This window comes from Stegostoma tigrinum, chromosome 20 (genome assembly GCF_030684315.1).
Source record: "Stegostoma tigrinum isolate sSteTig4 chromosome 20, sSteTig4.hap1, whole genome shotgun sequence".
NCBI classification, from domain to species: domain Eukaryota; kingdom Metazoa; phylum Chordata; class Chondrichthyes; order Orectolobiformes; family Stegostomatidae; genus Stegostoma; species Stegostoma tigrinum.
Genome location: NC_081373.1, coordinates 56,159,502 through 56,285,928, shown reverse-complemented (window position 1 = coordinate 56,285,928; position 126,427 = coordinate 56,159,502). Strand labels below are relative to the sequence as shown.

Here is a 126,427-nt window from a genome sequence, read left to right as displayed (position 1 = left end):
TGGGGTTATCCTAATGTTTACTGTGCAGTATTAAACAGCTATTCCAGCAAGAATTAACTTTCCAAAAGCCTAGCATTTTTATTTATTCATTCACAAGTTGAGGGCTAGGCCAGCTAGGCCAGCATTTATTGCCCATCCCTACTTGTTCAGAGGACAATTAAGAGTCAACCAATTTGCTCTGGGTCTGGAGTCACATGGAGGGCAGACCAAGTTAAGGTGGCAATTTCCTTCCCTAAAGGAAGGTTCCCATTAGTGAACCAGATGGGTTTTATCCCCCAACAATTGACATGGTCATCATTAGACTCTTTATTCCAGATATTTATTGAAATCAAATTTCACAACCTGTTGTGCAGGATTTGAACTCAGGATCCCAGAACATTACCTTGGTCTTTGGATTAACAGTCCAATGATAATACCACTAGGTTGAAACAAAATAAAAGAAAGATTTCTAAAAGACGGAGGTTACGATGCCCATTGAACTAGCATCAAAAATTCATCTGGACCAAATGCACTCAAATATCAAGGTGCTTTTTTTGAACATCAGCTTAGAAAGAATGGCAAACTAACCCCTCAGAGGAAGGTGGACTATGCGGTGATGATAATCCGATATTATGAGTGGCTGTCCCAAGGCCATTGGCCAAAAGGGTTCAGAGAATTGATTGATGTGTGTAAGCTACCTGCCTCAGAAATATGATGTAACAATAAGCACCAGCGGCAAACAGGATTACTCAGGTCAGTTGATGCCAGGGAAAAGCCCACAGGAGCCAGGCCAATTCTGTGCTGGGGCCAACAAAGTCACAACAGAATTAAGGAGCAAGGTTCCGTGCTGGAGTAACCCACCTGGGGCTAGGTCAAATTTACACTGGAGGATTCACACAGGGACAAAAAAACAGTAGACTCAGCACAGAAGGGAGTATCTTCTCAATGGTCTTCATTGAGAGTCTTCACTAGGGAAGTGGAAGATGATCAGAAGGAGAGGAGGAAGACTGACAGAAATGTTCACTAATACCTCAGCTAGAGAACAGGATGTTGCCTCCAACACCATAACAAGACTGAAACATTCCACACCAATAGCTTTTTTGTCCTCTGGTATCAATGAAGGAGGAAGAGCCAGTGTTTTGTTCCCTACCACCTCAGCTAGAGAGTGGGATGCTGCCCCCACTATTTTAACAAGACCAAAATATTAGGTGCCTACAGCCAGCCTGTTTGTCCTCTGATATCAGTGAACCATCCCCAATTATCACAATTGATTAACTTTTCTAATTGAAAAGTGTACCATGTATTAACAAAATCATTAAACTATCATAAAACTACTTACAATTTGCCGACTGCCTAACTAAGATCACAAAATCTTAAATCAGCAACAACTTGCTCTGTGATTATGCATCTTGGGTTATACTGTCCTAGAAGGGGAAACAATCTCTCTGCATCTACTCTGTCAAGCTTCTCAACAATCTTGTGCATTTCAAGAAGGTTTTCTCTCATTCTTCTAAATTCTAATGAACAACTTACTCAAGCCCTTCCCACAAGTGAGTCCCTCTATAGCCCAAATCAATCTAGTGAACCTTCTCCGACTGCTGCCAATGCCAGTATATCTTCAGTTAGATAAGGGAACCAAATTGTTCACATTCTTGCCGGTGTGGTCTAAATAGGCCCATCCTTAGTTCTAGAGGAATGTGCTACTTTGTTCCATTTGAAATAAGAGGCCAAAAATCATTTGCCTTTCCCTATTTCCCGCTGAACTTTGCTGCTAGATTTTGTGATTTATGCATTACGACCCAAAGTCCCTCTGTGCTGCAGATTTCAGCAGTCTTTCTCCATTTAAATAATATTCAGTTCTTCTATTCCTCCTACTAAAGTGAGGAATAAAGCTCATTTTCTTATATTATATCCCAGCTGCCCAGTTTTCTCACATAAATGATCAGTATCCTGCTGCAGAGTCTTGGAGTCATCCTAACTACTTGCCTTCCAAAGTATTTTTGTGTCATCTGCAAACATCGGTGTTAGTATACTCATTTCTGTCATCCTAGTCATTGATGTATATTGTAAATAATTGTGTCCCCTGCATTAATCGCTGTGATACTCCACGAGTTACAGATTTCTATTAGTTAGTCAATATAGTTGATATATTACCTTAACACCACGGGAGTGTATTCTTTGGAAGAAGTGTTTTATGAGGTATCTTACTGAATGTCTTTTGGAAATTCAAACATATTGCATCTAATGGTTCCCCTTTATCTAGCTTGGTTGTTACCTCCTCAAAGTACAGTAATAAATTTGTTGAGCATGATTTCCCTTCATAGATAGCTAGAACTGCAGATGCTGGAGTCAGGGATAACACAGTGTGAAGCTGGAGGAACACAGCAGGACAGGCAGAATCAGAGGAGCAGGAAAGTTAACATTTCGGGTCTGAAGAAGGGTCCCGACCTGAAATGTCAACTGGCCTGCTCCTCTGATGCTGCCTGGCCTGCTGTGTTCCTCCAGCTCCACACTGTGTTATTTCTGATTTCCCTTCATGCTGCCTTGCCCTGATTATGTTATGTATTTCTAAATGCTCTGCTATTATATCTTTCACATTATACTTGAACATTTTCCTAATGTAGATGTTAAACCAACAGGCCTACATTTACAGAGATAACAAAGTGTGGAACTGGATGAACGCAGCAGGCCAAGCAGTATCTTAGGAGCACAAACGCCGATGTTTTGGCCTAGACCCTTCATCAGAAAAGGGGGATGGGGAGAGGGTTCTGAAATAAATAGGGAGAGAGGGGGAGGTGGATTGAAGATGGATAGAGGAGAAGATAGGAGGCAAGGAGACAGACAAGTTAAAGGGGCGGGTATGGAGCCAATAGAGGTGAGTGTAGGTGGGGAGGTAGGGATAGGTCAGTCTGGGGAGGTCAGACAGGTCACGGGGGTGGGATGAGGTTAGAAGGTAGGAAATGGAGGAACAGCTTGAGGTGGAAGGAGAGGATAGGCAAGAGGAAGAACAGGTTAGGGAGGCGAGGACGAGCTGGGCCGGTTTTGGGATGCAGTGGGGGGAGGGGAGGTTTTGAAGCTTGTGAAATCCACATTGATACCATTGGGCTGCAGGGTTCCCAAGCAGAATATGAGTTGCTGTTCCTGCAACCTTCGAGTGGCATCGTTGTGGCACTGCAGGAGGCCCAGGATGGACATGTCATATAAGGAACGTGAGGGGGAGTTGAAATGGCTCGCGACTGGGAGGTGCAGTTGTTTATTGCGAACTGAGCGTAGGCATTCTGCAAAGCAGTCCACAAGCCTCCGCTTGGTTTCCCCGATGTAGAGGAAGCCACAATGGGTACAGCGGATACAGCATACCACATTAGCAGATGTGCAGGTGAACATCTGCTTGAGGTAGGAAGTCTTCTTGGGGCCTGGGGTGGGGGTGAGGGAGGAAGTGTGGGGGCAAGTGTGGCACTTCCTGCGGTTGCAGGGGAAAGTGCCGTGTGTGGCAGGGTTGGAGGGGAGTGTGGAGCGGACAAGGGAGTCACGGAGAGAGTGGTCCCTCCAGAAAGCAGACGAGGGTGGGGAGGGAAAAATGTTTTTGGCAGTGGGGTTGGATTACAGATGGCGGAAGTGTTGGAGGATGATGCATTGGATCCGAAGGTTGGTGGGGTGGTATGTGAGGACGAGGGGGATTCTCTTTTGGCAGTTATTGCGGGGAGGGGGTGTGACGATTTGCCGGAAATGCAGGAGACACGGTCGAGGGCATTCTCGACCACTGCGGGGGGGACGTTGCGGTCCTTGAAGATGTACGGGAGTGGAATGCCTCATCCTGGGAGCAGATGTGGCGGAGTCGAAGGAATTGGGAATAGGGGATGGAATTTTTGCAGGAAAGTGGGTGGGAGGAGGTGTATTCTAGGTAGCTGTGGGAACAGTGGGCTTGAAATGGATATCAGTTTCTAGATGGTTGCCTGAGATGGAGACAGAGAGGTCCAGGAAGGTGAGGGGTGTGTTAGAGATGGTCCAGGTGAACTTGAGGTTGGGGTGGAAGGTGTTGGTAAAGTGGATGAAATGTTCGAGCTCCTCTTGGGAGCACAAAGCGGCGCCGATACAGTCATCAATGTAACGGAGGAAGAGGTGGGGTTTAGGGCCAGTGTAGGTACGGAAGAGAGATTGTTCCATGTAACCTACAAAGAGGCAGGCATAGCTTCGGGCCCATGCGAGTATGTCCACCCCTTTTGTCTGTAAGAAGTGGGAGGGATCGAAGGAGAACTTATTGAGGGTGAGAACGAGTTGGGCTGGGCGAATGAGGGTGTTGGTGGAGGGGGACTGGTTGGGCCTGCGGGACCGGAAGAAGTGGAGGGCCAATAGGCCATCTGCACGAGGAATGCAGGTGTATAGGGACTGGACGTCCATGGTGAAAATGAGGTGTTGGAGACCGGGAAATTGGAAGTTCTGAAGGAGGTGGAGGGCATGGGTGGTGTCACGGATGTAGTTGGGGAGTTCCTGGACCAAGGGGGAGAAAATGGAGTCCAGAGAGGTGGAGATGAGTTCGGTGGGGCAGGAGCAGGTGGAGAGAATGGGTCGACCATGGCAGGCGGGTTTGTGGATTCTTGGGAAGGAGATAGAAGCGGGCAGTGCAGGGTTGGGGAACAATGAGGTTGGAGGTTGTGGGTGGGAGGTCACCTGAGGTGATGAGGTTGTGGGTGGTTTGGGAGATGATGGTTCGGTGCTCGGGGGTGGTGTCATGATCCAGGGGGCGGTAGGAGGAGGTGTCAGAGAGTTGGAGCTGCCCTCAGCGATGTAGAGGTCAGTATGCCATACTACAACTGCACCTCCCTTATCTGCTGGTTTTATGGTGAGGTTAGGATTGGAATGGAGGGAGCGGAGGACTGTACTTTCCACGGGGGAGAGGTTGAGGTGATTGATGTCTTGACAGCAGTTGGAGATGAAGGTCAAGGGAGGGTAGGAGGCCTTGGGGTGGCGTCCAGGAGGAGGACATGTGTTGGAGGCACGAGAAGGGGTCAGTGGAGGTAGGGTTAGGCTCCTGGTTAGTGTAGTAAGCGAGGAGGTGGAGGCAGCAGAAAAACTGCTCAATGTCCAAACGTGACCGGTTAGCATTAATGTGTGGGTGGAGGGGAACAAAGATGAGCCCCTTACTGAGAACTGACCATTCGTGCTTGGCAAGGGGGAGGTCTAGGGCTGATGGTGAAGACTCAGCAGGGCTCAGTGTTGCTGTCTCCTCTGGAGCTGCTGAATGAGCTGCTACGAAGTGATGCTTATTTGAAATTTTTTACCTGACTGTAATGTCAATCCTTTCTAACTTTTGTTTTAAACTCTGTAATGTCACCACTTTTTAGTCTTCTTGTGCATCCAAGATTTGTACCAAGATGCTTGAGCCAACGGTGACACATTAAGGGGCAGACACTGTAAAATCTGTTCACTGCACTTCTAATAATGTAGTACATTTGACAATAAAGGATAATCGGCTGCACAGCCCGCCCACTCGATTCAAACCTTCACCTGCAAACCACCATTCCGATGCAGCGAGGATCAGCGCCTCACAGCGGCAATAGCTGGATCCTGCGGCCGCTTCACCCTGCGCGCACTCCCGGCGTAGGCCTGGCCAGCGTGCGCGCCCCCAGCACGACCGGCCGGGCCGGCGTGCGCGCTGCCTACAGCGTCCCGGCAGGGGCAGCCCAGCGCGCGGGCTCCCGCACCACGTGGTTTCGTAACTGCGGGATTTTCCACGTGGTTGAAAGAAACGGGGTGGGGGGGGTGGTGGGGTGTGGGCGGCGCGTGCTAGGGAGGGGGACGTTTTCCGAACGAATGCAAATGACACAGACATCTCGGCAGAAGGGGAACGTTAACGGCTATATTTTGACAATATAAAAGGTAATTATAATAAGGTGTTTCGTGAATCTGGGGAGTTCCTACTGGGCTGGTAAAAATCGTACCCGCCTCCTTCCCCAACACCTCCCCGGAACCCGACCTCCTCAAGTGGACTCGGCCGAGAAGTTGGCGCGAAAATATTTGCCGGCCCGGCGTGACCGAGAGCGTGAGACCCGGGGCGGCTACGGGAGAGAGTGAGACTGGTGCCCGGGGGGCATCGAGTGAGGGTGACTGGGACGGTGGGGGTAGTCTCGGGTTGTTCCTCAGGGGCCCGAATGGGTGCGTGAGGCGGGTAATCTGTATCAGGAACACATCGACGTCCGTCTTGCCCTCCGCCCGGCTTCCCCCCCAACCCCCGTTACTCTGGCCCGCCGGCCGATCGTCTACTTTCCGTTCACGGTGTGTTGATTCCTGTGGCTGTGTTTTCGAGTTTAACGTTCTTACTTCGGTGTCTTTTGAAGGTGAAGTGAACAGTTCTTGTGTTGAAATGAGCCTCGGCGTGGAGCAGGAACTGTTGGCCCCTAGTTCAGTCCCAGGTAAAGTCGGTGGTTCTCTTTATCAGTGCCCCTAAAAAGTGTGTACGCTTTATCCTAGTAGTTATCTGGAGTGACACCTCCGTATGTTTTTTGCTGTAAAACTGAGTCAGAAATGCTAGTCGCAGCTCTTTGTGCACAGGCCAGAATTTGCCAACCTAATGTGACAGATCCCTGGATAAATCAATCTGATTGTGAAGTAAATACGGATTGACTGACTACTCTGCAATTCTAATATGAAAATGCTTCTGTGTTGCCTGATAATTATTGTGACCACTTATTTGTGTCTCTTAAATCAGTGTACTGTTGTGAGGGGAGCAGTGTAGAATGTGTTCATTCTAAGTGACCTAACTTCACTTTTGTGCTCCTGAGATGCTGCTTGGCCTGCTGTGTTCATCCAGCCTCACATTTTATTCACTTTTGGAAAGTCAGTTGGGGCTGAGTCCAGCAACTTTTCCAATGTTTAGTGTTGTTATCCTAGTTTTCAGATCTCTCTCCACCTCTAACCTTAATCAGATGTGCAGCACTCATAAATTTCTGGTTTACCCTAGTCCTGGCCACCTTGTTTGTACCTGCTGTCCATGCCTTCCTTCTTATCATGCTCTTTGCTCTCTCTCAAGTTTTTTTTAAAAATGATTTTAAGCTTGTTGTTCATCTTAATATAATTAGCTTATTGTGTTTTGGGATTTTTAAAATTGTTACCTTTCGTGGCTATACTGAGCCCCTTTGTAACTGTTTTAATGTGTTCCAATAGTTGGGTGTTGATTACAAACTTTACATTATATTGACTTTTGAAGTGTTTCCTGACATTCTGAAATAACTCAATTATTTGTGGTTTCCAAAACAAACTGATTTTTTTTTTCTTCTGTCCAATGAAAGATATCAGCCTTGGTTAACAGGGCACTTAGTTTTGAAAACGGACAGGAAACCAAGCACCCCTAATTCAGTTTGGATGAAACTGTGTTCATTATTCTGCCAATTAGGCAAACCTTTTCTTTCTTTTACTGCAACAATTATCACTCACTTTATAGAACAAAAGACAAAATCTTTTCAGTTAAACTCTTGCCCTCCAGCTGTCCTTGCATTTTATTGACCCTTCCCGTCCTTCCCGTCCTTCCCGTCCTTCCCGTCCTTCCCGTCCTTCCCGTCCTTCCCCTCCTTCCCCTCCTTCCCGTCCTTCCCGTCCTTCCCGTCCTTCCCGTCCTTCCCGTCCTTCCCGTCCTTCCCGTCCTTCCCGTCCTTCCCGTCCTTCCCCTCCTTCCCCTCCTTCCCCTCCTTCCCCTCCTTCCATCCATCCACTCTGAAGGAATATTCTTGATGTGAAACATTAACGAACTCTATCTCTCTCTCGGCAGATACTGCCAGACCCGCCGGACTCTTCCAAAATTTCCAGTTTTTTTTTAAAAAAATTACTGTTCTACACACCGTCTCTCTCACACACAGAAAACATCAGTTGATGTGCAGGGGGTAGGGAGTATATGTTAGGATAGAGCCCAAAGAGGGAGAAAGGCAGTTGGACAGAGTCCTCCTCTCTGAAGGGTCTAGGCCTGAAACGTCAGCTTTTGTGCTCCTGAGATGCTGCTTGGCCTGCTGTGTTCATCCAGCTCCACACCTTGTTATCTTGGACAGTGGTTGCTAATGATCAGGCTGGGAGTGTGAGTAGTTGTTAATGAGGACTGTTCATGACTAACAATAGTGGGGGTGTGTAGTGGCAGGCTATGTGGTAACAAGGTCTGGTATATGGAGTAGGGGGGCTGGGACCTGGGAGAGTTTTTAGGCACTAAAATGATTGAACTCTGAGTCTCGGGCTGTAGGGTCTTCAAGTGGAAAATGATGTGTTGTTCCAGCTTGCCTTGGGCTTTGCTGGAACCATGCAGCAAGCCAGAGACAGATTTTGGCCAGGGAGGAGGGTGATCTGTTAAAGTGACAGGCAACAGGTGGTTCAGGGTCATTGTTGCAAGCAGACCATAGATGTTCTGCAAAGCGGTCACCAAGTCTACGCTTTGTTTCCTCAATATAGAGGAGACCATGTTGTGAGCAGCGAATGCATTAGACTAGATTCTGGGAAGTGCAGGTGAAGTGTTACTTCACCTAGAAGGTATGTTTGAGCCCTTGGATACTGAGGAGGTAAACTGGCAGGTGTTGCACCTTCCCAGTTCCAGGGGAAGGTGCCACAGGGCTGTGGGGAGGTGTTGGGAGTGAAGGAAGTTTGGACCAGGGTGTCCTGGAGCGAATGGTCCCTGTGGAGAGGGGAGGGGAATATGTGTTCTGTGGTGGTATCTTGCTGGAGGTGGCAGAAATAGTACTTCTACATCTACTGTAAGTCTAAGTAGATGTTAAAAGCAGAATAATAGTCAATGGCTGAATGCAGTAATATGAAAAACACAGACACTGGGTAGGAAGAGGACTGTTGAAATCTATGCTGAATTCAAAAGGCTAAAGTGCCCAAATAGAAAGAGGTGTTGTTCCTCCAGCTGGAATTGGGCTACAGGTTGAAGGGCCGTTGTGAGGTTATTCTTCTGTGTGGGACCTTTTGGCTATCCCATTCAAGCACCATTCTTAAAGTTTAAATTTGAGTTGGTGATTATTGATGGATTTTAGAAGTTGTTCTTTTGAGCCCTTGTCGAAGGGTAGGCAATCTGTGATGAGATTCCCTCTTCCTAGTCCGGTCCTTGCAAAGGTGAGTATGCTATGGTATTTCATTGAATCCAACAGAGCATGGAATCAAACTGGGAATTCTATGTGCATAGCCTAGGTAAAGCCAAGCTAAAGAGTGACTTCATTGAGCAACAGGTAGGTTATTTGTATCCATTTAAATAAGTGCTCTGGCCTTTGTTTCTTTCAGAGTCTAAAAACTGTGCGATGGCTGAGCCTGACGTAAATGAGATCATAACAGCCAGTATGTTGGAAGAGGAAAGGCAACTGGAGAAGGAAGGACAGGAGGAGGAGAGAAAGCTGATGCAGCAGGTTTGTTTAACTTACAGAAGTCTGCAGCAGCAGTTGCTGTAACAAAGCCATATAGAATCCATAGTCTTGCAACGTAGGCCTTTTCAACCCAAAAGGTCTCTGCTGGTATTTGTTGCACACAGAACTGCTGTCTTTAATCTCATTCCATCCTATAATGTAACTGCTGTGTTTGGGATTGAGGATTGACATCAAAAGAGTATTTTGTGATATTGGAAGTTCAGAAGTAGAGGTAGTTGGCTTTCTTTCCTTTGACTGTAAAGTGAAATGTTTATGATTATAAGTGAGACTAGGAAATTAATAAGGCATGTTGGCATAATTTTCTTTACAGCATTGAAAATAGTTATGCATTAACCATTGTGAGATGCCCCTATTTACTTCCATTCAACTGGTGTGTAAGTACTCCAAGGGAAGTTTGGTAACGAAGACCCAGTTTTCTGGGGACTTGTTCATCACCTAAGAGTGGTTCAGTAGCACCGCCGCTGACCAAGCTGGCTGCGTCTTTTAAAGGACAGGAGATAAGAATCAATGGGAAAGTCCTATTAACTATCATTAATCTATCTAACGCCGGTACATTTGTCCACAGCCATTTTGAGTGTAACTATCACATCATCATTTTGAAGTCAAAAGCCTGAGGATATGATCTGTCATGTAGTGTGGCACTACCACCATTCTAACTGGGACAGGTTCAGCACAGACCTGGGAATCCACAAGACCCTGCAGAGCCACAGATGAATTGCATTTCACTGCAGTCTGTATCCTCATGGCTGATCGTATGTCTCACAATACCTTAACAGTGAAGCCAGAGAAATAACCCTAGTTTTAGGAAGAATGCAGGAAGGCAAACTAGCATTGGGCATATATGGAAAGGTACCTATTAAGGAATGACGTGAGATGAGCATCTATGCCAAGCTATAGAAGACCAATGGACTTTACAGCCAGTAGATTGGATCAAAGTACTGTAGTCCTGGCAATTGTTCTGAATAGTCATAGATAATTAAACTGCTGAATAGAGGTCAAGACTTCATGGACACCCCATACTCTAATAATGGTGGAACTGAGATGGCAGTGCAAAAGTTTGTCTGATGCTCATCGGTTAGAAATGCCAAGTGGGATGATCCTTCTCTAAGTTCCCAATTCATAGATGCCAATCTTTTTAGACAGTTCATTTTTGCTTCCTGTGGTATCAAGAAATGAAGGCAGTGAAGACTGCAAAGGCCGTGGGCCCTGATCGCATCTTTGATTCTGAAGTGTTAAGTAGCCTTGGGTTGGCTTAGTGAGAATAAAATTTCACATTTACAGGATGTGAGAAACTAGAAATGAATTGCTATATTGATTAGTAGTTGAAGTATCTGAAGTGATGCAATTTCTCTTCTAGGCCAAAATGTTCTGGGAAAAGGACTCACGTGAAATGCGTTATAAGCGATTACAACACTTACTAGAGAAGAGTAACATCTATTCGAAGTTCTTGTTGACAAAGATGGAGCAGCAACAGTTGGAGGTAGCTTCTATGTTTATATTGTCCCCAAAAAGGAGATAAATGAAATGGCAGACAGGGTATGATCGAGAACTGGTCAATCAAGGATGAATAGTGAAAGTTGTAATCAACAATCGAATGTGTTTATTTCCACATCATAGCCTGGCAGGCCTGATATATTTATGGCTTTTGTTTTCAAATACCCTTGGAAGTTGCTACCCTCGCCCTCACTCCCTTGCAGGAGTTTAAATGACAGGTAGAGTCCATGTCAGAGGAGAGTAGCTGGAAGGTGATGAAATGGATTACTTAAGGTCCATGATCTGGTAGGGGCTGCATTATGGTGGCACACGATTAATCAGCCACACAATCTATTCTTGATCTGTGTTCTCCTGAACTGAATTCTGTATTCATTCCCTGTTACCTGCCACACAATTGCTCCAGCTTTCAAATTGAAACTTGGAAGATTTTTCTGCATCAAGTTTGAAAGTCTAGAATTACAGTTTTTGTTTTAATGGTTTGTCTAATCAATCTAAATGATCACGTAGTAATGATTTTGCTGTAATTTAATCTTCATGGAATAAAGATGACTTGGCGTCTTTAACACCAGTTCTCTGCTGAGTTACGTGAGACAATTGGTTCTGTAGCCTTGTACATGCAAAGCAATAATCAGCTGGCCCTCCTGTTTCAGTTCATTGTTCAGTGGTCATTTGCTTAAGTGTAGTGAATGGTCTGACAGCCAGATTCAGTCTGGGACTGTTGCACTTCTGGCCTCTTACTAGTTAACTGTCTGTGAGCAGGAGGCTGACTTCAGGACAGGATAAAGAAAAAGGATTTTTTTTCCTCTCCTTTCCAAAGGAGCAATTGCTGAAATCTAACTCTAGATGGAAAAATGGATTTGTCTCTGACCTTTTTTTCTCCTTAAAATTCTGCTTGAATTTTGAAGACAAAATACCTCTGCACTGGATTACTAAGAACTGATGTCTTTGTTTCTAACAGGAGCAGCAAAGAAAAGCAAAACTCGAAAAAAAGAGAAAACTGCTGGCTTCAACTCAAGTGGTACTGAATTGAAAGCTTTGGGAATTATTTGTAGTTGTGTGCTTATGGAAAGGTTCTTGTAAATATATACTGTCATAGTTAAACTTTTAAGAAACAGTGCGTCAGATCTAAGGCATTTTTTTATTGATCAACTCTGCTTTTCCTCTCTCTTCAATTCTATTTCTAATCTGTAATCAATCTTGTTTCATTGGATTTTTTTTTTTCCTTTAGAAATGACCTCCATGGCAATTCCCTAATTTCTTAACTTATTTTCTCCTGCCTCATTTCCTGATTATTAATCTGCATCTTTAGTGTTTGAACCCATTTGTTATGAGGACAGTGTGTGTCTGGAGTTCTGCATGATGCAAAGAGAATTTGTTCAATTGTTGCAAGGTTTGGGGATGTTCCAGTTTTTCCTCTTTTTTGTTTTAAAACTATTGGGTGAAATTTAACACTGAACTAGTGAGCTTTTTGGAAAAGTTGACCTGTTAATTAAACTTCCAGCATGAGATTTCTAGTGAGACCATGAATTTGATTCTCTACTTTGTGTGCAGGTGAAAGGGGACAACCAGCCAATACAAGAAACTGAAACAGGTATGGATTTGTTTTAAATGATCTTGTGAAATAACTTTGCCTGACAATCTGTTTGGCATGATACTATTCAAGTTAACCATCCAGGCACACTTCCTGTCTTTTTCATTCCAAGATGCATTTTGCCCAGACATGATGGTGCAATTAACCAAGTTTATGTCTCATTCTCATAATGCTTCTGGATGGGATGACTACATTTCTTGACAAGATCCTAGAACTGTTCAGGATGCTGGCAATGCCCAACATTCTTGGACCAATTGCAATCTGCTGAGGCATATTAACAGAATGCAGGCTGGAACTCATTAGCATTTATTGAGGCAGTGCTATTGAAGATCTGATCTTGTGCAAAGTTTAGTGAATGTTGGTGGTAAGACCTCACTGGTACGAAGACAATATCAGCCCCAGTGCTGTCACTTGCTGCTTCTCTAGTTTGAAGGTGAAACTGTGTGTTCAACTTCTTCTGTTTCTATTCACTCTCGCCTATGAATTGTAACCAACTAATTCGTTCACTATAAAAACAAACTGTACTGGTGCACAGAGTCCTCTCCATCTGATTCCTCCAATCTTTCATCTCTCTGTCAGTGTAACCCTTCACTTTTCCCCTGTATTTAGCTCCTCCTAAATGCATCAAATTTATTTTTCAACCACTAGAAAGAAAATTCTGCATTCTTACTGCTCACTCCAGAAAGTGCGTAAGGAGGGCATTGTGGAACTTCAAAAGGCCATTGGCTAGTTGGTGGAATAGGTCGGATAGCTGACAGATGAGATTCAATGCAGAGAGATGGAAGACGATTCCTCTTGATATGAAGAACTTGAAAGACAATATATAATGTTTTAAAGTGATGTGCAAATGAAGCAAGGGTGTTGAGGAAAACAAAACATCTTCACATTCCAGATGCTTAACTACTTGCAATAACTGCCTAGAAATGCAGCTTCAATTGAGACATTAAGGGGGAACCAAATAATCATTTGGATGGGAATGGAATGCAGGGATATGGGAGTAAGGCAGAAGATGGCACAGTGAACCAAATGTCCATCCTCACTGTAATCATTTTGTGAAATAGACTTAGCTTGTTATAACCAAGCTTTTCATAATTTTGAAGCTTTAGGCTTGGTGTCAGCCAGTTTTTTTTTTAGAGACTAGATCTGTTCACTCTTAGAACCCATTTATTTCAACTATTTACAGTGGCAGGCATGATGAGTGGGATGTCGTAGGATTCAGTCCTGGAACCCCAGCTGTTCACAATATGCACTAACAATTTGGACAAAGGAATTAGTGCAATATTTGCAGATGGCAGTAAGTTGGTTGGCAGTGCGTGCTGGGAGGAGGATGCTAGGAGGCTGTGGGATGACTTGGCTAAGTGGGCAAATACTTGGCAAATGCAATGTAATGTGGATAAATGTGAGGCTATTCACTTTGGTTGCCAAAACAGGAAGGCAGATTTTTATCTGTTGGCAGTTTAGAAAGAGGTGAGGTGCGGCAAGACCTGGGTATTACAGTGGCACTGTTGTTGAAGGTTGGCATGCAGGTTCAGTAGGTGATGAGGAAAATTAATGGCAAGCTGGCCTTCATAGCGAGAGGATTTGAGTATCAGAGTAAGGTTGTCTTGCTACAGTTATACAGGGCCTTGGTGAGGCCACACCCTGTGTACTGTGTGTAGTTCTGGCCTCTCCTTCTGAGGAAGGACACTCTTACTATTGGGAGAGTCCAGGAAAGGTTTGCCAGACTGATTCCTGGGCTGGAAGAACTGTTATGTGTTGAATGACTAGATTGACTGGACTTCTTCTACTCGTTTGGAATTTAGAAGACTGAGGGGATATCTCCTAGACACACAATCTTGATGTGACTGGACATTCTGACGGACAGAACCTTCCTGACATTAGGGAAGCCCAGAACTAGGGTCACGGTCTAAAAGTGAGGGATAAGCCACTTGGGACTGAGGAAGTATTTCTTCACTCGGTTGTGAACCTGTGGAATTCTCTCCCACAAAAAAAGGCTGTTGGATCCAGCTCATTACGTATATTCAAGAGACATCTTTACATGGCCCTTGCAGCTAAAGGGATCAAGGGGTATGGTCAGAAGGATGGCGTGGGATACTGAGATTACATGATCCCATTGACTGATGGCTCAAAAGGCCAATTGGCCTATTCCTGGACTTATTTGCTGTTTCTATCATACCTTTCACATAAAACTACAACTGTTATCATCCTTGTAAACTTTATTTGCATCTTCTGTGGTTCCATTCCTTCAATCTGTTAATCAGAACTGGACACAATACTTGCCTGATGGTAGGAACTCCAGATGCTGGAGAATCTTGAGATAACAAGGTGTAGAGCTGAACGAACGCAGCAGGCCAAGCAGCAGCAGAGGAGCAGGAAAGCTGATGTTTCGGATCTGGATCCTTCTTCTGAAGACAGGTCCTCTGCTGCTGCTTGGCCTGCTGTGTTCATCCAGCTCTAAACCTTGTTATCTCACAGCCCTTCCAATCATGGTCAGACAGAAGTTCCAATATACGTTTTCATCTTTTGGGATAAGTATGAATGACTTTAAAATAACTTTCCTTCATGCTAATAGGAGTATATTATTTTCACCATTTTGGGTATGGTTGAGCTTGTGATGTCTCAGTTGATAAATGTTGAATTGTTTTCGTGCACTGTGGGGTATGCACGTCATTCAGAACACCACCTCATTAAGTATTGCTTTTTTTTTAAAAAAAACAGAAAGCAATATGAAGAAAAGAGGAAGAGAAGAAGAAACATACAATCTATCTGATTACATCAGTAAGGAGGTAATGTGCATGTTACGCTAGAGTTTCTTGTCCTTCATTTTGAAGGAAGCTGTAATGTCCTTCAGTCTACTTAGTTGTTTCCACTGCAGTCCTAACAGGATTCTGCCTCCAATGTAATCGTGGGTCTCCTAGATGGCGGAGTCGCACATCTGTCCATGTTTTCACCCTACATTGGGTGCACTTAATTTAAAATAATCATAGACACAACTTATTAGCAAACATTGAACCTTTTTTAAATCAAGGTTAGTACTTGTTTCAATGCTGGTTTTTTAACCAGACTATTCCTGAAGAAATGCAAAGTGTCGAGGAAATCTGAAATAGAAACAGGAATTTCACAACCCATAGACTAGCACCTGTCATGTGAGAATCAGTTAATATTCATTTGGATGATCTTCTATCTGTCATCGCATCACTTTTTAAACTTCTTAGTTGGCCTCTCATTAACTTTCTCTGTTTTTGCTGAACTTGCACTAACAAGTACTGGCTCCCCAGCTGCCTGCTGTGCTAATTTGTCAGAACTCCTGAATTCTGTTGTTTTTGGGCTGTCCCTATTGTGTGGATGGTGGGAAAGTGACAATCACCTGGTAACTTGATTTAAAGGACAGCTTTGACTAAAAGAAAATAGGGAAGTTACACGTGCCCACAATACAAGGAAAAGGCAATAATTGTCATTATTGTATCCTGTTTTTAAAATTTAATTAAAATAGCCAAATGTCAACAATGCAAAAGTCTCCATTTGTCTGACCACTTTCAGTTCATTATCTACCTGGCTGCTTTTCTTTTAACATAAAGTAGTTTTATTTTTGTCAGTCTCTTGTAGTTCATAAAATTCACTAACTTCAGCACTGGTGTCCTGTCGATGTTCATCACTGGAAACTGCTCTTAGCAAAAGGCAAAAACATTTTGTCTTTGCCACCAATTACTGCTGATTTACATGTTAAATGTGTGGCTTATTTTGTGTTTCATTAAGATTCTTGCATCTTATCACATTTATATTTTAATGTCTACACTGACATTCTTTCTCTTTTGATCGTTAACGTCCTCACCATGTGGTTTACAAAGAACAAAGAAAATTACAGCACAGGAACAGGCCCTTTGGTCCTCCAAGCCTGTGCCAGTAGAGATCCTCTGTCTAAGCCTGTCATCTGTTTTCTAAGGGTCTGATTCCCTTTGCTCCCTGCCCATCCATGTACCTCTCCACATACATCCTAAAAGACACTATCATGTCTACGTCTATCACCTCCGCTGGCGATGCGTTCCAGGCACCCACCACGCTCTGCGCAAAGAATTTTCCATGCATATCTCCCTTAAACTTCCCTCCTCTCACTTTGAACTCATGACCCCTAGTAATTGAGTTTCCTGCTCTTGGGGGGTGGGGGGGGGGGAGCTTCTTGCTATCCTTCTTGTCTATACCCATCATGATTTTGTAGACCTCAATCAGGTTCCCCCTTAATCTCTGTCTTTCTAATGAAATTAATCCTAATCTGCTCAACCTTTCTTCATAGTTAGCACCCTCCATACCAGGCAACACTCTGGTGAACCTCCTCTTCACCCTCTCTAAAGCATCCACATCCTTTTTTGGTAATGTGGCGACCAGAACTGTACACGGTACCGTATATGTGGCCAAACCAAAGTCTTATACAAATGTAACATGACCTGCCAACTCTTGTACTCAATACCCTGCCCAATGAAGGAAAGCATGTTGTATGCCTTCTTGACCACTCTATTGACCTGTGCCAACTTCAAGGAACAACGGACCTGAACACCCAGATCTCTCTGTATATCAATTTTCCCCAGGACTTTTCCATTTACTGTACAGTTTGCTCTTGAATTAGATCTTCCAAAATGCAATGCCTCACATTTGCCCGGAGTGAGCTCCATCTGCCATTTATCTGCCCAACTCCAATCTGTCTATATTCTGCTGTACTCTCTGACAGTCCCCTTCACTATCTGCTACTCCACCAATCTTTGTCATCTGCAAACTTGCTAATCAGACTACCTACACCTTCCAAATCATTTACATATATCACAAACCACAGTGGTCCCAGCACAGATCCCTGTGGAACACCACTGGTCACAGGTCTCCAATTTGAGAAACCCCCTTCCACTACTACTGTCTCCTGTTGCCTAGCCAGTTTTTATCCATCTAGCTAGCACACCCTAGACCCTGTGTGACTTCACTTTCTTCATCAGCCTGACATGGGGAACCTTCTCAAAAGCCTTTTTGAAGTCCATGTATATGATATCTACAGCTTTTCCTTCATCAATCAACTCTGCCACGTCCTCAAAGAATTCTATTAAGTTGGTAAGACACTAACTTCCCTGCACATAACCACGTTGCCTATCACTAAGCCTATTTTCTTCCAAATGGGAATAGATTATTTCCCTCAGTCTTCTCCAGCAGCTTCCCTACCATTGACATCAGGCTCACCGGTCAATAATTACCTGAATTATCCTTGCTAGCCTTCTTAAACAAGGGGACAACATTCGCAATTCTCCAGGACCTCACCCGTGTCTAAGGATGCTGCAAAGATATGTTAAGGCACTGGCTATTCCCCCACCTCGTTTAGGTCAATGACCTGGGATAGATCCCATCCGGACCAGGGGACTTGTCCGCCTTACTGCCTTTTAGGATACGCAACACTTCCTCCCTCCAGATGCTGACTTGGCCTAGAGTAAGCAAACATCTATCCCTAACCTGAACATCTGTCACGTCCCTCTCCTTGGTGAATACCGATGCAAAGTACTCATTAAGAACATTACCCATTTTCTCTGACTCAACGCAAAACTTCCCTTCTTTGCCCTTAAGTGGGCCACTCCTTTCTGTAGTTACCCTCTTGCTCTTTATCTGAATAAAAGGCTTTGGGACTTTCCTTAACCATGTGTGCTAACAATAGCTCATGTCCCCTCTTAGCCCTCTTAATTCCTTGTTTCAGATTCAACCTACATTCCCAATTATTCTTCCAAAGCTTTAACTGTCTTTAGTCGCCTAGACCTTGTGTACGTTTCCTTTTTCCTCTTAGTCTCTCAATTTCACCTGTCATCTATGGCTCCCTAATCTTGCCATTTCTATCCCTCATTTTCACAGGAACATGTCTCTCCTGCACGCTAATCAAGCTCTCTTTAAAAGCCTCCCACATATGAAATGTGGATTTACCTTCAAACAGTTTCTCCCAGTCTACATTCCCCGGATCCTGCCGAATTTGGTGCAGTTGGACTATAGCTTAAAATCCCTTTAGTACGATTACTAAAACTGCAGTAACTTATTTCAATAGTAACAATAACTATGGGACTACTGGATTTTTTTGCATTCTGTCTCTCAAAGGCAACATTATTACTTAAATCAGCATTAACCCACAAGAAGCTTTTTAACAGCTTTCTATGCTGTGGGAGATGTTTGCTTAAATGTCTGTCATACTTATTCTATCATTTTTACACTAAAAGCAAGATCATAAAATTCCCCAGTGCAGCAAGAGTCTGCAGCAACCCTTCAAAGAGTCTCCCGCCTAGACACAGCTCCTTACCCTATCCCTGTAACCCCACGTTCCCCTGGTTAATCCGTCTAGCCTACTGCATCTCTGGATGCTACAGGGCAATACCTAACCTACATGTCTTTGGACAGTGGGAGAAAAACCAGAGCATTGGCAGAAACCCACACAGACATCGGGAGAATCAGCCAGTCCCCAAGGTGGAATTGAACCTAGGACCCTGGAGCTGAGGCAGTCATGCTAACCACTAAGCCGAAATGCGTTTAAGAACTACTAGTTTACTTATTAATCTTTCTTTTTATAGGACATTTTGAAAAGGGTCAAAAAGGCTAAAGCAGATGAGGTAAATCATTAAATTAATACTGTGTAGTGTTGCAAACTTGGAAGAAGAAATACTTGTAAATTTGGATGGGATAGGACAGGAGTTCGTTTGGTGCATTGCCAGTACATGTCTTCATGTGTTTATATAATGCTTGCACCGTAGGTTTCTCAGTCCATCTGTGAAATTCTAGGAAATAAACTGTGCTTGTATTAAATTTGGAGCCTAACCTTAGTCCTTTTGTTCTGCATGTCGAGTTAGGAATCCGTTCCCTTGTTCTGTATTTAGTGATTTCTTAGGAATGTGTGCATTTTGCATTTTGACCAATGGAGGAGATAGCTCTTTTGCATCACAGTTGGGTGGCCCACTAAAGCTTTCTGCACTACTAATGCCCCTAATGAATGTTTTTATTTGGTACATGGTAACTTGTTACAAGAGGGGAAGGTGGGATTATAGAGCAGACGAGCTGTGGGGAAAATGGGCTTTCCAGTTCTGCAAGGCAGCTGTTGAGTAAACCATGCTTGCCTACTTCTATTTTCTATGGCCACCACCAGTAGAATCATAGAATCCCTACAGTATGGAGACAGGCCCTTCAGCCCACCAGGTCCACAGCAACCTTTTGGAGCATCCCACCCAGACTCATTCCCCTATAACGCACCTAATTTATACATTGCACTTAGCACAGCCAATCCACCTAGCCTGTGCATCTTTAGACTGTGGGAGGAAACTGAAGCACACAGAAGAAACGCACGCGGACACTGGGCGAATGTGCAAACTCTACGCAGCCACCTGAGACTGGAATTGAACCTGGGTCCCTGGTGCTGCGAGGCAGTAGTGCTAACCACTGTGCCACCCAAATTTTGTTCTTTACACATGCAAATTACTGGATCGTATTGAGGGATGTTGGCACTGAATAGTGTTTTTTTTTCTGTTTAATTATTACTGAGTTCTCCTAGGTGGCGTAGGGTAAAACTCCTTTTTCAATGACCCAACAGTGTGGCTTTCTCTTATCAAGTGTACGTTTATAAGAGATCTGATTTCCCTTCAGTCACAAGTCTGTGGCTTGCTGAAACTGTTCTGTGCCAAGGCCACTTAGTTTTGAGACAGCTCTCTGTGTGAAAATAGTTTGTAACTAGGTGAGGGAGGGAGTGAATATTTGCCAGTGTTGAACTGTGTGTGTGTGTGTGTGTGTTATATATAATTCTGCTTTGTTTTTCTCTTAACCTCTCTGGTAAAGAATGGGGATACAACATTTCCCAAAAAACTTGAAGCTGCAGATATTGAGAAAAGCCAAGATTCCAATTTTGCTATCAAAGATCGACTAGCCCAGACTGTGCGCCATAACTCTCAGCATCTCCTGGATCCAGTAAGGAAAGTGAATGGTCATGCAGTTCCGTATCAACAGCCCAAACTCTTCACAGGAGGAGTAATGCGGTGGTACCAGGTGGAGGGAATGGAATGGCTTCGGGTGAGTTTAGTGCTTGTGTTTTTCTAACTGTTTAACTGGTGCTTGATCAGTTGCTTACTGGAGACATTGAAGTATTGAAAGCTGTGCACAGATCATTTAGCAACAATGCTTGCACTAAGCTATGTTTGGTCTCGCAGCAGCCTGCATGTTATTGGGCAGGCCTTATTCTGGTTTCACACTGCATAGAAATGTAAACTTTAAAGATATCATATGCTTTTAAAATAAAACAAAAGTTTTTCTAAAATAACCAAACATTGGCCAGCTGTGACCTTTGTTCAGACTCACTCAGATGGATTCACAATAAGATATGCTCTCCATGATAATAACAAGGCTTTGTCCAGTACATTAATGTTGCTTTTAAAGCTCTACTTTTTTTTTGCTTATTTAACTTGCAAAGATTTTGGTTTAAGTTTGAATTTCGCTATGTCAAGTGATATTCAGATCATAGGTAACAAAGTGTGGAGCTGGATGAACACAGCAGGCCAAGCAGCATCTTCGGACCGCAAAAGCTGAAGTTTCGGGCCTAGACCATTCATCAGAAATCTAGGCCCAAAACGTCAGCTTTTGTGCTCCTGAGATGCTGCTTGGCCTGCTGTGTTCATCCAGCTCCACACTTTGTGTTATCTTGGATTCTCCAGCATTTGCAGTTCCTATTGCTAGTGGTTCAGACAAATATTAGTTAAATACTGTTATCGTGGTTTGTGAACTCTTGCGTAGTAAGTCAGTTTGAGATTTAAGCTGCTGGGGTGTCTAGGAAAATATTCCTGCTGTTTTTAATCATTTGTGACCAGCACAGGCCTTAGCTTGTGGTTCCCTCACAGATCTGAGTTTTCCCCTTGATGGTGATAAGCTACAAATCAAGCTCAATGAAGAATCCATGACACGGAGGGACAGTGATTACAGGTTGCTGCTTTGTCTCTATCTTGCTCACCAGTCTCTTTCTCAGTGTTCCTTTTTCCAGCTGCCAGTTCTTCCCTCTCCATCTATCAGAGGGATTTTGTTTTATTTGAAAATATTCACAATAGCAACACAAGGTACAGTTTTCAAAGAAAAACTTATCCATCAGGTCAACTTGTTTGTGTAGAGATAGCAGGAACTGCTGATGCTGGAGAATCTGACATAACATGGTGCTGCTGGCCTGCTGTGTTCGTCCGGCTTCACAGTGTTAACTCAACTTGTTTGTGTGTTTTACTGCCTTCTGAAAGATCAGAGAATATATGTAGTAGCATGCCTACAATTACATGCTAAATTAAAATTACATGCATGTTATTTAGACATTGCTTTTGGGGCTGTATGGAACTTGTTTCACGTCTAACCTGAACCAATCAAATAGAGACTGAATTTGCCTGAATGAGATGTTGAACCCAACAGAGCATTGCATGCAGGTATAGAATTTGTAGTGTTTGTATCCTCTTCAGCCACCCAATCCTGGAATGGTATTCTGTGTGTGCTCAAAGGCCTCTGCTACCGTACAGAAGTGACCAGTCTCAAGAGGAGGGTAGGCAGAATAGCTGTCAAAGCTGACCTTGATCTGTCCAAGTGCACAATGCTTTAGCGACCACTAGGCGAAACTTTGGCTGTTCCTGATTTTCTCTTTTCATGATCGTTTGTTGTCAAGGTCTTGGGATCAGTTTCCCAGGGATGGGGAGAATCTCTCCTCCATGGCTGATCTGGCTAACCCAGACGACTGACCACTGAACTTGGCATTTTGGTTTTTGTCATGTTACTATTCCCTTGTAAATAGTGTGGTACAAAAGGCTTACAGTTGATAAAATATTAATGAAGTAATATATTTTAAGGTAGGATTGTGTTTGCACTTGAGACATCTTAATGCAATTATTTTTCTGCTTCAGATGTTGTGGGAAAATGGTATTAATGGGATTCTGGCTGACGAGATGGGTCTGGGGAAGACTGTCCAGTGCATTGCCATGATAGCCATGATGGTGGATCGAGGAGTCCCAGGGCCTTTCTTTGTCTGCGGTCCTCTGTCTACTCTCCCAAATTGGGTATCCGAGTTTAAGAGATTCACACCAGAGGTGAGACTGGCCAATCTCTACCAGTGCCTTGTGTTAGTGTGTGTTTTTTTGATTTGAATTTTAATGTTTACTTCTGTATCTCAGATTCCTGTGCTGCTTTATCATGGGAATCAGAAAGATCGTTTACAAAGCCTGCGTAAAATCCATAAACGACAAGGCTCTCTACACATCTTACCAGTTGTCATCACTTCTTATGAAATAGCCATGAGGGACAGAAAACATTTTCAGGTGTGTGAGCAGCTGTATCCTCTTAAACTTTGGTTGCATTAGGTAGTATCTGGTCATGTGTCAAAAGGTCAATGATTATGGCTTGTGGGAAAAGTGCATGAAACCCCAATTTATAAACTAAGGCTTTTCTGTAAAAGTTCCCTCCTTTATAAATTCATTTGTCAGAAAGATAGCAGTAAGGCAAAATGAAAATCTTGGTTGTGGAACAGACTCCAGCGACAACTAGTCAATGTTGGAGTGCATACTTTTCTCTAGTCTTATTTCAGTAAAATTGGTTAATTATGCTGACTTTGGTTTGCATGCGGTATTGTTAGTTTGTTTCTGTTCAGTGTTGTTAAGCTTCAACATGGGCGTGGAACACAGTTGGTCCTGCTGGTCTGCTCTGTAAGACAACTAGATCATGGCTGATTTTGCTCCCTCCAACATCTACACACTGTCTGCCATGATACTACATCTTTTCCCTTTCTCCTGGCATTACTTGGAATTTGTCATCTATGATTCTGTAGTTATCTGGTATCTTGCATGCGTGACTGCTCTGTTTGAACCTAACGTGAGATCAGCAAGTTCAGCTGTTTGTTTGCACGATCCAGCAGAAGTACTAAGTTAGTCTTTCCAAGGAGTAAGCTTTGTTCATTACTCCTGAATCTAAATCATTGCTACTGAGAAACTTAATTTGTCACCTTTTTAATGCACTTTGAAGGTATTCAATAACATTTAAATCCAGATTATTTCAGAATTCTTTCTTAGTTTTTTTCACAAACAAACCCTGGACAGAAGAAATATTGAATATTATTGATGTCCGGGTGACTGGATTCTGCTGGCTTGCGTTGTCCTGAATCGAGCTGGCATGAAGTCTGACAGTTTGCTCGAGTTGCCACTGTGTGAAGTCTGATTCCTAAGGAACTGTGTTCTAGAAAGAGTCATTGCCCTTCAGAAGTGATGGGATGCAATGACTTGATTTTTACATCTTCATTGTATCAATCCAAAGATGAGATTGAAATCTGATAACTGCATTCTGTTTTCATCAAACAGAACTGTCACTGGAAGTATCTCATTGTGGATGAAGGCCACCGAATCAAAAACTTAAATTGCCGCTTGATTCAGGAGTTGAAAAGGTTCAATACTGACAACAAGCTGCTGTTGACTGGAACCCCTCTCCAGAATAACCTGGCTGAACTCTGGTCACTACTCAACTTTCTACTGCCTGATGTATTTGATGACTTGAAAAGGTAACCATCATGAATGGACTGTGTGCTTCACTGTGTTAAGACCATAAGACATAGGAGGGGAAGTAAGGCCATCAAGTCCACTCTGCTATTTAAATCATGGCTGATGGGCATTTCAACTCCACTTCCCTGCACTCTCTCCCCGTGGCCCTTGATTCCTTCTGAGATCAAGAATTTGTTGATCTCTGCCTTGAAGGCATCTAACGTTCTGACCTCCACTGCACTCTGTGGCAATGAATTCCACAAGCCCACCACTCTGGCTGATGAAATGTCGTCTCATTTCAGTTTTAAATTTAGCCCCCCTAATTTCAAGGCTGTGCCCATGCGTCCTAGTCTCCCCGCCTAACGGAAACAACTTCCTAGCATCCACCCCTTCGAAACCGTACATTATCTTGTAAGTTTCTATTAGATCTCCCCTCAACCTTCTAAACTCTAATGAGTACAATCCCAGGATCCTTAGCCGTTCATCATACGTTAAACCTACCATTCCAGGGATCATCCGTGTGAATCTCCACTGGACGCGCTCCAGGGCTAGTATGTCCTTCCTGAGGTGTGGGGCCCAAAATTGGACACAGTATTCTAAATGGGGCCTAACTAGAGCCTTATAGCCTCAGAAGCACATGGTTGCTTTTATATTCCAACCCGCTTGAGATAAACGACAACATTGCATTTGCTTTCTTAATTACGGACTCTACCTGCAAGTTAACCTTTAGGGAAATCCTGGACCAACACTCCCAGATCCCTTTGTACTTCGGATTTGCGAATTTTCTCACCATTTTAGAAAATAGTCCATGCCTGTATTCTTTTTTTCCAATGTGCAAAACCTCACATTTACTCACATTGAATTTCATCAGCCATTTCCTGGACCACTCTCCTAAACTGTCTAAATCTTTCTGCAGCTTCCCCACCTCTTCAGTACTACCTGCCTGTCCACCTATCTTCGTATCATCGGCAAACTTCGCCAGAATGCCCCCAGTCTCTTCATACAAGTCATTAATGTATAAGGTGAACAGCTGCGGCCCCAACACTGAACCCTGCGGGACACCACTCGTCACCAGTTGCCATTCTGAGAGAGCCTTTTATCCCAACTGTCTGCCTTCTGTCAGCCAGCCAATCCTCAATCCAAGCCAGTAGCTCACCTCGAACACCATGGACCCTCACCTTGCTGAGCAGCCTCCCCGTGAGGCACTTTACTTGATTTTTTTTGTCAAAGGCACAATCTGTTGTAGCACACGTGCAAGTAAAAGATCCTAATATTAATGTACTGAGTTAACTACTGTTTGCTGGGATTGCCAAAGGAACCTGGTTTCTCATTTAAGAAGGGAATGATAATCTTGTACCATACAATCAGTTGTGATTCCTTATGTAGGTACTTAAACCTGTTGGTGTGCTCTGCTATGGTTCTTCAATAGGGGAAAGCAATGCTGTTTAATTTCAGGACAGATTTTACATAACCATTTCACCAGGAAAAGTGCATGATAAATGCTCAGTGTGTTGTGGTGCGTTAGGAAGATGAATGGCGCAGAGGCCTTGCAGTTCTGTAACCGGAAATCCTAGTGTGTACTCAAATGCACAAAGACGAATGGATTGAAAGATACATTAATGCACGAGGTGGCATTTGTGGACCTTTTAACCAGTGATATTGATCTATTGAGCTGAGAAGTCTGTTACTGTGTTGTACACATGAGCTTGTGACTTAATGGTGAAAATGATTCCTGGGTTATACTGACGGGAGTGAATTTCCAGTTGAATTGTTTTAGTCAAGTTCCAAGTGGTCCTGAATTCAGCGGCAGTTGATAGTGTGGAAAATAGTGGGAGCTTTGTTTTTACGTTTTGTTTCCCCCTCCCTCTCTGTTTAAACCTCCTGTTTCTGACCTGTGTTGTATGTAAAAGTGCTATATAAGATGTGACTGTGGGTGTCCCACTCTGAGTTGAGCACAAATTGAGGCTGGCAAGTTCAGTACTGAGAGCAAGCTGAACTGTCAGCGGATGAGACCTTAAATCAGCTCTCGGCCACCTTTTTCAGAATAGTGTAAAAAGACTCGGACACTCTTTTTTAGAAAAAGGGCAGGTGAATTATCTCTAGCCAATGTTTATCTCTCGGTCAACATCACAAACAAACCTATTTGTTCATTATCACATTTGTGCACATGGCAAGCACCTATAAATGTGCTGCCACATTTCCTACGTTGCAACACTAATTACTACTGACTGTACAGGACACTGATTAAGCCACTTTTGGAATACTGTGTTTAATTCTGGTCTCCCTGCTATAGGAAAGATGTTAAACTTGTAAACCTTTTCTGCACCCTTTCAAGGATGTTGACAGGGTTGGAATGTTTGAGTTACAGGGAGAGGCTGAATAAGCTGGGATTACTTTCCCTGGAGTCTCTCAGGCTGAGGGGTGACCTTAGAGGTTTATAAAATCATGAGTGGCATGGATAGTCAACCAAGATCCTTTGTCCAGGATTTAAGAGTCCTAGAGGGCATAAGTTTAAGGTGAGAGGGGAAAGATACTAAAGGGCAGCTTTTTCATGCAGAGAGTGGTGAATGTATGGAATGAGCTGCCAGAGGAAGTGCTGGAGGTTGGTATGATAACATTGGAAGGACATCTGGATTAGTACATGAATAAGAAAGGTTTAGAGGGACATGGGCCAAATGTGACTAGATTAATTTAGGATTCTGGTTGGTATGGACGAGTTGAACCAAAGGGTCTGAGTTCTAAACCACAAAACAGACCCTATGACTACAGTGTGGTTTAAAACATATCTGGTGGTCATGAAAAGCATTCTGTACATGCAAGTCTTTCAGTTGATGGGAGTAGCTTTATAAATAGATAGTGATGTCTTGAAAGAGTCCACATCTCAGGTGGTGTGCAGGTCTTAATGATTTAAGTTAGATAATTTCCTGGTACCTGGTCACCTGTATTCTGGGCATTGTGGGAAACCAGGGAGGAAATTGTGGGCCCCCTAGCAGAGGTATTTGTATCATCAATAACCAGGGGTGAGGTGCCAGAAGACTGGAGGGTGCCCAATATTTAGCCATTATTTAAGAAAGGCTGCAAGAAAAAGCCAGGGAACTACAGGCTGGTGAACTTGATGTTAGTGGTGGCTAAGTTGTTTGGAGAGGATTCTGAGACGCCGGATTTACATGCATTTGGAAAGGCATGAACTGATTAAGGATAGTCAGCATGGCTGTGTGTGTGTGGGGACGTGTCTCGCTAACTTGATTGAGTTTTTGAAGAAGTGACCAAGTAGATGATAGCAGAGTGGTAGATTTTAGCAAGGTCTTTGACATTGTGTATGATAGACTGGTTAGTAAAGCTACATCACATGGGATCCAGGGTGAGCTAGCCAATTAGATACAAAATTGACTTGAAGGTAGGAGACAGGGTGGTGCTAGAGGTCTGTTGTTTAGACAGAAGGCCTGTAACTAGCAGTGTGCTTTCAAGGATTGGTGCTTGTTCCACTGTTTTTATATAAACCATTTTGGATGAAAATATAGGAGACTCATACATAAGTTTGTGGATGACAGCGTAATTGGTGTTTTATTGGACACTGAAGGAAGGTTACTTAAGAATACAAAGGGATCTTGATCAGCTGGGCCAGAGGGCAGAGCAGTGACAAATGGAGTTTAATTTGGATAAATGTGAGGTGTTGCATTTTGGTAAGACAAACCAGAGTTGTTTCAGTGGTGGGAGTCCGGGAGAAAGCGCGAGGGCAGCCTCCAGCTTCCACCCAATAAATTTGGAGTCAACTAATACCTGAGACACTACATGCATAGTGACTTCCACCTCTTCTAACCTAATAATAATGACTAAGTGTGGTGAGCAGGTAAGCTATTTGTACTTTTTTCCCATCCTCCCCTTGTTATCTTACAGGGTGGTAACTGAGACACCCAATCCTCTGGGGGTGGGTTGGAAGGCAAAGATGGAGTCTGTTTGGATATATAATGGAGTAAACTTACTGGTATAGAGAGCACTATGTAGAAATGGTAGGCCAGGTGATGTGTTGTAGCTATATGATGTGGGAGCTAGCTGATCCCATTGAGAACACAATGACCACATCTGCAGCAAGTGTTGGCTGCTTGTGGAGCTCTGGCTCAAAATTGATGAGCTGGAATCCGAACTCAACACTGCGGCACATCTGGTAGGGGGAGTAATACCTGGATGCTGTGTTCCCAAAGGGCAGTCACACCTGTTAGATTAACTAATGTTAATTCGATCAGTGGGCAGGGGCAGCAGCATGTGATTGAGTGAGGCAGGTAGAGGGACCCTGCAGACAGGAACACAGGAGCCGCAGCCCTTGATATTGTTCCACAGATACGAGGCACTGCACCTTGCATGGATGAAGAACAGGGCTGCAGGAAGGATGAGTCAGTTGACCATGGTCCAGGAGGCCATTCAAGAGGGGGGAGCAAAAAGACAGATTGTAGTCATAGGGGATTCTATCATCAGAGGGATAGGCAGTATCCTTTGCGAGCAGGATAGAGAGCCCCGCGTGGTGTGTCAGGGTGAGACGTCTCTGACTGGCTTGAGGGGATACTGGAGAGGACGGGCAACGATCCAGTTGTTGTGGTGCATGTAGGTACCAACAACATAGGCAGGAGTAGGAAAAAAGACCTGCTTTGGGATTATGAAAAGCTAAGAATAAAATTAAAAGAACAGGTCTTCAAGGGTCATAATCATCACCTGGATTGTTGCATGAGCTATGTGCAAATTGGCATAGGGAGCTGAGGGAAGTAAACGCATGGCTAAAAGAGTGGTGTGGGAAAGAGGGTTTCCTTTTCATGGGGCTCTGGCATCAGTTCTGGGACAGGAGCGATCTATATCGCTGTGATGGACTCCACCCGAACAAGGCAGGGTCCAGTGTTCTGGTGAAAAGTGTGAATAGAGTAATTAGTAGGACTTTAAACTAGTAAGTGGGGTGGGGGGGGGGGAGGAGGTTGGGAATGGAGGGGGGAGGGAGGTTGGGAATGGAGAAGTGAGCGTAGAGGGAGAATAACAATTAATGTAAGGCAAAGCAGCAGCTTAGGTGCTGAGGAAGCTTCAACTCCATTGAAAATTGGGAGGGAAAAGTTAAAAGGAAGGGTAACTTGAGCTGTTAGTAATGGAGGTAGTAGGATCCAAAAACAAAGTGCAAAATCTGGCATAAGGGCACTTTATCTGAATGCTCGGAGTATTCAGAACAAGGTGGATGAGTGGACTGTGCAAATCATGGGAAATGGGTATGATTAAGTGGCCATTACAAAGACATGGTTACAGGATGGCCATGACTGGGAATTAAATATCCAGGGGTATCCAACTGTTCGGAAGGACAGACAGGAAGGTAAGGGAGGTAGTGTTGCTCTCATTCTTTTTTAAAAGGATGATGTCAGGGCAGTGGTGAGAGATGTTATAGGTTTTACTGAACAAAATGTTGAGTCCATTTGTGCAGAAATTAGGAATAGCGGGGAGAAGAAGTCACTAGTAGGTGTGGTCTATCGGCCACCAAATAATGACATCATGGTGGGGTGGGCACTAAACATAGAAATAGCTCATGCATGTAAGAATGGTGCAGCAATTATCATGGGATTTTAATCTACATATTGGTTGGTCAAACCAGGTTGGCCGTGGCAGCCTTGAGGAGGGGTTCAAAGAATGCATTCACAATGATTTCCTTGAACAGTGTGAAATAGAACCTATGAGGGAGCAAGCTATTGTAGATCTAGTCCTGTGTAATGAGATGGGACTAATTAATGATCTCACAGTTAGGGATCCTCTCGGAACGAGTGATCACAGTATGGTTGAACTTAAAATACAGATGGAGCATGAGAAAGTTAGATCCAGTACCTATGTCCTGTGCTTAAACAAAGGAGACTATGAAGGGATGAGGGGGAGTTAGCTAAAGTAGAATGGGAGCAAAAACTTTATGGTGGGTCAATTGAGGAACAGTGGAGGACTTTCAAAACAATTTTTCACCGTGCTCAGCAGAAGTATATTCCAGTGATAAGGAAGTACTGAATGAAAAAGAGAGCCAGCCATTGATGCCTTCAGGAAATAAAGGAAAGTATCAGATGGGGGTGGGGGAGAAACACATACCAAAAAAAAGGCAGAGTAATGGGAAACTAGTAGACTGGGAAATCTTTAAAGGCCAACAGAAAGCCACAACAAAAGTTAAAGAAAAGTAACATTGAGTAAACTAGCTCAGAATATTAAAAACTGGCAGCAAAAGTTTCTATAAATATGTAAATCGTAGAAGAGTGGCGAAGGTAAACGTTGGCCTTCTCATCCTCTAAAGGACCAATTTAATAACTGGAAATGAGGAAATAGCCAAGATATTAAACAGATATTTTCAGTCTTCACAGTGGAAGACAAATAACATGCTGAAAACTAATTGCAAGAAGGTGCAGGTGAGGACCTATGAACTATCATTATCACTAAGGAGGCAGTGCTGGGCAAGCTAATGGAACTAAAGGTAAACAAGTCTCCTGGCCCTGATGAAATGCATCCCACAGTATTAAAAGAAGTGATGGGGGAAATAGCAAATGCATTAGTGATTATTTACCAAAATTCATTAGTCTCCAGGGTGGTTGCTGCAGATGGGAAAACAGCCAATGTGACTCCACTGTCCTTTTTGAAAAGGAAGTAGACAAAAAGCAGCTAACTATTGGCCAGTTAGCTTAACTTCGGTAGTGGGGAAAATGCTTGAATCTGTCATTTAAGGAAGAAATAGCAAGACATGTGGATATAAATTGTCCCATTGGGAACACCCAGCATGCAGCATGGGTTCATGACCTGCCCTTCATGTTTAACTAATTGGTGGAATTCTTTGTCCACCATGCAAATAATGCCCTCAATGGGGAGCCTGTGGATGTGGTGTATCTGGACTTCCAGAAGGCATTTGACAAGGTGCCACACCAAAGACTGCCATACAAGATAAAGTTGCACAGTATAACAGGTAATGTATTGGCATGGATAGAGGATTGGTTGACCAGCAAAAAGCAGAGAGTAGCGGTAAATGGGTGTTTTTCTGGTTGGTGGCTAGTGGTGTGCCTCAGGGATCAGTGTTGGGACTGCAATTCTTTACAATTAACACAGATGATTTGCAGTTAGGGCCTAAGTGTGCTGTGTCAAAATTTGCAGATGACACTAAAGGTGAGTGGTAGAGCAACGTTTGCAGAAGACACTGAAAGTCTGCAGAGGGATATAGATAGTCGAAGTGAGTGGGCAAAGGTCTGGCAGATGGAGTACAATGTTGATAAGTGTGAGGTCATCCATTTTGGTAGGAATAACAGCAAAACAGGAAAGGGTTGACGCTGGGAAATTGTTTCTTTTTAGGCAGGGAGACTAGAACCCTTGGGCACAGCCTTAGAATTAGGGCACTGGAGGGGGTGCAGAGGAGATGCACTCGGCTGATTCCAGAGTTGAGAAGGTTGGATTATGAGGAGAGACTGAGTAGACTGGGATTTGAATTCAGAAACACATGAGATTATGAAGGGAACAGATGAGGTGGAGGCGCGCAGGTGGTTTCCGCTAGCAGGTGGAACTAGGACTAGAGGACGCCGCCCCAATATAAAGGGCAGCAGATGTAGGACTGAGGTCAGGAGGAACCTCTGCACCCGAGGGGCTTGTGAATCTGTGTGGAATTCCTTGCCCAGTGAAGTGGTTGAAGCTACCTCGCTGAATGTTGTTTTTAAAGCAAGGCTAGATAAATTTTTGAACAGTAAAGGAATTAAGGGTTATGGTGAATGGGCGGGCAAGTGGAGCTGAGTCCCGAAAAGATCAGCCATGATCTTATTAAATGGCAGGACAGGCTTTAGGGTCCAGATGGACCAGTCCTGCTCCTAGTTCTTATGTTCTTAAGTACTTACGCACTCACTGGTGGGACCCTGGGGAGTATCCTCATACTGAGAGGGGTGCAAGTACATGGTTCCTTAAGTGATGTTGTTGATAGTCAGGGTAATGAAGGTTGTCCACGTTATGCATTTTAAGATGTCCTGCACCATCTCTTCTGTAATCCTGGCACTTTTTTTAAGATATCTCAGTTTATTTCGCCAAATTCTCTGGCTTCCATATTCTTTTCCCCAGTAAATACTAATGCAAAATATGCATTTAGTATTTCAACCATCTCCTGTGGTTCTACCCATAGATGGCCTTATTGATTTTTTTTTTTTTTTTTTTAGGGGCCCTATACTCTCTTTCCCCCCCCCCCCACCCCACTGTTTTAATATATTTGTAGAATCATCTGGATTCTCCTCAGCCATATTTGCCACAGGTATCTGGTTGTCTTTTTGCCCACCTGCTTTCCATCTCCAGTATACTCCCATTGCCCTTATGCTGCTCCAGGGATTCACTCAATCCCAGCTTTTTATACCTGACACATGCCACCTTTTTTCTTGACCAGAGCTTCAGCTTCTCTAATCATTGTAGCACTCCCTTACCCACCAGCTTTGCCCTTCACACTAACAAGAACACATGTCTCTGAACTCTTATTTTGTTTTTTAAAAGGCCTCCCACTTTCCACCTGTCCCCTACCTATGAATAGCCTCTCCCAATCGACTTTTGAAAGTTCTAACCTAATGCCATCAAAATTAGCCTTGCTCCAAGCAATAACTTTTTTTGATCAGATTTATTCTTTTTCCATAGTTTGTTTTTTTACAACTGATTGGGGCCAATTATCATAATTCTTCTAAGTGTTCCCCCCATGGATACACTTTCTTTAGCCACTTGCCCTTGTGTACACTTAACAAATTCCTATCAATCCAAGCCTGTTACATAGCAATCCAGGCTGTTTAGAAAGTTAAAAAAATTCCTTACCGTTGCAACCCTTTTCATACTGATGATCTTGTCACATATCTCAATGTCCTGCTGACTGTTTGGGTGCCTGTAGTACAACCTCAAAAGGTGATCACCCCTTCCTTCTTTTCTCAGTTCCACCCGTGTAAGTCTGCTGGACTATCTCTCAGGAATGTCCTTCTTAAGTACAGCCATAATGTTATCCTTAACCAAAAATGCCACTTCCCCCTTCTCTCTTGCATCACCTCCACATCCCTCTTTCTACCCTCCCAAAGCGTCTATACCCTGCAACATTAAGCTGCCAGTCCTGTCCATCCAAGAACCACATTTCTGAACAGCTATGATATGTCAGGCCCAAGTTTTGAACCGTGCCATGAGGTTATCTGCCTTACCTGTCTGACCTCGTGCATTTATGTGAGTGCAGTTTAATTTATCAGCCTTACCTTGTTCTCTGCCTCGCTTTTACTTGCTTTCACTATTTAACTTGCCCTGCTTCGTCAAACTAATTTTTTTCCTCACTATCCCTTTTGGGCCCCACAAATACAACTAACAACCTCCCTTCCCTTTCCCTCCCCACCAAAAAAAAACTAGTTTAAAGCCTCCTGAGTAGCACTAGCAAATCTCCCTGCCGGGATATTGGCCCTTTTTTAAATTTACGTGGGACCTGTCCTTAAACAGGTCTCTTATCCCAGAAGGGTTCCTAAATGATCCAAAATATGAATTCCTGCCCCCAGCAGCAATTCCTCAGCCATGCATTCATCTGTTCTACTCTCACTAGCACATAGCACTGGGAGTAATCCAGATATTACTAGCCTTGGACCTTTTCTTTTAATACCTACCTAATTTCCTATATCCTCTCTGAAATTTTCCCTTGCCTTTTTGTTGGTACTGATGTGTACAATGGCCATCTATTCTGCACCATCTCTGACTTCCTTAACCTTGGCACCAGGAGGAAACATGCCACTTTGTCTTCCTGTAGGCTGCAGAAGTGTCCATCTGTGTCCTTGACTGGAGGTTTACCTATCACAATCATAGCTTTGAAGGCGATGTTTAGAAGTATATGGACCAAAAGCAGGAAAATGGGACTTTCAGTTGATGAAATCTGGTCAGCATGGAAAAGTTGGGCCGAAGGGTCTGTTTCTGTGCTGTGTGACTCTGACTCAGGTGTCCATAATACTGATGTGAACTGATTTATACATAATGACAATATTCTGTTCCACAGAGGGTGCTCACCTACAGAAAGTAGACCTCTTTGTTCTTCCCATAGACACTGTCTTCGTTCCTGAGTGTTTCTCTACTTCACATCTGTCCTGCCCCGAGTACTGTGGGATATGTCCTCAAATGTTCTGATATAGTGCTGATCCACCCCTTTTCCTAAGTGTTACCATCCCCGAGTAACACTTACCCAAAAAAAGCAGAATTTTTTTTTAAATGCGCAGGAGTGATTTTGCAATTAGTTTAGAGATTCATCACCTTTGGGTGATGAGCAGGAGTAGGCCATTCAGCCCTTCAAATCTGTACCACTATTTAGTGTGATCATGACTAATGCACCACCTCAATGCTGTAATCCCACCTCTTTCTCATGCCCCTTGGAGCCTTGAAAATCTTAACTATTTTCTTTCTTGAATATATTCTGTGCCATGACTTCTGTGGTTGAGGATTCCTCAAGTTCGCTACCTTTTGAGAGACAAAGTTGTTCTCTGTCATAAATAGTCTACTCCATGTCATAGAATTTGTACAGTATGGAAACAGGCCCTTTTGGCCTAACCAGTCCACACTGACCCTTGGAACATTCCACCCAGACCCGTCCCCCTATAACTCACCTAATCTACTCATCCCTGAACACTGAGCATGCTAAATTGCACATCTTTGGGAAGAAAACGGAGTACCCGGAGGAAACCCATGCAGACAATGGGAGAAATTGCAAACTCTAAACACAGTTGCCTGGGTTCCTGGCACTGTGGCAGCAGTGCTAACCACAGCAACTATGCTGCCCTGAAAACAAAACCTCCTGGGATAAATAAAACATCCAAAGACGTGTCAATAGCAATTTCCTTTCTGTTAATTTTTTAACTTCAGCTAGTCAAGTCTAGTGAGAATTCCACAGATATTTTTAAAAGAAAATGTTAGATTCTTGCTAGATGCTAAGTGTTGAAGAAAACTAAGTTCCTTTTAGGTGCCAACTGAATTCTTCAGCACAGATTTGACATTGTATATGTTCTAACATATTAGATCCAAGGAAAGGGTTTACAAATTCTGCAAGAAGAGCAGAATTGAGGATTAGGAGCAGTTTAAATGTCAAAGGAAGACAAAGGGAGGAGGAGAGGGAATTAAAAAAAAACTAAGCATGAGAACAACCTTGTGGGAAACTCATCTGTTGAAACTTCTGTGATAAGCTTGAACGTGAAGGAAATAATGAAGACAAATGTAGGTGCCTTACATTCAGACGTAGGGGAAATTATGATGGGAACAAAGACAGCAGACCAATTAAATACGTATTTTGGTTTTGTTTTCACAACGTGGTACACAAAACATCCCAAAAATGTTGATGAACACAAGGTCTAGTGTTGGGGAGGAACGGAAGAAATTTTCTTGTTATTAGTGAAATGGTGATGGAAGTGAATGGGATTAAAGGTTGGACATTATCTTAGGAAATATTACTGAGTGTACAGAATCTTGAAAGATGACATCCAGTGCATTCACGATTTCTAGGGCCACTTCCTTCAGTACTCAGATTTGGATTGTCAGGTTCTGGGAAGTTATCGACATTTAATTTTGTCTTCATTAATATTTTGTTCACATTCAAGCTGATCATAAGTTTCTGTACACCTGCTCTTAAGATTGTTCTCCTACTGTAAAGGATGTTCTTAATTTTTTTTACAGTTAACCCGGCCCATTAATAGGAGGGGCCGAACTTGAGCAGTAAAAAAAATGTGGTAGTAGTTTTGTGATAACCTCAATTTTTCTTTCTCCCCAGTTTTGAGTCCTGGTTTGATATTACCAGCATCACAGAAAATGTTGAAGATATAGTTGCAAGTGAGCAGGAACAAAATATTCTGCACATGCTTCATCAGGTACACTTTTTTTTTAAAAAAAGTAAATGTTCTTTCAAGCATGCCAGCTACAAACCTTGTTTGTCTCAATATCTGTATTCCCCACCTGTATCCTTTTTCCTTGTTCTCCTAACTGTTTACCTTTTTGTACAGTAATGTTTTGTTCCACTTTTTGAAACATTGTGTTTGTAAAAAATCTTTTCACTTCCTTTTTGAATGTTTTGTTGGGCATATTTCACTGCCTCTATGAAAATTAATTCCGGTCCATTGTTTGTTTAATTTATTTGTTGTATCTACCTATGTCGATATCAGAATCTTCTAATTGCACGTGCTTGCTTTTTGCAAAACCTGATTTTTGGCATTACGAATACTTAGGTTTTGCATGTAGAATGGAAACTGCTTGGGTTCTCCTGCAAATTGTTCTAAGCTTTAAATATCAAGTTAAAATATTTTCAAAACAGCTGAAAGTATGACATTACAGATAATTGAAATTTTTGTATCCTTGCCGAGTTCTCTTCTCTCCCCTCTAATTTCTTCTTCTGAGTCCTGGGCTTGGTATGGCCTCTGCGTGCAGCCAAACAGGAGATCAACCCATAAGGTATTAGAAATGATTGATTTATGCCAGCCATGTCTTGTCTACGATCTATTGTACTTTATTTTACTCTAATTTCATTTCGAACAAATAACCATGCAAAAACTTGTGACTTGAAAAGTAACAACTGGAAATTAATAAATAGTAAATGCTAACAATCTGCGAAGTCTAACAGTAAATTTAATGATAGCTACTACCTCTGGTTAAATTGAAGTTTTTTGTTTGTTCTTTCTCATCTCTCCAAACTTGTTTAACTTTCTAAAATCCAAATTTTAAACAGTAACAAAATAATGCAGTTCTCAATAAAAGGCTTGCCTAAATTGACTGAAAGCAACATGGTGCCATGAATTAGATCATATTTTTAACTGATAATATTTTAGAGATAGGCACACAGATAATTGGAGCATTCAACAATCTTTCTATTCAGAATTTGAAGGCAAAGTTAGAGCTATTTGACCAGACTATTTCACTTCAGGTGTGAGGAGGATGTTTTGGGAACCTTGTCTGATTGTTAGAGTACAAATTCATTTGTAATATATGATTTTGTTCACATCTGTGGAAGGGATAATTTTTAAAAGATTTTCTAGGAACCTGCTGCAGATTTTGGTAGTAAGTTTTTTTGAATTTTGGGGGAGGGGGAAAAACTATTCTTGCTAGCAATTTGTAACTCTTCCACGCTCTCCATAGAGCATAAATCAAATCCCAGAATTATTACTACGAGGCAGGCAAGTAATTGGTCTGTTAAATCCATACCTGCTGGCTCCAAGAGCTAGCCCTGCATCCCCCCCCCCCCCCCCCGGGGTTTGTATTCAGTTTCTTTTTGAAAGCAGTGATTGAATCTATTTCCACTGCACACTCCATTTCCAAACCACTTACTGTGCTTCAGTAAAAAGCTGTTACTTTGCAAAAGAATCAACTCCAAGACAAGTGCTTCAAATCAAGTCCATCTCTGGGACCTTTTTGATAGTGCATATTTTCTTTCTGTCTTAACCTTTTGTAGACCCCTCGTGTTTTTGAGCATCTCTATTAAACCTTCTCACTTTTTCCATGGCCAGATTGTCTACAACTTCTCCAGGCTACCACATAACCTCATCTCTGTAACCCCATCCTTGAGTCTTTTCTGCACCTACTGTAAATGTTGACATGCTGAAGTGCATTTGCTCCAAATTGAGCATATTAAATGTTTGAAATAAAAGCTACTCTGAATAACTACCTAGAATATCTGAAAGCAAATAGAATAGAATTTTACTGTCACTTTTTTACGTAGAAAGTACCATGAAAAGTTTTGTAAGTGGCACAACAATAGTGCTTACCTCCAGTGAGTATTATAAATGGAGTTGATAAAGGAAATGCCAAAAGTATTTAGTTTAACAAAAGGCTTATTGGTGTGAGGGATAATATAGAATTCCTTGGAGTAAATGCAGGATTGTTGTATCCACATAACATGATTTAAAGGCAAAGACTGTATATTAAGGAAGAAGTTACACTTTTTTACTCTGAGATTTAACTTCTCAAAAATCTTATTCGCTGGTCTTTTAAATTTCTTCGAAAAGAATCTCACTTTTAGCTATGCCACTGGCATCCTTTCCACACTGCTTTCCCCTTATCTCACTGTCTTCGCTGTCTGTCGATGCTGAATATTCTACACGTCTGTAAACTTCAGTTTCCACCTGGTTCTTAGTGAATCTCACTGACTGGATGGGCCTTTCATTGCTAATTTGTCTAGTTCCGTTCAGAATTGGAATTCTGCAGTTGCCATTACTACTTACTGCTTTCTCAAAACGGACCTTTCCAAGTGTCTTGTCTTTAAACTACTTGCTTGAGCCTTCTTGGCTCCTGTCTGGACTCTGACATGTTTATTACAATGCAGCTTAATGTAAATGAAATTTTGTTCAGAGTTTGGGAGCAGTAGTTGAAATATACAAATGAAAACCAGACCTGACACTTTCAAAATATTGACTTTAAAATGATTTGTAATTCCCTGGTTGTGAAAAGATGAGTGGGAAGTTATTTTGAGTCTAGCACTGCGTCTGAACTCATCCAGTATTGGGTCATCAAGCACCTACGGTTCAGTTATGCATTTTACTTGCTACTTGTTACAATGTGACCTGCAGTATACCCTGAAACTTTTTCATCTCTCAGATCTTGTTCCCATCCTGGAACTTGTATTCATCAACCCATCAGAACTTTATTATTTAGCTAGCTATAGCTCTGAGCAGAGGGTTTACCATGAACCCTGAGTGGCAGGCACTGTCAATCAACATCTAGACTGTGTGCAATGTTGTTTGTCAAATTCTGAATGGATTATTATTGGTGTTGCAGATCCTGACTCCTTTCCTGCTGAGGAGGTTGAAATCTGATGTTACTCTGGAAATTCCTCCAAAACGGGAGGTTGTGGTTTATGCTCCTCTAAGCAAAAAACAGGAGTCCTTCTATACAGCCATCGTCAATAAAACCATCTCAACACTGCTGGGGCAAGAGGTAATATGGAAATGAGACATTTCATTTAGCTGTTTTTTTTTCTCTTTTGAGGTTTTGAGTTTGCTGCGATTGTTTATTCATCTCTTCCATCCCTAATCAGTCCAAGCAGGAGAAACCCCAGCTAACCCCTACAGGTCGACCGAAACGTCGAAGCAGGAAGCTGGTGAATTATACAGAGGATTATGATGATGATGATTTGGAGAAGATGATTGCTGTAGTGCAGCAGAATGCCCATGAGCAGAGGTTGGTGACTGGGATGTAGCTTGTCCTGAAGGACCAAATCACAACATTAAACTGAGCATTACCACTACTTGATACTTGCTGATAACCTCAAGGATTCGATTGTTTACATTTCTTTGAGTCAATAGGTCATGAGTTCAACATATCCTAGGTCAGTACTTTCCATACTTTTTTTCTCTTCCCCTGATATGACCCTGTTTTAATGTGTGAAACATAGTGCGGCGTCGGAGTTGTTGTATTAGGTGGGATTTTTCTGAAGCAGGGAGGCAGGAGTAACATTTGGAACTTTTTTTCGTAATGAATTAAGATAGTCTTCACTACAGTATTTGTTGTCTTGCTTTCATTTGACAGTCATTTAAGCAGTTGAGGCAATTTGTTCTTTCTTCAGATTTGACTAAAACACTTGTGAAACCATACTTGAGGATAGCCTCATTCATTCATAAATGTGTTTTCTACCTATGCTTTTGCAAAGCAGTTAGAAAGGTCGGTGAGGATGAAAGATTGGCCAAAATCCTGTTCCAAGCCATGATTTCCAAATACTTACTAAATCACATGGCCTGTACTGCAAATCAGAGGAGCACTGCTAAGTTGAGTTTGAAAGATTTTACGTAGGCAGAGGATACTTCATGATCTCACTCCCCTGTCACAAGTCTTTTAATTTTACAACCCCACTCCACCCACTTGCTATTCCTCCAACTAGGATTCTGCTGAGACTGCCTGTTGGGGAGCATTAGTTATTGTCCTCTATGTTAATGCTTTTTAATGTCTTAAATGTTGCATGCCCAAAAGTCTTTCCCATGATCCTACTAGGTTGCTGCCCACACTTTGAGCAGCCCTGACCAAGGTTGACAGTCATCAGGGAATACTGGATTGTTGAGTGTACCATCCTTTCGATGAGATGTTGAAACTTCATGGTTTCGATTTGTTGTCACTGTTTGTAAAGAAGCCAAAGACACTGTCTCCTAGTCAGCATTAACTCTTTAATGAATATTGCCAAAAAAGGAACTGGTTATTCTCTTGGTTTCTGTGGGCTCCTGCTTTGCATGCACTGGCAAATTTGTAGCCAGTATGATAAATCATTTGGTTATAAATGTTTGTAACATTTTGTGATGAGCACCATATGAATAATGCGCTATTTCTTCTCTGACCATTATGCAGTCTTCAGATAAGTACTAGGAGCAGGAGTAGGCCATCTGGCCCCTTGAGCCTGCCCTGCCATTTAATAAGATGATGGCTGATCTTTTTGAGACTCTGCTCCACTTGCCCACCCACTCACCATAACCCTTAATTCCTTTTCAAAAATTTATCTAGCCTTGCCTTAAAAACATTCAGCGAGGTAGTTTCAACCACTTCACTGGGTAAGGAATTCCACAGATTCACAACCCTTTGGGTCAAGAAGTTCCTCCTGTCCTCAGTCCTACATCTGCTTCCCTTTTTTATATTGAGGCGATGCCCTCTAGTCTTAGTTCCACCTAATGGTGGAAACCACCTCTCAGCCTCCACCTTATCGATACCCTTCATAATCTTGTATGTTTCTGGAAGATCTCCCCTCTCCCCTCATTCTTCTGAATTCCAGTGAGTATAATCCCAGTCTACTCGGTCTGTCCTCATAATCCAACACACCCCCCCCCCCCCCCCCCCAAAAACTCTGGAATCACCCGAGTGAATCTCCTCTGCAAGCCCTCTAGAGCTTGAATATCCATTCTCAAGTAAGGAGACCAAAACTGCACACAGTACTCCAGATGTGGCCTCACCAGGACCCTATACAGCTGCAGCATAGCCTCCCTGTTTTAAAACTCCATCCCTCTAGCAATGGCAGACAAAATTCCATTTGCCTTTTTAATTGTCTCCTGCACCTGCAATCCCCCTTTTTAGTGATTCGTGCACAAGGATACCCAAGTCCCTGTGCACAGCAGCGTGCTGCAATTTTTAATCATTTAACACATAGTCCGTTTTGCTGTTATTCCTACCAAAATGGATGACCTCTCACTTATCAACATTGTACTCCATCTGCCAGACCTTTGCCCACTCACTTCGACTATCTATATCCCTCTGCAGACTTTCAGTGTCTTCTGCACACGTTGCTCTACCACTCACCTTAGTGTCATGTGCAAATTTTGACACAGCACACTTAGTCCCTATCTGAAAATAATCTGTGTTAATTGTAAAGAATTGCGGTCCCAACACTGATCCCTGAGGCACACCACTAGCCACTGACCACCAACCAGAAAAACACCCATTTACTGCTACTCTTTGCTTTTTGCTGATCAAATAATCCTCTATCCATGCCAATACATTACCTGTTATACCGTGTAACTTTATCTTGTGTGGCACCTTGTCACATGCCTTCTGAAAGTCCAGATACACCACATCCACAGGATCCCCATTGAGGGCATTACTTGCGTGGTGGACAAAGAATTGCACCAAATTAATTAAATGTGACCTACCCTTCATGAACCCATGCTGGGTGTTCCAATGGGACAGTTTATGTCCACATGTCTTTTCAAGCGTTTTCTCCACTACCAAAGTTTTTAAACTAACTGGCCTATAGTCTTCGGTCCGCCTCTCCCCCCCACCCCACGTGCCCCCATTTATTCCAGAACCCTCACCCCATCCCCCTGTCTGATGGGTCTAGGCCTGAAACATCAGCTTTTGTGCTCCTGAGATGCTGCTGGGCCTGCTGTGTTCATCCAGCCTCACGTTTTATTATCTTGGCCTATAGTTACCTGCTTTTTGTCTACTTCCCTTTTTTAAAACAGTGGCATCACATTGGCTGTTTTGCCATCTGCGGCAACTACTTAAGAGTCCGATGAATTTTGGTAAATAATTACTAGTGCATTTGCTATCTTCCCCCCATCACTACTTTTAGTACCGTGGGATGCATTTCATCAGGGCCAGGAGACTTGTTTACCTTTAGCCCTATTAACTTGCCCAGCACAGACTCCTTAGTGATAATGATAGCTTCTAGGTCCTCAAAAACTTTGCATTTAACGAGTAAATTAGCCCTCACCCACAGCCCTAAAATTCAGCATATTTGCTGTTGTACAGATTGCCTTTAGACTATAGAAGATCCATGATTTAAACAGGGTTAAATGAATGCAGGTATTGCTGTCTCATTTTGAGTGAGGAAATAAAGTGGAATTTAGTAGAGGACCTGTGACCACAGGAGAGGCAGAATTTAAGAATGTGTGTGATTGGCAGAGCATCATGATACTGTCTGTACTGCTCTCGCTCCTCCTGTAGTAAGTTCTTTCCATCTTCATGCAGATCTTCCAGAGAAGAAACAATGATTGGGGGAGCTGGGTGGGAACCTGAGATTGGTGATTAAGGTGCAATTATTCTGGACTGTCAGACTTTCTTCTCCAGGAACCGTTGGGGAAGAAACCAAGTTTTTGCGTAAGCCTGTGGTGATGGCGCTCCTTTGAACCTGACTGAAATCAGTTGGCGGTTTCAGGGGGCGGAATAGGAGTTGCTGTTCCTGCAACCTTCGGGTGGCATCATTGTGGCACTGCAGGAGGCCCATGATGGACATGTCATCTAAAGAATGGGAGGGGGAGTGGAAATGGCATGCAACTGGGAGGTGCAGTTGTTTGTTGCGAACTGAGCGGAGGTGTTCTGCAAAGCGGTCTCCAAGCCTCCGCTTGGTTTCCCCAATGTAGAGGAAGCCAAGGTTGCAGGAACAGCAACTCATATTCCGCCTGGGAACCCTGCAGCCTAATGGTATCAATGTGGACTTCACCAGTTTCAAAATCTCCCCTTCCCCAACTGCATCCCTAAACCAGCCCAGTTCGTCCCCTCCCCCCACTGCACCACACAACCAGCCCAGCTCTCCTCTCCCCCCACCCCCCACCCCGCTGCATCCCAAAACCAGTCCAACCTGTCTCTGCCTCCCTAACCGGTTCTTCCTCTCACCCATCCCTTCCTCCCACCCCAAGCCGCACCCCCATCTACCTACTAACCTCATCCCACCTCCTTGACCTGTCCGTCTTCCCTGGACTGACCTATCCCCTCCCTACCTCCCCACCTATACTCTCTCCACCTATCTTCTTTACTCTCCATCTTCGGTCCGCCTCCCCCTCTCTCCCTATTTATTCCAGTTCCCTCTCCCCATCCCCCCCTCTGATGAAGGGTCTAGGCCCGAAACGTCAGCTTTTGTGCTCCTGAGATGCTGCTTGGCCTGCTGTGTTCATCCAGCCTCACATTTTATTATCTTGAAATCAGTTGGCCTCCATTTTAAACGTAGTATTTCATGTTGCAGACAGTTTAGTGTGGTGCCTCCCCTTTTCTTGCCTCTGTGACCTTGTTTCTAAGCTTGAAAAAGTGACTCATCAGTATATGTTTTGGAGTGGGGAAGATCTAAAATAGTGGGAGGGGAGTTAGCTGTTGCAAAATTCATGACTCCTCATTTTCAGCTTCCAATCTTAACTTTTGTGAAGCCCTGATTTTAGTGACTCACCAGCTCACCAATATCCTACCATCGTATGTTGCTGGTTTTGTTCCTACTAATTTTAGTCTTCATGTAATGGATTTCTGTTCTTTAACAATGATGTTTTAGATCCTAAAATGGACCAGGTAAATGCCTAATTTGATTATTTGTTTATTTTGTTTTAACTTGTTCATGGATGATGTATGTTGTTTGCTGCAACACTTATTGTCCATCCCTGATCACCCAGAGAAACAGTTAAGAGTTAACCACGTTCTGTGGATCTTGGAAAAGGGGCAGGAGCAAACTTGACTGTGTTCATTGTGAAATTACTTTGCTCAACCTAGGCAGCAGCAGCTTGAAGGGTCTTTGGGAGAGCTGCCAGCACCCATTGAATTATGACAGTGAGGCTTACTGTGTTCAGGTGTGAAAGGTGGAGAAGCTACACTTCTGGTTGGTAGGAAGTGGCTCTTCACCTTTTTTTTTGTACCTTGTCATTTTCACACTGTTCTATTTTCATGCATTGACACTTTGACATCAATAACCTTCTAACTTTTAAAAATGTTAGATACCTCTTCAACCCTTGTTTGTTTTTGTAAATGATGGTTGAGGTACCATCTTCAATGCCTAAGTGGCCCACTTACTGGATAGTGACTGAAAGTAAGAGCATTAGCTCTGTTCTCTCTCTCCCGTCCAATGACAGTGTGACCAGTTACAGCTGTGCTCACGAGATTCTACTAAATAACTTGGGATCTGCACGTTTTTCAGTATCCAAGTAGTTATATGACAGGTTGTGGCAAAGTTCTGTAGAAGCTGGAATTCTGACATACAAGCAGGAAAGGCCTGACAGCATCATAGTGTTTTCACATTTCAGGCCAATGACCTTGCATTGGAAAGACCTTTTGATCTCAAGTGTTGACAGTTCGAGACACTCTCTGAATCTATGGGTGATTGTCATATAACATGGCAGATATGGTAGAAGTGTGCAGCAGCCTGAGTTGCTTATTATAAATGTTTTTGGTAGTACCTTGCTTTTGCAGCAAACTTTTTGAGGTGCACCACCTCTTTTCCAGGCCCCAACTATAATGGTTGGACAAGAATCTCCAGCATTAAGTAGCCATTTTATGTTTAGTTTTTGTAGGTCCATGCTTCCCAGCCATTGCTGTTATTTTGAAATGTATTTACTGCTGTAATGAAGGAAAATGCAGCAGTCAGACTCCACACAGCATCTTTCCACACCTAAATACTGAAAAATGTTAGCTTTGTTTTCGGTGTTTAATAAATATTGACCAATGGGAAGCTCGCCTGCTTTTGAAAATTATGATGTGATCTTTGACATTCCAGTGAAACGTAATGTAGCATCTGAAAGTTGACTTCTGAGAGAATCCGGTATTCTTACAGCACTGGACAATCATGCTGGTCCTATTTTTGACAAGCTGAAGCATGGCTGGAAGTAGTTGTCGTCACTGAACAAGAGCTGACAGTGAAAGGTTTATTTTAGGTGTCCTGAAAGTAACTTGCCTGTTGTGTTTTCTCATCAGGCCTGTGCTGGATGTGTTTATCCCACAAGATAAGGAAGTTCACCTGAAATTGCAGAATGTATTGATGCTCCTCCGAAAGTGTTGTAACCATCCTTACTTAATTGAGTACCCACTGGACCCCAAAACCCAGGAGTTTAAGGTAAAAACTATATAATTTCTGTAACTTTCTCAGTGAACTCTGTCAGCATGTTGTATCCACTGGAAACCCAAACGCCATCCTCTGCCTTTTGTGGTGGGTTGTATCACTTAGAACATTTGACTGTTAGGGACACCAAGGTTGAGTTACTTCCAACGTTGTGTACCTTTTTACCACTGATAAATGGTCCCAAGAATTGGTTTTCACTTTGAACATTAAAGAAATTGATTCACTTTTATTTTTTGTTTCTGAAGTTTTCCTGCTCCTCTGATGCTGCTTGGTCTGCTGTGTTCACCCTGCTCTATGCCGTGTTATCTCAGATTCTCTAGCATCGGCAGTTCCTACTGTCCCGACACCTAATTTCAGGATGTGCAATCTAGCTTGCTTTTCTTCTTCTCCCTGCATGTCAGAACCCACTTTTAAGGATAAACAATTTTTTTGGTTTTCTCTTCAAATTTGAAAAGATTTTTCTTCTGATTTTTGCCAAACAAACCTGAATATATGGAGAAAACTTCATTAAGAATTGATGTTAATGATTAACTGCCAGTTTACAAATAACGGCTATTGTTAATGCAATTGCCCTATGGTGGGGGGTGGGGGGGGAGAGAATGCTCAGTTGTAAAATTGAACCTTTTTTTGGCTCTCGTCCATTCCTCTGCTGTCTTACCCAAGCCGTTTTTAAATACATTTTTTTAAAAAATGCCTCCCTCTTCAAGTGAAGGGTTATTTCTCCATTTTGTTTCTGTAGGACAATTCCTGTCTTAATAGTTGTCCCCCTTATATTTCTCTTCCTGGGTGGTTGGTTTTTTTTGGCAATAAGTGTTAAATCTTCACCATGTAGTCATCTACCTGTGTGGCGAGTGTAAATGTCTTTCCTTTTAATCTTTAGCAGTACCCTTCAGATGGTGATGTCATTGGACCAGGTCTAGGGACATGGGCTCAACCACCACACCCCACCCCCTGAAACCTGCTATTGGTAGCTAGTGAAATTCATTTCAGTTAATCATTCTGGAACTAAAGCTTGCTCCAGTGATGAACAGGAAACAACTGTCAATTATCATTTAAAAACTCATCAGATTCACAAATATCCTATGCGGAAGGCTATCTGCTACCTTACTTGAGCAGGCCCACATGTGACTCCACACCTATAATGTTAACTGCCTTCTGAAATTACCTAGTTCAAAAGCAGCAAATTCTGGCTTTGCTAGCAATGCCCACATCTCACGAAATAATAACTATAAACAAACATCTGATCTGTGAAATCATCTTTTTAGACTTTCTCCATTCTATTTAAACACATCCCTTTAACGCCCCACTCCCACCCCTGCACATGCAGGCCCATCAGGCTTTCTGGGTGTTACCTGGCTCAACACTGTGTTGCAAGTAGGGCATTCCATGCCCTTACTCCTCTGAGTAAAGAATGGCATTTGTCCTATATGTAGCACCTCTCAATTTTAAAATTATCGCCAGGGACCTTTTTTAAAGTCCGTCCAAAAGTAAGGACCTAGAAACTGGGCATGCTATTTTCACCAGGCCACCTAACCATCCAAAGATCCATATGGTTAGGATTGACTGCTTTGTATTTTATACACCTATTTATAAAACTAGTGGTGAATTATTTTTCTTATCTACATTTAGCTGTGTTTTCCATTTTTAAAGATTGTGTATTTGAATTCCTAAATCACTATAAATTTGAGTTTTGCTCATACATTCTTCAGATGCATTTTAAATCTGTTTTCTGTAGGTAGATGAAGAGTTGGTGAAAAGCTCAGGAAAATTCCTCATTTTGGACCGAATGCTGCCAGAACTCAAGAGAAGAGGGCACAAGGTGATCTGTCTGTCCTGTGTATAGAGTAGTGCTTTTCCATTCAACTCTTCATTATTTGAAATGTTGATTTGCTCAAAGACCAATAGAAAACTCTTGCAATCAAATTACTTATTTGATACCAACAGTGATGCACAGTTGAGAAGAACTACATCTTGAAGGTAGAACATTATTCTGAGGTCCTGGTGGAATTAGCCTGGATATGAGTAGGAATATGGCTTGGTGTAAATCAGTCCTTTTTGTAGAAGCCTACTTTTGCAAGGACCTGGATTTACATTGCATTTATTTTCCTGGAATTTGCTTCTCAACTGATCCTTGGGGCATAGAACGCAGAACAGGCCCTTCGGCCCTCAATGTTGTGCCGACCTGTGAACTAATTAAGCCCATCCCCCTACACTAGCTCATCATCATCCATATGCTTATCCAAGGACTGTTTAAATGCCCCTACTGTGGCTGAGTTCACTACATTGGCAGGCAGGGTGTTCCACGCCCTTACCACTCTGAGTAAAGAACCTGCCTCTGACATCTGTCTTAAATCTATCACTCCTCAACTTGCAGCTATACCCCCTCGTACAAGCTAACGTCATCATTGTAGGAAAAAGACTGTCACTGCCCACCCTATCTAATCCCCTGATCATCTTGAATGTCTCTAAATCCCCTCTTAGCCTCCTTCTCTCCAATGAGAACAGACCAAGTCCCTCAGCCTTTTCTTATAAGACCTTCGCTCCAGACCAGGCAACATCCTGGTAAATCTCCTATGCACCTTTTTTCCAATGCTTCCATATCCTTCCTGTAATGGGGCGACCAGAAATGTATGCAATATTCCAAGTGAGCCTGCACTAGTGTTTTGTACAGTTGCAGCATGACATCACGGCTGAGGAACTCAATCCCTCTACCAATAAAACCGAACACACCGTATTCGGCCTTAACAGCACTATCAACCTGGGTGGCAACTTTCAGGGATCTATGTACATTGTCACCAAAATCCTTCTGCACATCCACACTATTCTGCCTTCCTATTATTCTTCCCAAAGTGAATCACCTCACATTTATCTGCATTGAACTCCATTTGCCACCTTTCAGCCCAATTCTGGAGTTTATCCAAGTCTCCCTGCAACATTCTTTCACACTGTCCACCACTCCACTGACTTTAGTGTCATCCGCACACTTACGAACGCATCCACCTTTGCCCATGTTCATGTCATTTATAAAAATGACAAATTAGCAGTGGTCCCAAAAAGATCCTTGAGGCACACCACTAGTAACCGGACTCCAGGCTGAATATTTTCCATCAACCACCACTCGTTGCCTTCTTACAGAAAGCCAGTTTCTAATCCACACTGCTAAATCTCCCTCAATCCCATGCCTCTGCATTTTCTCCAATAGCCTACCATGTGGAACCTTATCAAAGGCTTTATTGAAGTCCACGTACACCATGTCAACTGCCCGTCCCTCATCCATATACTTGGTCACCTTCTCAAAAAAACTCAGGTTTGTGAGACACGACCTGCCCTTGACGAATCCATGTTGACTATCTCCAATCAAATTGTTGCTTGCTAGCTGATTATATGTATTATTTCTTATAATCCTTTCCAGAACTCTTCCTATATCAGGCGTAAGACTCACTGGTCTATAATAAACTGGGTCATCTGTACTGCCCTTCTTGAACAAGGGCACATTTGCAATCCTGCAGTTATCTGGTACTAAACCTGTAGACAATGATGACTCCAAGACCAAGTCCAAAGGCTCTGCCATCTCCTCCCTAGCTTCCCAGAGAATCCTGGGAAAAATCCCATCCGCCCCAGGGGATTTATCTACCATAACACCACCTCCTTACTAACCTCAATTCTTTCAATTCTAATAGCCCGTGACTCGGTCTTCTCCTACAATATTCTCCTTTTTCTGAGTGAAAACAGATGAGAAATATTCGTTTAGCACCTCTCTGATCTCCCCAGGGTCCACACACAACTTTCCACTTCTGTCTTTGACTGGCCCTATTCCTACCCTAGTCATTCTCTTATTCCTCACATCGACAAGCTTGGTAAATAGTGATAAATTATACTACTTTACCAGATGTATTTTTACTCTGAATTTTTCATGCATTAATAATTGTCTTTGCATTTTTGTTCTGTGTACTATAGAACCCTAATTCCATGCCAGGATATCCCTATTAGCTGAATGCAAATAACTGTTAGAACATTGTTCATACTGCCTGCAAATGACCAACTCTGGATTTAGAGCTGAGGCATGTTCCAGCTCGTCCTGTAGCCTCACTGAAAATCTGATCATCTCAAATGTGATTTTTAAGGTTGGGGAGGGAAGAGGTGTGCATGCTCCATTCCTCACTACGTTTTCGATTTCTTGGAAAAAGAGTATAGGGAGTAGATGGAAAATTTGTGTTGAGGCAGATGATCAACCACGATTTCATTGGTGAATAATGTTCCAGTGGCTGAAAGATGGAATGTTCCTGTTTGTATTGAAGTAACTTAAGAACAAAGAGCTACAAGTGAATATTTAGGCGTTTAGGCCTTTTGTACTTTTTTAAGTGCGACTTATTTTGAAATGTTCTCACTCTTTTAAGAACGTGACTCTAAACTATTAGTTTGTAAATAGTTGCTCACTGATTATGGATGTCATCTCGGTGTAATGTTGATGTTGACACCTTAGCAGTAATATAGCAGGAGTGACTTTGATTTATTACTCTCATGTGTATTGACCATAAGACATTGGAGTGGAAGTAAGGCCATTTGGCCCATCATTTCTACTCAGCCACTTAAATCATGGCTGATTGGGCATTTCAACTCCACTTCCCTGCACTCTCCCCGTAGCCCTTGATTCCTTGTACGATCAAGAATTTGTTGATCTCTGCCTTGAAAGCATCTAGTGTCCTGGCCTCCACTGCACTCCGTGGCAATGAATTCCACAAGCCCACCACACTCTGGCTGAAGAAATGTCGTCTCATTTCCATTTTAAATTTAGCCCCTCTAATTTGAAGGCTTTGCCCACGGGTCCTAGTCTCTCCGCCTAACGGAAACAGCCTCCCAGCACCCACCCCTTCTAAACCATACATTATCTTGTAAGTTTCTATTAGATCTCCCCTCAACCTTCTAAACTCTAATGAGTACAATCCCAGGATCCTTAGCCGTTGGTACGTTAAACCTACCATTCCAGGGATCATCCATGTGAATCTCTGCTGGACACGCTCCAGTGCCCGTATGTCCTTCCTGAGGTGTGGGGCCCAAATTGGACACAGTATTCTAAATGGGGCCTAACTAGAGCTTTATAAAGCCTCAGAAGCACATGGTTGCTTTTATATTCCAACCCCCTTGAGATAAACGACAACATTTTACGTTTGCTCTCTTAATTACGGACTCTACCTACAAGTTAACCTTTAGAGAATCCTGGACCAACACTCCCAGATCCCTTTGTACTTCTGCTTTACGAATTTTCTCACCATTTAGAAAATAGTCCATGCATTGAGATACAGTGAAAAGTGTTGTCTTGCATGCTTTACAGGCAGTTCATGCTGTCCAAGTGCATCAGGGGAACAACAATGCAGGATAGTGTTACGCTATCTTCTGCCCAATGGAAAGAGGGTAAAAGAGTATAAATGGGTTGGGAGGAGTCTTTGATTTATGTTTGATTTCCTGATGCAGTGGAAAATAGATGAAGTTGGTTTGTGTGATGGACTAGGCTGTGTTCACAAGTCTCTGTAGTTTCTTTCAGTCTTGTAAGAGACTTTACGCTGAATTTCCTCAGCCTCCTGAGGCAGTAGAGGCACTGCTGTGTTTTCTTGACCACTGACCTGAGTGGACCGAGATGAATTGTTGGTGATTGTCACTGCCAGGAACTTGATGCTCTTGACCATCTCCACCTCACACCATTGCAGATGGGCATGCCCTGCGTTTCCTGAAGTCAGTGACCATCTCCTTTTTTGTTTTGCTGATGTTGATTGAGAGTTAATTGTCTCTGCTGTTAAGTTCTGTCCTTCCTCTAGACCACCTTGTTTTGAGATCTGACCGATGCTGATGGTGTCGTCAGTGAGTATTTGAAGATGTAGTTGGTGTGGAATTTTTGTCCCACAGTCAGGAGCGTATAAGGAGTAGGGGCCAAGTACGCAGCCTTGAGGCACCCGTGTTGAGGATTATCATAGAGGAGTTGTGTGTTTTTACTGACTGCAGTCGATTGATGAGGAAGTTGAGAATCCATTTGTAGAGGCAGGGACTGAAACCTAGGACATTGGAATTTGGGAGTGAGTTTGGAATTATGGTGTTGAAGGTGGAGCTGTAGTCAATAAATAGGAGCCTGACATACATTTTCTTGACCAGATGTTCCAGAAATGAGTGTCTGACCAGAGAGATGGTGTCTGCCTATTGTGCCAGTAGGTGAATTGCAAATTATGTAGGCAGACTGTTAGGGTGGAGTTGACGTGAACTGTGACTACTGTCTCGAAGCAGCTTATAGTTATCAATGTCAGAGCCACCTGTGTTTAGTCATTGAGGCACACTGCAAGATTTTTTCTTTGATGCTGGGGTGATGGTCTTCTTGAAGCAAGTTAGGCTTTTAGATCATGATAAGGAAAGGTTGGAGATGTCTGCAAATATCCCACCAGCTGGTCCACGCAGGATCTGTGTGCTCGGCTGGGGCTTCCATCTGTTTGGCTAGTTGCTTTCTGTGCGTTTGCCCTTAAGGTCAATCTAACATCTGCAGCAGTGACCTTGGTGACAGGTGGCATCGTTTCACGACACTGCCTTTCTGTTCAAAGCGTGCATAAAATGCATTGAATTCATTGGTTAGAGATGTACTGTGCCTGCAATTCTATTCGACTTTTCTTTGTAGCCTGTTAGTGTGTAAGCCACGCCGCAAATGATTGGTATCCATGGAATGAGGTGATTAAAAATTGATCAGCTGTTTTTTTTTCACTCCTAGAAAGTTGTTTTTTTAATGAAGGGAATGGTGATTACTTAAATTGTGTTGCTTGCTATTTTATTTCAGAAATACTGTAGAGAAACTTTTTTGTCTTTGTTTTTTTAGACTTTACTGTATGTCACAAACCCTTGCTCACATCTTTGGCCATAACCTAGTGGTGTAGTGACTGTGAGTGCAATGGGAAGTGGAAGAATAAACAGTCTTAGATTGTGCCACATAATGTACAGTATGACAGGTTAATTAAAAAGAACAGAAAAGCAGTAATCAAGAGGATCCAACACATTGCTTGAACTTTGATTGTTTGGTCCTAGCAGCGAGAGATTTTTGATCCTTTCAGTACTCCTTCCCCATCTGTTGATTTATCATTTACAATTGTAGAGTTACCAATTTTTTTAGGAAGTAATCTTAAATGTTTGGTATACCCTGCATATGCTCAATCACAACAGCAAATGTTTTCTTTCAGTGCCACAAGGATCAGTACAGGGGCTATAATCTAGTTACTATAGTAACTTGGATGAGGGAGGTGAGTGTGAGATATAGTCCGAGTTGTAGAGATGCACAGGCCATAAAATGGAATTCCCTTTATGCGTGTGCCATGCAAAATCAATCACCTAAATTCTAATCTCATTTTCCAGCACTTGGTCCATGGCTTTGTATGCCTTGGCATCATAAGTGTACATCTGAATGCATAAGTGTTTTAAGGGTTTCTGCCTTTACCACCCTTGCAGCAGTGAGCGCTAGATTCTCACCACCCTCTAAGCCTTTTGCCCCCGGTTGTTTTCCTCTCCAAGGGTCTATGCCTGTCATTGTTTTATATATCTCACTCGTGTACCCCTTAATAACTATGTTATTAAGGGAAACAGTCGCAGTCTATCCAATCACTCTTCTTGTCTGAAATTCTCCAGGCCAGGCAATATCCTGGTAAATCTGCTCTGCACCTTCTTCAGTGCGATCACATCATTCTGATAATGTGGATTCCAGAACTGCATGCAGTCCTCCAGACATGACCTAACCGATATTTTATACGGTTCCAGCATAACCTCCCTGCTCTTAAATATAATGCCTTGGCTAATAAAGGCAGATATTATATATGACTTCCTAACCACATTATCTACTTGTCCTGATTTCTATAAATGTCCCACACTCAGGGCCCTACCATTCATCATGTGTTCCTGTGCTTTTTGTCCTACTCAAGTGCATCACTTGAAATTTATCCAGATTGAATTTCATTTTCCACTGATCAGCCCATCTATATCCTCCTATTTACCACAAATTTTTGTATCATCTACCATCAGTCCTCCTACATTCAAGTCTGAATCACTCATATAAAACTACAAATAGCAAGGGCCCTCGCATTCGCCCCGTAGGACCCAACTTGACATTGACTTCCAGTTAGGAAAAACACCCCTCCAACATTACCCTTTCTCTCCTGCATAACAAGTCAGTTTGAAAGGCTACTGGAGAGGAATGGGAAAGATCTAGTTGTTGTCCATGTTGGCAACAACAACATAGGCAAGGCATTCTTTTTTTATCATTTTTGGGGAATGTCCAGAATTGGGAACAAAACTTAAATAGGACCTCCAAACGATTATCATCTCTATTGTTTCCTGCTCCACATGCAAACTGCCAAAGAGATAAGATTAGGGAGGTTGAACACATGGCTAGAGGAATTGGTGAGGGAAAGAACGGTTCCATTTTGTGGGGCATTGGCATCAATATTGGGACAGGACCATCGAGATGGGTTCCACTTGAACCAGTTGGGTATCAGGCTCTTAATGGAAAGGATAAGTGGAGTGGTCACAAGACTGTAACACTCCAGAACAAGTAATGGGACAGAGTATGTAAAGAGTCAGGAATCTATGCAGAGCAGATAAGGGGAAACCTTGGAGAGGGGTAAGAACAGTCAGTGCAGGACTGAGCATGCTGTATTTAAATGTATGCAAAAAAAGTAAATGAGGTGGTGTGTGTGATATTGTGGGCAAGCTAGAGAAGTGGTTGTAAAAGTATCAAAGATGGGAACTAAATATCACAGGATATTTGCCTTATGTAAAGAATGTGTAGAGGGGTGAGGTTCCTTGTAAGTAAGAAATTAAATTGTTAGCAACAAGTAATTATCGACTCAGAAGGTATAGAATCTGTGTGGGTAGAGTTGAGGAACTGCAAAGGAGAAAAGACCCTGATTTGAGTTACATAGAAGCCTCCTGGCAATAGTAAAGAAATGGGAAGGAAATAAATCGAGATAATAAAGGCAATAATCATGGGGCAATTGAATAGGCAGGTTGACTGGGAAAATTGGGTTGATACTAACTCCAGACCAGGAATTAGTTGAATGTCTGCATGATGGTTTATGAAGAGTTTGTGGGACAGGCAGTTCTGGATTTGATGTCATGAGGCAGTTTGATTAGGGAGTTTAAGGTGAAGGGAGCTCTAGGAGACAGTGACCATAATATGGTAGAATTCACCCTGCAGTTGAGAGTGAGAAGCTGGAGTCAGATGTAACGGTATTACAATTGAACAATAGTAACTCCAAAAATGTGAGGGACTGGCCAGAGTTGATTGGGAGGAGAGCCTGATAGGGAAGACAGTGGAGCAGCAATGGGAGGAGTTTCTGGGGTAATTCAGGAGGCATAGCTGAAGTTCATCCCAAGGAAGAACAAATACAATAAAGGGAAGATGCGGCCATCCTGGCTGACAAAATCACAGCATAAAAATCATGCAGTTTGGTGAAGATTACTGGAAAGCCTTTTAAAATCAGCAGAAGATTTTTTTGGAAAAGCAAATGTGTACAAGACGAAATGAGGGTGAGCTAGCCAGTGATGTTAAATTGCAGGCGTTACTTTAGATATATAAAATGAGAAAGCTAAGAGTGGATATTAGACTGCTGGAAAATGAGATTGGAGAAGTAGTAATGGCAAGCAAGGAAATGACGGAGGATCTGATTATGCACTTTGTCTACTACCATAAAGACTGATGCATTGAGAGCATATCAGAACTGAGGGGGCAGAGATGAGAAGTAGCCATCACCTAAGGAGAAGGTGCTGGGGAATTGGAAATGTCAGAAAACGCATACATGGACTGGACCAGATGACCTACACCCCAGGGTTCTGAAGGAGTTGGCTGAGGAGATTGAGAACATTTTTGGTAAGCTTCCAGGAATCAGTGGAGTCACAGAGGGTCTCACGGGACTGGAAAATGGCCAGTCACATCCCAGTTTAAGAAGACAGGAAATTGTAGTCTGTTTTGCCTGTCCCGTGTCATTAGTAGAATTTGAGTCTGTTATTCAAGGTGAGATTGTGGAGTACTTGGAAGTGATTGGTAAAATAGGGCAGAGTCACGAAGGCTTCATCAAGGGGAGGTCATACCTAACAAATCCATTACAATTCTTTTGAGGAGATAATGTTCAATTTAGGTGAAGGAGAGGCATGATCTATTTAGATTTCCGGAAGGCCTTTGACAAGGTGTCACTTTATAAAATAAAAGCCTGTGGTGTTAGAGGAAAGATACTGGTGTGGATAAAGGATTGACTGACTGGCAGAAGGTAGAGGACGGGGATAAAGGCATCTTTTTCATGGTGGCAGTGACTGATGGAGTTCTGCAGGGGTCAGTGTTGGGACCACAACTAGTCACATGGTAACAATCTGAACAAAGGACCTGAGGGCATTATGTTTGCAGATGACAAAGGTAGGTGGTGGGGAGGCTGAGGATGACTTGGAAGGGCTAGGAAAGTGTGCAAGGTGGCGCCTGGTGGAATGTAGAATGGGAAAGTCTGAGGTTATGCACTTTGGTAGGAAGAATAGAAGCGTAGACTATTTTCTAAATGGGGAATGGCTTTGGAAATCTTAAAGACAGCTTGGACTTGGAGCCTTAGTTCAGGATTCTCTTCTGTTGAACGTATAGGTTTAGTAGACAAGCTAGGAAAGACAACTGCAATGTTAGCATTCATTTCAAGAGGGCTTGAATACAAGGATATACTGTTGCTGTTGCATAAGGTGCTGGTCAGACTGCATTTGGAATACTGTGAGCAATTTTGGGCCTCCTATCTAAGGAACATACGAGCCTTGGAGGGTGTCCAGAGAAGGATCGTAAGAATAATTCTGGGAATAAATTAGTTGTAATATGAAAAGTTACGGAGTCTGGTTCTATACTTGGGAATTTCAGAGGGTGGAGGAGGGGATCTTGTTGAAATTTAAAGAATATTCAGGTCTTGGTAGAGTGGATGTGGAGAAGATGTTTAGAACAATACAGCGCAGAACAGGCCCTTTGGCCGTCTGTTGCGCTGACCTGTGAACTAATCTAAGCCATCCCCCTACACTATCCCATCATCCATATGCTCATCCAAGGACTGTTTAAATGCCCCTAATGTGGCTGAGTTAACTACATTGGCAGGCAGGGCGTTCCACGCCCTTACCACTCTGAGTAAAGAACCTGCCTCTGACATCTGTCTTAAATGATCACGCCTCAAATTGTAGCTATGTCCCCTTGTACAAGCTGAAGTCGTCACTTTCAGAAAAAGACTCTGTCGACCCTATCTAATCCTCTGATCATCTTGTATGTCTCTAAATCCCCTCTTAGCCTCCTTCTCTCCAATGAGAACAGACCCAAGTCCCTCAGCCTTTCTTCATAGGGCCTCTGCTCCAGACCGGGCAACATCCTGATAAATCTCCTATGCACCTTTTCCAATGCTTCCACATCCTTCCTATAATGGGGTGACCAGAACTGCACGCAATATTCCAAATGAGGCCGCACTAGCATTTTGTACAGTTGCAGCATGACATCATGGCTGAGGAACTCAATCCCTCTACCAATAAAACCTAACACCATAAGCTGCCTTAACAGCACTATCAACCTGGGTGGCAACTTTCGGGGATCTATGTACATGTACACCAAGATACCTCTGCACATCTACACTACCAAGAATCTTTCGATTGACCTAGTATTCAGCCTTCCTATTATTCTTCCCAAAGTGAATCACCTCACATTTATTTGCATTGAACTCCATTTGCCACCTTTCAGCCCAATTCTGCAGTTTATCCAAGACTCACTGCAACATTCTTCTACACTGTCCACCACTCCACCAACTTTAGTGTCTTCTGCAAACTTACTAACCCATCCACCTATGCCACTGTCCAAGTCACTTATAAAAATGACAAAAAGCAGTGGTCCCAACACAGATCCTTGAGGCACACCTCAAGTAACCGGACTCCAGGCTGAATATTTTCCATCGACCACCACTCGTTGCCTTCTTACAGAAGGCCAGTTTCTAATCCAAACTGCTAAATCTCCCTCAATCCTGTGGCTCGGTATTTCCTCCAATAGCCTACCATGTGGAACCTTATCAAAGGCTTTCCTGAAGTCCATGTACACCATGTCAACTGTCCTACCCTCATTCACATGCTTGGTCACCTTCTCAGAAAACAGGTTTGGAGACACAACCTGCCCTTGACGAATCCATGCTATCTCCAATCAAATTGTTGCTTGCTAGCTGATTATAAATCCTATCTCTTAATCCTTTCCAAAACTATCCTACAACAGACATAAGGCTCACTGGTTTATAATTACCTGGGTCATCTGTACTGCCCTTCTTGAACATTTGCAATCCTTCAGTCCTCTGGTAGACAATGAGGACTCAAAGATCAAGGCCAAAGGCTCCGCCACCACCTCCCTCGCTTTCGAATAGTAGAAGGAACCAGGACCCAAGGGCACAACCTTGAGTGATGTGATGACCCTTCAGAAATTAGATGAGGAATTTCTTATTTGGAGGGTGGTGAAGCTGTGAAACTAATTGCCACAGAAGGACGTGGAGGCCAGGCCTTTCTGTATATTTAAGACAGATAATTGGTTATGGATTAGTGAGGGGCTCGGAGATTATTGGGAGAAGGTAGAGAATGGGATTAAACAATCCAGCCATGAAAAAATGGCAGAGCACACCTGATGGGCTGATTGACTTAACATTAAGCAATAGGAGCAAATTTAAGATCATCGTCTGCAAAATGTTCCCCTGCTGAGTTCGGCTTTCCCAGCTTCATAACCTAAAATTAAATCCAAGACCACACTCCTTTCTTGTAGTTACTTCTGTATACTGGCTTGAAAAGCTCTGGATGTATTTCAGGAATTCCACTCCCTTTCACACAACGACTATCCCAGTTAATGTTGGGAATTTGAAATCCTCCATTGTCACTGCTCTATTATTTTTACACTTCTTTGAAAGATGCATATATATCTGCTGTTTATTTCTCAAACTGTTAGGGGGCCTGTATGACACTCACTCTCAGCTCCTTTTCTTGCTTTAAAGTTCTGCCTATATGGCTTTGTTTTGAGGAGAGTCCTAAGAACTCCAGTTTGTGGATGAAACACAAATAGCTGAGTGGGACATGGATGATGGGTGAAGCAATGGGACAAAAACTTGGCTGATGGACTATGATGTGGGGAAATGCACTTTGGTGTGCAGATTATAGGAGCTAAATGTTCTTTTAAATGGAGAAAGACTGCCGGAAGCTACAGCACAGAATTGTTGGAGTCGACCTGCATGAATCGCAAGGTGGAATACAAGCTCAGCAGGAAGTGGGGAAAGTAAATGGAATATTGGCTTTTTCTTTCTTGCTAAAATTATATCAGACTTGCAATACTATGAACAATTTTGGGCCCCTTGTCTAATGGAAGAAGTACTGGCATTGGAGGCAATCCAGCGAAAGTTCGCACAGTTGATTCTAGGTAAGGAGACTGAGTCATTGGAATTCGGAAGAATGAGAGGTGACCTTCTTGAATCATGCATGATTCTTTGGGAACTTGACAGGGTCGATGCAGGAAGGGTCTTCTCCCTTGTAGAGAATCCAGAACCTGAGAGCGTAATCCTAGAATAAGAGATCACCCGGTTAAGACACACGATATTCTTCTGAGGTTATTGAATTTGGAATTCTTTACCACAAGACAGCTGTTCAAGGTTGGGTTCTTAAGTGTATTCAAGTCTGAGAAAGACATTTTTAATCAGTTAGGGCGTGTAGAGCATAATGAAGAAAGGCAGGCAAGTAGAGTTGAGGATTATCGGACCAGCCCACAAGCTCCTGGAATGGCAGAGTGGATTTTATGTCCTACTTCTGTTTCTATATCTTGTTGTGATTTTAAGAACTCTTGCAGAGCCCAGCTTGGCACCTTTTACATTACCGTAGAGTCTTACCTGCCCCTTGTGGATATTAAAAATGGCAAAATGTTCAAATAATTTTCAGTAAACTAGAACTTATGTCTTTTACTGTCTCATGAAACTTACGCATGGGGTTTAATAGACTTAGGCTCTTGACCCTATGTCAGAGATTGTCCAGGATTATACTCCATCACCTTTGAAACTCAGATTCTAGCAGATCCATTGTGAATCTCACAAAAGCATGCAAGTTAAGAGGGTTTACAGATTAAATTCTGTAATGTCAACACGTTCTATAAAATGCCAGTTATCACTTGGCTGCAAATCCTACTCTATCTTTAATGACAGTGTGAAGCTTGTCTGTTTCCTGCTATCCATAAACATCTATGTCCACTTTATCTATCTCTTGTTCCTAGTGCTGCAAGATACAGTGCCACTTCAAAATCTTCCCCAGCACTACTACAGTTCAGTCTTTGCTATATCCTGATGGACTACTCTGAATTGTTTTTAAACAGGTGCTGATATTTTCTCAAATGACATCCATGCTGGACATCCTAATGGACTATTGCTACCTGAGGGACTACAAGTACAGCCGGCTGGATGGTTCCATGTCTTATGTAATGCGTGAGGAAAATGTATGTTCCGCTCAGAGGGTGCCACTTGAATCTTTACCCTTTTTTTGGGCTTAAGTTTAAAGCCATCTTATTCTGGCTTTCTGGTTTCTAAAAGAGAAAGCATGCACAACAAAAAAACTACTTCTCCTACCAAGAAATAATAAATGTTCGAAAAGACATTAGACTTCAGTGCAAAGTTGTTGCTGCTTTAAGGTTTTTTGCTTTGTGGATTTACAAGCAGCATAGAATGAGTTATTTTTCCTTTAAATTGTGCAGCCACACAGCTACCCACAATTTCCATGAAGGTAGTGCACCAGCTGTATGAGTGGTTGTCATGTGCACAATTATGAAAAAATGTTTTAGTGCAGGGACCCTTTAAATCAATCAGCCCCTTGTTCGAAAGAAAGTTTGATGGGTTATGCCAGACCATAGTAAGAACTCCCAGTGCTGGAGTCAGAGATAGCAGTGTTGTGCTGGATGAACACAGCAGGCCAAGCAGCATTAGAGGAGCAGGAAAGCTGACCTTTCGGGTTGGAACCCTTTTCTGAAGAAGGGTCTCAACTCAAAACGTCAGCTTTTCTGCTCCTGATGCTGCCTGGCCCCTTGATGGTTGTCGTTCAAGACTTGACCTGTAATGGTACAGGGATTTTATTTTAAAGAAGCCAAATATCAACCTGTACATCTTTTAAAAATAGCAGAACTGAAAGAATAAAAACAGAGAAGGTTGAATTGAACAAGGGTTTACAGATAACACTGGTGCAATTTTCAACCATGTTTAAGAGGAATTAATACATGGCATTTGTAGCTTCCTAAGCTGATGGTTTCCTGAAAATGTATTTGAAAAGTAAAATTAATCAGCGATGTATAATCTGGAATTAGATCGATGGTTGTTTGGCGTTTTATTTCTTGGAATGGATGCGGTAGGGCAGTGAAACAGATCGAAAAGGGAACAAATTTATGGAACCTGGGATCTTGGTTAGGAATCCTATCTGATAACATGCAAAAAAAGAGTATTCGCTAGTGATCTCCAGGAAATCAAAAGACAAACTGCTTGGCAGGTAAAAATCATCTGATTCATTTGTTGCTCAGGAAAACAACTGCCATGCTTCTTTAGCCAGGTCCCATGGGCAAGCTATCCCATTCAGTTTGATTACCAAACTTGTCTTTTCTACTCTGACCTCCCAACTGTTAGCCTTGTCTTGCCTGCATGTTGCTCTCTGTCAGTATGTTGATTGTTTCCATCTGGGATGGCCTGTTAAATGTCTTTACTGTGTTTGTACCCTTCCTGAGTTTCTTTAATTGGTCTCTTGTAATATTGGATACAATGGCCTGTACCTATTGTTAACATGAATTTTGGATTGGTCATGGGTTGGAGAGCAGTACTGCTCATTGAAAGTATTTTATTTCTATGCTACTCTTTACTTTCTCCCAGATCAACAATTTCAACAGTGATCCTGAAGTTTTCATCTTTTTACTGAGCACCCGAGCTGGGGGTTTGGGCATTAACCTGACAGCAGCAGACACTGTTGTTATATATGATAGTGACTGGGTAAGTATTGTTAACCAACAGTGACTTTACAGGTTTAGAGCTTTCAACTGAGGTTTACTGTTAATCCTGTGACTCTCACTGATTGTTGGCAACAGAGTCCTAGAGCTCAGAGATAGGCCCTTTTGGCCCAAACTGGTCCATGCTGACCAAAATGTCCTTTCAAAACCCATTTCCCTGCACTTGGCCTATATACTTCTAAACCTTTTCCTATCCATGTATTTGACCAAATGCCTTTAAATGTTGTAAACGTACCTGCCTCAGCCACTTCAGCTGGCAGCTCATTCCATATGTGTACCACCCTCTGTATAAAAAAAGTTGTACCCTTGAGTTTCCATGTTTCTTTCTCCTCTTACCTTTAAACTGTTCCCGTCTAGTCTTCGATTTCCCCAAAGTGCATTTGCCCTAGCCATGCCTCTCCTGATCTTGTACATTTCTAGAAGATCCCCACCCAGTCTCCTACCATCTAAAGAAGGAAGTTCTAGCTTGTGCAACCTTTCCCTAAACTCAGACCCTTGAGTCCTGGCAACATCCTTATAAATTTCATCTGCACTCTTTCCAGTTTAATAACATCCTTCCTATAGCAAAAGTGTCCAAAACTGAACACGCTATTCCAAATATGGCCTCACCGACGTTCTGTACAACTGCAACATACCTTCCCAATTTCTATACTCTTTGGCCTTCAGTCAGGGCACAAAAAAGCCTTCTTCACTACCCTGTCTACCTGTGACTCCACTTTCAGAGAACATCAAGGTCCTTCTGTTCCACTTCACTCCCTTAGGGCCCTAACATTCACTATGAAACTCCTAGCTGATTTGACTTTACAAAATGCAGCACCTCACACTTGTCTATAATAAACTCCATTTGCCATTTCTCAGCCCATTACCCCAGCTGTTCAAGATCCTGCTGCAATTTCTACTAAACTTCCTCACTGTCAGCGATACTGCCTATTTGAGTGTCATCTGCAAACTTACTAATCCTGCCTTGTACATTCTCATCCAAATCATTGTAGACACCAAATACTACTTTGTACACTGGGCAGAATCTAGATGCAAATGAGATTCCAGTAGTTTATGGGTGTTCTGTAACACCATTCAGCGAATCCGTCTGTACTCTGTTTTCCATTTAATCTGTTCAGACATGATATCATCTCCTGCAGTATGTGGGACTTGATTTTGGGTCTCCAGGGCCAGGGGTAGAGACATGACCACTGCACCCTAAGATCCCTGTTCCATCTGAACTCTGTACTGTCCATTGCAATGTGTTTTGCTATTTGGAACTGAGTGATGCAACTCCGCCTCAACATAAAAATAATTATTCGAAAATATCTCCCATGATGAAAACTTTGTTTGTCTAGGCATTCACCCTCTTCACAGATGCAGCCACTTTTTTTTTTAAAAAGAAATGCATGTTAGAGCTGCCCATCTTTATTTGAGCAGAGTACTGGATTTGAAGTCTTTATTAGCACCTTTTAACATGAGGGTGACCTCAGATAGCTGGGTGAAGACACTGCCTAGTATGACTTAATTTGAAGAAAGAACACTTTTTTTAAATAAAGCCCTGAGGATTCCCAGGCATGCTTAAACAGTGGTAGCAGCCAGTTTTACACTTATTGTATGAGCTGGACCTTTTTTATAGCCAATGTTCATGTGTTGGCATCTTTTTGAAGACAAATCCCTTTGGAATAATGTATGTTTGCACTCAATAATAGTTAATTCTGAAGCAACATTAACATTGAGTGTTCCTGTCAATAGGAAGCCAGTATCTGGTTCAAATCTGTTAACTGACAGGTGGTGAATGATATAAGTGCTGCAAGTGAACTTGAGGTCTCTCTCCTTGTCGTTCCAGAATCCTCAGGCAGATCTTCAGGCTCAGGATCGTTGCCATCGAATTGGTCAGACTAAGCCAGTTGTAGTTTATCGCCTGGTAACTGCTAATACCATCGATGAGAAGATTGTGGAGAAAGCCACAGCGAAAAGGCGACTTGAAAAGATGGTTATACATAAAAGTTAGTGGGTTGTTTCATTAAATTATAAACTTAATCTTAAATGCCTGCTCTTCCTTGGGGCTGTGGTCTTTCCATTTTTGGCCACTCAGTGTCCATATCATTGAATATTACATAAAATTAATTTCATTCGAAGCCATTCAGAAGTTTGTTGGGACGACAGGACTGCCTTTGATAAAAGGTTGAACAAGTTTTGTCTATCTGCATTGGAGTCCAGAATACTGTGTGTCACTGAAACACAAAATTCTCAGGCAACTTGGTGGAGTGGATGCTAAGAGGTTTCCTCTTTTCTCAGAGATGCCTAGAACTAGGGGGGAGCCACTTAATTAGAAATTTCTCATTTAAACCGAGGCCACAGATGTATGGCATTCTCTCCCCCAGTGAGCAGAGGAGGTTGAATCATTGAATGCATTCAAGGTGGAGTTAGATTTTGATACAAGAAAATCTAATAAGAGAATTGTACATTATAGCAATAGATTAGAAAGCAGAGTTGAGGTCACATTCTTATCAACTACGAACTCACTGAACTACATGACAGGCTTGAGGAACCACTTGGCCTGCTTCTCACTATTTTTGTTGACAGATATGTCATGTTTAGCATGGTTGGAATGGTGAAAGATGAGCTTCACAGGATCTTGGCACAGTGCACTGAATGCTGACTTAAACCTCTGAGGTTGGCTGGCTCGTGAGCTGGTCTGTTCAGCAGATGTTTTGTTACCGTGCTTGGTAACATCCTCCAGTGCAACCTCTGAAGCGTTGGTGTGTTTTCCTGTGTGGTTTTTAAAATGTGGGGTCAGTTGTGATGGATTGCCTCACTTCTGGTTTCACTCTGTTGTGGAATGTATATGGAGTCGAGTTCAATGTGTTTATTAAGAGCATGCTTTGTGGAGTGCCATGCTTCCAGGAATTCTCGTTTGTCTCTGCCTAGCCTGTTCCAGGATTTCTGTTGTCCCAGTCAAAGTCGTGGTTCTCCTTGTCCATGTGGATTGAGATTTGGCCCAAACTGTTGACTTGTCTACTCCTTGGACGCTGGCTGACTGGCTGGGTTTTTCCAACTCCACACTTATTGACCCATAATGACCAACTCTGAATCTGGCTGTACTGTGCCTGACTAGAGACTCATTGCTGTTTGAAGATATCCCTTTTCCCCAACATCACTAATCTCCCTCATCATAGGAAAATCAGAGTAAAACTTTGCTTTCCATCTGAGTTATACCCCTTGACTGGCTCCAAGCAACTCTTTAATTAACGTTTTCTATTGACCAAGTGTGACCAGTTAGGAACACCTTTTTCTTTAACGTTTGCAAATTAATTGCAATTAGATATTTAAGATCTATTTCCAAAGGAGACTAGATCTGCACTGTGGTTTTATAGTGAAATGCAGACTTACCTACAACACCCTCAGAACTTTGTACTCTGTCTCATTTAAGAATGGTCAAGTGGCTCTTTCTCCATTCCTGTTCAGATAAGTTCAAAGGGGGCAAGTCAGGATTGAACCAGTCCAGAAGCTGTCTAGATTCTACAGAGCTGATGGAATTGCTGAAGTCTCGGGATCATGAAAGGTAAAGTAGGTTGTTCAGCCTTTTGTGCATTTCTCCATACTGTGGAGACCTAGGTTTCCACACCATCTGAAAGTTGCCTGCGGTGTTTACGACTGATCCTGAGTTTTGCTTTCATCTGACACCATGCTGTCTCACATTTCATACTTGTCCCCTTTTGCTATTGTCTTATTTCCAGAGTCACAAAATAAATCTGTAAATACTCGGGTCTGATAACAACCATAGGGAGCCAAACTGCTAATGATCTGTAGCCCCAGACTTTGTGTCATGTTACCTGCTGACTGTTTCTAATCTGTAATTTCATTGACTAGTTGATCCTGTTAAATTTGACTAATGGCTAAATGCAGACTATTAGTCCATCACAAGTCTCGCTTGTCTGAAACAATTTGTCATTTGTTCCCACAGAGTGGTGAAGGGCTCCACTGACCAAGTGATAAGTGATACTGAGCTTCAGATCTTGATGGACCGCAGTGACCTTGGCAGTAAGTTCAAAATATGTGCCCCTAAGTTACCTCTGGCTCACCCATCTGCCAGTCATAATTTGAAGTATGATGCCCAATGAAATATCTCCATGTAGGGAGGTATCCCAACATTAAGTCGCCCTTTTATTTGCATGTGGAAAGCCTTATCCTGCTCTGTCAGAGTATCAGGATGTCTGACACTCCTGTGTTTTATTTAACAACAAGGGTTCCCTGATTGAGACTGTTAATCTGGTCCAATTAGTGAAATCTTATTCTGAGGTCCTAGCAGGGGTTTGTGGTTCTTCATTATTGCAGATCTATGTTCATAAAGGTATTGGTGGAACTTTGACTCCAAATATGTTAAGTCGTCATTGGACAAGCATATGGACGTACATGGAATAGTGTAGGTTAGACGGGCTTCAGATTGGTATGACAGGTCAGCACAACATTGATGGGCCGAAGGGCCTGTACTATGCTGTTATGTCCTATGACTGCCAAATCTTCCCTCTCTACTTGGCCACGTTTTATGCTCTGCATTAGCCAGAGTCCGGGATGCACATGCTGTTGGGCGTTCCTCTCCCTTGAGTTGTCTATAAACTAATATTACTCCAGTGCTGTATGGGGAAATGTAGCATGCCAGTGACAGATCTTTCTTAGGATAAGAGAGTGTCAACACCTTTTAGAGGATGGCAGCTGTTTCTTCACTTCTTTGAAAGTCAAGGCTTGGCTACCAAAACCGCTTCTAAGCCTGATTCCCTTCTTAAGGTGCCAGGATGGATGCCAGGCTATGTATGAACTTTTTTGTAACAATTCAACAGCCACCTGAAAGACCTAAACCCTGGTACACATGTGGGAGACATGCCACCTTTAGATCACGCTCATTTTATCTGCCAACAGGTGTAACTTGGTCTTGTTGACACTGTGTAGCCAAAGTAGGTCACTTGGGGAGCCTGGGAGAGACACATTTTTCCTTTCTAAGACTTGGACCCACCTGGGAGAAACACCTAAGAAATTTGACCAGAGTTCTCTAAACGTTCCTCCTTGATCTTCCCAGTTATTAGCAGATCATCTAGATAAATGGTAACCTGGGCTAGTCTTTGTAAAATATTCTCCAATGTCTGCTGAAAAATTGCACAGGTTGATAATACCCCAGATGGCTGTCTCACGTGTTGGTATAAATCCTTATGGGTATTATTTATAGCATACTTTGAGAATCCTCATTTAACTGCAATTTCAAGTATGCATTTCTCATGTCTCATGTCCAGCTTCATGAAGGACAGATCCTGCCAACCTTGCATATAAATCTTCTGAGAGAGATTGGGCATTTATCCAGCTCTGAAAAGTGGTTTACAGTTTGTTTAAAATCCTCACGAAGGCGAACAGTTAGGCTTCACAGTCTGTACAACCGGTGCTGCCCATTCAGTAAACTAGACTGTCTTGATTCCTTCCCAGCCTTCTGGTTACTTCCTCTACTTTTGCCTCTATGGCAAATGGCACTAGGCAGTCCTTGCAGAATCGTGGAATTGCTTCCTCTTTGCTCCTTTTGGTCCCCACACCTTTTGGGTATTTAATTAAGACTTCATTCAGGCAGCCATTTTCTAATTGAAAGATGGTGAGTCAATCTAGGTGAATCTTTTTTAATACTAATTTTATCCTATCAAGCTTGTACCTGAGCCTTTTACTATAATTGTTAGTGGTAACTGAGTTTCTATTCCTGCTATCTGCTTTGCATAAGAGACTGAAACTGAAGTTGTACCCGCGTTTGGGAAGAGACTGTATGTGCAAAGGCATCGGAGAGGAAAGGAAGATTATTATGAAGAGCAATGTGGCTGATAATAACAACTAACATTTGGGTTGACAAAGGAATCCTGGTATTGTTAAGCTTTATTTTTAAAGTAAATTTTCTGTAAATGGACACCGGGAGCTGTGCTGATTTGCGAAGTTCTGGAGGGATGCACTGGGCTCTGAAATATTGTTTTTAAGAATTACTTCTGAGGCATTTGCCTGTTTACATGAACCATTTGCCAATGTGTGACGTATTGTATTTGATTTATTTTCTTACAGAACAAAAGAAATTGGGAATCAAAAAACAGACAGACAAAGTTTTCAAAGTACTTGATAGTGATGACCCGAATGCAGGAATCCAACTGTGTGGGCTGTGAGAGGTGGCTGGAGACATCTCCTTATTCAAGTGCAAGTTGCGGTTCCCTTGCCTGCTCTCCCCAGCAGGGAATAGTTTGAAAGAAAGTCACTCCCGGAGTGCAGACTTAGGGTTAGTCTGCAGCTTTAAGGTTGTTGATCTTACTTGTGTCCTGCTGTTAAGTGTTTTTTTTTTAAAAGTGGGACTTTTTTTGCAAGTAATGGTGTGTTTTTTTATTTTGCACAGTGGATACATGCAGATGGATTTTTTTTGTTTGACTTAATGCTGCCTGGATTCTAAATGATGAGCTTAATTTGAGACATTTAACCACTGGGCAAGTGGAATAGGCAAATAAATAGTGTTTTTTTTACTTGCTTTTTTACTTATTTGGTTTAGTTTTCACTCCTGTTGTGCTCTTATCGCCTTTAAGATATTGCACATCTGTGGTCTCGGCTGGAAGCAGGAAGCTGACAGCTTGCAGTTGGTCAGGAATGCCAGACTGCCTTACTGTTGTAATTAATGCCAGGCACTTGCTTGTAGGCACCTGATTCAAAATTCAGTCTGGCAGTATTCCACTGGATGTTTTTAAATTCTCATGGCTTTCTGTCACCATCAGAAGACAATTTTTGGCACCATTGTTTTAACCTTTGTTTTTAAATAAATCAGCACTGAGGTTGTGTTACTAGATCTCGCTGTTGCCTCCCAGTCTGACAGATGGTGAGAGATTTCTCTCCCTTTTTTTCTTGAGGTTTTGTATCAAATATACTGATGGCAATTCATTAAAATTCTTAGACAGCGGTCAGGTTTTTATCGAAATCCAGGTTAATCAATACTGTATGAGGTTACGGGGTTGCCAATGTAACGTGCTCATTTCCACAAGAATTCTAGCACCATTTTAGCTAGAATGTCAGGAGAGCAGACCTGAAGTGGAAATCTAACCAAGCACTGTTCAGGCCACCTGCTTTTTTCACTTGCAATATGCAGTCACTTCTTTGAATCTAGGACTGGGAGGAGGCCTGGCATTGAACATTACCTCCAATGACATGTAAGAACTTAAACGTGGCTGCTGGGAACAGTGTGGATTTTCTTTTGCATTAATGCTTTTGGCAGCAGCAGTGTGAGATGAGCAGAAGAAATGGCTGGTTAATTTTAATTATGATGTATGCCAGCTAAGAAATGCGCCCCTTGAGATTTTAGTTTCCTCGAGCAAGAGTCATGCTGCTGTTTCTTTCTTAAAACCATTTGCACACAAAGATTAAACCAGGGCCTACAGAAAGTATCAGGTGATAAAGTTTGTAGGACCTGTATTCTGCAGCTTTAAATACAGCTTAGTCAAGACTTTCTGTAAACAGCTGCTTAGAGCACTACAAATAGGAGACTGATTCCTGCTTGTAAAGAAGACCAGAATTCCTCGGCATTTGTCAAGAGCATGGATCTTCTCCTTGCCGCAAACTTCAGTGCCTAATGTATGCGGAATGCTGATGTACAAACTGTAAAAAAAAATCCAAAAAAAGGTTTTTTTATTAGCAATAAAATTTTCAAGTCTGTCATGGTGCCTGTTGTTCTGTTCTGCAAATTCAATTTCCTGTACTTTATTCTACAGTAGTGTTTTCCTTCTGAGGTTAGAGGTTTCTTTGTGAAGGTTTGAGCATTCTGGCATTTATGTAAGTCAATCATGTGAAAGCTGTAGCATTCTTCATGCTGAAAGGTTTGTAACTCCTCAGGACCTGGATAATATCTAGCTTTAGTCTTAGGTGTGGCACAGATATTACTTTCAGCAATGGCAGCTGCCACCCAGAGGGTACCTGCTTGTAGTTTGCATTGCCATTCTTGAATTTTCCACTATTAAGAGGGAGGTTAATTTTGGTCTCTTGAGCCTGTTCCATTAGACTCATACAGCATGGAAACACACCCTTTGGTCTAACCAGTCTGTGCCAGTGCCAGCCATAATCTCAAACTAAACTAGTCCCACTTGTCTGCACTTGGCCCATATTCCTCCAGATATTACTTATTGAGAAGTTCATGAATGTCTTTCAAATGTTGTAACTGTACCTGCATCCACAGCTTCCTCTGGAACTTCTTTCTACACGTGAACCACTTCCTTTTTTCAAAATAACAGGTTGTCCTTTTATCTTCTCACCTTTTTTAAAAAATATGCCCCCCTCATCTTGAAATCCACTACCCTGGCGAAAAGATACGTTCTCAAGACTTAGATCTTGGCTGATGTAGTTGTAACCTCACCCATAAACTACCCTGAACTTTTTACCCTCTTCCTAATCAAGAAACCACCCATCTCTGCCTGAACAATACTCAACTCTGCTTATCTGTTTGAAATTTGTCTCGAGTGACTAAGGATTACTACTAACTAGAACCAGAACTATATAAACAAGGCTGCAAGAGCAGGTCAGAGGCTAGGACTTATGTAGTGCTTAAAAGGTGCTACATGTTTCATTTTCCTAGATGTCTGCAGCTCCAATGACTTTCAGGACAATGAAGGTTTTTTGGTTAGCACCATATCCACTACATTGGATATCCGATCACTTCATCTCCAACATACAGCTTTGATATTGATTACTGTGCAGAACAAGGGCAGCAGATACATGGGACCACCATGTTCTGGTTCTGCTCCAATCTGTACACCATTCTCACTTGGCAATATACTGTCATTCTTTCACTGTTGCTGGGTGAGATCCTTCCATTCCCTTCCTAAACAGTAATTTAAGTGTATCTGTGCGATATTGACTGCAGTGTTTCAAGAATGTAGGCCCTTGCCCCCTTCTCCAGGACAATTGGAAGGGTGATAAATTCTAGCCCGCCCAGCCAGCAATGCCCACGTTTGTAAGAATGAAAGAAAAATAGCATTTAACGTTCAACATGTATGGCTGAGGTTTTACTTTTAAAACTTTTATTTAAATGGTGGTAATAGTTTTACAAAGATCTCTTCATGTGCAAGTTTCTAAGGAAGAGTTCCCTAATGTGCTATTTCAAAAAAACTTGTAGGAAAATGGATTACAGACCAGTTACCTTGATACGAGTTTGAGCAATTGCTAGTTTATCATTTGTTGTTCTCTTGTGGGACAGGGTATCACTGGCTGGCCCATGTTTATTGCCCATCCTTGCACAAGTGACTTTACACCTTGTAAATATTCAGCTGCTTCCCTGTCTTCATTTCTTGGATGTTGTTAATTGATTTGATAGATTATTTAAGTGATCTGGTCATAGGTTATTTAAAAGATATTGAGCTGGTAATGAGATCTAGTGTAGTTGTTGTAATGTGGTAGATTATGTCTGACTTTCCTAATCAGGTTTTGCAGAGATGATTAAAATAGCGGATAGGTGAATATGTATGGATATGATTTCCATAAACTTTGAAGTCTTTAGCTTCTGCTAGAGGTAGCTGACAAAGTAACCACTGATGTCTTTGCATTGAAGTAGAACAGAAGAATTGGAAATAAGAGTAGGCCATTTTGCCCCTTGAGCCTTTGTTACCATTCATAAAGGTCATGGCTGATCTCAGCTTCGACTGTCTGTCTGCTACTGTTGCAAATATTGAGTGAACTGAATTGGCAAAATTTGACAAATTAAAGTCAGCATAGACGTATGTGATATCACATATCTTTTCCTGTCTAAAAAGGATAGAACATAGAGGTGTGAGAGAGATAATGGGAACTGGAGAATCCAAGATAAGTGAAGTTGAGGCTGGATGATGGTCTTGGCCCAAAACGTCAGCTTTTGTGCTGCTGAAATGCTGCTTGGCCTGCTGTGTTCATCCAGCCCCACACTTTATTAACAAAGAAGTGTGGAGTTGGATGAACGGAGCAGGCAGGCTGACGTTTTGGGCCTAGACCCTGCTTCAGAAATGAAGGGGGTGGGGAAAGGAGGTTCTGAAATAGAGAGGGGGAGGCGGATAGAGAAGATAGATGGAGAGGAGGCAGGTCAGAGGCTGAGATGGAGCCAGTAAAGGTGTGTTAGCGGGGGAGGAGATGGTCAGTCCAGGGAGGACAGACAAGTCAAGGACGCGGTATGAGGTTAGTAGGTAGTAGATTGGGGTGGGGCTTGAGGTGGGAGGAAGGGCATGTTGGGGAGGTGGGACGAGCTGGGCTGGTTTGGGGATGCGGTGGGTGGAGGGGAGATTTGTTTTTAATGCTTGTGAAGTCCCCATTGATACAGGGTTCCATCTATCCGCCTCCCCCTCTCCCTATTTATTTCAGAACCCCCTTCCCCTCCATTTCTGAACTCAGCGCAAATGGCCCCTGTCGTTACTGGAAAACCGGTTTTATGTTTTAATAAAGTTCCTTGCTTAGTACCGTCAACGAAGTACACGACTGTATCTATTAATGCTACATTAAAACAGCACTTCTCGGAATGCAATCAGAATTCTCTCATCGCTTTCTGATTGACTCCTATAATTCGGCAGCGGTTTGGAGAAACTCGGGTCAGGTTAAGGGAGTCTGTTGATGTACTGGATGTCCAGAACACACTTCCTCAATCCCCTTCTCCAGATTCTTTCACATCACAGAAAACGCAGAGAAATGATACGTGAACAACTGTCTCTTGGTTACTGCTTGAAGTCTACAACTTGCAGCAACTGCTTGCGGAAAAGCTGGCTTGCTTCAGGTCTTTTTAATGTGGAAAAGAGAGAGCTACACGTACTGTTCGCATCTACAATCTGCTCAGCTACCCGGGAGCCAATCAAAGTTGTTGCCAGCCTGATCATCGTTGGCATCCACAACTAGTCACAATTTCACCAGTCAGCTAAATAAAAACCGAAGGAACTGCGGATGCTGTATATCAGAAACAAAAATAGAAATGGAAATTGCTGGAAAGGCTCATTAGGTCTGGCAGCTGACTGTTTCGTAACGTTAACTCATTTCTCTTCACAGACGCCTACTGAGCTTTTCCAGCAACTTCTGTTTTTGTCACCAAGCAGGCACACGTTACCTGCCAAATCTCACGCTGTACACACCCCAGTGGCACGCAGTCTACAGACATCTTTTCCCGTTGCTTGAACAAAGCAATAGACCCAACACAATGAGATTTAGTAACATGTCTTAAAGTGCAGCAACTCGTCAGTCCTTGGTTTTAAAATTCGTTTTTCCACTTCAGTGCACCATCAAAAATGCTGAAAATAAAACGACAGTCGTGTATGTGCACGACTGCGAAACATTTTAGCCAAGCTAATTCTATTAACGTTTTGGGGTGGCATGGGTGAAGGTCACTATTATTCGCTGTATCACTGACTGGTTAAGTTGGCCTGATGTTGGTTGGAACCTTTGAGTCCTTTTCACTAACATTTCATTTGAACAAATGTTAACATTTTGAGCTGACAACTAAAAATGTGCTGATGCCACCACTTTTGTGTGAGTCACCTTTTACATGTACTTCCACTAACCACTGAAAACTGCTTATTCACTTTTCTGGATCCGAAAACCGTTTTAAGTATGAGACAGCTATTTCTATAGTATATGGTACTCGCTGTTCTTGATGTCACCTCTACCTTTCCGACCAAACACATCAGATGCTTAGATTTTTGCACAATTTCACACTGTCTCTAAGTGTGACCCTGACCTGAGCCAGAGCCTTGGACGATGTCAGTTAGTCCCAGGGAGTCAAGCTTTTCCACTTGATCACAGTCCTGGAAGCTCCTGCTGTTGACATGATGCTGATACGTTCACCAGTAACCACGTCTCTGTGTCATGTCCTGCCGTTTTATCCTATCTATGTTGCCTCAGTTTCCTAACGTTCCCAATCTCCTCAGCTGTTTTTTTTGTCAGTCCGGTTTCCAGAGGTACTTTCCATAGAACGACTGAAATAGCTTTCCACGAATGCATTGTGATCTCTGCTTCCCCGCCCCCCAGTATTTGAGGCATTTTGTTTTTATTTATTTAATTCAAATTCAAATTCGCGATGATCGTGATTAAATAAATGCGCTCAATGTTGAAACATACAACAATAAATTCAGATTTCTAAAACAACTACAAATCAAACCGCCTCTTTCAGGATTAGTGGGCAGGGAAAGCGTTCCACAGTCAAGTGCTCATAAAGACCAGAGTTCACACGCAGTGTACAGGTTCAGGGCACAGACTTCGTGGGTAGTGTCCATTTCTCCGAGCCAGAGACTGCAGGTTCGAGTCTCCCCCCGAGAACCTGGGCGGTATGTATGGGAGATGTTTTCACAATACGGGTGGGATGATGGGAGGAAGTCATCAGTGGCTAACACTCCCACTGTACACTCTCCATGAAGTCACTAAATTACACTTGAAGAAGTTGCCCGAACAATCGGCGTTGGAGGGATTCGGGAGGAACATAAAATGCAAGGTCGTGAAGTCATTTTCAAGCTTCCCACGCCGAGAGAGGGCGGTGGTGTTTAGTGACTGAATACACAGGGGCTTGCTCGGCATCCAACCAGATCTCATCATCACAGATCATTCCCAAACAGCGCCCCGGTTCCGGACATATTACAAACACAGTTCTCTGGAAAGGTCCGTCTTCTGCTTCCTCCTCTGAGCTGTTGCTGAGGTCCCAATCCCGGACTGGCCCAGGATCAAAGAGAAGTTGACCAGGTAAGAGGCACTTACTGAAGGTGGGTTCGCACTGATACCACATTTTGTGTCGTTATTCTCTGCAACTGGGTGCTAGATGGTAACCACATTCTTTACCTAAGCTGTGCATCAGTGAGGGAGTAGTGTTAGGATGGACCTGTTGTAGATAAGCGTCTCACCGAATTCTACACTTAAATGTGTTAATTGTGACTTTCCTCCACAGTTTGTTTTCAGTCACCATTTGAAAGGGACAGTCATGTTGACCCGATGTGCAGTCTCCTCCAGTCTTTGCCAGTGACCGGGAGAAGGTAACAGCAACACTCCCAGCCATGGAGGCTCCAGTTCTGCCATCAGCCAATTCCTCCCTCTCTGGCAACGCCACGGATTGGGGACACCTTCTGGATTTTGGCGATCCTTGCCCAACATCAGCGGCCCTCACCGTCTTCCTGCTAACTTCTTACAGTGCTGTGCTGGTCGTGGGTTTACTGGGAAACATCTGCCTGATCTGTGTGATCGCCAGGCACGAGAAAAACAACGTGACCAACCTGCTGATCGCCAACTTGTCGCTATCGGATCTGACCACCTGTGTCTTTTGTCTGCCTTTCACAGTGGCCTACACCCTCATGGACTATTGGGCTTTTGGTGAAGCCCTGTGTAAGATGGTGCCGTTCTTCCAGTGTTTGTCGGTGACCGTGTCTGTGCTCTCCCTGGTCATGATTGCTCTGGAAAGACATCAACTCATTCTCCACCCCACGGGCTGGAAACCCAGTGTCCCTCAAGCTTATGTGGCGCTGCTCCTCACGTGGGGCCTGTCCGCCGCAGTCTCCCTGCCCTTTGTGTTTTTTCATGTTCTCACTGATGAACCTTTCTTGGATCTTCCTGTTCCCCTGGCGCCCCTGGTGAACGAGGCAGTCTGCACGGAGTCCTGGCCATCCAAAGAGCAGAAGCTGGTTTATACAACCTGGCTGCTGGGTTTCCAGTACTGTGTGCCCCTGGCTTTCATTACAGTGTGTTACAGCAGAATATACTGGCGGCTGAGGACAAGGAGGGACCTGCTGGACAGAGCAGGCGAGGAGAACCGCAGCCTGGCGAATAGCAGGCGGATCACCCTACTGCTGAGCTTCCTGGTCGTGGGCTTCGGGGTCTGCTGGTTCCCGTTGCACGTTTTCAACGCGGTCGTGGACTGGGATGTGCAGATTATAATGCACTGTCAGCACAATCTCATCTTCTCCCTCTGTCACCTCGCGGGCATGGCTTCCACCTGCGTCAACCCCATCATCTACGGCTTCCTCAATAATAACTTCAAGAAGGAGCTCCGGAGCATCATGATCAGGGGTAAATGGAGCAGCAAAGAAGATGGTGAGCACTTCCCCCTGTCCACTCTGAACACTGAATATTCCAAGGCCTCCCTCAGACTGAGTTGCAGGAGTAAATGACGAACACCCTGGTGCAACAAAAAGCGCCAAAACAGAAAACAAGACATGCAAACTTCGGAAATGTGACAGATAAATGTTGCCTTTCTCGCTGTTTTGGTTTGTTCAGTGGCCGATCTAACTTCTTTAACCAGGGCCGAAGTATCAAAACGTGTAAAATGAAGCGTCTCTGATAGCAGTTGTTAGACATTGCTCCCCAGTTCTCAGGTTCAATCCTGACGTAAACTGGGCTCAAATCTTCCGTCTATCAGCAAATAAATCACTTCAACTGTCCCTCCCACTCCGTTGGCAACATCTCCATCCTGGCCTCCTCCAGTGCCACAACGACGCCACCCGGAAATGGAGGAACAGCACCTTCCATTCCGCCTTGGGAGCCTACAACCCAATCGTCTCAACGTGGACTTTTCTAGCTTCAAAATATCTCCACCCCTGGTTTCATCCCAAGACCAGCCCCATTTCCCTCTCATCCTTGCCCCTTTGACCTGTCCCACCTGTTCCGTTCCTCCCACCTCACTGACCAATCCCCACCACTGCCTAACTGCACTCACCTATCACCATCCCAGCTCCATCCCCATCCTCCCTCTCTCTATTTATCACTGAGATCCCTTCCTCCTCCCCCATTTCTGAAGAAGGATCCCGACCGGTAGCTTCAACTTTCCTGCTCCTCTAATGCTGCCTCATCTGCTGTGCTCCTCCAGCTCTACGCCGTGTTATCTCAAACTCTAGCATCAGCTGTCCTCACTATTTCTCATTGCAAAGTTGAGTTCGTTTAATTTTGAGAATCCTTGAGTGTAACATTTCCGTCTACTGGAACGTGGCTCAAATTATCAATAATGAGGTTATCTCGTTGGCTCCACTGCTTTTTTTGTTCACACCTTTGTTTATGTACAGCTGAGGCACATTGGAAACATGCAAGAGATAGCAGGAACTGCAGCTTGGCCTGCTGTGTTCGTCCAGCTCTACACCTTGTTATCTTGGAAATAGCATCAGTTTGTTCGCGAGAATGTACTAAATAAAGAGCAGATACAACTGACCACAATGTTTCATTTCATTTTGTCAATAGTTACTCCTGCGGCTGTAAAATAGATCGCTGTATCATGATTTCTTTATGAGAGGAGCTTCACTGTGCCCTCCTGCTGATTGGACTCAGTGAACGTATCAATTATTTAAAAACATAGCGGTTGACAGGAACAGAATCCGCGACATTCGACCCAGTGGAATGCGTGAAATTTTTAGCTGTGACCTCCCTAACCATGCAGTCTATAGAGTGAGGGAGATCTCTGCAAACTTGACCTTCTGAAGGTTTAAACTAAATAATAAACTGAATATTTCGGGTAGCCTATCACACTCCGAAATCTTCAGGTCCAACAGAGAATTTCTGGTGAACTCGGGCCATCCTGCCTTTGATTGCTTGCGGGTTTGTTTATTTCGTTATATTGATTCAAACGTAGCCTGAAGCTGCCCGGGCGAAAATTGTTTATGGGAATGAGTTCTCGCTCCCGCCCAATGCCATCTCCTGCAAAGTCTACATGCCGTCTAGCTCAATACAAATGTCCACCACTTGCATTCACGCATCGCCTGGCCCAGTGTACTTCGGAGGAAAATAATCCGGCCAAAAATACAGAAAGAGGAAGGGACGGGACCATTCACGAAAGTGACAAAAAAAGAGAAGTTGTTAAAAAGGCACGTTGTGAGCAACCTGGGATTTTGGCACGGCCAATTTGAACAGAAAGATGACAGTAGACTCATGTCAGAAAGCTTCCCGAAAGGTTTGGGACGGTGTGCAAGTTCCATTTGCACTCCTACAATGTAACTTTAGCACATGACCTGGCAGGAAGGGAATTTCCTAAAAACAACAGCACTGTTATTAAGATGCCACTATCACGAACATCTGGTGGAACTTTCTAATAACACAATTCACAGGTTGTTCAAAAAGCACGTGGTCCCCGAGCACATTATTTATTAAAGAATTTCCAATCCTAACAATGAGACAATGAGTCAGTTGCAGCTTCAGCATGTTTAGTTTGTTTATTGAGAGGCTATTTTTGTAAACAATAATAAAAATTAGAAGCTGCAGATGCCACAATTCTGAAATAAAAACAAAAAGTGCTGCAAAAACTCAGCAATCTGGCAGCATCTGTGGAGATAGAAACAGAGTTAAGATTTGGAGTCCAATATAACTTCTTTGGAGTTATACAGGTCTTGAATCAGTGTTCACGCTGCTACTCTCTTAACAGATACCTGCTGGGATTCTCCGGCAACTTCAGATTTTATTCCAGATAACCCTATCCTATCTTCAATTGGAGAGACCATTCTACAAAATAGATTCCTCAGTCTGGACAGAACTGTTCCTCTGGTGGTCACTGACCGTGGCAGGAAGTTAACCTTAATTTACCCACATTCAAATACAACTTTTCTGACCAGTCTAATTCAGCTGTTTGTGGAACCCTGTTGTACGTGAGCTAATACCTGTGTTACAATGTCTGCACTTAGAACTTATCCATTGGACGTGAAACACTTAAGATGTTAGAAGGAGTAGGATAGATTTCCCTGAAACTTACAGATCTAGACCAAATCTGATGGCATGTTCTTTATCAATCTAAAGCCAACATTTTAAAACCCTCCTCCTGCGAGGAGTACTGACGCCAGTGAACTGGTGTGAATAATGTAATGAGATGGAAAGTACAGGACAGGCTGAAGCAATTGATTGCTTTGGTACCTTTCAGTCATAGAATCCCTACAGTACAGAAGCAGACCATTCAGCCCATTGAGTAAGTACTGTCCCTCTGAAGAACATCTCACCCAGACCCACCCATCCTACCCTATCCCTGTAACCCTGCATTTCCCATGGTTCTTCCACCTAACCAATACATCCCTGGACACTATGGGTAACTTGCCCTGGCCAATCCACCTAACCTGTGCATCTTTGGATTGTGGTAGGAAACTGGACCACCTGGAGGAAACCCACACAATTACAGAGAGAACGTGCAAATTCCCCACACACTGTTTCCTGAGTCTGGAATCAAATTCAGATCGCTGGTGCTGTGAGGCAACAGTGCTAACCAGTGAGCTACCATACTGCTCTAAAGCCGAAAAGTTGTAGTTGGGCTTTCGCTGTAAGATGGCCTTTAAGAGCTGAAGGAGGGAGAGCTATCATTGACCTGATGAAATGATTTTTTAAAATATTCATTTATGGGTCATGGGTGACATTGTTGGCTGGGTCCGCATTTATTGCCTGACCCTAGTTAGTCTTGAGAAGGTGGTAGTGAGCTGCCTTCTCGAACCATTGCAGGCCATTTGGTCATGGTCAGGACTTACTTGGAAAAATGCACTGATACTTGAGTCCCACTACTCCCTGCATCTTCAAAATAAAGATTTAATCAAATGACTCAAAGTAGCCAATTGTCCTGTCTGATAAATTCAGGGCTATTATGGGCCATTCAGTTACTCAATCCTATCTGACCATAATGACATTGTTTCAGTGCTTGACAAGGAATTATTGCTTATTACACATGAATCAGTTCTAACCACAGGCAAATAAAATATGAATTACCAAAGTAAAACACATTGACTGAAACTCTACCCCTGCTTTAATCCCTACACACAACTGCAGGAGGACACAGGTAAAAACAAAATGTTATCCTTGGAGAAAAAATAGGATCAGTTAAACACAGTTCAATGTCACCAGTCCACTGGACTCACTGAGGTCTTCTTTTGCTTCTTCCAAATCCTTCTGATCTCTGAATTTCTTCATTTCAAGCACTCTCAGTTCTTTACTGAAGACACAGGCCATGTGGCACACTCATTATTCAGTCTCTCAGCCATTGGTTAAAAGAAGATGCTTACAGGGAAATAGAGAATGAGAATAGCGTGCTACCTTCTAATTCTTTGTTAATTCTCTGCAAGAGGAGATGTTATCTTTTTAGAGTTTGGAAGTTTTTCCGCCTCTGTATTGTTCACACCCAGGCTGCCCATCTGTCCAGAGACTTCTTGTCATGCTGACTCCATCTGATTCACACAACTGGCTACCAGTTCAATTGAGGCATTCAAGTGGGCTTTGGATGTTTTATATTGGAGAGTAATGGTGTGCAGGATAATGGGAAGAAGACAGGAGAATGCATTTCTGCATTCCTGTGACTATCTTTCAAGGCTAGGTGGGATGGGGGTTGGAGGTGTTAAGGCGACACTTAGAAATAAACAGAATAAGAGAATGGATATGAATTTTACAGTTGCTACTGGGAAAATGTTAGAATGAGTTAAACTGTTTCCTTTGTTCAAGAAGGAATGAGCCAGATAATTACAGACTAGTTAGTTTGACATCAGTGGTAGGGAAATTATTGGAAAATAATCTGCAGGACAGGAACACTTGGAAAGGAAGGATTGATTGGGGGTAGCCAGCATGATTTGTTGGAGGGAGATGTGACTAATTTAATCGAGATTTGGAAAAGGTGTCTAAATATATTGATGTTGGTAGTGCAATTGATGTGGTTTACATGGATTTTGACAGGGTTCCACATGGACAGCTGGTCCAAAAGGTAAGAGTCCATGGGATCCAAGGCAAGTCGGCAAACTGGATCCAAAATTGGTTTTCAAAAAGCAGGCAAAAGTGTTGGTGGAGGGATGCTTTTATGATTGGAAACCCATGACCAGCAGTGTACCACAGGGAGCAGTACTGGGTCCTTTGCTGTTTGTTACTTACATTAATGACTTGCGTGTAAAATAGAAGTTACAATTAGTAAGTTTGCAGATAAAACATTTATTGGTGGTGTTGTTGATAGTGAGGAGGATGGTCTTATTCTGCAGTCTGATATCGATCAGCTGGCAAATTGGCAGAGTAATGACAATGGAATTTAATTCTGATAAGTGCAAGGTTATGTATTTTGAGAGGAGGATATATACAATGGATGGTAAATCCCTGAGGAGTGCCGAAGAACAAAGAACTCCAAAAGTTCCCAAAGGTGTCAGCCCAGGTAGACAAGGTGGTAAAGAGATATACAGGATGCTTGCCTTCATTAGCCAGAGTGTAGAATATAGGTACAAAAAAGTGATTGTGCAACTTTATAAAATGTTGGCCAGGCTACAGTTGGAATACTGTGAACTGTTCTGGTCCCACACTATTGTAAAGAAATGATTGCGTTGGAGAGGGCACAGAGGATATTCACCAGGATGTTGCCTGGGATGAATAGTCTCAGTTATGCGAGGCACTGGATGGGACTGGGTTTGATTTCCTTGCAGCAGAAGACACTGAGGGGGGATCTGATTGAGGAATACAGTGTCATAAGAGGCATAACTGTGAGAATCTTTTCTCTGTGGCAGAAATGTCTAAGAGCAGAGAGTGTAAGTTTAAGGTAGGAATTAATGGTTTTGAGGAGACCAAAGGAAAAATCATTTTCACCTAGAGGTTGGTAGAAATAAGGAATGTGCTGCTCGGGAGGGTGGTGGGGGCAGGTACTCTTACAAAATTTAAGAAGCATCTGGATGACCGCTTAAAATCCCAGGACATAATAGACTGTGGATCAAGTACAATTAAGTGGAGTGGTGTAGTTTGGTGTTTGTTGGGCTGAAGGGCCTGATACTATGCTGTATGACTCTACGACTTTATTATAAAAGATAGAAGAGCTGAGCATTTAGAAGTACATAACATAATCAAGCAGATCCAACAAATCTTGCCAACTATCCCCAATGGCTTCACAAAGGAGAAGTTAACAAGTAGGATAGATAAGGGGAAAATAGTGAATGTAATATGTTTGGGTTTTCAAAAGTTATTTGATAACAGCATTACACATAAAGCTATTTAATAAGACAAGAGTCCACAGTGTTGGGGTGGTATATCACATGGACAGAGCATTAGCTAAATAATAGAAGTCAGAGAGTTGAGATAAGGGGATGATTTTCAGGATTGTAACCTATAACTAATGATGCACCGCATGCATCAGCACTGGGGCTGCAATTATTTAAATATGAGTTAATCACTCAGATGATGGAAGTGAATGTACTATCACTAAGTTTGCAGATGACACAAAAATAGGTGGGAAGGCAAAAAGTGAAGATGGCTCAGAGTCTGGAGAGAGAAATAGACAGGTTAAGTGAATGGGCATAAAAAATAGTTGGCAGATGGAAATGAATGTGGGTAAATGTGACGGTACATACTTTGGCGGGAAGAATGTAGGAGTTGACTATTATTTAAATGGTGAAAGACTGCACAAAGCTATAGAATAGAGGGATCTGGGAATCTTTATGCCTATTCTGGGGACCAGGGTTCAAATCCTGCCATTACAGATGGTGGCATATGAATTCAATAAAAATCTGGAATTAAGGCTCCAATGATGATCATGAATCCATTGGGAAAACTCATCTGATTCACTAATGTCCTTTAAGGAAGGAAACATTCCTTAAGGAAAGTTATCCTTACCTGATCTGACCTGCTTGTGACTCCAGAACCATAGCAATGTAATTGAGTCTTAACTGCCCTCTGGGCATTAGAAATGGGCGATAAATGCTGGCCTAACTGGTGATGTTCACATCTTGTGAATGAATAATTATAACCCCATGTGTGAAAACCTTTTCTTGAACTCTGCCAAGTTTCTTTCAGCGAAAATTCTCAGTCTGTGCTTCCTTGTTACTGATTCACTAATCAATAACTGGTGCCTTTCATAATTCTCTCTTACATCACCCTTTTCATCTTCAGTGTCATCACTGCTTAGATGCAATGCTCTTCCAAAACAATCTAAATTCAAATTTAAGTTCAATTATCTTGCTGAGATATTTGTATCATCAATAGCCACAGGTGAGGTACCAGGGCAGGGAGTTCAAAACTAGAGGGCATAGGTTTAAGGTGAGAGGGGAAAGATTTAAGAGAGTCCTAAGGGGCAGTTTTTTCATGCAGAGGGTGTTGCTTGTATGGAATGAGCTGCCAGAGGATGTGGTGGAGACTGGCACAATTACAACATTTAAAATGCATCTGGATAGGTATACAAATAAGAAGGGTTCAAAGGGATACAGGCCAAATGCTGGCAAAGTGGGCTAGAATAATTTAGGATATCGGGTCAGCATGGACCAGTTGGACTGAAGGGCCTGTTCCCATGCTGTACAACGTTATGACTCTAAATCACACTGTGCCTACTAGGAAACAATAGGGAAAAGGAATCCAGCGGTGGTCTTTGAGATTGCAAAGGTGATGTGAGCTGAATTAAAAGATTGTGTGCACAGCTTAGTGAACTAGTAGTGAGGGATGGGTCATTGGCTGACACAGGACACAATGAATGCAACAGAATTGCATTTAGAGGACAATACCAGAGAAGCAGTTGGAGGAGGAAAGTAGTAAAGAGATTGAGTAAAGAGGTAGGAATAGTTTGGGGTTCAATGGACCAATAGTTTCTGCAGTGAAATGTCTTCATTTATCTTTTATTTCAATTCAAGAGGAAAAATGTCTGCAAAAACTAAATGACTTCCCTTTAGCTCTGTCACTTTGGCAACAGCCCTGTCATCAGCACTTGCAATCTCCGCATTTGGAGATTTAATCTCATAGCAATCACTCCTTAATGAAAGATTTACATTAAAAAGAAGGCACTTACCAAGAATAACACATTACGAGCACCAAGAGATCTTGTTTATCTTTGGTCATCGAGAATAATGTGGAAAACTGGACACGAGGCATTCTCTCCAGGGCAGAGGCGACATGTCTCATTTCAGGTCATTGTAGTTTTAATTTTCCAACAAGCACTTCACAATCTCAACCTTGGCGGAACTCTCTTGAGTGCCACAGAGGAGCTTTCAATCTCAATTCAGTGGCTTGTTTCCAAGTCCGGTCCAGTTAGTTGTGAACTTGGAGCAGATCCTAGTGGTCTGGTCAGAGAACTGAGAAAGAAACTGGAGCTGGAATGAAGTGCTGATTGCATATGAGGGTGAAAGAAAACATTTGTTGAGCACTGAAAGCAGGCAGAACAGCAGATGATCAGAGCGGTGAGTCAACTGATAAGGCCACTTCTTGTTGAACATAGAACATAGAACAGTACAGCCCATGATGTTGTGCCAATCTATTATCCTACTAAAATCAATCTACCCTGCATACCCTACATTTTACTATCTTCCATGTGCCTATCCAAGAGTCATTTAAAAGCCTCTAAAGTATCTGACTCCACTACCACTGCCGGCAGCGCATTCCACACACCCACCACTCTCTGTGTGAAGGATCAACCTCTGACATCTCCCCTGTAACTTCCTTCAATCACCTTAAAATTATGTCCCCTCATAATAGTTACTTTCGCCCTGGGAAAAAGTCTCTGACTATCTACAATGCCTCTTATCATCCTGTAAACCTCTATCAAGTCACCTCTCATCCTTCTTCGCTCCAAGGGAAAAAAGTCCCAGCTCTCTCAACCTTTCCTCATAAGACCTGTCCTCCAGTCCAGGCAGCATCCTGGTAAATCTCCTCTGCACCCTCTCTAAAGCTTCCTCATCTTTCCTATAATGAGGTGAACAGAACTGAACACAATATTCCAAGTGTGGTCTAACCAGAGTTTTGTAGAGCTGCAGCATAACCTCACAGCTCTTAAACTCAATTTCCCCTGCCAATGAAAGCCAACACACCATACGCCTTCTTAACAACCCTATCAACTTGGGTGGCAACTTTGAGAGAGCTATTGACATGGACCACAAGATCCCTCTGTTCCTCCACATTGCCGAGAATCCTGCCATTAACCCTGTATTCTGCATTCAAATTTGACCTTCCAAAATGAATCACTTCACACTTTTCTGGGTTAAATTCCATCTGCCACTTCTTTGCCCAGTTCTGTATCCTGTCAATGTCCCGTTGCAACCTACAACAGCCCTCCACGCGGTCCACAACTCCACCAACCTTCATGTCATCGGTAAACTTACTAACCCACCCTTCCACTTTCTCATCCAAGTCATTTATAAAGATCACAAAGAGCAGAGGTCCCAGGACAGATCCCTGAGGCACACCATTAGTCACTGAGCTCCAGGCTGAGTACTTTCCATCTACTACCACCCTCTGTCTTCTATTGGACAGCCAGTTCTGTATCCAGACAGTCAAATTTCCCTGAATCCCATGCCTCCTTACTTTCTGAATGGCCCTACCATGGGGAACCTTATTGAATGCTGTGTTAAAATCCTTATACCCCACATCCACTGCTCTACCTTCATTGATGTGTTTTGTCACATCCTCAAAGAACTCACTAAGGCTTGTGAGGTATGACCTGTCCCTCACAAAGCCATGTTGACTACTTCTAATCAAACTGTGCTTTTCCAAATAATCATAAATACTATCTCTCAGAATCCTCTCCAATAATTTGCCCACCATAGAAATACGACTGACTAGTCTGTAATTTCCAGGATTATCACTATTCCCTTTCTTGAACAAGGGAATGACATTTGCCACCCTCCAATCTTCTGGCACTACTCCAGTGTACAGTGAGGACACAGAGATCATCGCCAAAGGGGCGGCAATCCCTTCCCTCGCGTCCCATAGAAACCTTGGGTATATCCCATCCGGCCCAGGGGCCTTATCCATCCTCATGTTTTTCAAAATTTCTTGCACATCCTCCTTCCTAACATCAGCCAGTTCGAGCACATCAGCCTGTTTCATGCTGTCATCACAAATGTCAAGGTCCCACTCGCTGGTGAATACTGAAGCAAAATATTCATTAAGGGCCTCCCCTAACTCCTCTGACTCTGCACACAAGTTCCCTCCACTGTCCCTGTTTGGCCCTACCCTCACTCTGACCATTCTCTGGTTCCTCACATAAGTACAGAAAACCTTGGGTTTTCCTTGATCCTACCCACCCAAGGTTTTCTCATACCGCCTTCTAGCTCTCCTAAGTCCATTCTTCAGTCATTCTTCCTGGCTACCTTGGGCATTAATGCCCAAACAATCTGCAAGCCTGGGCATTAATCTAGACCTCTAGAGCCTAGGGGCTGCATGAGGAGACAAAGTTCCTCATTGAAAATAGAGCTTGGAAACAGAGCAAGCTTTGGGTTTGATGGGTTGTAGAGAGCTGGCAGCCTTTCCAGGAGCTAGGAACTAGGCCCCTTTATTTTACTCTAAAATTGATACATAGTGCTCAATGATAAATTTGCACTGGTTCAGACTGAAATCAAATTCACAGGATCATGCCTTTCATCTAAGTAAGGTGACAAATGAATTTAGAAATCATGGGGATAAAGTGAAGAATCCCTTTTACATGCACATTAGCCACTTAGGAAGCTATTAGAACGGTCTCTTTGTCAAGCTCACAGTAGCCAGTCAGATGCAAGTTTTCAATACTTTAAGTTTTCTCAAAAGCAGCATGCCATGGAGTCAGGAGGAGGAGGAGGTGTGATTCTACGTGGAGAAGTTGTAATTGGCCATCACTCTGCTCACTCCCATAACCTAGCCTGCAACTTTTGAACTACCCAAGGCCTACTCTGGAGGAACCAGCAGCTCGACATTGAGCCAAAGTGAATACTTCATTGGGATTTTGGAATAGCAGTGAGGAATATCAGGAGCTTCTTAGAGGATGCACTGGGGAGCTCAACATCGGATTGAAAGTACTTGGGGGGGGCATGGGAGGGAGGGTGTGGAGGTATGATAGATGGCTGAAAACATTGCAGTGGGTTGGGGCTGAATTTACTTTGAGTCCCAGATGCTCTCTGAGCAGGACCCCACCAGCTGCCTGGGACTGCACTAACTAAGATCTCACAGAAGCCCTCTGTACCGTGCTCTGAAATTGGATGTATATTTTAAAAGAGATTCTCTCTGTCTCAATTCCATCTTCCTTTCTCTATTTATTTCTGCCTGTCACTATTCCTCTCCTTTGTTCCCTCTCTATTATTTCCATCTCCCTACATTCTGGTAGTAGTCATGTGGATCTTCTGCCTGAATGTTTTTGAGTTCAGTTGGATTTTTAGGATACGATAACTAATTGCATTATGGCATTCCTGAGCATAGGCTCAGCCCAGAATCAGGTATTCAGCTTGCAGATTGCCTGGGCATTAATGGAATGAGTCCCCTTCCTGTTGATGAATTCTGCAGCTTTGTGATCTCTCAATGCCATGTGTGCAAAGTGTTGTGATCTGGTTCTCTCAGTGCCACACATGCACATGCGATGGCATCCTGCCCCCTGGGGGAAGCCGGCTACATTCCTGAATCCAGTCACCCAGGCTGCTGCAATGAATCTGTCTCCGGGGGAATGGATGACCCAGTGTGATCTAGTACAGATGGCATGATGGCAGAGCGATTCCACAGGGTAACCATCACTTTTTGGGAAGAGCCAGTCACAGATGTTCTGAGGTTCACAGGCACTGGGAAAGATGGCCTCCAACTCCTGCAGGCCTCAGGCCCCCCCCCCCCCCCCCCCCAGCATCCAACACAGTTCCTCCACAGTGTTCTGGGACATAGGGAGCCTGCTTCAACAAAGCACCTCACTCATCCCCAGGAGATGGTTAGAAGAGTGAAAGACCCGGACCTTTGTGTGGGCCCAGCACATCCTGAAGGGCCTAATTAGGCCTAGGGCCTAATTCTAACCTTATCACAACCTCTCCCTGAGCTGAGAATTGCTCAGCATCTGAAGGGATTTACAGCTGCTCTTGGGTTTACAGTCAAACCTGCTTCTCCTCCGTAGACAACACAGTATGGAGCTGGAGGAACACAGCAGGCCAGGCAACATCAGAGAAGCAGGGAGGCTGATGTTTTGGGTCTGGACCCTCCTTCAGAAATGGGGGAGGGGAAGGCAGCTCTGAAATAAATAGAGAGGGGGCAGCAGTGATAGAAGGTGGATAGTGAAGCGGATAGGTGGGGGGAGAAGATGAACAGGTCAAGGAGGCAGGGATGGGGGAAGTGGTCTTGGGATGAGGCCAAGGGTGGGGAGATTTTGAAGCTTGTAAAGTCCACATTGAGACCATTGGGTTGTAGGCTTCTAAGGCTGAATATGAGGTGCTGTTCCTTCAGTTTCCGGGTGGCTTCTCTTCCATCTGCTTTCAGCTCCTTCATAAGGCAGCTACACTGACCAGCACCCTTCCTCAGACACCAGCTGCAGGGACCTGTGTAAGAAACATAAGGAACAGAACAGGTTCTTAGCTCAGAGAAGGGTCAGCACAGGCAAGCAGATGACAGCTGCACACGCACCTCCACACAGTGTGTCCCAGACAGTGAGGGCCATGTATGAAGTCCTCATGTCTCTTTGGGATGGCTTTGTACTTGGTGAAGGTGCTGCACCAGCTGAGTGAGTGACACAAAATGGAATAATGTGATCATTCCGTTTACTCAGAACCCATCCTGTCCAAGGTCATCAGTTGGTCTTTGTTTTATAATAGAGTCAACATCTAGTTTCCCTGTGGCATGATCTACCACATTTCTCACAATAGCTCACATCATTCAGGCTTCTTTAACATTTCACACATAGTATGCAAGAAGATCCAGGAGACAAGGACAATGTCTGTCTTTGTGATGATTTCGAGTGAAACTTCTCTTTGCCCACCCATGATGATATGATTTCATTACACTGGGAGGACAAGATCAGAAATCACACAACACCAGCAGCTTGTGTTTGAAAACACAAGCTTTCAGAGCCTCACTCTTTCTTCAGGTGTTAGTGGGTGAGGCAGTATCAGGTGCAGAATTTAGAAGTAAAAGATTAAAGGGTCACACCACTAATGAGGATGTATTAAACAAACCTAAGGTGCTGTTAAATCTTTAATCAGTTAGGAGATTTTAATTGATCAATATGTATATGTAAATTCCCGCATTCCTTCCAAGTCACGGTCCTGAGAGAAATAATTATTTTATCAGTGAAAAGAAGGGCGACATTGTGGGTCATACAGTGCATGTTAGGTGTGAGGCCTTGTTTAGAATCTGTTTGTGTTTTGGACCCCATAGGTTTACATGTGTATGTGCATGTGTGTGTCAGGAAGAGAGACAGTGAGAGTGAGTGAGTGAGTGTGTGTGTGTGTGTGTGTGTGTGTGTGTGTGTGTGTGTGTTAGGGAGAGACAGAGAGAGACTGTGTGTGTCTGAGGGAGAGGGAAGGTGTGTGTGTGTGTGTGTGTGTGTGTGTGTGTGTGTGTGTTTGTGTGTGTGTGTGTGAATGTGTGTGTGTGTGTGTGTATACGCGTGCACAAGCACACACTTGAGAGACTGTGTGTCTGAGAGTGAATCTGTGTGAGTTTGAGTGTGTGTGTGTGTGATAGAGAGAGAGGGAGCGAGAGAGAGAAAAAGTGTGTTTGTACGCATGCACCCTTGAGAGACAGTGTGTGTATGAGAGAGGATCTGTGTGAGTGTGTGTGTTTGTGGGAGTGAGTGTGTGTGCATGTGTGCATCAGACTGGGTCGACCTTTGTGCAGTCTGCTACATCAACCCATTCAAAACCATGCCCTAAAATAACAGCTGGTGACGGTAGAGTAGTCTGGGATGGCCTGCCTCACTCAGACGAGGACGCATCCGCCTTGACCTGACCTCAGTGACATATGAACCTTTGCCTCTCAGGTAGCTCACCTTAGCGACAGTGACATGCTATTTGAGGCTGTCTGACACTATCTTGGTACTTTGGGTCAGCACATTGTCAATTCTGAAAACAAACTGGTGCGCGTCACCTGAACACTGAACGAGAGCTTCAAAACCTTTTCGCCCCTTCCCGTCTTGCCATGAACAAAATTCCTCTTCTCTCAGAGAGGATTGCATCGGTGGAATTTTGAACCACAAAGGGCTGTTGAAGCTGTATTGTTAAGCATACTCAAGAGAAAGACACAGATTTTTTAATCATTAAAGGAATCGAGGGTTATGGGGAAAAGGCAGGAAAGTGGAGTTGATTAGCAGATTAGCAACAATCTTACTGAATGGTGGAGCAGACTTGATAAGGCTGAAGAGCCTCCTTTTGCTTCTATGTCTTATGGTATTTTTAATCTCACTGATGTTAATGGCAGTTAGCTGTGCACATGTTGGCTATTATATTTCACTACTATAATACTATATTTCGCTACTATAATAATATTATCGCTGGACTGTTAATCTATAGACCCTAATAATGTCTAGGGTACCTGGATTTGAATCCCACCACAGCAGATGATAGAATTTGATTTGAATAAATATCTGGAATTAAGAGTCTAATGATGCCCATGAGTCAATTTCTGATTGTTGGAAAAACCCATCTGGCTCACTTATGTCCTTTAGGAAAGGAAGCAGCCATCCTTACCAGGTCTGGCCTACATGTGACTCCAGACCCAAAACAATGTGATTGACTCATAACTGCCCTCTAGGCAGTTAAGGATGGGCAATAAATGCTGCCTAGCTAGCGATGCCCTCATCTAATGAACGAATAAAAAAAAAGTGACTACTCTTCAAAGGTATTCCACTGGGTCTGGAAAATGTGATAAAGCTCTATAGAAATGATATTGTTGCAAATTTGGTGTATGGAAGATGGTAAATTGGAGGTAAGCATTGCATCATCCCTTTAAAACATGGTGCTTTTTTCAGTGCTTAGAGTTAAAATGGATGTCTGATCAGCAGCTTGAAGTGCAGGTGCAAATAGAGAACACCCAAATGGAAGCATTTTTAATCGAACAGCCAAGCAGCATTTTTACCAAGAGAACAAGTCCTTGCAAATTTAGCCAATCAATTTAAATCAAGCCTTTGGATACTAAAAACCTATCAAATTTAAATTTGATGGTGTTAACAACTTAGCACAAATTCAATTATAAAGAAAGTGAAGTGAGGTGAGCTTCTCTGATTGCTTCAGATTTTAATTATTAGAAAGGGACCTCTACTCGCATCATAACAGATTGGGGGCTTGTGTTTCGATTTTAATTTTCAGAGGGATTCGATTGACTTCTCCTTCCAAACAATGTTTTCTCCAGCCCCGTACCTTTTGATGATTGAAAGGCATTATTCAAAGGAAGGCAATGGTCTAGTGTAATTATCACTCGACAATTATTCCAGAAACTCAACTAATATTCTGGGGTTCCAGGTTCAAATCCCACCATGGAAGATGGAGGAATTCAAATTTAAATTAAGAAAAAAACTGAAATTAAAAATCTACAGATGACCACGAAATCATTGTCCATTGTCAGAAAAACCTACCTGGTTCACTAATGTCCTTCAGGGAGGTAAATCTGCCATCTCACCTGGTCTGGCCTACGTGCGACTCCAGACCCATAGCAATGTGGTTGGCTTTCAATTACCCTCTGAAATGGCCAAGCAAGCCATGCAGTTGTACAAATCACTCCAAAATCTCAAAGAAATGAAACTGGATGGATCACCTGGCAACCTAGGCACAGGAAAAGACAACAGCTGAAACAGACCTGTCAACCCCTCAAGGTTCTCCTTCCTAACATCTGGGGGCCAGTGCCAAAATTGGGAGAGCTGGCTCATCGACTAGTGAAACAACAACCTGACAGTCATGCTCACAGAAGCAGACCTTACAGATAATGTCCCAGACACCACTATCATCATCCCTGGATCTGTACTGTCTCACTGGCAGACCCAGCAGAGGTGGCACAGTGTACATGTCAGGAGGGAGCTTCCTTGGGAGTTCTCAACATTGTATCTAGAGTCCACGAAATCTCATGGCTTCGGGTTAAATATGAGAAAGGAAACCTCTGGCTGATTACCATGTACTGTCCTCGGTACTCCCCTATGTTGACCAACACAGAGGAAGCACTGAGAACAGCAAGGACACAAAGTATACAAGTGACTTGTCAGCAGTTCTACTGATCGAGCTGGTTGGGTCTTAAAGGACATAACTGCTAGATTTGCTAGTTCAGCAATAACCTGGTCAGTGATGCCCAGTTTGGGTTCTACCAGGGCCACCCAGCTCCTGATCTCATTACAGCCTTGGTTCAAACATGGACAAAAGGGCTCAATCCAGAGGTGGGGTGAGAGTGACAGCCCTTGACATCAAGGCCGCATTCGACTGAATGTGACATCAAGGAGCCTGAGCAAAACTAGAATCAATGTGTATCGGGGGCAAACTCTCCAGTGGTTGGAATCATACCTGACACACAGGAAGGCGGTCACGGTTGCTGGAAGTCAGTCATCTCACCTTCAGGGCATCCCCGCAGGAGTTCCTCAGGGTAGTGTCCTAGGCTCAACCAACTTCAGCTGCTTCATCAATGACCTTCCCTCCATCATAAGGTCAGAAGTGGGGATGTTCACCGATGATTGCTCAATGTTCAGTACTATTTACAACTCCTCAGATACTGAGGCAGTCCATGTTCAAATGTAACAAGATCTGGACAATATCCAGGCTGGGGCTGGCAAGTGGCAAGTGACATTCACGTCACACAAATGCCAGGCAATGACCATCACCAATAAGACACAATCTAACCACCAAGCCTTGACATTCAATGGTGCTACCATCACTGAATCCCCCACTATCAACAACCTGCGGGTTACTATTGACCAGAAACTCAACTGGACTCATCATATTTACATAATGGCTATAAGAGAATCTCAAAGGCTAGAAATATTGCGGCAAGTAACTCACCTCCTGACTCCCCAGAGACTGTCCACCATCTACAAGACACAAGTCAGGAGTGTGAATGAAAACTCTCCACTTGCCTGGATGGGTGCAGCCCCAAAAACACTCAAGAAGCTTGACACCATCCAAGTCAAAGCAGCCCGCTTGATTGGCATTACATCCACAAGCAGGCACTCCCTCCACCTCTGACCCTCAGTAGCAGCAGTGTGTACTATCTTCCAGATGTACTGTAGAAATTCACTAAAGATCCTCAGACAGCACCTTCCAAACCCATGACCACTTCCACCTAGAAGGATAACGGCAGGAGATATACAGGAACACCACCACCTTCAAGTTCACCTCCAAGCTATTTAGCATCCTGACTTGGAAATATATTGCTGTTCCTTCACTGTGGTGGGGTCAAAATCCTGGAATTCCCTCCCTAATAGCATTGTGGGTCAACCCACAGCGGGTGGACTGCTGCGGTTCAAGAAGGCAGCTCATCATCAACTTCTCAAGGGCAACTAGCGACAGGTAATAAATGCTGCCAACCAGCAACGCCCACATCCCACAAAAAAAGTAAAAAAAAAGGCATGCTATCCTTCAAAAGATAAGAATTAATTGAAACTAATGCCCTGCCGCAGCGTCATCACTTGGTCAGAGTGTTTGAAATATCAGACCTGGGTAGAACAAGCAGTGTAATATTTTACTTGCTGCCAGGAAGTATGGGAGGACTGAAGATGACTGACCCAGAAGTTCCAGGTTGGAAACAGTCCTTTGATCTACCCTGAAGAAAAACCCAGTTAAATGTGCAAATGACACACTCAACCCCTGCCCCATTTTGTTTCCATCAAATAGAGCTCCAGTACAATCAGTACAAATGCCTACTACAGATTTCTTAGTGGTTTTTCTCCCTCTAGGCAGCCAGTGCCTGTAATTGTTTCTTACCATTTGGGTTGTATACACATTCCAGGGGCTCGTCTTGTTTTCTTCTCATATTTATCTTGTATCCAGAAGTGCTCTTATATACAACTGAATGTTTTTCTCTCCATCACCAAATCAACCATAGTATTTATTTTATTTACCAACCACCAATAGTATATCACCTGTGTTTCTGATGTGCAAAGCCTATCAAGGGCAATGCAGACCTTCAAAGGTGAGGGAGAGGTAGGGAGAGTTTGTGTGTTTAAATTCCTTCATATTTTGTACAAACAGGCTTTCACAACACAGGCCTGCAGTTTTTGACACACTTGATTACTTCATTCCCCTTCAATGCCTCTGTCCTCTTGCCTGGTGGAGTCAGACTGCCCTCACTTGAAGCTACTCTTATCTGAGCAATAATAGCTAGGGAACGTGTGAACGACAGTGATTTGTCGTGAGGACTATACAGGGAAGCATGGTGCTGTTGGATCAACTCAAGACCAATGTCACAGCGGTAAGGGGGTCAGAGGTCACATGTATGATCTTTTGATCTATCTGTCCATTGATCTTTCTGCCTATAAGTTCTGTGCCTGTATGCTTTTCTTCACTTCACCCGACAAAGGGGCAGCACTTCAAGAGCTTGCAATTTCAAATGAACCTGTTGGACTATAACCTGCTGTAATGTGACTTCTGACCTTGCTCACCCCAGTCCAACACCGGCACCTCTATACCACAGCAGCAAGGAGATGCTGATGGTGAGAATGCAGCTCCTCAAACTCTGATGTCACTGCAGCCTGTCAGGTCATAGTCTCTCAAACGCTTCTTAACACACTGTGCTTTATACATATACAACAGGAACTAAGTCAACAGACCTCCCACATGGTCTCTGACCTTCCTTCCTCAGTCATTCTCTCTTGTTCTGCACCATCTCACACAATCAGGTGAAAGTACAAATCGAGTGGTGCCAAACAGCTGCATGAGGAGATAACAAAGTGTGGGGCTGGATGAACACAGCAGGCCAAGCAGCATCTCAGGGCCGTAAAAGCTGACGTTTCGGGCCTAGACCCTTCATCAGAGAGGGGGATGGGGAGAGGGAACTGGAATAAATAGGGAGAGAGGGGGAGGCGGACCGAAGATGGAGAGTAAAGAAGATAGGTGGAGAGAGTATAGGTGGGGAGGTAGGGAGGGGATAGGTCAGTCCAGGGAAGACGGACAGGTCAAGGAGGCGGGATGAGGTTAGTAGGTAGGAAATGGAGGTGCGGCTTGAGATGGGAGGAAGGGATGGGTGAGAGGAAGAACAGGTTAGGGAGGCGGGGTCAAGCTGGGCTGATTTTGGGATGCAGTGGGGGAAGGGGGAGATTTTGAAGCTTGTGAAATCCACATTGTTACCATTGGGCTGCCGGGTTCCCAAGCGGATTATGAGTTGCTGTACCTGCAACCTTCGGGTGGCATCATTGTGGCACTGCAGGAGGCCCATGATGGACATGCCGTCTGAGGAATGGGAGGAGGAGTTAAAATAGTTTGCGACTGGGAGGTGCAGTTGTTTATTGTGAACCCAGCAGAGGTGTTCTGCAAAGCGGTCCCCAAGCCTCCACTTTGTTTCCCCAATGTAGAGGAGGCCACAATGGGTACAGTGGATACAGTATACCACATTGGCAGATGGGCAGGTGAACAACTGCTTAATATGGAAAGTCATCTTGGGGCCTGGGATGGGGGTGAGGGAGGAGGTGTGGGGGCAAGTGTAGCACTTCCTGCGGTTGCAGGGGGATGGTGCCATGTGTGGTGGGGTTGGAGGGGAGTGTGGAGCGGACAGGGGAGTCACGGAGAGAGTGGTCTCTTCAGAAGGCAGACAAGGGTGGGAATGGAAAAATGTCTTGGGTGGTGGGGTCGGATTGTAGATGGCAGAAGTGTCGGAGGACGATGCGTTGTATCTGGAGGTTGGTGGGGTGGTATGTGAGAACGAGGGGGATCCTCTTGGGCGGTTGTGGCGGAAGCGGGGCATGAGGGATGTATTGTGGCAAATGCGGAAGATACGGTCAAGGGCGTTCTCAACCACTGCAGGGGGAAAGTTGCGGTCCTTGAAGAACTGGGACATCTGGGATGTGTGAGAATGGAATGCCTCATCCTGGGAGCAGAGGCAGCAGAGGCGGAGGAATTGGGAATAGGGGATGGAATTTTTGCAGGAGGGTGTGTGGGAGGAGGTGTATTCTAGGTAGCTGTGGAGTTGGTGGGCTTGATATGGACATCAGTTTCCAGCTGGTTACCTGAGATGGAGACTGAGAGGTCCAGGAAGGTGAGGTTTGTGTTGGAGATGGCCCAGGTGAACTTGACGTTGGGGTGGAAGGTGTTGGTGAAGTGGATGAACTGTTCGAGCTCCTGTGGACTTCACTAGCTTCAAAATCTCCCCTTCCCCCACTGCATCCCAAAACCAGCCCAGCTCGTCCCCTCCCGCAACTGCATCCCAAAACCAGCACAGCCTGTCCCCGCTTCCCTAATCTGTTCTTCCTCTCACCTATCCCTTCCTCCCACCTCAGGCCACACCTCCATTTCCTACCTACTAACCTCATCCCGCCTCCTTGACCTGTCCATCTTCCCTGGACTGACCTATCCCCTCCCTACCTCTCCACCTATACTCTCCTCTCCGCCTATATTCTTTTCTATCCATCTTTGGTCCGCCTCCCCCTCTCTCCCTACTTATTCCAGAAGCCTCTCCCCATCCCCCTCTCTGATGAAGGGTCTAGGCCCAAAACGTCAGCTTTTGTGCTCCTGAGATGCTGCTTGGCCTGCTGTGTTTATCCAGCTTCACACTTTGTTACCTTGGATTCTCCAGCATCTGCAGTTCCCATTGTTGCTGCATGAGGAGGATGTTTTGATGGTGTCAGACAGTGAGGCTGGACATAGTTAGCTTTTGTTGTACTCGTTGAATGTCAATGTGTCCAGTGGCATGGTGGCAGTGGTGACTAATTCCTTGCTAGCACCTCAAAAAGATGCTGGAAAATGAGCAGTTTCAGTGGAAGGAAGCAGTAGTTTTGGAGTGCAAGCTGCAGGAAGGAATCTCTAGAGATTACCTGCTTACCTGTCCAAACGCTATGGCCAAATAACTCCAGTAGTTCATCATCTAGACAGTTGCCATTGCTTTTGACGGAGCTGTTCCACTGAAAAACGTGGTGCTGAATTGTAGCTCTTGCCAACAGACTTTCCTAACATGATATATCACAGTCAACATGAATTTGACCCCGATTGTTCGATTATTATTTAATTAATAATTCTTCAAATCTCAGTGTACATTGGTGAGACAGTTACTAAGTTGCAGATTGGCCAAAGGATTATCATGTGTTAAACCAGACTTAATCAGGAAATACCTCAATGCAAATGCTTTATGTGTTCAATGGAGATTCGTCAGTTCGACAATACTTCAGGATGCACATAACATCAACTCTACTGTTAAGGCTCTGGCTAATCCATTTATCTTGCTTTGATACATTACTGAGCTGTTTCAACTGTTTAATCATGACACTTTAGAAGTGGTATCAGTTTGCTTTAGATAGTGAAATACTTTGTTACAATATTGTGATGTGTGATTAATGAAAGGTGAAGATCTTCAAACGCAGTACCAGATTCATTCGCATCATGCACATCGCATACAGAGGTGACCTGAAGGTATGAACACAGGTTTTTTTTTCCAAAAGGACACTGATCATGAAAGCACAGAATTGTATACACGCTTCCTACTGCTTGTTGATTTGTAACAGTGTAACAGTACACTAATGTCCTGCTGCCTGCTGACTTGTAATATTGTAATGTCATGGACCAGAACAAACCCCCTCAAAACATATAAAGGAGATAGCCTAGACTGTAACTGTTATCTTATTTAAAGGCAAGTGTGAGGCGCTACATCCTAGATGTGATTTACTTCGTCAAACCACTAGGCGTTAAGAAAAACACTTACATCACAGTTAAAATACAAACAAAAGAAGAATTGGCATAACTGTAACTTGTTGAAATACTTAACCAAAATGATACATTATTTAACTATGAATCATCAACTGCTCCCATATGACAGCATCCCATAAACACATCCTTGGCAAAGGTGAATTCAGCAAAACAGATTTCCGTCATTTACGATCTTGCCCAATCCATGGAGAAAAGGAAAGAAAAACCAATGAAAGAATTAATTGAGCAGCCGAAAGATAACTCAAGCTTTTTGCAGCTGCAGAGAGTGCACAGTGTCTATCAGCTTTAACTGCAAAACGCAAACTGCAACAATTGAAAGCAAAACTAAAAATGACGTTTCATGTGGGCCTGACTCATAGAAACTTCGAAAAAATGAGCAGGAGGAGGCCATTCGAGCCTGCTCTGCCACTCTTCACGATCATGGCTGATCATTCAACTCAGTAGTCTAATCCTGCTTTCTCCCCAGAACCTTTGATCCCATTCACCCAAGTGCTATATCTAGTCGCCTCTTGAATACATTCAATATTTTGGCCTCAACTACTTCCTGTAGTAATGAATTTCGCAGGCTCACCACTCTTTGGGTGAAGAAATGTCTCCTCATCTCCGTCCTAAATAATTTATCCCAAATCCTTATACTGTGACCCCCAGTTCTGGACACACCCCCATTGGCAACATCCTCCCGGCATCTACCTTGTCTAGTCCTGTTAGAACTTTAGAAGTCTCTATGAGATCCCTCTTTATTCATCTGAACTCTAACAAAACTTAGTCAATCTGCACTCATATATCAAATCTGCCATCCCTGGAATCAGCCTGGTAAACCTTCGCTGCACTCCCTCGAGAACAAGAGCATCCTTCCTCAGAAAAGGAGAACAAAACTGCACACAATATCATAGATATGGTTTCACTGAGGCCCTGTTTAACTGCAGCAACACATCCCTGCTCATGTACTCGAAACCTACAATGAAGGCCAACATACCATTTGCCTTCTTTACTGTTTGCTGCACCTGCATGCTTACCTTCAGCAACTGGTGCACAAGGACACCCAGGTCCCACTGCACACTCCCTTCTCCCAATTTATAGCCGTACAGGTAGTAATCTGCTTTCTTGTTTTTGCTTCCAAGGTGAATAACCTCACATTTATCCAAATTTTACTGCATCTGCCATTGATTTGCCCAACCTGCTCAGATCATGCTGAAGGATCTCTGCATCCTTGTCACAGTTCACCCTCCCACCCAACTTGGTATCATCTGCAAACTTGGAGATGTTATATCTTGTTCCCTGATTTAAATCATTAACATATATATTGGATAGCTGGAGTTCCAGCATCAATGTCTGTGGCACTCCACTTGTTACTGCTTGCCAATCTGAAAAGGACACATTAATTCCTACTCTCTGTTTCCTCTCTGCCAACCAGTTTCCTATCCATCTCAATATACTTCCCACAATCCCATGCTCTTTAATCTTGCATATTAATCTCTTACGTGGGACTTTGTCAAACGCTTTCTGAAAGTCTAAATATACCATATCAGCTGCCTCCTCCTAGTCAACTCCACTAGTTACATCTTCATAGAATTCCAACAGATTTGTCAAGCATGATTTCCCCTTCATAAATCCATGCTGACTCTGTCTGATCCTGCCACTGTTTTCAAAATGCTCTGCTATAAAATCCTTGACAATGGTTTCAAGAATTTTCCCCACTACCGATGTTTGTCTCATTGGTCTATAATTCCCTGTTTTCACTCTACCTCCCTTTTTGAATATCAGAGTGACATTAACCACCATCCAATCTGCAGGGACTGTTCTAGAGTCTATAGAATCCTGGAAGATGACACCAATGCATCCACCATTTCTAGAGCTACTTCCTTAAATATTGTGGGATGCAGATTATCAGGCCCTGGGGATTTATTGGCCTTCAATCCCAACAATTTTCCCAGCATCATTTCTCTACTAATATTGATCTACCTCAGTTCTTCCCTCTCACTAAATCTTGCATCCTCCAACAATTCTGGTAACTGATTTTTGTTCACCTTTGTGAAGACAGGCACTAAGTATGTATTCAGTTCCTCAGCCATTTCTCTGTCCCCTATTACAAATTCCCTGGTTTCTGTCTGTAGCGGACCTACATTTGTCTTCACCAATCTCTTTCTCTTCACATACCTACAGAAACTCTTAGCATCAGTCTTTATGTTCCCTGCAAGCTTACTTTCACACTTCCCATTCTTATTCAATCCCTTGGTCCTTCTTTGTTGAATTCTAAACTGCTCTCAATCCTCAGATTTATTATTTTTCATGGCCAATCTGTATGCTTCCCACATGGATTGAATACTATCTCTAATTTCCTTTGTAAGCCATGGATTAGCCCTCTTACCCATTTTGCTTTTGTGACAAACAGGAATAAACAGTTGTTAACTCTACTCAATCATGCTTCTTTTATAAAAAAGTTATTTACTTTGTTTTCCATGGAGCAGAAAGCTGGGCACCAGATTTACAACGCCCCTCTTCAAGAGAAAGAGGACATACCAAAGGACATACCTTTTTAAAGGTATGTAAGGTCACAGTAACAGTACACAAACCTCTTGCCGCGTGCTGGTTTGTAATATTGCAATAGCATATAAAGCTTCTGTTGCCTGCTGGTTTGTAATATTGTAATAGTACACACATCCCTTGCAATGTTCTGATTCATAAGATTGTAATAGCAAACACATGTCCCGCTCCCTGCAGATTTGAAATAGTGTAATAGTGCACAAACCTCCTGCTGTCTGTTGATTTGTAATGGTAGTACAGTTTGCTGCTCAGTGCTCCTGCCAATCAACTTGAGTACAGTGAATAGGGTAGCTCACTACCCAGGCCAATCCACGTGCTTGCATCAACACCAGTGTTGTTCTGGAAATGGGGAACACAATGTGCCATTCAGTTGCTGAAGGATCAAACAGGGTATGAGATAGAGTAGGAAGATTTACCTCCTGAAATCTCTGCCTAATTTGCCTCAGAAGGCCTGGAGCAGGAGTCTCCATAGTGAAAGCAGACTTTCCACTAACATGCCTTCACGTTTAAATTCACTTAGCCATCAGCTCACACCGAGACCAGTAGGTTTTTAAAAAGCCTGCAATAACACAATGCGCTGACACAGGACATCCACTACCTGCAATAGCAAGTGAAAGCTACAGCTTCACATCCGAAAGTCCCATGTCAAGACTTTCACCGTCAGCTAGAGCAACGGATATTTAAGTTTTCACTCAGTTCAAATGGCCAGGCCTAAAAGGCCAACTTGGGTGGCATATCTGCATTTGCTATTGAGTAACACTTATATCCAGCAGTTCTACATGCTTTCGGACTGAACTTGGCACACCTGAACTAACATCTTTTGCAACATGGCGCATATGAGCTAACATGTTTCCCATAGCACACCCAAACTAACACCTTTCCCATAGCATATCCAAACTAACACCTTTCCCATAGCACACGCAAACTAACACCTTTCCCATAGCACACGCAAACTAACACCTTTCCCATAGCACACCCAAACTAGCATCTTTCCCATAGCACACCCAAACTAGCATCTTTCCCATAGCACACCCAAACTAGCATCTTTCCCATAACACACCCAAACTAACACCTTTCCCATAGCACACCCAAACTAACATCTTTCCCATAGCACACCCAAACTAGCATCTTTCCCATAGCACACCCAAACTAGCATCTTTCCCATAACACACACAAACTAACACCTTTCTCATAGCACACCTACACTAACACATTTCCCATAGCACACCCAAACTAACTTCTTTCACGACATGGCACACCTGAGTTAACATCTTTCCCAACATCTCACACCTGACCCAATATCTTTACTACATGAATCACCAAACTAACATCTTTCCTTTGGCAAAACTGAATTAACATCCTACCAGTCATGGTACAGCTGATCTAACATATTTTCAAATATAGCACAGTCTGGCTAACATCCTTTCAAAATGTCACAGCTGTAATAAAATTATTCCAAACATGGCACAACCACACTAATTCCCTTCAAAGCCTGGCACAATGTGTAGCTTGGGCCTGTTGGAATTGAAAGCAGATAGGCGACATTTTACAGAAATCTGGGATGCTATAGCACTAACATCTGCAAAGATACGGAGACTAATTCTGGGCCTTGATGTTTCACCTGATATGGAGCCCAGTTATAACACTGAGCCCTGTGATTGCTGACCTTTTATCAAGGAACTTGAAGACACCTCTAGTGGAGTTCAGTGTTTATGAACAGACTTTTGAGGAGTGATTTGTAATTTATTTAGCAGTGTTTTTAAGTTGTTTCTGTTTTTGTTTTCCCATTCCAACTCACTTCCCACTTATCAGTTGGTTTTTGTCAAATGTTTATTGTTTGAGCCTCCTCAAATGTTGATGTCTTGGTTTTGCAATGGCCATTCCCCTTTAATACCTGTTATGACATATGTAGTGACAATAATGGGCAGACCGCTATGTCTCTGATAGGCACTGGGTGAAGGCACCAGTACTGAGCCACACGAATAAGGTGCCGAGTGAGATATCACTGCTGGCGTAGCAACAGAAGGTAGTGTTGGTCTCAACACTCTGGACAAAGACAGAAACAGTTAGGCCGCATTCTAGCCTGATCCCAATCCACAGATCCCTACTGGAAGTCCATAGGTGGATACAAATAAGGACAGTTAATGGCCAGCCAATACTTAATGACTAGACTTCCTTAATTCTACCAATCCTGCTAACTCTGGAAGGGAAGCAGTCTAGTTGGCATGAGTTTTGCTTTAAAATCTTGTCAAAAAGCTTTGCTTTAAAATGAAAACTCCTTCTTTTATTTTTTCAGAGAATTGGGGCAAAATATATAATTTAGCTTCTCAAAAAGCATGGAAGGAATTGTATCCTTTCTTTATTAAAATGAAGATGGGCTGTGAATCAAACAAGCTGACCCCTGTAGTTGAATTGCTATTATGTCTCTGAGGGTCTGCACTGTGAGCAGCACATCACTTGTCCAGCTCATCGGCACAGTCCAGAATCGTTTCAAAATTAGTTCCAGCCGCACTTTAAGTGCTGAAAAAGACCATACAAACACTTACTAATCTATGGAGTTGACACAGGAATAAGTCAATAAATCACCCAAACGTTCATTAAATGAGTCGTGAAATGAGCTGATTAGGAATCTTATATTAAGCCCTCCTGTTCAGATGAGGGAATCAGGGCTTGTTCTGATTGGCCGCTTTTTAATGAGCGCACATATAATAACTGCTCTGTGTAATTACTGGTTCAAAAATATTATTTCTAGGCAGATGTCAATCTATAATCTCACCTTTGGACCATTGATCTAATTAAAATTAATTTGGAGTATATGAATTGTAACATGTGAGATTGTATCCATGGAGACAGTGGTTCTGTAAGAAGATGAACAGCATCCCAGCATTTTATAGCACCCCTATGTTTAAATCACTGTAGAATCCAATCTCTGTGATTGGGGAAAATTGGTGGGTGCAACTCCTGTTTCAGCTCAGGAGCAACACAGTGTTTGGCATTGTCACACATTGTCATCAGTTACAGAGATGGAAATGTTATTGGAAAATACAGGAAAATATTTAACACTGTAAGGAGAAGGTGACAGGGTGATATATTAAAGGGAGCCATTCTTCAAAGATTTTGGCCCAAGAAGTCAATAAAATGGGTATAACCTGTGCCCAGTAATTCCACTTCAGGTCCTCTAACTAAAGGGGACCAGGAGGCCATCCACTGACACTAGGAAAGCAGTGGGAGCAGATACCCATAATGATCAATACAGACATTGCAGCTTCGAGGGCCTGGGTAAAGTGTCACAAGAAGTTCAATGACATTATCCTTGTGGTCAATGTCAGAGAATTCATTTTCCAATGTCATGTCCCACCAACTGCACCACTGATCTCACACACTGCTCAGTGTAACCCTCATAACTCACTGGCTAACAATCGCAATTTCTACCTGACAGTCACACATTTCATCTCAGCATCAGGCAGTTATTGCTGTCACACACACATCACACAGCTTGCACAAACTGCTAGCTATTCAACAACGACAGTCACACCACCCAAATACATTGACTGACGTACTCCCTCACAATTCCTTATATTCTTAGACACACACTCATTGGCACACTCGTACTCACTGGCACACTCACTCACAGATATACTCATTCATATACTGACATATTCATTGACACATGCACACACTCATTTTATTTGCACATTCACTCAGATACTCATGCACAGTCTTACTGGTACACTCAACAATCACTTAAACATAGACACACACACACACACACACACACACACACACACACACACACACACACACACACACACACACGCACACACACACATTGGCACACACTCACTGGCACACTTAAACATGCTTTACACTCACTGGCACGCTTAAACATGCTTTACACTCACTGGCGCACTTATTCACTGACATGCACTGTCTAACTCACTGGTTCACTCACCATTCTCATTCAAACTTACTGACACACACATTCTCACTCTGATGGGTCTTAATCTGATAGGCAGGATATGCTGAGTGGAATGCCACAAGGGTTTGTGCTACAGCCTCAGTTTAATACAAATTACATCAAAGACTTAGATGAGGGAGTAAAGCATGATTGTTAAATTTGCAGCTGATGCCAAGATAACAGTGAAGTACACTGTGAAAACGTAAGGAAGATGCAGACAAATATAGAAAATTGGGTGAGTGGGCAGAAATCTGGCACAAGAGGTTTAATGTGGGAAAATATGAAGTTGTTCATTGGTAGTAAGAATATGAATGCAGAACACTATTTATACAGAGATCAGAAGTAAAATTCTTAGTGCAGAGGGTGTTCGAGTGCATGAATCACAAAATCATTGTGTGCAGTATGTAATAAAGAAGGTTGGTGGATACTATCTTGAAGATATGAATTAAAGATGAAGGTAAGGATGTTATGTTACATAAGGATATCATACAGGGACTGATATCTCAAATACTGTGTGCAATTTTGGTTTCTTTATTTTAGAAAGGATATAAATTAATTGGAGACAATTCAAAAGGCGGTTTACTAGATTGATACCTGGAATGAATTAGTAGTTGAATGAAGAAAGATTGGTCAGACGGGGCTTGTTTCCAATGGAATTAGAAGAGTGAGGAGGTGACTTGATTGAAGTAAAGAAGATGCTGAACGGTTTTGTAAAGGTCGATGCGGAAAGGATGTCTCATGGGACAGTCCAGGATGAGGGGGCACTGTTTAAAATTTGGGCCACCTTATTATTAATGAGATAAGCGGATTTTTTTTCTCTCAGAGGTTTGTGGGACTCTGGAACTCTGCCTCAGAAGGCAAGGGAGATCGGATCATTGAATATTTCTAAGATAGAGGTATATATTAGGCCTGGGAAATCAAGGGGGTGGATGGGAATGTGGAATTCAAAACATGACCAGATTATCCATGATCTTATTGAATGGCAGTCCAGGTGAACAGACAGAATGGTCTGCTTCTGCCCAGGATTTGTATTTTTGCACCTTCATATTTTTGAAGCAAGCCCCTAAAGTACAGGCATTACCTGTGAAGGTAATTGATTGTATTTCTTCCTGCTCTTCCAAGTTCTTGCTCCTACACCAGGAGCTGGCTAGCATGCGGTGCTGGGTATCCATGGGGAGCAAAAGATGTAAGGATAGGGCTCAATTGATGGGAAGAGGGAAGGGTACTATAAGCTACCTCTTGTTGTGTTGTCAGCCCCTTTACATTCTGTTCTATCATCTTCCTGCAAAGCTCCTCCACCATCAGTTACCTGTGGCCTGGGTTGCTCTGTGATTCAGTTTTTACTAGGTATCAAAGAACAAAGGACAAAGAAAATTACAGCACAGGAACAGGTCCTTCGGCCCCCCAAGCCTGCACTGATCCAGATCCTCTATCTAAACCTATTGCCTATTTTCCAAGGATCTGAATCCCTCCGCTCCCTGCCCATTCATGTATCTGTCTAGATACATCTTAAATGATGCTATCATGCCCGCCTCTAACACCTCCACTGGCAACGCATTCCAGGCACCCACCACCCTCTGCACAAAGAACTTTCCACGCATATCTCCCTTAAACTTTTCCCCTCTCATTTTGAAATTGTAAACCCTAGTAATTGAGTCCCCCACTCTGGGAAAAAAGCTTCCTGCTGTCCACCCTGTCTATGTTTCTCATGATTCTGTAGACCTCAATCAGATACCTCCTCAATCTCCATCTTTCTAATGTAAATAATCTTAATTTCCTAGTATCATTCTGGTAGCAGTCACTGCCTTCCTAGTGGTGAATAAAGAACAAGGATCAATACAGCACAGGAACAGGCCCTGTAGCCCTCCAAGCCTGCGCTGACACATTTTGTCCTTCCATACTGAAACTGTCTTCACTTACAGGATCTGTAGCCCTCTATTACCTTCCTATTCATGTACTCATCCAGGTGTTTCTTGAATGTTGCTATTGTGTCTGCTTCCACCATCTCCTCTGGCAATGCATTCCAGGCACTCACCACCCTTTGTGTGAAAAACCAGCCTTGCACATCTCTTTTAAACTCCACCCATTGTTGTGCTGCTGAACAAAGGGGCTACAGATTTCTGGTTGGTCATCATCTCTTGGTGGGTGAGACATCCTGTCCCATGGGTTTGGATCTCATGGTAGAGCCACTGGTGCCCTCTCAACTGCCAGACTGACACATCATAGGGGCAGGTCTTTGCAGAGGAGATAGTGACACTGTCTCTCACCAGCACTCTAGCCAATGGCTAACTTTGTCCCCTTGGATTACTGCTGACAATTCTGGTCTCCATAACAATATAGAGTAATTGAAGAGGATAGAAAAGTGATTTACTGAGATGATATTAAGCTGGATTTATCAATGCAAATATGCTTTAGCCCTCTTCACACTTTGTTTTTATTTTTTAGATTAGATTCCCTACAGCGTGGAAACAGGCCCTTTGGCCCAACAAGTCTAGACCACCCCTTGCAGCATCCCAACCAGACCCACCCCCCCCATAACCCACACACCCCTGAACACTACGGGCAATTTAGTATGGCCGATCCATCTAGCCTGCACATCTTTGGACTGTGGGAGGAAGCCAGAGCACCCAGAGGAAACCCACACAGACACGGGGAGAATGTGCAAACTCTGCACAGACAGTCGCCTTGAGGCTGGAATCGAACCCAGGTCCCTGGTGCGGTGAGGCTGCCCTGCTAACCACTGAGCCACTGTGCCACCCCCAATTGTTAACCTTGTCCAAATAAATGAGCTAAAATTGAAAGCTAGCATTTTCCTTTGTGTCTATGTAAACATTTCCTGAATGTATGAGTCAGTCGTGGAGCTCAGCTCCTCTTTCCTACTGAAGCCATCTGTAAAGAGATAGATCTGGCCAATTGCTTCTGTTGATACTGTTGCTAGATTGTGTTCCAGAGATCACAGGCTTGGAAGGGAGTATCATAAGGTGCCTTGACAGGTTGCTGATAAGTATCTTGTGGATTGTACAAACTGCTACACTTGTGTACTAGCAATGGAAGAAGTAAATGTTTAAGATGCTTGATATGGTGCCAGCCAGGTGGACTGTTTGTTATGGATGCTGCCCAGCTTCGTGAGCATTCCATATCCAGGCAAGTGGGGAATATTTCATCACACTCCTTATTTATGCCTTGTAAATGGTGGACAGGCTTTGGAGAGTGAAGAGGTGAGTTAGTCAACACTGAATTCCCAGCATCTGATCTGCTCTTGTAGTTACAGTGCATACATGGCTGCTGCAGTTCAGTTTCTGGTCAATGGTAAACCCATGATATTGATAGTGGGTGATTCAATTATAGTAACACCATTGAACATCAAACAACAATGGTTGGATTCCCTTTTATTGGAGAAGATCACTGCCTAATACTTAGCACTAATTAGTCCAAAATGAATGTTGCCCAGGTCTTGCTCCGTATGAACACTGGCTGTTTATTATCTGAGGAACTGCAAATGGTACTGAGTATTGTGCAAGTGGAAAATCCCCACTTCTAACCTTATGATGGAGGGAGGTCATTGAGGAACTCCTTCAGGGATGGCTTTGCGCTGGGATGATTGATGTCATACAACCACAACCATTTTCATTTGAGCTAAGTATGATTCCAACCAGCAGAGGTACTTTTATTTTTTCCCCCGATTGCTCTTGATTCCATTATTGTTAGGGCTCTTTGATGCCTCACCTGGTCAAATAATGCCTTGATGTCAGGGTCAGGCACCCTCACTTCACATTTGGAGGTCAGCTCTTCTGGCCATATTTTATTACAAATAGTACAAATGACAGAACGTGGGATGAACTTATGGTGGGGCTAAGTTGTGCAGTCAGTGTGAAGGATCGTCTGTCAAAGTGAGATGGCAGCTAAGTAAGTATATCTGAGAATTTGGCTCAAAGCGGGAATTTCAGGCAGAAGGGAAAGAGGTGCTTTATGCAAGGTTTACTGCAAAGTACTCAATCTCCTGAGTGAGAGGTGAGCGAGAGGGAATAAAGGGCATGGATTGCGAGGCTGGCCTCCAGGGTGACCTGCTGCAGAGTGAAGTCAAGTCTCTAACCTTTCTTTCTCTCTTTCTTTCTTAAAAATAGCCTGTTGAGTATAAGATTGATACTATTGTAAAGAAAAATTCAATGAAGTGTAAAGAATGGGCACATTAGAGTGGTTAATTAATAAATGAAATAAAGTACAATAGTGATAGCAGCATGGGTAATATGTTGCTGCTGCACCATCTCATTGATTCAGGGCAAATAAGTCTGTAGTAAGTGTTTACAGCTCTAGGAATCTCCGACCAGAGTTGAGGAGCTGGAGTCTGAGCAACAGACATTGCGCCACATCTGGAAGGTGTAAAGAAATCTGGAAATATTGCTTCTGGAGATGTCTGCACCTCTTAGAGTAGGTCATCTATGGCTGCAGGTGATGCAGGTATAGGCAATACTGGGGGCTACTGCAGGAGACTTGGTCCCTGAAACTGTTCAACAATTATGATATTCTTGCAAGTTGTGTGGACAAGAGTGAGAACAGCAGGGAGGATGAGCAAACCTTCTATGGTACTGTGGTACAGGAGCACCCATTCAAATGCAGGAACAGAAAGGAATGTAATACTGTATAATTAGGACATAGAAACTGTTCTCTGCAGCCATGAGCAGGGGTCCTGAGGTTGTTGCCTCTTGGCGCCAGTGTTAAAGACATCTCTTCAGGGCCAGAGGGAAACTTAGAATGAGTGAGAATGGTTCCAAGAAGGAGCAGCATGGTGGCTCAATGGTTAGCACTGCTGCCTCACAGTGCCAGGGACCTGGGTTCAATTCCATCCTCGGTCTGTGTGGAGTTTGCACATTCTCCCCGTGTCTGTGTGGGTTTCCTCTGGGTGCTCTGGCTTCCTCCCACAGTCTAAAGATGTGCAGACTAGGTGGATTGACCATGCTAAATCACCCGTAGTGTTCAGGGATATGTAGGTTATAGGGGAATGAGTCTGAGTGGGATGCTCTGAGAGTTGGTGTGGACTTGTTAGGCTGAAGAGCCTGTCACACACTGTAGGGATTCTATGAATCAAAAGATGTCGTCCATACTGTACCAATGCACCGGATTAGAAAAGGCGGTCTGCTGGAAAGGTGTGAACAGTTAAGAGCTGGATTAAAAAGCAGAAACTCCAAGTTAACAATCTCTGGATTACTATCTGACCTGTAGGAAAACTGGCATAGGATAAACAAGATCAACGAGTTAAATCTGTGGCTCAACAACATGGGTGGGATGGGTCCCAGTTTATGGGAGATGGTACCAGTACAAGGATAGAAGGGAGTTGTCCTGGCGTGATAGACTTCACTTGGAAAGTGCTGTGACCAGTCCCCTAGTGAATTGAGTAACTATAAATAATGTAGGAGCCTTTTAAACTAATTAGGAGGAAAGATCGAAGAAGTATGAAAAGAAGAAATGAATTTGGATCAGAAGCTATATATGAGTACAGGCTAGAAATAATACGTGGGAGAAGATACCGATGGGAATAGTCAATAGGATCCCTATTCAGAGAGGAAATAACCAGGTTTTTGAACAATTATAATTCCAGAAAAATAAAGTGCGGGACTCCCAAATTGAGATCTCCCTGGATGTCAAAGAGCAGACAGCTCAGATTAAGACTGTATCCAAAACCAGGGTCAGAAACCAAGAGCTCAATATCATCCATGAGGAGTATAGAAAGTGTAGATCAGGTTTTTTAAAAATGAGAAAGCAATAGGAAACAGGGAAGGCACAGACATGAGTGGAAAAGTAATACATTGTACTTACATTGTGGAATAGCCTAACTTGCATGAGAGGAACTGATCTGGCTCAAAGCCAGGAGATACATGACCTGCCTTTGGGCACACCCCAAATCCCAACTCTGGACACACCCCTGACCCTCTGTCTCCGGATGGATGCACCCCCACCCCTTTACATTCCAGATTGAATACCACTTGCCAAGAGTATCTGACCCCAAATGTGGAGTTACAGTGCTGAAGTGGTGAATTAGGTCAAAGTGAAAGCTGAAAAAAATGTGAAAAGGCTTGCTACTTTTGACTTTAATGGCTAATGAGGTTCATATATGCAAAATCATAATTCATTACCCAATGCTTGAATCTTAGTGCAAGTTAAGGTGTAGAAAAATATAAATTAAAGTTACAGCATACTAAAAAGTGGATAATCTATGTTAAGAGGTGCCCAAGCAAGTTGTAAGCCTTGAGAGCAGTATCTGTGAGTGTATAGCCAGGGAGATTCTCCAGAGTAAACACTTCTGCAGTGGATATTGTATCTCAAAGTTGTCTGGCTCAGTGTCTAAATCCATGTCAGAGACACTCTAACACAGATGTAAGGAGCAATACCTAGGCAGTTTGCGGCAGTTTGGACAGTGACTTTGGTCAGAGATATGATGATTTGGAATGGGATTTGTGGGGTCAACTCTTGAGTTGAAGGAATGGAATGGTGGTAAACAGCAGAAGGTTTCCTTATCCCTTTTGGGCCTGATACAATGAGACTTCATAGGGTCTGAGAGTTCCCAGGGCAACTCTGTTCTGACTGTAGCTTACTGTACTGTGTCCTCTACAGGTCCTGCCAATAGGACAGGTGTGGATAATAGTGGGGTCTGGACATTATACAATGGGACATCCAAAAGCAGCTGGTAATAGTGAAGGAGGGCACTAAGCAGGGAAACTAGATCAAAATTGCAGACCCATTCTTGAAGAAGAGGTGTTTTTGTTAATCAGAGACCTCATGGAAAGAGAGAGAGAGACAGAAACAGAGACAGAGACAGATGAAGGAATCCTCAATTGAGGCCTGAGTGATGGGCTTAATCCAATGTAGATATCCTATGTTCCTGATTTAGCCTTAATTTCTCCCAATGTTTGTAAATCTTAGTGCTGTGGGATAAAGAATCCTGCTGTGTGATCTCCAGGTGATTCATGGTCTTAAAACTTCCTTTACATCTGCATGGTATTTTTCAGCGAGACAAAGGAAGGACAAAATCCAAGAAGCTCAACATTATTGAAGATAAAGCAGTCTACTTGATGAGCATTAATATTTGCTGTCTCGACCAACTGCAGCAACTCACCACCGCTGACCACATCTTCCAAAGCCACACCTCCTACTATCTCCAAGGAAAGGGGAACAGATCCATGGAAGTATCACCGTGAAAAGTTCCTCTCTGAACCAATTTGACCTTGCCAATGATCTTCATGTCTCATGAGCGAACATAAAAGAACACGAGCTGGGTTGCACCTTTCACCGGTACGCATAATAATAGTTAGTGACCATACTGGTTATAAAATTACAAAATAAGACAAACTTCATTTTGACTTTAAATTACATTTCCTTAGTTGCATTGAACAATGCTATTTTTTGGCCTTTTTAAAACAACCTACCTCAGCACTGATTCAGTGCTAAATGGAACAGCGCAAAAAGTAGAGGCATTTGAAAGCCTTTTTCATCTACAGGATATAGACCAACTGATTAAATTTTCATGTTGAAACATTTCATCTTTGTTTATAGAGGATAGCAGCTCTTGCAAACCATTTATTGTCTCTTGAATTTAGACACAATTAGCACAATGAATTGTTCAGGCAGTGACTGGAGAGGTTCCAGTTTTTCCATCTCTGAGCTAGAGAATTCAGGAATTGAAGATTAAACCCTAGGGCATTGCACGAAATAAATGTTTCAGTTATTTAGTTGGGTAACAAGAATATTTACCCGCAGCAGTAGCACTGCGGCTCAGTGGTTAACACTGTTGTCCCTCAGCACTAGAATCCGGGTACAATTCCAACCTCAGGCAATTGTCTGTGTGGAGTTTGCATATTCTCCCTGCCTCTGCATGGGTTTCCTCCAGGTGCTCCAGTTTCCTCCCACGTCCAAAGATGTGCAGGTTAGGTGTATTTGGCCATGTTAAACTGCCCATAGTTTCTACGGATATGTAGGTTAAGTGGATTAGCCATGGGAGATACAGGGTTATAGGGATAGGTTAGGGGGTTGAGTCTGGGTGGGATATTCTTTTGAGAGTTGGTGTGAACTTGTTGGGCCAATTAGCCCACACTGTAGGGATTCTATGATTACTACTTCCCATGCACTGATGTCCGCATTCAAAGGATCACCTCTGCCATCTTCACTAACCCCAACGGGATATCACCATCAAACATATCCTCGCCTCCACTGTCATATTGTTGCCTCTGTGATACACTGGTTGACTCTTCCATCATTTCTAACACTTCCTCACTACCATGGTATCTACTAATCCAATCACCAATCACCTGATGAAGGCTCTAGGCCCGAAACGTCAGCTTTTGTGCTCCTGAGAAGCTGCTCGGCCTGCTGTGTTCATCCAGCCCCACACTTTGTTATCTTGGATTCTCCAGCATCTGCAGTTCACATTATCTCTGACCAAAAGTATAACACTTGTCCATCTACCTCCTCACTGTCCAAGGCCCCAGACACAAATTCCAGGTGAAGCAGTATTTTACTTGTACTTCTTTCAGTCTAGTCTACTGCATTCACTGCTCACAATGTGATCGTTTGTTACACTGACAAGACTAAGTACAGACTAGGTCACTGTTTTACAGAATACCACTGCTCTATCTATAGGAATGACCCTGTCCTTCCAGCTGCTTGCCATTTCAATAAACTACCTTGACTTAATGCTAACATTTCTGTCCTAGAGCTACTGAAATGTTCCAACGCAAGGTCAAGAAACAACACTTTACTTTCCACTTTTACAGCCTAAAGGACTCAATCCTACAATTTTGGAGCCTGACCCATGATGTCTGTCATCCATTTTTCTAATTTTCTCTGCTCTCTTTTCCCAATACAGCTTTGTCTTGTTTATACTGCACTTAGTACAGAGGACCAATGCTCTCCCTTTCACCTGTCAATTTACACCTATTTTATGTCTCTTTTCTTTCTCCACAATTAACAACCCCTTTGTCTTTTGCATTGAATCTTTGCAATATTGAAGATGAGCTTGGGAGAGATGAAACCTTATAAGTTCAGCTAGCTAGCAGCCTCAGCTGCGAGGTTCATTCCCCTATTTGAAGTAGCATTGACACCACTCACACATCACATTGGAACCAGAAGAAGCCATTCAGCCATAAGACCCTGTTCCTGCATTCACAGAATCACAGAATTGTTACTGTGCAACAAGAAGCCATTCAGCCTATATTTCCTGCACTGTTTCTGTTACCTAGATCCAATCCCCTGCTTTTTCTCCATAACCATGTACATCATTTCTATACAAATAACCATCCAATGCCCTCTTGAATGCCTCAGCTGAATCTGCCTCCATCATATTTTCAGGAAGTGCATTCCATACATTCTCATATCACCAAGCTTTGTTTGTGCATCGCTTTGAATCTATGCCCCTCTCATTCTTTTGTCTTTTCTTTCCAGGATCAGTTTCTCCCTAGAGATAATAGGATCTGCAGATGCTGGAGGATCCGAGAAAACAAGGTGTGGAGCTGGATGAACACAGCAGGCCAAGTAGCAATTTAGGAGCAGGAAAGCTGATGTTTCGGGCCTAGACTCTTCATCATTTTTTGATGATTTTCTGCTCATCCAGCTCCACACCACATTATCTCAGTTTCTCCCTATCTACTCTGTCCAGCCTACTCATGATTGTGAAAACCTGTAACGAATCTCTTCTCAGCCTTCTCTCTAAGGAGAATTGTCCCAACTTCTTCAATCTATCCCCCTAAATGAAATTTCTCATCCCTCGAACAATTCTTGTAAATCACTCAACACTCTCTCCAATGTATTCTCATCTTTCTGATAAGGTAGCACCTAGAGTTGTGCAGAATACTCTAACCGATACTCCAATATTCCAAGTGTTTTGTATAATTTCAACATTATTTCCTTGCTCTTGTACTCTACGTTCCTATTAAGAAAGCAGAGGACACTCTCTCCTTTATCTACTGCTCTGTCCATTTGTCCTACCACTTTCAATGATCTGTGCAAATTATATACTTAGGCCTGTCTGCTCTTGTACCCCTATTTCATATTGTTTTTCAACATTCTTCCAACCAAAGTGCATCAGCTCATATTTCTCTGCATTGAACCTCAACTGCTGCATAGCTACCCGTATTAGGTCTAACAATGGAAGGTAGAGTGCACCTCCGTATATTTCAGAATTCTAAACAGCTTGCACAGCATCAGACTTTCTGTTGATTCAGATCACTGGTGAGATCCAGGGCAGAGGGTTACCTGTATGCAAACAAAGACAGGACATCATCTTCAAATATCAATGCCTGCTACATTACAGCTGACTACATCCCTCCCTCTTCACAAAAGAATCAAAAATAGACTCAAACCATTTGCAACTCATTTGATTCAACTAACAGCAAAAGGCTAGACTTTACTGACACAGTCTCCAGCACTGTCTGGGGATAAGAATTCAACAAAGGAATACTGTCTCAAAGAAACTATTTCTCAACATATCCAAAATAAATGGAAGATTTTTTAAATTATAAAAGTGCCACCTAGTTAGAATCCCTTGCGTACAGAAAGACGCCATTCAGCCCATTGAGTCTGCACAATGCTCCAAGAAAAGCATCCTGCCCAACCTCAGCCCCCTACCTTATTCCCATATTTACCTTGGCTAATCCATCTAGCCTACACATCCTTGGACTCTACAGGCCAATTTAGCATGGCCAATCAACCTAACCTGTGCATCCTAGAACTGAGGGAGGAAACCAGAGCACCTGGTGGAACTCACGCCGACATGGGGAGAACATGCAAACTCCACACACAGAGTTGCTGAAGGCCAGTATTGAGCCTGGCACTGTGAGGTAGCAGTACTAATAAGTGAGTTACTGTGCCCTAGTTTCCTTCACAGGAGGAAACATCCTCCCTCCATTCACCCGTCAAGACTGCTCAGGAATCTTGAGTTTCATAAAGATCACCTCTCCATTTTCTATACACCAATCAGCAGGGGCCAAACATCTCCACCTTCCCTCAGAAACTAATCCCTTAATCCCAGGATTCATTGAGCGAACATTCTTGGACTGCTTTTATTGCAATTATTTTCTTTCTTAATTAAGGTGAGCAAAATGATACACAGTACTCTACATGGTCAAACTGAGGTTCTGCTCAAGAAATTAGCAAATCTTCTCTACCTTTGTCCTGCAATACAGTCAGCTTGTGGTAGTGTCCCTACCTCTGAGCCAGGAGGCCTGGGTTCAAGCCCCACCTGCTTCAGAGGTGGATTACAACATCTCTGACCAGGTTGATTTTTAAAAAAAGGGTCTGTATCCAGGGACCAGAAGGTCCAGGCTCAAATCCCACCTGCTCCAGCCATGTATCGTAACATTTCTGAATCGGATGAATTAAACAAACTAATCTGTTCTCCTTTATCTAACAATATTGCCTTTTTAATCTCTACCTGCATACTAAATTTTATCACTCATTTACCAGGATGCCCAGATCCTTCTGTACGGCCTCCATCTAATTAAATAATATACTACATTCCTATTCTTCTTGCTAAAATGGAGAAGTTCACACTTAATTAGATCACAGCTTATCTATATATACCTTAACACTAATCACCTGCCTGAAACCTATATCCATCTTATTGAGAAAATCAATGCATTTTAATGCTGAAATTTTCACTTGCTCTTCAGCATCCACAGTTATTTTTATTCTAGGAAGGGAGAGAGTACCAGATGTCAAATATGCAAGAGATTATATTAGATTCCCTACAGTGTGGAAACAGGCCTTTTGGCCCAACAAGTCCGCACTGCCCCTTGAAGCGTCCCACCCAGATCCATCCTTCTATAACCCACACATCCCTGAACTCTACGGGTGATTTAGCATAGCTGATCCACCTAGCCTGCACATCTTTGGACTGTGAGAGGAAACCCATGCAGACACAGGGAGAATGTGCAAACTCTGCATAGACAGTCGCCTGAGGCTGGAATTGAACCGGGATCCATGGTGCTGTGAGGCTACAGTGCTAACCACTGAGCTGCCGTGCCACCCAAAATAGTGTGAAGGAAGATTTCCTTATGTCAGCCCTGGAAGTGGTAGATACAGTACAGTTACAGCGTTTAAAAGACATTTAGATAAGAACATGTACAAGAAATATTTGGATCTCCGCAGGCGAGTAGGACTAGTTCAATTTGGGATTATGGTTGGCATGGACTGGTTGGATTGAAGGGATTGTTTCCATGCTGTACGACTCTATTGTACCCCCTTTTGTCATACAAGTACTCACACAGGAAATGGTTTATCTGTATTTACTCTAGCACATTTTTTCTACGTACAATGAAATCCATGTCAATACGTTGAGCCCTGGTAATTGAATTCCCTAATCCACTGGTGGATGAATCTGCTCTACCCTCTCTCCAAGACCAACATCTCCTTCCTGTTGTGTGGAGCCTAACTGTTAACATAAAGAATAGCTACATACCTCTCAGCTTTTTGACTTTTTTTTTACTAGGGACAATGGCTTTCAGTAAGCGGTCTTGTTGGAACCTTCTCTCTCCAGTCAGTCCAGCTACTACCTGTTGAAGCAGTCAATACCTATGGATTCCACGCCAAATCTGCACCTTCCTCCTCCAGCAGGCAAAGCCTAATGCTGGGAATGTACCCAATTATTTTAGAACATAGAACATAGAACAGTACAGCACAGTACAGGTCTTTCGGCCCACGATGCTGTGCCAAACTTTTACCGTAATCCTAAGGTCTATCTAACCTCCACCTCTACCTTATGCTATTATCCATTACTATCTAATAGCTGCTTAAATGCCTCCAATGAGGCCGACTCCAATGCCTGCTCCGGCAATGCATTCCACGCCCCTAACAGTCTCTGAGAAAAGAACCTACTTCTGATGTCTCCCCATTATCTACCTCGTAATTATGCCCCCTCGTAATAGCTACCTCCACCGTGGGAAGGAGACTCTGGCTGTCTACCGTATTTATACCTCTGATCGTTTTGTACACCTCTATCAAGTCACCTCTCATCCTTCATCATTCTAAAGAGAAAAGCCCAAACTCTCTCAACCTTTCCTCATTAAGACCTGCCCACCATTCCAGGCAACATCCTGGTAAATCACCTCTGCACCTTTTCCAACGCTTCCAAATCTTTCCTGCAATGAGGTGACCAGAACAGGACACAATACTCCAGATGTGGCCGAACCAGGCTTTTGTATAGCTGGAGCATAACTTCACGACCCTTGAACTGAATCCTTCTATTAATGAAAGTTAACACACCATACACCTTCTTAACAACTCTATCCACCTGGGTGGTAGCTTTCAGGGAACTGTGGACATGAACCCTGAGGACCCTCTGCTCCTCCACACTGCCAAGAATCTTACCCTTAATCCTGTATTCTGCTTTCAAGTTTTTCCTTCCAAAATGAATCACCTCACACTTTTCAGGGTTAAATTCCATCTGCCACTTCTCAGCCCAGCTCTGCATCCCATCAATGTCCCTTTGTAACCTAGAACAGCTATCCACAATGCGACCCACCTTCATATCATCTGCGAATTTAGTAATCCACCCTTCCACTCCTACATCCAAATCATTTACAAAAATCACAAATAGAAGAGGGCCCAGAACAGATCCCTACTGTACACCACTCGTAACTGAGTACAATGTTGAATATGTTCCACCCACTACCACCCTTTGTCTTCTAACAGTCAGCCAATTCTGAATCCAATCTGCTACATTTCCCCCACCCCACGCCTCTTTACCTTCTGTATGAGCCTATCATGGGGAACCTTATCAAATACCTTACTTAAATCTATTTATACCACATACTCTGCTCTACCTTCATCCACATGTTTGATCACCTCTTCAAAGAATTCAGTAAGGTTTGTGAGGCATGATCTACCCCTCACAAATCCATGCTGACTATTACAAATCAAACTGCGCCTATCCAAGTGATCATAAATGCTATCTCTCGGAGCCCTTTCCAATAATTTGCCCACCACTGACATAAGACTAGCTGGCTTGTAATTTCCAGGGTTACCCCATTCCCTTTTTTGAATAACGGAATGACATTTGCTTCTAACCAATCTTCCCCATGGACAGTGAGGACGAAAAGATCATTGCCAAAGGCCCTGTGATCTCTTCCCTCACTTCCCATAGAATCCTTGGATAAATCCCATCAGGCCTGGGGGACTTATCTATCTTCAACTTCCTCAAAATTCCTAGTACATCTTTCTTAATAACAGCAACTTCCTCTAGCCTACCAGCCTGTTTCACACTGTCCTCTCCTACAACTAGGTCACTCTCAGTTGTGAATACTAAAGATAAATATTCATTAAGGACCCCTCCTATCTCTTTAGGCTTTGTGTGCAAATTCCCTTTACAATCCTTGATCGGCCCTACCCTTTCTCTGGTCATTCTCTTATTCCTTACGCACGTGTAAAAAGTCTTGGGGTTTTCCTTGATCCTATCTGCCAAGGTTTTCTCATGCCCCCTTATAGTTCTCCTAAGATCTTTCTTCAGCTCCTTCCTGGCTAACTTATATCCCTTGAGAGCCTTTTCCAATCATTCTTTCCTCGACCTTACATAAGCATCCTTCTTCCTCTTAACCAGTCGTTCGACCTCTCTTGAGAACCAGGGCTCCCTCACTCGACTGCATCTTCCATGCCTGCTAGGGACAAACATATTAAGCACACGCAGTACGCATTCCTTATTTCTGTGGTACTCTTCCCTGACAGCATCTGTTCCCATTTTATGTTACCCAGTTCTTGCCTAACATATAATTACCCTTCCCCCAATTATAAACTTTACCCTGCTGTATGTACCTATCCTTTTCCATGACTATTGTAAAAGAAACACAGTTATGATCACAAACGCCAAAATCCATTCCTGCCAACAAGTCTAACATTTGGCCTGGTTCATTGCCAAGCACCAAATCCAAAGTAGCCCCTCCTCGTGTTGGTCTTTCTACATACCGTGTCAGGAATCGTTCCTGAATGTAATGGACAAAATCCGCTCCATCCAAACTATTACAACTAAAATGTTTCCAATCAATCTTAGGAAAGTTGAAGTCACCCATGACTACAACTCTGTGCCTTCTGCAACTTCCCAGTATCTGCCTCCCAATCTACTCCTCTACTTCTCTGCAACTATTAGGGGGTCTGTAAAAAAACCCCAACAAAGTGACTGCTCCTTTCTTGTTCCTGACCTCAACCCAAACTTACTCTGTATCACTCTCCATATGCCTTTCAGTTACTGCTATACTTGCCCAGACTAGCAGTGCCACTCTCCCGCCTCTTTTTCCAACCTCCCTATTTGTTTTAAAGCATCTAAATCCTGGGACTTCCAACAACCATTCCTGTCCCTGAGTTACCAAGTTTCTGTAATGGCCACAACATTGTTGTTCCAAGTACTGACCCATGCTCTAAGTTCATCCACTTTATTTCTGATACTTCTAGCACTGAAATATATACACTTCAAACCATCCATGTGTCCATAATTATGCTCCATCAATCGCATTTCTTTATTAACAACCTCACTCCCTGTTGTGTCTGTTGGAAGGCTGAATACCTCATCCTCTGAATTATAAATCCAGTTCCCCACCCCCTGCCAATCTTATTTAAACCATCCTGTATTCCTCGAGCAAATCTCCCTTCCAGGATATTTGTGCCCTTCCAATTCTGGTGCAACTCATGCTTACTGTACAGGCCCCACCTTCCCCAGAATGTGCTCCAATTATCCATATAATGGAAGCCCTCCCTCCTACGCCAGCCCTGTAGCCATGTGTTTAGCTACACTCTCTCCCTATTTCTTTCCTCATTATCACGTGGCACTGGTAGTAATCCAGAAATAACTGCCCTGTTTGTCCTGGACTTCAGCTTCCAACCTAACTCCCTATACTTGTTTTTTACATTCTCAATCCTTTTTCTACCTATGTCATTGGTACCCATGTGTACCATGACTGCTAGTTGCTCACCCTCCCCGTTAAGGATCTTGAAATCATGATCCGAGATGTCACGGACCCTGGCACCCAGGAGGCAACATACCATCTGTTCATCTCGTTCGTGTCCACAGAACCGCCTGTCTGTGCCTTTTACTATTGAATCCCCCACAACAATTGCTCTCCTATTCTCCCCCCTTCCCTTCTGTGCCACAGGGCCAGGGTCAGTGCCAAAGTCCAGTCGCTATGGCCTCCCCCCGGTTAGTCATTCCTCCCCAACAGTATCCAAAACGATATATTTATTATTGAGCAGAACGGCCACAGGGGATCCCTGCACTGCCTGACTATTCCTTTTCCCCTTCCTGACAATCACCCAGCTACCTTTTTCCTGTACCTTGGGTGTGACCACCTCCTTATAACTCTTCACTATCACCCCCTCAGCCCCCCGAATGATCCAGAGTTGATCCAGCTCCAGCTCCCTTGTGGTCTGAGAGGAGCTGCAGCTGGGTGCACATCTCACAGGTGAAGTCAGAGGGGACACCGGCAGTGACCCTTACCCCCCACATCCTGCATGAGGAGCATGCAAAAGCCTTAGCTTCCATTCCCTCTATTCTAGATTTCCAGAAAAATAAGAAAAAAGCATAACCTTACTGATCCAATACACAGTCTTTTTTTTCGTTAGAGGAGGATGGGAGGGAGACACTACATGTGTAGTGTTTCGGGTTTTGCCAATGCCCAGATAAATCGGTACCTTCCTGGCTCGTGCTCTCTCCACACAACCGCCGCTGAAAACAAGAGGGCCTGCTGCACGAGGTAAGTTTTTATACAGGGAAATAAATAACCTTACCATCCAGTCGGCACTTGGGCTTGCACTGCGCCGCTGCTGCTGGTTCATTTTAGAACATAGAACATAGAACAGAAAACAATACAGCGCAGAACAGGCCCTTCGGCCCTCGATGTTGTGCCGACCTGTGAACTAATCTAAGCCCCTCCCCCTACACTATCCCATCATCATCCATTTTGTGGCACTTCTGATGTGGCCTTGGAGATTAGGGGTCTGTAAAGCATGAATAGCCTTTTACACAGTAGTGGGCTGGGGATTAAAACAGACAGAGCGGCCAGTGCTAAGTTGAAGCTGAAGGAAATCTGCCCTTGCAGATTTTGATATATTGAAGGTACCTGAACTCATTGATAGCAAATGAGGGCTTCAGTAAGTTTTCCTCTTTAATCTAATGGATCGGCAGCAGAGGATGTGATTGGTGGAGAGAAAAAGCATATAGATCTAGCTGGGTTCAGATAAGAATGACTTGATGGGAGACTTTGTGTTCATATAATCTTTCTACAAGATTTACACTGTGGTTTCTGAAAGGCAAGCAGCTGCATGCAAAAAAAAACAAGATTGTTTTCTTTTTTCCCCAGTTTCTCCTTATCTCTTGTCACAGTGTCAGGAGTGTTATATTTCAGGCTAATGTTGGGTGTGGGGAGTACAGCTGTTGTCAGTTACTCTCAACTACAGTAAACTCTCACCACCACTGTGAGGGAGGCATCAGTTCGGGATTTCAGGATACTGAGTTCTGAAGATTCCAGGAAGCTTACACCTTCTCCTTCCTGGACCCCCAAATTCCACTCTGGGGAGTTGGTCTCGGCATCCTGGTAAAGAGTATTGTAGAGGCTGAAATAACTCCACAAAGGCTCGTATCCTTCACCAAGACACCCTTAATTTACACTAGGAGAATTCTTGACACTGGTCCTGCTCCCTCAGAGTCAGTTCTCATAGTGTCAGAATCTCTGACATTCCTGTTTCTATCTGTCAGCCAGGGATCCCCGATTGGAACTGATTATCTGCCCCAATCAGGGAACTCACATTCTATGAGGTGCACCTGGCTGACCTCATTACAACCACTACAGAAGCCAAGGATAACAGGTTTGACATTAGTAAAAAGATTGAACAGAGAAATTAATGGTTCTAAAAGTTGATAAATCCCCAGAACCTAATGGTCTATATCCCAGAGTGTTTAAGGATATTGCTATCAAGATAGTTGATGTATTAATGATTAATGTCCAAAATTCAATAGATTCTGAAATGATTCCTGTGGATTGGAAAGTAGCAAATGTAACCTCTCTATTTAAGATGGGAGCAACAGAGAAAACAGGGAACTTCAGGCCGGTTAGCTTTTTATCAGTGGTGGAGAAAATGTCAGAATCTATTGTAAGGTATGGAATAAAGAGATACGTGGTTGATGATGACCTGATTGGGATTTGTTAGCATGGATTTATGAATGGAAAATCGTGTTTAATGAACTTATTCGTGTTTTTGATAATGTAACTCACAAAATTGAGAGAGACAAAGGATATGGTACATTTCGGTTTTCAGAATGCTAATGACAAAGTCCTTGTCAGGACACTGGTTATAAAAATGAAAACACATGATGGGCTGAATGGCCACCTTATGTGCCGTAACAATTCACTAATTATGTGTCAGTTCAATCTTAACTAAACGTACTTTTGTTTATCTGAGTTGTTGTGGTTCTTCTTGCTAGATGGTACAGAATCTGAAAATATACAAAATAAAACAAAACCCTGCAGATGCTGGAGATCTGAAATTTAAAAAAATTGGAAAGTGCTAGAGAAACCCAGCTGGTCAGGCAGCACCTGTGGAGAAAGTAACAGCGTGAATGTTTCAAATCCAATATGTGTCTCCTCCAGATCAAATAGATGCTGTATAAATGAGAAACAAAAAGTGTCACAGCTATTCCAGTTCACCTGAAACCAGCTTGTAACCATTTGATAATATCCCATTAACAACAAGTTCCATATCATAATACACAATTAACTCTCAGTCCCAGCCTGCAAAGTGTCTCTAAGTCCCAGCTCCAGGCTAAAATGAGTCCTTAGCCATCAGTTTATTTATTTTATCTCGACCCTGCATGATTTTGAACACCTTCATCAAATCTCCTCCTAATTATTAACTCCCAAGAAAATCAATTTCTTTAATATTTTCTCATAATCAAAGTCTCTCATCTCAGAACCATTCTGGTAAACGTCTCTGGCACCTTCTCTCAATGCCTTCAAGACCTCTTAAATGTCCAGACCTGGATGCAATACACCACCTGAGGTCAAACTAGCATCCTATATAAGTTCGACACAGTGATCTTGACCTTGAACTCTAAGGATCTATTAATGAATGCTATAAGATTTACTAACTGCTCCTTGAGACCATTGTTTCTGCTTCCAATTATAGAAGCAACAGATAAATCATTCTCTCAAACTTTACAGGCAATCTTATCAAACATGGAGTTTAAACAGAAATCGCCTCTACTCAAGGTTTAATTTTACTTTTTCATTCTTGCCATAAATGGCCACAAGTCCTTTATTGGTTTGGGGCCCAGAAACACGTCATGGTGAGAATGTCACAGGAATCATGGCCAGTAATAATAAACACATTCTGAAGAAAAATGCAAGTAATGTCCACAGCTCAGACTTCCCGTGTAAATCACAATTAATATCACCTAACTGAACTATCAGTCATTATCATGCATCTATTAGGATTGATTAAACTCTCCCAATTCGTATTTAAGGCAATATTTTTCTCCCATGTTTACCTACAGTGTCCTCTGCCTGACCTGATTTAACAAGCAGCCCTCTCGAATTGTAGGTTTAGTTCAATATATTAATACAACCATGCCCTGCAATAAGCCTGCTCCTTGAAGGACTTTGTAACGAAATAGGGGCAAAAATCCAACCTCAAACTGAGTCCTGGGAGTTCTCTGGCTGCAGAGTTTTCTATGCCAGTTTTTGTATTGCAAACATTGTTAGAAATATACTATAAACAGGAGCCTGTTCCTATCCAACATCCATCTTCTTTCTGTTTGTCTCATATTTCTTCAGAATGTCTCAGTGAACAGGCTCTACGTTCAGAGGCTAAGATCCAGCTCTCGTTGATACAGCTGTAAAAGAATGTCTGTCCTGTGTGACACACATCACTGAATCACAGACTTGTTATAGCACCTCTGCCACACTCACAGGCACTGCACCCTCGCCACTCACTTTGTGTAGAAATTGTTCCACATTCTACTTTGGCCTCTTTTCCCGATGAACTTAAATCTCATTCTTGATCCTTTCACAAATATGAACAGATTCTCTTTATTTATTTTATCTAGATCCTTCATGATTTTGAACACCTTCATCAAATCTCCTCCTAATTATTAACTCCCAAGGAAATCAATTTCTTTAATATTTTCTCGTAATCAAAGTCTCTCATCTCCAGAACCATTCTGGTAAACATCTCTGCACCTTGTCTCAATGCCTTCAAGACCTCTTAAATGTCCAGACCTGGTTGCAATACACCACCTGAGGCCAAACTAGCATCCTATATAAGTTCAACACAGTGATCTTGACCTTGAACTCTAAGGATCTATTAATGAATGCTATAAGATTTACTAACTACTCTCTCAGCCTGTCCCACATCCCTTGGTGACATATGCACAAAAATACACGGGTTCCCCTTTGTGCCCTTTATATTCTTTCTCCATGTTCTGTCGACTTAAATAAATCACTTCATGCTTCTCTGCACTGAATTTCATCTGCCCACTCCACCAAGTTTTCAGTGGCTTTTCAAGTTTGACACCAGCCTTCTCAGAGTTCACAATGCTTTCAACTTGTATTTCATCTGTGAAATTACAAACTGCCCCCTATACAAATCAAGAAAAGCAATGGCCTCAACAATGGCCCTTGGGGAACTATAAACCTTTCGCCAATACAAAAACATCAACTAACACTGTTGCCTGTAATTTGGCCAATTCCATGTACACAGCTACTACTGTCCCTTTTATTCTAGAGGCAATAACTTTGCTTACATGTCTCTGACTGCCTACCCAAAGTCTGTTAAGACTGTCTGGGGTAGTGCACTGAAAATCAAGCCCCATGATTCCCAGTCATTCCCCAAAGTACCTGGTTTTCATATTCAAGTTGTCAGAAAGCATCGTTCAGGTTTCTGTGCTTCCATGTTTTGCTATTTATTATAAAGAATTAGACTCTAACTACAGGTAAACTCTGATCCCCTTATAAGTTCTTACTATAAACTTCCCTGTATAAACACACACACACACACACACACACACACACACACACACACACACACACACACACACACACACACACACACACCAAAAACATAGATAGAAAGAAAACCGACCAAGATCCGTTGAGTTGTTTTTTGCTGATCAAAAGTTTCTTTCTCAGCCTTCATTTTCCAAATGCTTCCACTGGTTTGCAAGAGGTATAGAGTGAGTGGCTCACTTTTGAAGGGTCTCTGATAAGTCAACTAAAAAGTCACGGCTAGACTGGTATTATTCATGTTGAAAGTGGATTTAGATTTTAAGAACAGGGAGACAGCTTTTGAGCTGGTGAAGATCTGATCACTTCTCCGTATCTTGTTCACAGTCCTAAGCTGTTTAGTTAGCTGAGAATCAATCACAGAGTTATTGGCAGGCAAAAAGTGTTTGCCATTGATAATTAGTCACTAGTCCATAGACCAATCAATTAATAATGGTCAGTACCTTTGCATTTTTCACTCCCAGTATTCCTGGACATCTCCCAATGAGTGCTAGTGCTTCATCTATTTTAAGTACAGCCAATTATCTTCATCTTGATTAATTTTAAACCCTCCAATATCTGAATTCCTTCTTCTTTCACTGAGGCCTGAGTAGCACCTTTCTCCTTGGAAAAGACAGATGCAAAGTGTTTATTCAATACCTCAGCTATGCAATTCTGCCTCCATGCATAAATCTCCTTCTTGGTTATTAACTGGCCCCACTTCATCTTTTGCCATCCTGTTACTATTTATATACCTGCAGGTAACTTTGGAATTTTCTCTTTTGTTAGCTACAGGTCTCATCTCATTCTCTCTCATTAATTTTCTTGTTTGATTTTTATTCTCCCTTCTGAATCTTCGATATTCAATCCTTGTATTTTCAACTTGTCATCTGTTATAAACACACTGTTCTTCTTTATCCTAATTTTTACCTATTTCGTCATCGAGGGAACTCTAGCTTTGTTTTCACTACCTTTCTCTTTCGAGGCAATATAATTTTACTGTGCCTGGAATGCCACCTCTTCTGAAGGTAGCCCATGCTCAACTACCATTTTTTGTCAACTACTAATCATACATTTTTAAAAAATCATTCCTGGGATGTGGGTTTTGCCTTTTAGGCCAGCATTTATTGCCTGTCTGTAATTATCCTGAGGGCATTTAAGAGTCAACAACATTGCTGCGGATTAGGAGTTACATGTAGACGGGGTAAAGATGACAGACTTCCTTCCTTGAAGGGACATTAATGAATCAGATTGGCTTTTACAAAAATTAACCTTGGCAGCCTGATCATCTAGATTTTAATTGCATTTAATTTCAGCCAAGGTGGGATACAAACCCATGTCCCTAGAACATCAATCTCAGGTCCTGGATTACAGGTGCTAGAACCCCAACACCACCACCTCCTTTTATTCAGCTTAAACCCATTCTTGCCCTTTTGATACAGTCTTTCTACAAATTAATTACTCTTACTTTGGATTGTTCATTGTTCTTTTAGACAATCAGCTTTCTCGCATGATACCATGATCCCTGCGGCATCAATATCGATATATCTGAGGGCAACTGAAAAGGTAATGTCAAACCCATGACTCCTCTTTTATTCCCTTTCTTTTGTTTATTGCTGGAGAAATGTTCATTCTCCAGCATAATGTCGATGAAGATTGTTGCTTTAATATTGATCTAATCAAGCGGCTGGCGTAGTGTCCAGCTCTAGTCAATCCATATTGAATATTTGCTCCAGTTCTGATTACTGAAGGAATCAGTTATCTATTGGCTAGATGGCCAGCTTGTGTGTGATTCAAACCAGTGCAGATTCAATGCTTATTCAAGCTGAGATAAACTTGAGATGTATCTCCTTGTCCTGCCCTACTAGGGTGTGGAGTTTTGCCTCTCATGTTTTCACACTGAAACATAAATTTCTGATGGGGCTGGACAGACTGGTTGCAGGGATGATGTTTCCCCTGGTCAGATGGCCTAGAATAACTGGTTATGGTCTCAAAATACACAGAATACCATTTCAGACTGAGCTGTGGAGAAATTTCTTAACTCAGAGAGTCATGAGAATTCTCTACTGCATAAATCTGTTGAGGTTAATTTACCAAATATATTGAAAAAATAAATGGACAAATTTCAAATGAGTAAGGGGAGAGAATGGATGTATGACATTCT

The 126,427-nt window shown here is 43.0% G+C and overlaps 2 protein-coding genes across 6 annotated transcripts; both read left to right on the top strand.

Annotated features, from left to right (window-relative positions):
• Positions 1-5,751: 5,751 nt before the first annotated feature.
• hells (helicase, lymphoid specific) lies at positions 5,752-69,013 on the top strand. 5 transcript variants are annotated; one of them, XM_059653176.1, is made up of 24 exons: positions 5,752-5,856; positions 6,315-6,389; positions 9,232-9,353; positions 10,729-10,851; positions 11,824-11,883; positions 12,417-12,456; positions 15,175-15,242; positions 19,035-19,073; positions 20,287-20,517; positions 22,371-22,553; positions 22,638-22,781; positions 23,814-24,010; positions 35,761-35,857; positions 36,381-36,434; positions 38,751-38,909; positions 39,010-39,152; positions 45,114-45,252; positions 46,994-47,077; positions 59,654-59,773; positions 61,185-61,301; positions 63,147-63,306; positions 64,769-64,865; positions 65,268-65,344; positions 67,388-69,013. In XM_059653176.1, exons 2-24 carry the CDS (start codon positions 6,341-6,343, stop codon positions 67,483-67,485), a joined length of 2,601 nt encoding a protein of 866 aa, XP_059509159.1. In that variant the 5' UTR covers positions 5,752-5,856; positions 6,315-6,340; the 3' UTR covers positions 67,486-69,013. The 5 variants fall into 5 exon arrangements, with proteins under 5 accessions (XP_059509159.1, XP_059509163.1, XP_059509162.1 ...); XM_059653178.1 differs by lacking the exon at positions 5,752-5,856 and adding an exon at positions 5,955-6,019; XM_059653179.1 differs by lacking the exon at positions 6,315-6,389 and having other exon boundaries at positions 5,753-5,856.
• A 4,603-nt stretch (positions 69,014-73,616) lies between these two features.
• LOC125461924 (neuropeptide Y receptor type 4-2-like) lies at positions 73,617-76,432 on the top strand. Its single transcript, XM_048551300.2, has 2 exons — positions 73,617-74,026; positions 74,229-76,432. Exon 2 carries the CDS (start codon positions 74,335-74,337, stop codon positions 75,439-75,441), a length of 1,107 nt encoding a protein of 368 aa, XP_048407257.2. The 5' UTR covers positions 73,617-74,026; positions 74,229-74,334; the 3' UTR covers positions 75,442-76,432.
• The last annotated feature ends 49,995 nt before the right edge of the window (positions 76,433-126,427 follow it).

Bases quoted from the DNA above. Each gene is read 5' to 3' on its own strand.
- hells (XM_059653176.1), top strand. From the start codon at position 6,341: ATGAGCCTCGGCGTGGAGCAGGAACTGTTGGCCCCTAGTTCAGTCCCA. The intron at 10,852-11,823 runs GTAGCTTCTATG...TGTTTCTAACAG, and splicing joins TGGAGCAGCAACAGTTGGAG to GAGCAGCAAAGAAAAGCAAA. The intron at 39,153-45,113 runs GTTGGTGACTGG...TTTTCTCATCAG, and splicing joins CAGAATGCCCATGAGCAGAG to GCCTGTGCTGGATGTGTTTA.
- LOC125461924 (XM_048551300.2), top strand. From the start codon at position 74,335: ATGGAGGCTCCAGTTCTGCCATCAGCCAATTCCTCCCTCTCTGGCAAC.